The sequence below is a fragment of the Pinus tabuliformis genome, chromosome 1_2, assembly GCF_031772625.1.
Source record: "Pinus tabuliformis cultivar Carrire ecotype Pingquan chromosome 1_2, CPIR1, whole genome shotgun sequence".
NCBI lineage: Eukaryota > Viridiplantae > Streptophyta > Pinopsida > Pinales > Pinaceae > Pinus > Pinus tabuliformis.
In genome coordinates, this window is record NC_142298.1 from 262,787,792 (window position 1) to 262,931,970 (window position 144,179).

The following is a 144,179-nucleotide window of genomic DNA, read 5'->3' on the forward strand; positions in this document are numbered from 1 at the left end:
CCTGCCCATGAAAATGTCGCCTAACAGGGAAATCCAGCATACAATAGAAGTCAAAGCAAGATCAGACCCTGTCAACATCAAGCCATATCGATATCTGCATCACCAAAAGAATAAAATTGAGAGATTAATCCAAGACCTTTTAAAATGTGGGATCATCTCAAAAAGTAAGAGTCTGTATGCTACTCCAGTGGTATTGGTAAGGAAGAAGGATGGATCATTCAAGCTATGCATTGATTATAGAGGATTAAACAAAATAACGATTAAAAACAAATTCCCAATTCCCTTTATCAACAAAATGTTCGATGAACTACATGGCGCAAAATACTTCTCAAAATTGGATTTAAGGTCAAGCTATTACCAAATCATAATCGGGTTGGAAGACATACCCAAAACTGTGTTCTGAACACACGAAGGTCACTACGAATTTAAAGTAATGCCCTTTGGGTTAACCAATGCACCAACAACATTCCCTTTGGGTTACCCAATGCACCAACAACATTCCAAGCCACTATGAACGAGTTATTCCATCCATATCTTAGGAAGTTTGTATTAGTATTCTTTGATGATATTTTAATTTACAGTAAGACTTGGAAGGAGCACCTACAACATTTGGATAAAGTTCTTACACTACTGGAAGAGCAACAGTTCTACACCAAGAAATCCAAATGCACCTTTGGCAAGGAAAAAATATAATATCTCGTACACATTATATCCCATGAAGGAGTAAAAGTGGACCCTAATAAAATCAAGGCTATAAAGGAATGGACCAAACCAGTTAATATATTCAAGCTAAGAGGGTTCTTAGGATTGACTGGATATTACTAAAGATTTATTAAAAACTATGCACATATAACTGCATGTAACGACCCATCTTGAATTTCGGACAGAACAAGAGTATTAGAATGCGTACGAGGCATGCATATGATAGCTACATATGTGTGCATCGCATGCATTGCACTAGTATAATTACTAATTGTTTATGAATGATGTCTAAATAAAGGATAAACAAATTAATTATTTAAAGAAAAATATACTAGATTGAGTACCTAAACCATTAAGAAGGTAGATCTTGTCCTAGACATGACACTCTAAAAATAATAATAAATATCTCTTTATTATTTTAGTTATTAAATAGTATTAATACTTATCATTTTGCTGCTAAATTATTCTTATTAATAACCCATGTCATTAATGTACATAAATTATTGTTTGAAATAATCATATAATTAACCAAAAGCTTATTTAAATGATATTTTAATTTAATTAAAATTAATTAATTAATTCCTCCATATGTTAAAATAAAGTAATTTAAAAAAATAAACAAATTAATTAAAATAGAAATGTAATAAAGTAAAATATTTCTAATTCCTAAATCTATAAAAGAACCATTTAGAGCTTCATTTAAAAGAAGAATATAACTGCCTCTAACCAAAGAAAAAAAAATATAATAAGGAAAGGTCCAGAATGTATGAGGATGGCAGCGGAAGGAAGCATGAGTCAGTGGAAGGGAGGAGGAGGCCGACAGCAAGGTGGTTGGAAGGCGGTGGATTTAAACATATAAGGAACGAAGGAGGGCTGAAGAAAAACACACCATTTTTGTTTCAAACTGTGGAAAATTTGTTTTGAGTTGGAAAGAGACAGAGGAGGAAGTTCTAACAGAGTCACAGACATTGAGCTTGATTGTTCGTGGGGCATTAAGCTTGATTGTTCTTGGGGCATTAGGCACGAGGCCAGAAGACATGTCTTCTGGATCTAGGGACGGTATAGGTAGACCCCAGATAGGCTGGGAGGAAAATGGAGGTTTGGTAATTTTAGCAGCGGGAACAACACTCAAAAACATATTCAACTAATTTCCAGGGGGAGCAGGAGTCACGGCAGAGCAGACAGGTTGGTACTCAATAGAAGAATGGATAAATTTTGTATTAAAATTTCATATTTGTGAGTAGAAACATTGTTAAACTCTATTCAATTTCGAATTTAAGACTTCACAGTTTTTCTAAACATGAATTTGCTGGACCATGTTAAATTCTGAATTTAGGGCCCTTACACTGCACCTCTAACAAACCTTTTAAAGAAGAATTCATTTCAATGGAATGAGGAAGCAGGAAGGTGTTTTGAAGAATTGAAGGAAGCTATGTCTAACACCCCGATATTGGCAACTCCAGATTTCTCTAAACCATTTATCATTGAATGTGATGCTTCCGGGTTCGATATAGGTGCAACGTTAATGCAAGAAGGACATCCAATAGCTTTTGAAAGCAGGAAACTCAATAAACGAGAACGTCTTAAATCCACATACAACAAGGAAATGCTCGTTATTATGCACGCACTGGCCAAGTGGAGACAATATCTTTTGGGAAGTAAGTTTTCCATTCGAACAGATCATAACAGTCTCCAACACCTCCTCCAACAAAAAAAACTTTCCAAAGAACAACAAAAATGGATTGAAAAAATTGTCGCCTTTGACATGGAGATACTACATAAAAAGGGAAAAGACAATGTAGTAGCAGATGCCCTGTCTAGGAAGGACGAAGAACCAACATTACTTGCAGTCTCAATTGTTGTTCCTGAATGGCTTAATGAGATTCAAAGTGAGTATGCCAAGGATCCAGAAATAACTGCGATAATCAATAACCTTCCAGACAACTCAAAATTTAAATGGAAGAACAATATCTATGGTACAAAGGAAGAATCTGTCTGAATTCAAACTCCAAGTTTAAATCCAAGATACTCAAGGAGTCACATGATTCACTATTAGTCGGACATGTAGGATTCTTTAAAACTTACTACAATGCATGTCAATCATTCTTTTGGAAGGGGATGAGTCACGATATTCAGAAATATGTAGCAGAATATGACAAATGTCAAAGAAATAAAAGTGAAAATATTATGACACCTGGATTACTTCACCCCTTAAACATTCCAAATCAGAAATGGGAAGAAATATCAATGGACTTTATTGAGGGATTACCTATATCTGAGGGCAAGGATAAGATTTTCGTAGTAGTCGACAGACTCACCAAATATGCTCACTTTATTGCAATGAAGAAATCAAACTCAGCTAAACAAATCGTTGAGATATTTTGCAAAAATATTTACAAATTACACCGTTTTTCGAAAGTCATTGTGAGTGATAGAGATGCCAACTTTAAGGGTAATTTCTAGAAGGAATTGTTCAACCACATAAGAACCTACCTAAATATGAGTTCTGCTTATCACCCTCAAACAAATGGACAAACAGAAGTTGTCAATAAATGTTTGGAAGCCTACCTACATTGTTATGCTACAGAAAAACAAAATAAGTGCGTTCAGTAGTTGCATCTCGCTGAATGGTGGTATAATTCTACTTATCATACATCAGCAAAAATGACTCCATTCCAAGCTTTGTATGGGTACGAACCTCCGAAATGTAAGGATCTAGTTACCGTCCAGACAAATCTACCAGTTGTTAAAAACCAACTAGAAGAAACCCAAAAAATCGTCCAAACCTTAAAAGAAAATCTAAAGTATGCAAGAAACCATATGAAGCAACAAGCTGACCGAAATAGAAGTTGGGGGATGGGTATTTGTCAAGCTCCAGCCATACAAACAGTTGTCCTTGAAACAAAAAAGAAAAAATAAATTGGCACCAAAGTTCTATGGACCATACGAGATCAACAAAAAGATTAGCCAAGTTTCATATAGTTTAAGCCTTCTAGATAAAAGTCGTGTTCACAACTCTTCCATGTATCCTGCCTTAAAAGGGCACTGGGCAACCATCAATTAGCACAAACAAAGCTTCCATCCTTAGATGATGAAGGAAGGGTCATTTTAGAAACAAAAGGTATCATATCCACCAGAGAAAAGAAGCTTTGATCTCGTGTAATCAAGAAATACTTGATCAAATGGAAGGACTTACCAGAAAAAGAAGCTTCTTGGGAGACTGAAGCATTTCGTCAACAACATCCATCGTTGCGTATGCTTTGAGGACAAAGCATTTTTTTCGGGAGGAAGGCAATGTTATATAAAAATTAGTTTAATTAAGTAGTTATTAGGCAAAGGTTGATCATGCCCATTCATCAAGAGGCACCCAAGGCAGTATAAAGCCAAGGGCCTCCCACAAATTGTAATCATCTTCTATATCTTTTAATAATAATAAATATGAATATGTTGAATAACTGAGTTAATTGTGCCACCTAAGTTTCTCCTTGATGTCACTATACATGGCTTATATAATAGAAAAACACAGATTAAAGGATTAAGTTATCACTTCCCAGTACTCATAGTAAGATGTTACAATGTGCTCCCAAAAGAATGCCTTAGATTTTGAATCCAACAGATCCTACAACCCAGAAGTAGATTATAACGAAAACAATACTTATTTGTTTACAGAAATATTTTGGAAATAAACTGTGTTAATGTTTTTGAGACATGCCCAATGTTTCGAGTGGACACTCCACCCAACATTAATGCCTGCATTCTCGTCTAGATTGTAGAAGATTGGGTATTAGCCAGATAATGATCCATTGCTTCAATTTTTTTTCAAAGCAGCAATTCCAAACTGAATAAAGTCAAGAAGGACAAACAAAGCTGATAATTAACATCCCAATCAAAGTGAAGTTTCTCTTTTCACATATTTCAATATATGATTTTAAATCAAATGCATAGATATAAAACAATACTTCGATAATTTAAGCATTTGCAAATTGATGCATGCTAGAAAGTTAGGTATGCAAATTACAGGTTGCATAGCAAGGCATTCATCAAGCCAGCGTGTCGTTCTGTCCACCGAAATTCTGTTCCTCTTGTCAGATGCCCATGAAGGCACTTCGTCAGGTAGGGTAGACCACAAGTTTGGCTTTAAAGCACATATAGTTTCCATATATTGTACAGGTTTTGCCTAGAGATCACAATTTTCACCATCAGTAAGAGAGCACATGTAGTCAGATATTGCATATTTCAGCAAGCATAGAAGAGCAAGAATATTTTACCATCCTATTTCCAAATGGGGTCTCAAATGAAGCTCCAAATTTATTGCTGCCTCCAGGATTTGGTATGCACAAAACTGAATCCCTTGGAATTGCTATAAATCCATACTCAGGCATGCTCAACATTCCATGAATTCCTCCAATGGTTTCCACAGTACTGGGCGAAGGACAATCCCAGCTACAGGGAAAAAAAAAACCAAATACATCATTATAATGATAAACTGCAATAAACAGATTATTAATATATTTAAGCTCCAGCATTCACAAAAATATTTATTAAATAACAAACTTTTTCACCACGTAGTCTTTAGAAAAAAAAGTTCTTGGGTACTCTTCAGACACTTTGTATTGCATTTTCAGAATAGAAAACTCAATTTATAAGATAACAGAAAATATGCTAACAATTTCAGAAATGACCCAGACTATAACCACTTTAATATGTTTAATGCAAACCAGAAATGCAAGCTACCGTCTTTAAATCTGGTCTTTAAAAACTAACATCCCAATCAACCTCTAGTTGTCACCCACTGATCCACCCTTTTCAAGATAGAAAAAGTTGCAAGTCATCAAATTCGACAAACCTAATCAGTAATCGAACATTTCATGAATGAGTCACAGAAATAGATGTTTCTTACCATAATATAACACCTGTCTTTTTGCCATGGATACAAAACATAATTCACACAAATATATTGGAGTGTTGTCCCCACAGTGACAGAGGAAACAACATTCAGGGATATTCATTGGAGGTTCCACACCTCTCTGCACCGGGCAAGAAGGATCATTTTGCCAAAGTAGGGAATCACTTAGTGCTTGCAGAGCTTGCGATCCACCGTCACATCAGCAGCAGCTCCGCATTCTTCAGTGCTCATTCTTTTCCAGCTCAACGGGGTTTTCCATAACTGTACTTACTTAGGAATCAGCATATATTTTGAAATCACACTGGTAATGAAACTTTAAATGGAAAGGTTTGAGAGAGAAAATGTAACTGTTAACAGCAGAGTTTAAAACACAACCACACAGAGCCTTTGAATTGGGTAACCTTATTCATCTCTATGTGATACACATTTAAAGATGGGCATCCAGATGAAGACAAAAAACACACAGAAACCCAAAAAAAATCATTAAAAGGCTAACATTGAATCCCCATTCACCCACAAATTTAGAAAGCATACTGAGCATTTACTACCAGTAAAGCCAGCAGTTCAACAACATTGAGGATCATAAAATCGTTGACCGCCGAAAAAGAGCTGGGAAATCTCCATCAAACTACCAGTGAAATCTCAACAGACCATCATTCTTTGTGATGTCCCCTCTAATTAATTTCACCCAGCAGCTACAACAGTTTTGCAATTTTGTCTAAGTTATGTCAATTTTGATATTTTTGGTGCTGAACTTAGGAGAAGTGGGTTGGGAGAACCCCACTTGATTAATTTGGCTAAGGTACGTCCCAACATAGGAGAAGAAGGGAAAACCGAAATGATAGTGGATCGTGGGGCCACCCCAAAAGGGGAATATGCAGCCCTTGAGCTAACTCGCACTTTTGGAGGGAGAAAGCCAAGATGAGGTCAATGCATGGGGCCCACATGGAAAAAGGGGAGCTCAAGGATAAATAGGAGAAAGATACATCATTTTGGAGCGCTTTTGAACCTTTGTTATGCACACTCACCTAGCATGCTTGAGCTGTTGAGCCAAGTCTGCAAGTGCTGTTCAGCACACAAGATTTTCATACGAGAATCTCACCCTACCTTCGGTGGACTTTGAGTGTCAGCCCAAGGAGGAGGATCTATACTATTTGGGAGCTGTTCCGGATGTCGCACAAGACAGTTCGTGGGAGTTATTCAGCTGTCTACGTGTAGGAGAGAAGACGCACTTCCTGGGAGAGAGCAAGTTGTGGAGCAGCAAACTTGTTGGGCTTTCCGGGAGAGCATGGGGCCATCTTTCGCTGAAGAATTGGAGTGCTAGGCAGGAACATCTTTGTGGACTTTTTGCTGCAGCAGTGACACCATTTCAGAGACTGTGTGGGCCTGCGCAGAGGAAGTTTCTAGGCCACACGTGGGCGCTGGGAGGAGGGACATTTGGGGCCAAATTGAGCTGGGATTTGAAAGGGCATCTAGAGGGGAATTTTGCTAGCATTTTCTATCATTGAGGAGGAGCTGAGAAGTGACATTTCCAGGTGGGTCGAATTACCCAGCAGTTGGAGGAGCACGTGGAAATTGGGGCAAATTTGGAAGGTTGAGATCAGGCCCAACCCTCTTTGGGTCTTTCTGGGTTTATTAAGGAGAGGCCAAGGTAAATATGACAGAATTTTCTGAGCAGTCTAGGGGCCTCAAACTGGGACTCCTTTCCAGCCAGCAGTGCAAATTTCTAGGGCAATGTAGAGCATAGAGGAGTCACTAGCATTTCGGCTCCTTGTTTTCTCACCTGGGGTTTGTCTAGCTTGCCTTTGGAAAGCCCAAGTACACTTGTTCATACCCATTGTACTCATACCATTATATATAATAAAATGGCTCAGCTTGGCGTAGTTTTTGGAAAAAATTTGGGTACTTACTCGTGTAAAAATTTTGTGTGCATGTGTTGTTATTGCTTGTTATCATTGTTAATTTTCCCTTAGGAATATCATAGTGGTATCAGAGCTCATAGTATTGGCTCAGCATGTGGGAGAAACCTTCAGTCTATGACACCAGAGTGTTGAGAAATCTAGGGGCACAAAGATGAGAGATTTCTCTTTCAATGATAATTGCTTGTGATGAGTTTTTAGTTTTCTTTGTTATATTTTTCTTCAACTTGATTATTATTGTGTTCCTTTCATCAAACAATTATCAAAAGCATAAAGAACAATGAGACAAGACTCAAGAAGACATAAGATATAGGCGATCATCCAAAGCCAAAACCTCTCCCAATGAGACAAAAACTGTTAAAATTGGCAACTAGGGCCAAACTCTATGTGGGTCATCTTATTTATGGCAACTGATACTTTTATTGGATCCCTCTCATCGAGAGGTGTAGGATTGATCTAAAGATCATCCGATTCCGATAAGTATGTATGAAGTTATGAATTTATTTATGTTATAAAACAAATTGTCAAGTCGGCCAGCAACTTGAGTACGCTCAAAAGCCCAATAGACGTGTCTATTCATCATCTACGTTTTAGTATAAATAGAAGAGGATTTGAAGTCATTTTGACACACTCTTCATGTGATCTCCTCCTCTCCACGTTTTGGGTTTTTGGTGAAGGAGAGACACAAAAAGAGTAAGCTGGGCTAAGTGTATGATGCCCTAGCCGCAGTACAAACATGCCCTAGCCGCAGGTCATAAAGATTCTTATACACAGATAATGGAGACCTTATACGTTGTACAAATACGTTGTTCATAGTGGATCATATACGCTGATCATAGTGGATCATATATGTTGTTCATAGTGGATGATATACGCTGTTCATAGTGGATGATATACGCTGTTCTCAGAGGATGTTATATGCTGGTCATAGAAACACTTTAACGCAGTCAATGAGAGGAGCAGATACGCAGTCAATGATGACACCTTAACGCAGTCATAGAGACTCTTATACGCTGGTATGAGCGACACCTATACGCAGATCATGGAGACAATAATACGCAGTTCATGAAGACTCTTATGCACAGGTCATGGAGATCCTTATACGCATATCATGAAGACTCTTATACACTGGTATGAGGGATACCTATACGCAGATCATGGAGACAGTAATACGCAGTTCATGAAGAATCTTATGCACAGGTCATGGAGATCCTTATACACAGATCCTGAAGACTCTAATATGCAGATCATGGAAACTCTTTATACGCAGTCCATGGAATCATTTATATGCAGGTCATAACGACATTTAATCGCAGTTCATGGAAACATTTAGTCACAAGTCATAGGGACAGTAGCAATGTCAACATAATGACCAGCGGTGGTTTGGAGCAGTAGGGCTACATTCTCGGCATAACTAGAACAGTATAGAAGATCACAACAATTTGATCAATGTGTGATCTCCATGATATACTTACATTCTTATGACAGTTATAGGATCATTACTTGATCTCGATATAACTCTCATATCTCAGATCATGATGGGCATGGGCAGCAAAATGATGAATAAGACAGCATGATGATGAATGATGGGCATGTCAGTTAAGGTCAGCATGATGATGAATAGGGCTGCATGATGATGGAAGATGCAGCATAATGGGCAGCATGATGATGAGAGCAGATGAGAGCAGCTTAGTCATCAAGGTCCAGCACTGTGATGGTACAGCATGGTGCTACACGGTAAGGTGCAGCAAATGGACGATAGGTGAAGTCGTCACCTTGGAGAATCAGTTGAAGCAGAATGTCTTCAACTGATCTCATGTATCATCGTTATAGGAGATGATCTATGCTCAAATCTAGATAAGTCAAAGTGTTGACTTCTGTTGTAAATGTACTATCTCTCTCTCTGTTGAACTTTGAAGAACATAAAAGAAGAATTGATCAAGGGTTTCCCCACATTGGGGTTTGTCCCTGGCTGGCGCCACATCTTGTGTCCTCTTGTCTTGGCTTGTCTTCTACGATTTATATTTATGTTCTATTTGTGGTTTACTTTAATGCTGATGTGATTGCTAATTTGGAAAAGATATTGGAAAATTAAAATAAATTGCTCTAGCATAGAACACACCTAAACTTAACATGGTATCGGAGCTGAGGTGAAGACAATGCCCAAGCAAGAGTGAAAGAGCAATCACCAAAGACAGTTGGGACAGGACAAAAGGATCAATGGGATCATCATCCCTCTTGTCATTCACTAACGGTGAAGTCGAAGCAAAGAATATCATCAGAATGACACAGCGGAATATGGCCTACCTAAAGATCACTTCATTGGAAGACCAGATCTTAGGATGGAAGGAAAGGCAAATAACTAGTTCGGCCATTATGCAAAGGAGTGTCCGAATGGAAGGGACACATCACTTGATGATGATAACAATAGGGACATCTTCAATGATCAAAGGAATGACACGTAATGCAGGTCATCAAGGAAATGGCCGACTCTTCATAAAAAGCAAGGAACCCCAGGTATGAAGAATCAAATGTCGTTTCTGATAAGATTAAGAAGATAATGGATTGTAGATTTCTGTGGTGTGGTTTTTTGGAATCTGAATTCGGATATTCCACAGTTTTCATTTTTGCTTCGTCGACGTTTCAAGTCTAGACCAAGACTCATCATCAGGACTTGATTTACAAAGAAGAGAGACAGTAGTGATAAATATGGTTATGGTTGTGTGAGATGTCAATCATGTGAGCCGACTAACCTATGGTTGAAATGAACAAGATTTTTTTTTTTTTTTTTACTATTTACTATATTCTTATAATTTTTCTGATTTATTATAAATTTCTTTTATAATTAATTGTAATTTATAATTAATTGTGATTTATAATTAATTATTTGTAATTTTTAATTTATTGTAATTTTTAATAAATTGTAATTTATAATTAATTGCATTTTTCTAATATATTATAAAGTTCTTTTATAATTAAAGTTCTTCATAATTAATTGTAATTTTTAATTAATTAATTAATTGCTTGAATATATTATTTATATTTGTTTTAGTGTTATTTATAATTGATTATTTTTAATTTCTAATTTATTGTAATTTATAATTAATTGTAATTTTATAAATTTATTTTATAATTAAAGATCTTTATAATTAATTGTAATTTACAAGTAATTGTAATTTTATTTTATTTATTTATTTCTTTATTTATAGGATATATTATAAAGTATTATTAATTGTTTGAATACATTATTCATATTGGTTTTAAGTATAAGTGAATTGTTTATGTAATAAATTTATAATTAATTATCTGTAATTTTTAATTTATTGTAATTTTTAATAAATTGTAATTTATGATTAATTGCATTTTTCTAATATATTATAAAGTTCTTTTATAATTAAAGTTCTTTATAATTAATTGTAATTTTTTATTAATTGATTAATTGCTTGAATATATTGTTTATATTTGTTTTAGTGTTATTTATAATGATTATTTTTAATTTTTAATTTATTGTAATTTATAATTAATTGTAATTTTATAAAGTTATTTTATAATTAAAGATCTTTATAATTAATTGTAATTTACAAGTAATTGTAATTTTATTTTATTTTATTTATTTATTTATTGGATATATTATAAAGTATTATTAATTGCTTAAATACATTATTTATATTGGTTTTAAGTATAAGTGAATTGTTTATGCAATAAATTTATAATTAATTGCGATTTATAATTAATTATTTGTAATTTTTAATTTATTGTAATTTTTACAAATTGTAATTTATGATTAATTGCATTTTTCTAATATATTATAAAGTTCTTTTATAATTAAAGTTTTTTGTAATTAATTGTAATTTTTAATTAATTAATTAATTGCTTGAATATATTGTTTATATTTGATTTAGTGTTATTTATAATTGATTATTTTTAATTTTTAATTTATTGTAATTTTTAATTAATTGTAATTTTATAAAGTTATTTTATAATTAAAGATCTTTATAATTAATTGTAATTTACAAGTAATTGTAATTTTAATTTATTTTATTTATTGGATACATTATAAAGTATTATTAATTGCTTGAATACATTATTTATATTGGTTTTAAGTATAAGTGAATTGTTTATGCAATAAATTTATTTTATTTAATTCTTCCAAGTTTTTAGTTACTTAGGACGTTAGTGTATTATTAATGTTGAGATTCTTAGGCTTATATGATTGTTAATGCAATAAAAGTTTTATATGGTTAGGGGAGGAGTCGATTAGATCTAAAGCAAAGAAGGTAAGAAGAAAGGAGGGGTCATTTCAATCCATGGGGGTGAGGAGTGAGGTCCAATTCTTACTAATTTCTAGGCCTCCATCCCTGTTGAGGTTATGTGGGTGTTTTATGATCTCAAGAGCTTCTCGGACTTTACGTTTGAAATGGTGTTTTTCATTTGCAATGACTTTTGTGTTTTCAAGGCATATATGGTGGTTTGTTTTACCTACATGTTCTGCCAAGGCTGAGGAATGGGTTCTTTCCCTTCGGATATCTGCACTATGCTCTTTAAGCCTGATACTCACTGACCTTCCTGTTTCCCCAATATATTTTTCTCCACAGGAACAGCTGATGATATAAACACCTTTTTGCTGGAATTGTTCTGGGTTGTCTTTGACTGATTTCATTCTTTGTCTAATAGTTGTCAAGGGTTTGAATGAGGTTTTGATATTCTTTTTTAAGAGAATTTTGGCTAGTTTGTCAGTTACACCATGAATATATGGAAGGTAGGCGTTAATGGCTGGGGAATTGCTGGTTTTGTTTTTATTGTTTCCAGATTTGGCTTTTTGAATGGCTTTGAAGATATCTTTGTTATTGTATCCTAGCTTAGAGAATGTTCCTTTTAAGTAGTTGATTTCTTCTTCAGTGTGGCTCTCATCTGAAATTCTACATGCCCTAGTGAAGAGGGTTTGAAGAACACCCAATTTTTGAGCTGGGTGGTGGTGGGAATTTGCATGGAGATAGTTATCAGTGTGCGCCTTTTTCCTAAACACTTTGTGACCTATGGAGCCATCCTTGTTTCTAATGAGGAGGATGTCTAGGAAAGAGATGCAATTATTCTCTTCCATCTCCATTGTAAATTTGATGTCTTTGGAAATGCTATTGAGATGTTTTAAAAAGTTTTTAAGTTCGTCCTCCCCATGGGGCCAATTGACACTGGTGTCGTCTACAAACCTGATCCAAAACTTAGGTTTTAACGAGTAGGTGTCAAGGGCCTTCTTTTCAAACTTTTCCATGAAGAGATTGGCTACAATAGGTGAAAGGGGTGATCCCATGGCCACTCCTGACGTCTGCTCGAAGATCTCTCCTTGGAAGGTGAAGAAGGTGGACCGCAGACAGATTTCAGCTAATCTAGCAGTTAAGAAGCATTATCTTGTATTGGCCCTCCCCTTCATATTCTTTGGGAATCTGGCTTATTGATTGTAGTGCTTCAAGGCACTTCATCGGATAGATGGGTGCACTATCTAATTTGGTAGAGATGGAAACAATCGTGGGATTAAACTTGGAGCCGATGCCACCTATCCCGGAAAGGGTGTAGGGAATGTTACCCCTCAATTGAATGAGGGTAACTCGATTCATTTACAAAATCTCTTTTATGTACCTGATCGCAAGAAGAACTTGGTGTCCATTTCAGCAATGGAAGTCAAAGGTTTTAGGGTGGCACTCATCGATGGAAAGGTACGTGTTTGGAAATAGAATTTTCAAAGATGTTTTTGAGTTCAGGGTTGTATCAAATTGCAGGAAGTCCACTGGGGACCATGTCCATTGACACGTAACACCGAAAGTCTGTGAGTCAGATGGTGACAGGGATGCCTGAATTCAAAAGGAGCATGAAAGTACATGTCTGAGATGTACCGAAGGAAAATCTTACAAGGGGACCATTCCCCTCATGTAGCAGGTCCACAGGTCTGGAACAACCCGAGGGGTTTGAGATTGATAATCAAGAATCTCGCATATGCAGGTGGAAGAAAGCCCTCTATGGCTTGAAGCAAAACACCCCGGGCATAGTATGAGAGGATCGATAGCTGTCTGATAAAGCTGAAATTCACTAGGAGTGAAACGGATCCAAACCATCCGAAGGTTGTGGATGATAGACCTCTCATACCAGCACCTTATGAGGACGACCTATTTCTAATAGATGCAGACCCTCTCACTTGCAGAAGTAAGAGGAAGTTGGATTCTGGATGTGGAATGGTGAACTGCAAGCCTGTGACTACCTCGAGGATACATGACAGTGATGTCGGACCAGATTTGGGAAATGCGTCTGAGTTTTATAAACTCATTCGCGTTGATGTTCTTGATGAACTTCCGTCCGGACATATGTTTTGCAGTTAGCATGGTGAGCTCATATTTGGTTTATCCTCACTGCATTGGTGCCTAGAATCCTCTGAGATATTTTCGGGGCACAATCTCTCATGGATTGAGATACACTGCCGGAAATATGAAACTGCATGATTATTCGAATGCTGACTGAGCAGGCAGTGTGGAGGATCACTAAAGCACTTCTCAGTGTTGGTTCTCTTTGGATTCTGCTTCGATATCATGAATAAGCAGGAAGCAGAAGTCGGTTGCTATAAGCACCGCCGAGACTGAATACATAGCTACGAGTATGATCTCGTGTGAAGCTGCATGGTTGCAGAAGCTCTTAAGTGAGCTGTTTGTACACATGATGAATACCACTGTGATTCTCTGTGACAACCAGAGGTGGGATTCGATTATTGAGGAATCCCATATTCGATGATTGCTCCAGCAGATAGACATTAGATACTACCTTATCTGGGATATGGTAAGTCGATGAGCAAGGAGGCTCCATTGCATTGAGATGATGTACAGGTCGCTACACTTTGTCAAAGCCCTGGGGAAAGATCAAACTAGTGATTTTCCCAAACGACTTGGAGTCGTCGAGAGACCCTTGTAAAAGGGTCCTGCATGTAGCATACATTGAGCTGTGGGAGCTCTGGGGGCTTTCGGTTCTTACTGGAGCAACATACGACCACAGGGTGACTCACCCTCCCCTAGTGGTGCGCATTGGGACAAGATGATTCGCTCTCTTGTGGGACAGGATGATTCGATTTCCTGTGGATAGGATGATTCGCTCTCCTGTGGACAAGATGATTCGCTCTCCTGTGGACAAGATGATTTGCTCTCTTGCGGGACAGGATGATTCGCTCTCCTGTGGACAGGATGATTCGCTTTCCGGTGGACAAGATGATTCGCTCTCTTGTGGGACAAGATGATTCACTCTACTGTGGACAGGATGATTCGCTCTCCTATGGACAAGATGATTTGCTCTCTTGTGGGACAAGATGATTCGCTCTCTTGTGGGACAGGATGATTCGCTCTCTTGTGGATAGGATGATTAGTTCTCCTGTCGAGGCATCCTACCCATGCAGTCCGAGACTCATGGGAAGTACCTCTCATCTGATCAATGAGCAGGGAAATGAGGATAGGGACCATAGTAGTACCGATGGACGCATCGTTGTATCTACTGTAGTCCCTATGCTAGGATGACCTTCAGTGATCTGGGATCAATGATACTGGTTTGGGACCAGTGGTAGGAGTTGTACCTACTATGACACTGACTTCAGGTCGGTTGAGGACTGGTCTCGGACCAGTGGTACATACTCTAAGACTGACTTCGAGTCAGTAGAGTACTGGTATGGGACCAGTGGTAGGAGTTGTACCTACTATGACACTGACTTCGAGTGGGTTGAGGACTAGTCTGGGACCAGTGGTACACACTCCAAGACTGACTTCGGGTCAGTGGAGAATGGTATGACATATTCTTGATCAATTCTTCTTCATGGTTCAGCAGAGCTGAGCTGAGCAGAGCAGAGTAGAGCAATGCAGGGCACTGATGGCAGAGATAGTACAGTCGGACATATGGATCAGTGGATGGAGTTCTCCCTAGTTGAGAGGGAGTGTTAAAATTGGCAACTAGGGCCAAACTCCATGTGGGTCATCTTATTTATGGCAACTGATATTTTTATTGGATCCCTCTCATCGAGAGGTGTAGGATTGATCTAAATATCATCTGATTCTGATAAGTATTTATGAAGTTATGAATTTGTTTATGTTATAAAACAAATTGTCAAGTCGGCCAACAACTTGAGTAGGCTCAGAAGCCCAATAGACGTGTATATTCATCATCTACGTTTTAGTATAAATAGAAGAGGATTTGAAGTCATTTTGACACACTCTTCATGTGATCTCCTCCTCTCCACGTTTTGGGTTTTTGGTGAAGGAGAGACACAAAAAGAGTAAGCTGGGCTAAGTGTATGATGCCTAGCCGCAGTACAAACATGCCCTAGCCACAGGTCATAAAGATTCTTATACACAGATAATGGAGACCTTATGCGCTGTACAAATATGTTATTCATAATGGATCATATACGCTGATCATAGTGGATCATATACACTGTTCATAGTGGATGAGATACATTGTTCATAGTGGATGATATATGTTGTTCTCAGAGGATGTTATACGCTGGTCATAGAAACACTTTAACGCAATCAATGAGAGGAGCAGATACGCAGTCAATGATGACACCTTAACGCAGTCATAGAGACTCTTATACGCTGGTATGAGCGACACCTATACGCAGATCATGGAGACAATAATACGCAGTTCATGAAGACTCTTATGCATAGGTCATGGAGATCCTTATATGCAGATCATGAAGACTCTTATACGCTAGTATGAGGGATACCGATACGCAGATCATGGAGACAGTAATACGCAGTTCATGAAGAATCTTATGCACAGGTCATGGAGATCCTTATATGCAGATCATGAAGACTCTAATACGCAGACCATGGAAACTCTTGAACCTCTTGTACATCCCTCACGGGTGCAGTCTAGTTTGTTGTTGACTTTTTGCACTTTGGGCATGAGCAGCGGGGGACGAGGAGCTCACTCAAGATATTTGGGTGACACCCAACACACTAGGGGGGAGACTTTTCAGCAGTGGCATTGGGTTGGTGCATCTGTTGATAGCCATAGGTTGGGGGATGAGGTGATCATCTACAGGGGTGGCATATCGTTCATCACCGAGCCTACTTTTAGGGAGCTAGTCACGAGGGAGACATGCGTCACTCTTTTCTCAGGGCATGCAGGGACCAAGCATGAGCAGAGGATACCGGGTACGACTGAGGTAGTTTTCCAATATGTGTATGGGCTCCAGACCTTATATTGGAACATTATCGAGAGGGTGGATGGCAGACCCAGGGGAGATGGTTGGCAGGGACAAGAGGGATCCACATACCCTGAGTCAATTACAAGTATCGGATATCCATCTTTTGGTCTCATTTAGGGGGTAGCTTGATGAGCCCCAAAAATGGACAAATATTTGGGCTCATCCAACCTCCTAATTTGACTTAATCCACCAGTCTCATTTGTTTATTGCATGTTTTTTATTATTTTTATGTTAATAGAGTGAATTTGGTTAGTCATTATGCCAAGAAGTCTAATGGGTGCTTTGTGTAGCCTTTTTGGTCAACTTAGAGACAAATTTGAAGGTCTTAATGAGCACTTGGCAGCCAAATTCGTGGGAGAACAAGCTAGAGGATTTGTGGGAAGGTGTCCCCCTCATTTATGGGCCCTTACCTCGAATTCTCCACCATCAGCTCGGAGTTCAAGGGCCACTGAATCAATCAGCTCAAGGGCAGCCAAGCAAGTCAAGTTGGACTGCTGTTAACAACAAGTCTTGGGCAGCCAAGTCCCTAACTTTTAGGAGGACTGTTGGGTCCTCAAATTGTATAAATAAGAAGGCTTGGGGCCTCATTTTGGTTAGCTAGTGGTTAGTCATTTTGTAGCCAGTTAGTCATTTTGTTTTAGCCATTAGTTAGCTAGTTTGTCGTTCGATTTTTATGCAATAGATTAGCTTTGCTTTCAGCTCATGTTCAAGCTCTCCTTGTGGACAGTTTTGATGTAACTTTTCATTTCTTGATTAATAAAGATGAATCCAGCTTTGCACCAGCTCTAAATCTCTCTTGGGAGGCTGTAGCTCTTGGGGTTGGGCCCATCTCAAGCGCCCAATACCTCCCTTGGTTATCTTTATGTGTTGCTGCGTTCTTGAAAAAAAATCTGCTCTTTAGATTTAATTCATGCTTTGTTACTTAGGTTGCTTTTGATGGTTAAAGTAGTTTCTTATGTTTAAGATAGATTGGTAGGAGTTATTCATGCGTTTATATCTCTTTGATAATGTTTTGTTCACAGGTTGTACGTGATTCTTTTCATGAATAAGGTTGCTGTCCACCGATTTCATTAACTTGTTAGATAGATCACATGATATTTCGATTGCATGCAAGATGTAGTTGGTTTGATCAAGTAACCACTATGCAGGGCATCTTCATCACCTCCTCGTTCATTTGAGCCTCGTTCAGATCAGCTCCTCCATCACCAAGTCTGTTCCCTCATCTCCCATCTTCTCTTTTGCCAAGTAACCTTACCTTCTTCTCCATTGTTGTCTCAACTACCTTCAAGCCAAGTCAGCCTTCCACATCATCTCACCACTCCATCCATCAGTTCCTGGGTCACTTCAGACCCCCATCCTACCTCCATAACCATCCATGCATCTTCCATCAACCACCCATCCTCAAAAATCCAATTCGTAAACATCCTGTAGAAGAATTACAGAACATCCTGTAGAAATCCTAAACATCCTGTAGAAACCCCTGCAGACTTCCTGTAGAAGTTCATGAACATGGTTGCATGTCATCCAGACTTTGTGAAACTCTCAGAAAGGATACTGGGGATCCCTTAGACCCTCTCTGTACCATCCCAACCTTTCCCAAAGCATTTCATCCCTTGATCCATCCCTGCACAGTGGAAAACTAGTTAGAAGCACATGCATGATAATTTCAACAACTTAATCAAAAATACAAAAAGATGATTTCTTCAGATAGTGATAACTTAGACACATGCATTTTACCTTCCTAGAAGTAATGGCATCTCTTTTCATTGTTTGCATTCCTTCCTTTGCATCAGTAGGACTAGCTGGTAGAATTAGGGTTTGCTAGGGTTTGCTAGGGTTTGTGTTTCTTTTTGGCTTTCAGTTCATTTTTGCAAAGTAGATTAGTTTCCTTTGAGATCGCCTTCGTCCATCATTTAGCAAGCTTCTTCTGAGAGCATATAGAAGTTGGCTTGAGCCCTAGCGGACTTGTGCCAGCTGACCAAGTGACAGCTGCGACAAGAGCTAGTACTTGTGCATACAGCACCGTCGCTTCCAAGTTTGTACGAACTACCGGGTTGATAAAATTAGAGATAGGAAGCCCCAGGAGTTGTAGCATTATTGCTACAATACTGGGGCCCACCATCTTTTTGGCGCCGTTGCCGGGGAAGCGGCAGAGTATTGGTGATTGTTGCTATTCTTCTATTTTCCTTTACAACCTTCTGCTAAGTAGTTTATTTCATTTCCCTTATGCAATTTCATTTATGCAAAAGTAGATTAGCATTTCTTGCTTTCATAGATTAGTATTTCCTGCTTTCATAGATTAGCCTTTCCTGCTTTCATAGATTAGCATTTCCTGCTTTCCTAGAATAGCATTTCTTGCTTTCATAGATTAGCATTTCAATTCCGCAATTTCGTTTCTGCAAGCGTAGATTAGAATTTCATTTTCGCAAGCGTAGCCTAGCATTTCATTCCTGCAATTTCATTTGAGCAAAATAGATTAGTCCTTTCCTGCTTTCATTTCAATTCCGCATTTTCATTTCAGCAAGATAGTTAGTTGCAGTTCAATCTATTTTAGTTTTGCAAGTAGAAGTAGAAAGAAAACAAAAAAATCAACCAAAAAGATTTCATTTCATGCTTTGTAGGAGTAGAGATAAGTTAGAAAAATGATTGCACAACCCCCCCACTACTTCACACAGCCAACGTTCTTCTTCGATGGCTGTGATGAAAGAACCCCTGGGTGGACATCAAGACATATCTGAAGAACCTCTAGGGGAGAAGAAGAAAGAAACACTCCTCTGAAGCAAATGGCTACAAGCAGAAATGATTGGAGCAGTGCCTTGTCCAAAGATGAATTTGAAAATCAGATCGAAGGTTTCAAGAGTGATATGAGGCAGTTTCTTGCCATGCAACTGGATGCCTTGCGGATCCAAAATAAGCAAGAAGAAGCCAAGAGGGCTTTGGCCATTTTTTGTCCTAGGTGCACTAGAAAGCATCCTAGGAACGAATGTCCAATGCACTCTCTAGAAGTGTGTTTCATCTGTGAAGAATACCATCCTACAGATCAGTGCCCTTCCTTGCCCAGAATCAAAGCTACATATCAAAGAGCCAAGGGAGCCACTGAATCACTCTATTATATGAACCAAAGGAGGCCACATGGACCCATACCCTACCAGCAGGAACTACAAGGGACACCCGAGACCTATTATGACCCTTACCAAGCCACCTTCATGCCTTCTTGGGGTCCCCCTGCTCATCTTTCCTGGCTCACACCTTCTCCTTATTCCTTCACAGATCCATATTATGCCCAACCAGCTGCTCATTCGTTTCACTCTTATGCTCAGCCACAACCTCAGTGGAATGCACCTTATCAGGAGTGGAGGCCCCAGTACAACTCTCATCCCACTCATTTTCCTCCACCACCTGCTCATCCACAACCATCGCCGCCTCCTCAATTTCACACCTCCACTCAGCTACCCGTACCTCCATTTCCAAAACCATGCAATGGAGCAGCTCAACCCAATTGCAAATCTGAGGCACAACATGTGCAAATGATTCCTCGTGAGCTCAATGATGTTCACCAAAGCTCAGGAAAAGTAATGCAAAAAAGAGATCATCTTGAAAGCATTGAAGGACCAAAAGCAAAAGAAGATTCCAAAGAGGAGATCAAAGAACCATGGGCTGCACTTAATGAAGAGAAGAGCTCAGAATCAGAGATCGAGAGAGTTCCTTCATGGTTACCATCAGATCTTCCATGTATTCAAGAGAAAGATCAGCAAAAAGAGGAAGATGAGAAAGTCATGTTAGAAGGTGACATGAAGAATGATCCAGATCAGCAAAAGAACCAAGGATATCAAAGCTATATTGAGATATGGTTTCAGAAGGTCACTAAGTTGCAGCGGTACTTTCTTCCTCAGTTTTGTTTGATCCCTCCAAAGCCAGAGCATTTGGTCTCTGAGATCTGGATACCTGTCAAAGCATGCATTTTGAGCCTTCACATCATTTTGTCTCTAATCTCGATGTGCACATGGCTCCATTGGAAGTATTCTTATACTTGAAAATGATTTTGTTTTTCAAGTAGGGTAGGGTAGAAAAAAATGAAAAAAAAGAGAAAAAAAGTAAAGAAATGAAAAAATGAAAATAAGAGAAAAATAAAAATCTAAGGTGAAAACCCCCTCGGAGGCGCCTTAGATTGGCTCATTGATTGAAAACCTCCATGAGGCGGTCAATGGGTTGGAAAGAAAAGAAAATAAAAGGGAATAAGATCCCTGGGTGAAAACCTTCCTTGGAGGCGCCCAGGGCAGGCAATTAGGGTGAAAACCTCCATGAGGCGCCCTAGTTGTTTTTCAAAAAAAAAAAAAAGGAAAAAAGAAAAAGAAAAATAAAGCTAATCTCCATTTGAATAAGTTCATGTTGCAGCAATGACATTGCAGGTTCAAGAAGGACGTTTCATGACAGGAGGAGCACTCAAATCAAGGTCAAAGGAATCTTTTTTGCCTTCTACAGGAAGCTCTGTATTTCTACAGGAAACATCCTGTAGAACCTTTGGACGAGCCAAATCCAATTTCAAAAGTGAATCTAATAGTGGGAATCTGTTGATTAGGCCTACAAGCACTTGTGTGTCCATCCCTTGCCTTCATCCATCATTTTTTCCACCTCCTTGTGCTTCTCATTGTGCTTCTACAGGATCTTCCTGTAGAAATTATGGGAAACTAGGCATGCATTTCAAAAAGTGGTTTGGCAAGCATGGTAGCTTCCTCAAAGGTTCAGAAGTCCTCCTGCAATTTTCCAACTCCTCCCCCATCATCTCCATACCTGCATCACAGCCAAAATTCATTTTGTCATCCCATGCAAGCACATGCAAAGTACCTTGAAGCAAAAATCCATAGAGCAGAATTTGTTTTTGCCATAACTTGAAAACCATGCATCCATTTGACAAACCGTTTCATGGGGAATTGTACAAGGTTGATGACAAAATGCCTGAGCAGTTTCACGCAATTCCGATGCACGGTTTCCAAGAAATCAGCCTCCATCACCATCAGCCATTTTTGCATTTTCTCCATAACCGTGCATCCGTTTCAAAACTTGTTTCATGGGGAGATGCACGTGGGTGATAGTAGCCTACCCAAGCAGTTTCAGCCGATTCCGATGCACGGTTTCCGAGAAATCGACCTCTGAAATCTTCAGCCATTTTCCATTTTTCTCGAAATCCGTGCATCCATTGATCACGAATTTGCTATGGGAGATGCATCATGATGGTAGGAACATGCCCACCGAGTTTCAGCTCAATCCGGTTTGCCGTTTGGGAGAAATGGCAAAAAGAAGTTCTGGTCCTGTGAAAATTCAATGGCAGCAGTTTCAGGATGCAGATCTGAACGTGGAAATGAACTCTTGTTGCATGCATCTGGCCAGAGGACACCTGCACAAGAAAACCAGCCATGAATCAGCAACCAAGCCATCATGCAACCATAAAATCAAATGCATGCAGCAATGACAGCCCACAACAGCTCACGGCAGCCATTCAACTTCGAGGTACGTGACTTAACCTTGTTCCTCTGTTTGCGTAGATCTAATCTAAAGCAATGCATGAATGAATGAGATGAGTGGATTCAGCCAAGAAGGGAGCCACGTCCAATTGCACTCAGCAAGGCAAAAATCACGCATGCATGGATCAGCCATTCACGTGAAGTTCAAAAACAAAACACAGCCAGTTGTGGATAGTTTAAACTCCAGTGAAACAAATGGTAAGGGATTACAGGCAGATGGAACTGCAGGGGACGAACAGTTTGCATGGGCTAAGTGCAGGTCTCTGCCACCTCACCACAAATCACGCAGTGAATAAAGGAACGCTCGGCTGAAGACTCACGTTAATTGTTGTTCATGTACACTTGCTAACTGTTGTTCATTTACACTTGCAAATGTTAAACTCACGTCCTTCATCAAGTTTTTGGGCTTGTTAACAATTCTCCCGCATGCAAAGATCATTCAAAGGCCGAATCACGCTCTACAGGCGTTTCTACAGGATGTCGTCTACAGGAAAGGCAGAGAACAGCTCTGCAGAAGGAAAACGCTGAAAGATTCAGTTGGCTTTGTGCAAACACCTTCTTGATAAGTATGACAACATTATTAGCATGGCATTTAGCAATGATAAAACTTTCCAAAATGCTTTGAATTCATCATTGGGATTCTTTATTAATTTGAATACAATGTCACCAGAATATATTTCTTTGTTTGTTGATGATAACCGTCGGAAGGATCCAATGAAATCAGCGAAGAGCCTACTTTGGCCGTGCAAGTTCTCACAACAGGTTCATGGCCAACACAGCTAGGTGCATGTTGTAACCTGCCCACAGAAATCTGGGCTGTGTGTGAACTTAATGTTTCCACTTATCAGATGTGTATTCTAATGCTGTTTGAACAGGCAACAAATATCCTAGCTGCAGATCTGAAAAGGTGCTTGCAATCTCTTGCCTGTGTAAAGGGAAAATGTACTGCGTAAAGAACCTATGGGCAGGGATATAGGTGAAAAAGATACATTCCAGTTCAATGGCAGTTTCGCCAGCAAGTTTTACAAGGTGCAAATAGGAACAGTGGCTGCAAGAAAAAAGAAAAGAACCACTCATACAAGGCCTGTTCATTCGCACAAATACCACATTAGAACAGTATTATTGAATGAATCGATGTAGAATGTCAAGCCCCACTTGCATACAGCCTTATCCATTCTTTTGATGTTTCCACAGCCTCAATTTCATTTGTCTTCCAGTGTTTTGCAATATTTTCAGAAAAGAGGGTCATCTGGATTTGGTGCACTTAACAGTGCTTGCATACTCAGTAAAATTGTTCGAATTTGCAATGCTGGACTCCACTTGATGGAGATCAAAGAGATGCAGTTGCAGGATCTGTCCTATGATCAAGGAGCTCAACATACAGTTTATATTGGCTTGCATACCTCAGTGTGAACTGCAAATTGATATCTCTCAATGGGTATTTGAATTCCACGGTTGCAATCACAATTTAGACACACATGGAGATCTAACCTTCAGGTAGACTTCATGGATATGATAAAGAAGCAACAGTGAGGGTCTCAATGATGATGTAACAAACACAAAAAGACCACCACAGAAGGAACAGGCAGAGGAATGAGGGAAAAGGACAAGCTGTTGAGGCCAAAGCAGGGGGTGGTAAAATAACACAAATGCCAAGGGAGAAGCGGTTGCAAGCACGAGCAGAGGAGACTGAAAAAGGCCAAACAAGTAGGGACACACCCAAGGCAGCCACAGCACAGCTCAAGGAGAAGGCACCCCCAGCCAAGCAAGCAAAATCAGAGAAAAGTGGTTCAGAGGAAGTTAGCAGACTGTTTCTACAGGATACAGTGGTGCTGACTGTTTCTACAGGAAGACAGAGTCTGTTTCTACAGGAAGACAGAGACTGTTTCTACAGGAAGACAGAGACCGTTTCTACAGGAAGCCAAGAAAGGAGAAATCGGCTGAGATGTTAGCCAAGGAAGCCACCAGGGCCATCAAAGACAAGGGGAGAGATTTGGTTGCTCAGAGGATGAGCAACACTTTCAGTAGGGGGGTGATGATGAGCCCCAAAAATGGACAAATATTTGGGCTCATCCAACCTCCTAATTTGACTTAATCCACCAGTCTCATTTGTTTATTGCATGTTTTTGATTATTTTTATGTTAATAGAGTGAATTTGGTTAGTCATTATGCCAACAAGTCTAATGGGTGCTTTGTGTAGCCTTTTTGGTCAACTTAGAGACAAATTTGAAGGTCTTAATGAGCACTTGGCAGCCAAATTCGTGGGAGAACAAGCTAGAGGATTTGTAGGAAGGTGTCCCCCTCATTTATGGGCCCTTACCTCGAATTCTCCACCATCAGCTCGGAGTTCAAGGGCCACCGAATCAATCAGCTCAAGGGCAGCCAAGCAAGTCAAGTTGGACTGCTGTTAACTACAAGTCTTGGGCAGCCAAGTCCCTAACTTTTAGGAGGACTGTTGGGTCCTCAAATTGTATAAATAAGAAGGCTTGGGGCCTCATTTTGGTTAGCTAGTGGTTAGTCATTTTGTAGCCAGTTAGTCATTTTGGTTTAGCCATTAGTTAGCTAGTTTGTAGTTCGATTTTTATGCAATAGATCAGCTTTGCTTTCAGCTCATGTTCAAGCTCTCCTTGTGGACAGTTTTGATGTAACTTTTCATTTCTTGATTAATAAAGATGAATCCAGCTTTGCACCAGCTCTAAATCTCTCTTGGGAGGCTGTAGTTCTTGGGGTTGGGCCCATCTCAAGCGCCCAATACCTCCCTTGGTTATCTTTATGTGTTGCTGCGTTCTTGAAAAAAAATCTGCTCTTTAGATTTAATTCATGCTTTGTTACTTAGGTTGCTTTTGATGGTTAAAGTAGTTTCTTATGTTTAAGATAGATTGGTAGGAGTTATTCATGCGTTTATATCTCTTTGATAATGTTTTGTTCACAGGTTGTACGTGATTCTTTTCATGAATAAGGTTGATGTCCACCGATTTCATTAACTTGTTAGATAGATCACATGATATTTCGATTGCATGCAAGATGTAGTTGGTTTGATCAAGTAACCACTATGCAGGGCATCTTCATCACCTCCTCGTTCATTTGAGCCTCGTTCAGATCAGCTCCTCCATCACCAAGTCTGTTCCCTCATCTCCCATCTTCTCTTTTGCCAAGTAACCTTACCTTCTTCTCCATTGTTGTCTCAACTACCTTCAAGCCAAGTCAGCCTTCCACATCATCTCACCACTCCATCCATCAGTTCCTGGGTCACTTCAGACCCCCATCCTACCTCCATAACCATCCATGCATCTTCCATCAACCACCCATCCTCAAAAATCCAATTCGTAAACATCTTGTAGAAGAATTACAGAACATCCTGTAGAAATCCTAAACATCCTGTAGAAACCCCTGCAGACTTCCTGTAGAAGTTCATGAACACGGTTGCATGTCATCCAGACTTTGTGAAACTCTCAGAAAGGATACTGGGGATCCCTTAGACCCTCTCTGTACCATCCCAACCTTTCCCAAAGCATTTCATCCCTTGATCCATCCCTGCACAGTGGAAAACTAGTTAGAAGCACATGCATGATAATTTCAACAACTTAATCAAAAATACAAAAAGATGATTTCTTCAGATAGTGATAACTTAGACACATGCATTTTACCTTCCTAGAAGTAATGGCATCTCTTTTCATTGTTTGCATTCCTTCCTTTGCATCAGTAGGACTAGCTGGTAGAATTAGGGTTTGCTAGGGTTTGCTAGGGTTTGTGTTTCTTTTTGGCTTTCAGTTCATTTTTGCAAAGTAGATTAGTTTCCTTTGAGATCGCCTTCGTCCATCATTTAGCAAGCTTCTTCTGAGAGCATATAGAAGTTGGCTTGAGCCCTAGCGGACTTGTGCCAGCTGACCAAGTGACCGCTGCGACAAGAACTAGTACTTGTGCATACAGCACCGTCGCTTCCAAGTTTGTACGAACTACCGGGTCGATAAAATTAGAGATAGGAAGCCCCAGGAGTTGTAGCATTATTGCTACAATACTGGGGCCCACCATAGCTATTTGGAACACGTGGCTTTCAGCGATCATCAGTACTACACAGTGGTAGGCACAAGGTAGATTAGCATGCATCAGATTAGCCCACGATATATGGAGCCTATATTTTGATCACATGCAGGGACTAGAGATGAGGCATGGATGGATTCCTGTAGTTGTCAGAGCTATGTTGCAGCAGGTCCAACTAGGGGATGCAGGGATTCAGTTGATTGATAGATCACTCTGTCTCATGATGGTCGGAGTTGTGGCAAAGAGTGGTCTAGTTCACTCTGGGATTGGCACATGGGGATAAACAGTGGCCTTCATCGGATGGCAACGCAGGCTTTCTTTGTGGTTGCACCGACTCAGAGTTAGATTTTGATGGGTAGACTTTGGCATCATGGAGATGTCAGGGCAGGATGTGTCTCGCCTCTTTCAGTATTCCACCATTGAGTTCCAGGAGAGGAGGGTACAGTGTATGCACGGTGGGCAGTTAACTAGAGCCAGAGTGGTGCGAAGACAACATGGTGGCACCCTTCTATGACTAGCATGGGACCCAAACATCACAGTGCTAGATAGCTCAGCGACCATTAGGGGTCAACCGGCTACAACAGGGGGAGGTCACTCAGGTCTTCCTTTGGGCTTTAGCGAGTCACCAATGGCGTGGGGGACTTCTGGTATTTATACCGGACAAGATAGTGAGTGGAGCGAGGGGAGCTTCAGGTGGGACAGGATGGATTGGGATCCTAGTATTGAGGGATTCTTTCATGCCAGGACAGTGCAGGGACCTAGGATGACTCAACAGCACGTTTGGGACCCCGGTATTACTAATGGTGATAGGGGTAATTAGCAGATAGAGGAGGCGCTTGTTCAGGCATTGCTGGAGGACAAGCAATTTTTGGTGCATTGGAGGAACTTGCCGGATGAGGATGCCACCTGGGAGGGTGAACACATACATGAGCATCCGGTGTTGAAGTTGCTTGGGGACTGTAATGTCCCTTCTGAAATTAAATTGTTACAGGTTTATTTATTCTACAATTTCGACAATTTTGGAGGCCATGGGACCCATGTGATTTTTGGAAAAGACTTAGGAGGGAAAAAAGGGGCCGAAATATTTTGTTGGCATAGCGTGGGGGCCACCCACACAAGGAAATACGCACCACCTTAGAGGGAAGTTCGAATGACTAAGGAGGGAAAGTCGAATAGTTGGAGGGGGCCCACATGGGAGAAGAGGCCCACGAATTATAAATAGAGGAGGCTCAACCTCATTTGGTATCTTTTTGACATATTGAACTCAACCTTAGTTGCTTGAGCTACTTAGTCGGGTTATTGTGTTGTTTAGCACACGAGTGTCTCCGAGCGGAGATCTCAACCCTTGCTTCAGTGGACTTCGAGTGCCACCCTAGGAAGGCAATTCGTACTACCTTGGAGGAGAGCCGGTGGAGTTTCACAGTCACATCATTCAGCATTTGTCTCAGCTAGTGCGTGTTTCTGGAGGACACAAAAGGGGAACACGCAGGTGTTGCTTGTGGGTTCATCCGGGCAGCAACTGTCGGGGGAGTTTGGGCATTGGAGCTACAGTGGAGGATCAACCTTTCGGGAGAGTTTTGGAGCAGGAGGTTGTTGCATTGGAGCAGTTTGATTTACAGTCACCTGGGCCTGTGCAGAGAGCCATCACTGGGCTCACGTGGGAGTTGGAGGAAGGAATTGTAGAGCTAGAGTTGGTCGAGTGAAGCAGGTGATCATTTGGAGGGCCACTTGAGGAGGATTGCTGGAGTTGGAAGAGCAGAGATTGACAAGATCAGTGACAGCAACAAAATTTGAAATTGGAGGAGGGCCAAGCTGTGAAGGGTCAATTTTTGAAGGTTGGAACCAAGGGAAACCCTTTCGAAATTTTTCTAGGTTTTGGGCAAGGATCACACTCCTAATTTTATAGAATTTTCTGGGCAGATCTAAGGGGTCAAACAGGGGTCCCAACTCAGCTAGCAGCGAGAGGAGCTAAGGGGAAATTGGGCCAAAATTCGGAGGTCAACATTTGGTCAATTCCTTCGTGGGTTATTCTAGGTATTTGGTGGAGATGTCGGGGGTAATTTCCCGTAATTTTCTAGGCACCAGAGGTGTGGTTTCCAGCAGCATATTTGCAGCAAACAACACAGTTTCACAAGGGCAGCACAAGGCATCATTGCAGCCATTATTTATGCCATCTGGGCTTGACATATTACCACCTGGGCTTGATCACGCTTGCCATTGAGGCAAGCCTAGGTGCACCACTTCCACATTATTGTACTTTCCTCCTAGATTATAATAAAATGGCTCAGCTATTGGTTATTCTTGGACTTTTTATGTGTATGCACTGAATGTTTCAATTTTATGGTGTTGTTTTTATTGTTTGCTTTGCATAGCACTATTTTTCCTAGTTTGGAACATTACATTCTTGGAGCTATGAGCGACCATAGGGTGAGTGGTTCATTACTGAGGAGGTGCAACATCACTTTTGAAAGTCTATTGCTTGTTTCTAGACTTCCAAAAAGATTTTGACACTATCCCTCATGAGGCCTTATTCCAAAGAGTTTGAGTCATCAATATTTTTGTGATGCCCCTGAATGCCATCGCATAGTTGTACTTATTGGTTCTTGGTTGTCTCCATGCTACACATGGGATCTCTAATTTTATCAAGAGTACCATTGGGATCAAACAGGGGTTTCCTCTATCCCCCGCCATTTTTGTTATCTACATAGATGAGTTGAGTCCTTTCTACAGGCTCATATCAAGGGCAATTATGTGTGCCTCCTATACCAGCTCTTAAACTCTATTCTGCTATTTATTGATGATGTGATACTCTTGGTGTCATTTGCAAAGGAGCAGCAAATTCAGTTAGATGCTTTGGCACTTTTTTGTGATCTTCTACATTTGCAAACCAACCTTAGTAAAACCAAGGTGATGATCTTCAATGTGTCGAAGGAGACTCTACTAGACCACCATTTATTTTTTTGGGGAGAGGTGATTCAAGTCACCAACACTTGTACTTATTCGGGGGTATAAGTCACAGGGCCTCACGTAATGTCCCCATTTTCAGTTTCCCTTATGATGCAGTCAAGATGGACTTCCAAGGTGGTGGTAGCCAGTTTACAGGAGCGAGATTACATCATCAAAGGGCCCGGATGGTTTTGGAGGAACAACTTAGTGTAATAGCCTATTGGAACCAGAACGAAGAGATCAACATGATGGGATGATGAAAAGTGACTTTCAGTGGCCTAAGAAATCGTAGAGGCGGACTTACCATTTTTCGTATATTAAAAGTGGATTTAATTAGTCAATTAAATAAAAAGGGGAAAATACTTAATTGAAGGAGATAGGCCAAAAAGGGGGAAAAGTTATAAAATAAGGAGGAGAATCTTCCAGAATGGAAATTAAAATAATAAAATAAAGTACTTCTAGAAGGTCAAAGAGAGGTCTATCCAATATTTAAAAGGAGGGAAAGCCAATCATTTGAGAGATCTTGGATTTGTTTATTTGTCTTTGGCGAGGTTTGGAGAACCTAGTTCTCAGCTTCAGTAGCCCCAGGACAGAAACCCTTGGGTTATCCAATGAGATTGGACGAAAACCTATCTCATCCCTCGGTGAATTCATTCAAAATTCATTCAGAATTCACAAGGGCACTTATTAGTTTTTCAGCGAGTTTTGGAGGCTCGGGTTAGCATTGGAGCAGATTATTTTGGAGGTCAGTTTATTTATCTCAGCTACTCAGTTTGTAAATCCTCTTCCAGTTAATAAAATAAGCTGAGCTTGTTTCCATTTATTGTGTTATTTGAGTTGTCATATTTTGCTTGTTATATTTTACTAGCAATTTTCTATTAAATGGATGAAATTTTTATATGAAGAATTTTGGTTGAACTTAATACCAAAAATTAGCCAAATATTCCATTTGGGATATTAGACCTCGCTTTAGTCTTTGACATGCTTGTCAACCTCATGTAAACAGAGGGTATGGTTGCTTAGCTACTCATGAGAGACAGTGTTTCCATCATTGTTCTGAGGACATTCTGTCTAAGAAGTATCTCCTGGATTCCCTTATTCAGCCTACAATCCTCTACAGTTCAAAGCTTTGGGGACCTTGTTTATTGGAGGCTAATTAGGCTTTACTAGAGAGAGTGCAGGCACTTCTCCTTTGATACAATATCAAATGCAAACAAATAGTGCCTAACACATCATCCTTGTAGAGTTTGGTGCTCACATCTTCCAGCTCAAGACTATTTTCTACCTAGTTTCACTTCACGGGATTTCGCCTTCAAGGTTTCATCGATTCAATGACGAGTCAAGCCCAGTACCCATAGATGGGCTATTGCTCATCAGAGTCCATTACCTTATCTTTCCCTCATGGTCACACCAAGTGTTGGTTTACAGGGGTCTCAAACCTTCGATGGATTGCCTTCCTCCTTTCAAATACTTTGTGGATGAACTTGGCCACCTCCTACCTACTAGACAAGAGTTGAACAAGATCCTCTAGGTCCCAGGATGACATATACAAACAAATTTTGCAAGTCACTTGGACAAACCCTCAGGACAGGTTATCTCTAAAGATGGTCTTCTATGCTAAACACTTCATAAAGGTGAGGGGTGGACTCATTATGCAACCCCCATATACTTCTCGTCATTAGGCGCACTCTCTTTATGTCCCCCTACACCAGTGCCAAGTGGGTTCACATAGACTTTGAGTTTATATGGACCACCTGATTGTATGGGCAGAGAGGATCTGCGCATTGTACCATCTTCGTGAGGTTGAGATAGACAAGCACTTGATATTCCGCTACCCCATTTATTATGAGATTTGTGGGAAATACCATTGTTTGTTTAGGGGGATCTAGACCCTATCCAATATCTTTTGATACTCAAATCAAAGTTGTGTAACTCTTTACATGCAGGATGTTGAGAAATCTAGAGGCAACAAATTAGGTGATTTCTCTTACTTTGACAACTGCTTGTGATGTATTTTTACTTAACTTGATTATCTTCTACTTTCACATGATTATAGTTAGTGTTCTTATCATCAAACAACTACCAAACAATAAAGAACAATGAGACAAAAGGACACAAGAAATAGGCTATAGCTAGGGCCAAAACCTCTCCCATTGAGAGGAAAACCCACAAGGATTCTTCTCTTCTTATAGAACTTCAATTCACGAATTCCAAGACCTATGACCCTTGACCAAGACTCCTCCAAGACCAAGTCAAACTTCTCCTTGAAGCACTTCCTTCTCTTAAAGTCAACCCAAGTCAAATGTGCCTTCCAGCAACATCCACTTCTCCTTTGACCAAGATTTCGGACCTACAATTTTGACTGTAATTTCGGCCTGCAATTTTCAGCCCTTGCTGCAGAAACCCTAGATGGCACATGTGAGGGAATTATGGTGATTTTTGCTTCTTTTCTTCTTCACTAGGACAGCCTTATCTTCATTGATTACTCGGCTTGCAAAATTAACTTCTTGTCACCCAAACTTCGGCTTCTTCTACAACTCATCCTTATTGTAGCAAGGTGATGCCCTAGATCTCACACGTGTGAAGAGATGTAACACAAAACATATCCAAAAGTTTTGATTTTCTTCTGCTTGTTTCACCTCCTCTTCCTCACTCTTCTTTAGGTCTCCTTCTTGCCTTGATCGAACTTCTTGTTGTTGGACGAATGTGTCTTTGAATGAGGTCGAATGCTCCTATATATAGGCTTTCTTGAGTGCCCTAATAGGACGACTTGCTCCTTTTGAGGGGCGACTTGTTTGTAGCACTATGACAAGGTCTTGGAGGGTCTTTGACTCTAATTTTGACTCAAATAAATTTTCTTTACAATATGTAACATGCCCAAAAGGGTCTTCCATACATGACAATGACTCTTTTGACTTGTAGACTCAATGACAAGCCCTAGAAGCACTCAATGGGTGCTTGACCTATAAATCAAATAACCTTGAGCATGAAACCCATGCCTCAAGAATGACAATAATAAATTTATTTTTCTCTTTACATCAAATACATAAAATCATGATTACATATGTCATTATGAAGACCGAACCTAGTTACATATTTCAACACTCCCTCTTAACTAGGGAGGTATTCATAATCTATACAAGGTACTTGGACATTCTCAAACTGAAGAATTCTCATAAGAAGAGTCGGATTGGTAAGCCATCTCATAAGCTACTTCCTTAGCTTATGTTATAGCATCTCATCATACCAACCAGCATTGTCACATAGCAAGGCCTTGACTAATAGCTCTATCTCTCCACAAGATTAGAGCACAATGATGGCAAGACCAATCACTGATAGACACCATCATCATTGTCTCTCAAGGCACATACCCCACCCGGGTGTTCACAAGGTATGTCCTTTTAGGACAATTCCTATCTTGGAATAACACATCCTCAAGGAATTTCCTCTTCGACTACTCTTACCTATTGGATGCCCTACCACATCCTCAAAGAGTATCAGAATCAATCTCAGATGCTTACCCAATCCTCCATTCTTTCTTCATAATATGAAGACAAGAATGATGTGTCTATCTCTCCCTCTCAACTAGGGAAGATATACTCATTCCTATAAAAGGAATATACCCAAGCTCCCTCTTACCCAGGGACTTGTCCAAGCTCCCTCTTAACTAGGGACTTGTTACCAACAACAGCTATCTGCTCTTTGGTGGAGATCATGGTACTATCAGCTACTTGTAGGGCTCCTCCTTTCAATGTCATGAACTTCATCTTCTTCATTATGGAGCCTTCATCTTCTAGATCTTCTTCGTAGGGCATCGGCCATCCATCACTTTCCTTTCAATGAACCATAGTGTTGAACCAATAGTCATGTCATCCTTCTTTGCATCGGAAAGTGATCTTCTAGTCCACATCTAGCTTTTCTTCACATAGCTACCTCTTCCAAGTCATGTTTCTTTCAGGATCTTCCATCCATTCCCATGAGTACTAGTTGTAGGTGACATCTACAACTGTCTTTTGGTTGCCTTGTTTCAACCCAACCAGATGATTTCAAAAATCAAAATGAATATCAAATCAAAATTACCTTTTTATGATGGCCTTTCATCATGACATTTGCTTCTTGCAACATTAACATCTTGTACATTCATAAACACATCTCCAAGCCTCTCAATATCAAGGGTCTCCTTCCTTTACAAACTTTATCAAAGTCTATTCTTCCAGTTATCAGATATTGATCACTTATCCTATCTTATGTGACAATAGTTGCATCTTTCACGAACTCTTCTTGCTTTCTTCACATATTGCTCCCCAAGAACTTCTATACATAGTTCCTTCATCTTTGTCAACCACCTCATATTCCATATGAGGTCATATTATGTTGATTTCATCTTATCAATATGTGAACTAGTTCAAGGCATATGCCTTCATGCATCTTTCTAAAGGAAGAGATCCTTCTTCAATCATGCTCATGAGATAGAGCATTCAACAATTCTATCTGCAATTACATATAATGACATGACTTAATCCAGCAAATATATGTGTACCTCTTTTCTCCTTTTGGTCATCTAGACTTCCTTTGGCAACTTCCTTTCCTTGCTTGAAAGTACTTCAACCATGTTGCACTCCTATACCATCATTCTTCTAAACAAAGGATCCCACACAAAGTTGAATGTAGACCATCACCGAGACACTTACTTCTTCCAAGTTGAGGTGAACCTTCTAATGAAGATTCCAATGGAGGATATTGATTATCCTCTTCTTGCAAATGCTCCTTCCTAATGATGATGTATGATGATTTCTTTCTATCTTTTGTCATGCTAGATGACTTTCTTTCAACCATATATATTGTTGTTATGGTTATCCTTGAATGCTTCTAATGGAGATGCCATTAATTACTTTCTTTCTATCATGATGATTGCTACAACCATGTAGACTTTCTACTCCAACTATGCTTCCATGCCTTTTATGATGAAGTCATCTCTATCTCAATTCTAATGCAATCTATCATCCTTGTGATGCTTCCTATCATGATAGCTATCTTTTACAAACGCTGAAAAGAACTAAGCGAGGGAGATTAACTCAATCACAGTATAGATCTTTCGCTTCCTCCTATGATTTCCTCTTTTCAGGTTCTTCCACTTCTTCAGTGACATGGGCTTCATTCCTTTCTTTCATTTTCTTGTTGTCCTTCTTGAGTTTAGAACAATCTCTCTTGAAATGCCCATATTCCTGACAGCCACAGCATTGGATCTTTGACATATCGATCTTCTTCTTTTTTTGAGGACAAAACTTCCTAAACTTTCCTTTTCTCCTAGCACAACAAATGCTTGAACTTGTTCATTTGATCCAGCATTACTTTTTTCCTTCGATCTGGTTTCTTCAATCTTGCATAATGACCAAAGTTCACTGAATGGAGTAGCTTCCTTCTTTCCATAGATTCTTGATACAAAGTTACCCCTTTCATCAGGTAGTGTATTAAGCACAACGATGGTCATCTCTCTGTCAGGCATTATTTCCCCCAACTCTTGTAGTTGGTCTCTTATTTGTGACACCCTCATAAGATATGAGGGTATCCCCTCTTCCTTTGATACCTTCATTTTGTACAACTCGATTCTCAAAGATATACCTGCAGTGCTTACGGAGAATAATTCTACCAGCTTATCATAGATTTCTTTTGAGTTCTATAACTTTGCTACATAAGGGATAAGGGAATCCTTGATTGACTCTACAAGGATTCTTTGAGCCCTTACTTCTCCTTTCATATATTTTGCTAGACCTTGAGCTTCTTCTTTTGGTGGTTCAGTGATTGAACCCTTAACATGCCCAATAACTTCATTCTCTATGAGGATCAAATCTGTCCTCTTCTTCCATGCAAGGAAATTTGATGACCCAACCAATTTGTTGCTCTCCTTGCAAAATGAGGTCATTTTGATAGATTCAGACATAGATATAAAGGTACTTACTTGTCAAGTGAAGATACTCCTAGATGATGAAATCTTGTTAAGTTATGGTATGTTCTTAGCTTATAACAATTTACTTATTTTTCTTATTATATTCCACAGATTAGAAATCACATGTACATAAAGTAAAGTGCAGATAGAACATTAAATGATCGACAGAAAACAAGCCAATACAAGAGACACAAGATGTGGCGGCTAGCCAGGGACAACCCCACAATGTGTAGGGAAACCCTTTGATCAAATCTTCTTTTATCTTCAATAATTAAGCAAAGAGAAATAGTACAATAAATCTAATTTATATCAGCAATAGCAAACCCTAGATCAGCAGCATCAGCATTAGCGACTTCATCATCAAACTAGGGCAGACGATATCTCACAAACCGACCGTCGGATCGGCATGATTCCACCACCAAAAGTTGCGGCTTCCAGAGGAGGTTCAGATGAACCTACAGCGCAGTTCAGATGAGGAGATCTTCTAGTCCACATAGGTCAAACTTTACTTCTGCAGTTGCAGCTTCAGTTTCAGCAACTTCCTTCAAACTAGGGCAGTCAATATCTTGCAAACCGTCCGTCGGATTGACTTGATTCCACCACCAAAAGTTGCGGCTTTCAGAGGAGATCCAAATGGACCTACAGCGCAATTCTAAGGAGGAGATCTAATGGTCAACGCTGGTCAAACTTGGGATCTGCAGTTGCAGCTTCAGGTTCAACAGCTTCCGGCTTCACATGTGTGAGAGAGAGACACTTTTCTATGCAGTAGAGAAGAGATTCTTTTCTGTGCAGTAGAGAGAGAGGGATGTGATGAGATGAGTGAGTCCAAATGAGGAAAAGTCCTCCTATATTTATACACAACATTGGTGATTGAATAAATGCGACTGTTGGGCTTCTGAGCCTACATGAGTTGTAGGTCGACTTGATAATAATTCCATAATCAAAATAAATTCATATCTCCATGAATACTTATCGAAGTTGGATGATCCTTATATCAATCCTACACCTCTCGATGAGAGGAATCTAATGAACATATTATCAGCCATGAATAAGATGACCCACATGAAGTTTTGCCCAAGTTGCCAATTTTAACACTCCCTCTCAACTAGGGAGAACTTCATCTGCAATTTGTCTATTGGTCGTTACTATTCATCCATCAAATGCACTGCCCTCTACAGCCTGACCATTGCCCTTCTCTGCTCTATTCTGCCTGTTCTGCTTTGTCTTGTTCTGCGCTGTACTGATCTGTATGGCTCTGCTTTGTTATGCTCTGCTCTGCTTTGTTCTGTTTTGCTCTACTTTTGTCCGAATTATGAAGAAGAAGAAATGATCAAGGATGTATCATACTGACTCAAAGTCAGTCTCAGAGTATGTGCCACTGGTCCCAGACCAGTCTCAACCAACCCGAAGTCAGCGTCATAGTGAGTACAACTCCTACCACTGGTTCCAGACCAGTGACATCCTCCACTGACTCAAAGTCAGTCTTAGAGTACGTACCACTGGTCCCAGACCAATAACAACCGACCCGAAGTCAGTGTCATAGAATGTACCACTCTGCACTGACACGAAGTCAGTCTCAGAGTATGTACCACTGGTCCCAGACCAGTCTCAACCGACACGAAGTTAGTGTCATAGTATGGTACAACTCCTACCACTGGTCCCTGACCAGTATCGCAGTGTCAAAGTGCGTACCACTGGTTCCAGATCAATGGAGGTCATCCTAGCGTAGGGAGTACGGTAGATACAACGATGCGTCCATCGGTACTACTATGGTCCCTAACTTCATTTCCCTGCTCATTGATCAGATGAGAGGTACTTCCCATGAGTCCCAAACTACATGGGTAGGATGCCTCGACAGGAGAACTAATCAATCCTGTCCTCACAGGAGAACACATCAATCCAGGCCTCACAGGAGAACACATCAATCCTGCTACAATCGCCATGGAGAACACATCAATCCAGGCCTCACAGGAGAACACATCAATCCTGCTACAATCGCCATGGAGAACACATCAATCCAGGCCTCACAGGAGAACACATCAATCCTGCTACAATCGACATGGAGAACACATCAATCCAAGCCTCACAGGAGAACACATCATCCTGCTACACAGGAGAGCGAATCATCCTGTTCCACAAGAGAGCGAATCATCTTGTCCCACAAGAGAGCGAATCATCTTGTTCCAGTGCGCACCACCAGGAGAGGGTGAGTCACCCTGTGGTCGTATGTTGCTCCAGTAAGAACCGTAAGCCCTCAGAGCTCCCAGAGCTCAATGTATGCAACATGCAGGACCCTTGTACAAGAGTTTCTTGACGACTCCAAGTCGTTTGGGAAAATCACAGATTAGATCTTTCCTCGGGGCTTTGACAAGGTGTATCGACCTGCACATCATCTTAATGCGATGGAGCCTCCTTGCTCATCGACTTACCATATCCCAAATTATGTTTATCTGTTGGAGCAATTGACTAATACGGGATTCCTCAATAATCGAATTCCACCTCTGGTTGTTACAGAGAATCACAGTGGTATGTGTTCAAACAGCTCATTGAAGAGCTTCCCTAACCAGATAGCTTCATACGAGTTCATACCCGTAGATATGTATCCGGTCTCGGCGGTGCTTATGGCAACCGACTTCTGCTTCCTGCTCATCCATTATATCGAAGCAGAATCCAAAGAGAAACAACACTAAAAGTGCTCCAGTGATACTCCACACTACCTGCCTAATCAGCATTCGAATAATCATGCAGTTTCATATTTCCGGCAGTGTATCTCAATCCATGAGAGATTGTGTCCTGAAGATAGCTCAGAAGATTCTTGGCACCAATCTAGTGAGGCTCAACCAAATATGAGCTCACAATGCTAACTGCAAAATATATGTTCGAACGGAGGTTCACCAAGAACATCAACGCGAATGAGTTTTTGAAACTCAAAGGCATTTCCCAAATCTGGTCCGACATCACTACCATATAACTTCTAAAAGTTAGGATCCTTGAGGTAGTCACAGGCTTGCAGTCCACCATACCAAATCCTTTCAGAATCTTCACCACATATTTTTCTTGAGATAGGAAAATTTCCCTTGACTTCTGCCACATTTCAAGTCCTAGGTTCTTCATTTCAAATTCAGAAGCCAACTCCCTCTTACATTTGTGAATGAGAGGGTATGCACCTGTTAGGAAGAGGTCATCCACATACAACACCAGTATGAGAGGCTTGTCATCTTCAACCTTAAGGTAAAGGTTAGCATTGGCTTCACTCCTAGTGAATCCCAGCTTCATCAAGTAGCTATCGATCCGCTCATACCATGCTCGGAGTGCTTGCTTCAGCCCATAGAGAGCCTTCTTCAACCTGCATACATGAGATTTTCAATCATAAATCTCAAATCCTTCGGGTTGCTCCACATAGACCTCTTCTTTAATCGAACCGTGTAAGAATGCGATCTTGACATCCATCTGATGTAGGTTCCATCCTTGTGAAGCCACAAGGGCTATGATCAAGCGGATGGTCGTATATCTGGCAACAGGTGCAAATATCACATCATAGTCTATACCTTCCTTCTGGGAGAAACCACGAGCAACAAAACGAGCCTTATACTATTCCGTACTTCCATCTGCTGCAGCTTTATCTTGTAAAGCCATTTTGAAGTAACAATTGTCTTGTCCTGGGGTCTAGGAACTACTTCCCAGACATCATTCTCCATAATAGACTCATATTCTTTGGTCATAGCATCCTTCCATACTTGATGCTTGACGGCATCTAAGAATGATGAAGGCTCATTTTGTATGATCGTGCTCATGATGGTCAGGTATCCCTGATACCTGTTGGGTTTCTTACTTTCACAGAAGGTTCCTCAGGGTGCAGCATCTCTTTCAGCATCATCAAGTATCCCCCTAAGCCATGAAGGCCTCTTCCTGGAAGAGGAAGGCTCGGGTGGATAAATAGGATCCATCGGTTCTTCCACATCAAGCATTGTAACATCATCTACCCATAGAGATAGCTTCCACAACCGTACGGTTCTTCCTTTCCGCCACACCATTCTGCTCAGGAGTATGTGGTGTAGTAGTCTCCCTCTTAATGCCAACCTCAGACATGCCTGAGTGAACCAACTGTAATTTATTAGAGGTCTTGCTTTGGCTTGAGGGGAATGGTCTTCTTTTGAGCTTTCCTTCGGCACATCCTGGATATACACCTTCTTTCTCTACTCGGAATTCGGGCATCCCTGTCACCATTTGTCTTACACCGAGTAGAGCTTTACAATGAAGGGGGGCAAACCTCCGATGCCAAAGTTCGCACTGAAGAGATGTGTCATAAGACATGACACCTAGCGGACTTCCATCAACCTGACATAATGAATCAACACGAAACCCAAGAGTAAAGGCATCTTTAAAATTATTTTTCCATATACGTACCTTGCCATCGCTGAAGGTTACCTTGTAGCCTTAGTCTTCCCTTGCCGAGATGGACACCAGGTTCTTTTTGAGGTCAGGTGCATTTAATACATCCTGGAATTTCTAGCCTTCTTGAATGGTTGTCCTCTTCCTTGATTCCCAGCTCTCCTCTTACCTTTGCTATTGAATTTGTCATTCTTTTGATTGCCATCAGATCGATTTTGATCATCGTCCCGGTGTGAGTCCTTTCTATCAAGGCACTCCCTTGTATAGTGACCTGCTTTATCGTAGATGTAACATCGTCCTTTTCTTCCACCCTTAGGTCTAGCCTTTCTTTTCAATTTAGACCCAGAATTATTTCTTTTCTTAGCATGAGAAGAAAAAGCAGCAGGAGGACCTTTAGGCATGGGCATTTCTTGCTCTTCTACCCTTGTTTCTTCTTGAATGCATCTAGCCATTAATTCCTCAAAACCAGGAATTATATTATTGTTCAGAAGAGTAGTCCTGAACACATACCATTCAGATGGTAATCCTCCAAGAATCATGAGTGCCATTTCTCTGTCAGTAATAGTCTCCCCAATAGATAGGAGGTCGTTCTTGATCTCGGTGATTCTTAAGAAGTATGCTTGCATACTATCATCTTTACCCTTCTTGATTTCCCTCAAAACTTGATTTGCATCATTAACTTTAAAGATACTCACCAGTCTATCGTAGATTTCCTTGGAGGTGTCTAGTTCAAAGATGTAGCCCACCAAGTGCTTGTCGATAGAGTCCCGGATGATCTTCTTTGTTTTGACTTCTCCATTTTTCCATTTGTTCTAGGCAGCAGCGGATGCATTTGATGGAGGCTCAACAATATTGCCTCTTACATGGTCCAGCACTCCTTGATCTTCTAAGGTTATATCGATAGACATCTTCCATCCGTGATAGTCAGCTTTCTCACGGAGCTTGTCTTCGGCAGGAAATAGTGTTGAGGACCCCATAGTTCTTTTAGGATAGCCTTGCCAATCTTCTCTTCAGTGATTGCTCTTGCTCTTGCTCGGGCTTTGTCTTCACCTCAGCTCTGATACCATGTTAAGTTATGGTATGTTCTATGCTTATAACAGTTTACTTCTTTTTCTTATTATATTCCACAGATTAGCAATCACATGTACATAAAGTAAAGTGCAGATAGAACATTAAACGATCGACAGAAAACAAGCCAAGACAAGAGACACAAGATGTGGCAGCTAGCCAGGGACAAACCCCACAATGTGTGGGGAAACCCTTTGATCAAATCTTCTTTTATCTTCAATAATTCAGCAAAGAGAAATAGTACAATAAATCTGATTTATATCAGCAGTAGCAAACCCTAGATCAGCAGCATCAACATTAGTGGCTTCATCATCAAACTAGGGCAGACGATATCTCACAAACCGACCGTCGAATCGGCATCATTCCACCACCAAAAGTTGTGGCTTCCAAAGGAGGTTCAGATAAACCTACAGCGCATTTCAGATGATGAGATCTTCTAGTCCACGCAGGTCAAACTTTACTTCTGTAGTTGCAGCGTCGGTTTCAGCAGCTTCCTTCAAACTAGGGCAGTCGATATCTTGCAAACCGTCCGTCGGATTGACTTGATTCCACCACCAAAAGTTGCGGCTTTCAGAGGAGATCTAGATGGACCTACAGCACAGTTCTAAGGAGGAGATCTGATGGTCAACGCTGGTCAAACTTGGGATCTGCAATTGCAGCTTCAGGTTCAACAGCTTCCGGCTTCACATGTGTGAGAGAGAGATCCTTCTTTGCACAGTAGAGAAGATACTCTTTTCTGCGCAGTAGAGAAAGAGAGATGTGATGAAATGAGTGAGTCCAAATGAGGAAAAGTCCTCCTATATTTATACACAATGTTGGTGATTGAATAGATGTGACTGTTGGGCTTCTGAGCCTACATGAGTTGTAGGTCGGCTTGATAATAATTCCATAATCAAAATAAATTCATATCTCCATGAATACTTATCGGAATTGATGACCTTTATATCAATCCTACACCTCTCGACGAGAGAAATCTAATGAACATATTATCAGCCATGAATAAGATGACCCGCATGAAGTTTTGCCCTAGTTTCCAATTTTAACAAATCTTCAACTTGATGATGTTGATAATAGAAGATGTCTACTTGATGAAGATGTCTTCCTTCAAGTATGCCTTGAAAAGTGATCCTTAATTCAAAGAGAAGGAGATCACCTGATTCCTTGATGATGATGCCAATGCCTCTTCTTGGTTCCTTGAAATGGGGACTTCAAGACGCTTCAAGTGTGCAGTCCTTCTTTGAGTGGAGGTGGGGTCCTTAAGGTCTTCTTTTCCTTGAGATGATGATGTGTGAGCTTCCCAAGAATGCTTCAAGCGTAGAACTTGTCTTTGAATGAGCTAGAGTTTTGAGGTCTTCTTAGTTCCTTCCTTCAAGATGATGAGCGGGTTAGTTCTTCTTGATTATTTCCTTGTGCTCAGCCCTTATTTATCCTTCTTCAATAATGATCTTTAAGTTGCCTTTTCTTCTTGTCGTAGTCACCTTAGCTCTGAAACCATGTTGAGAAATCTAGAGGCAACAAATTAGGTGATTTCTCTTACTTTGATAATTGCTTGTGATGTATTTTTACTTAACTTGATTATCTTCTTCTTTCACATGAATATAGTTAGTGTTCTTATCATCAAACAACTACCAAACAATAATGAACAATTAGACAAGAGGACACAAGATTTAGGCTATCAGCCAGGGCCAAAACCTCTCCTATTGAGAGGAAAACCCACAAGAATTCTTCTCCTCTTATAGAACTTCAATTGACGAATTCCAAGACCTATGACCCTTGACCAAGACTCCTCCAAGACCAAGTCAAACTTCTCCTTGAAGCACTTACTTATATTAAAGTTAACCCAAGTCAAATGTGCCTTCCAGCAGCATCCACTTCTCCTTTTACCAAGATTTTGGACCTGCAACTTTGACTGTAATTTCGACCTGTTGCTGCAGAAACCATAGATGGCACATGTGAGGGTATTATGGTGATTTTTGCTTCTTTTCTTCTTCACTAGGGCAGCCTTCTCTCCCTTGATTACTATGCTTGCAAAATTAACTTCTTGCCACCCAAACTTCGGCTTCTTCTGCAACTCGTCCTTACTACAGCAAGGTGATGCCCTAGATCTCGCATGTGAGAAGAGATGTAACCAAAAACAAATCCAAAAGTTTTGATTTTCTTCTGCTTGTTTCACCTCCTCTTCCTTGCTCTTCTTTAGGTCTCCTTGCCTTGATCAAACTTCTTGTTGCTGGATGAATGTGTCTTTGAATGAGATCAAATGCTCCTATATATAGGTTTTCTTGAGTGCCCTAATAGGCCCAACTTGCTCCTTTTGAAGGCCAACTAGTTTGTAGCACTATGACAAGGTCTTGGAGGGTCTTTGACTCTAATTTGACTCAAATAAATTTTCCTTACAATATGTAACATGCCCAAAAGGGTCTTCCATACATGAAAATGACTCTTATGACTTGTAGACTCAATGACAAGCCCTAGAAGCACTCAATGGGTGATTGACCCATAAATCAAATAACTTTGAGCATGAAATCCATGCCTCGAGAATGACAATAATAAATTTATTTTTCTCTTTACAACAAATACATTAAGTCATGATTGCATGTCGTTATCATATTTCAACACAAGAGACCCTCAAGCTTTATGCCCATATTCTCTAGTCTCCTCTTAGATTGGACCCCACTCAACAGATTACCTCCTTTCTAGTGTTGCCATTAGCTAGGGGCACCAAGAGACAAATTAATAGTAGCATTGCATCTAACCCTATATCGATCCAGGGACAAGGGACCATTCCCCCTCCCCAAAGACATCACCAAGCCAAATCTCGCACCCACGGGCAAACAAGATCACCCAGAAACTAGCGATGGGATACTTCTTCTAGAGAGCAGTGCAGTAGGCAATCTAGATCCTCCCCAAGCTCTTCCTCGAGACACTATTCTATCTTGAGTTTTCTTCATCCAAACTTGTATGTTATGAGAGATAGATCCATTGGACCATGGTCTATCTCTCGGATCCTCTCTCTCCATACATCTCCCTCCCATTACTTTTGTCGACACCTGGAGCCGAGTGGTTTTCATGTTTTCCATATTCTAGCATAGACCTCATGCTTCACTCTTTATATAGGAGACATTTTGGTACTCTTGCTTTGTATCAACATCATTGTTCTTTGTAGTCCCATTGACCTGCTTTTGTGGTCACTTGTTGGACATTACTATAATTATCTCATCTACACTCTTCTGCTCTTTTATGGGTGCCTCTTGCATGTTTTATAGTCCTTTCGTTTCTCTCCTTGATCTCCTTTATTCCCCCTTGATCCAAACCGAACTACCCTCCTTTTCCAAATTCTTGTATATCTTGATCGTTCCCAAAGGAAAACGACTCCATGAAGCACGCAGGAGTGGGGAACTTCAGTCTCATGAAATGGTTGTTCCAATATCGTGTGGTAATACCCCACAGCCAATGAGAAAAAACCAAGTATAGTAATATGATTTGTAAGCAGGTTTCAACATGTTGCTCCATTTGTAATTGATTTGAACTTAAGCTAGAAGTCTCATCTACAACTCAACCAATGTAGCTTAACTCCATGAAAACTTCATAAATTAATTCCCACAACTCCTCTTCACTTAGGACAACCAAATTTGAGCCATAGCCTACCCTCAATGGATCTTAGAAACACTTGAGAGGAATTTCTGAATAATTGATTGTATATGGATAAGCTCCTAACTAAATTTTATAGGAAGGAAAATTTCGGTTGATGATTCTTTTGGTTGTAGTCATCCTTGGGTCATGAAATTTGTACTATAGCACCCTCATGACCATGCTTTAGATGGGTTAAGGTGAGTTTGCAAGTCATGGCCCGGATCTAGAGATGTTACCCTTTGAGCCTAGAACTTCAAAAATTATTCCCACTATTCTACTTGATTTTGAACTGTGAAAATGGAGTTGCACCTTCACCCCAAGATGTCCAATGGGTTAAAATATGCTTTTAATTTGCACCCTAGTTCAACAGGTTACCACATCTGGAATAGGGGGATGGCATTCTTATCTTAATGCCTTGGGACCTTATATAAGGGGTTCTTGCATGTATTTGACCTAAATTCATCTCTCTCTTGGAAAATCGGCTTGGTTTGTATGACCTTCCCCATTGCCCTTGGGAGGTTCACCTCATCATGACCCCATTGCAGGTGATCCAACAATCTCCTTTGCTATAGGTGAGCATAGACTCCTCCCCTGCAACCAATTATAGTGATTGGATGGCAAATCTCTTGGTTGGAGATGACACCATCATTAAGATAATCATTGGGGTCACAAACTTTGATACACAAAACTGTGGAAAGGGGAGTAGCAACAACATTATTCAAGTCCTACTCACAAGATTAGAACTCTTGGAGCTATTAAACTTAGCCTTACAAACAGAGGTCTCTGAATTCACCAATAGAGTAGCAAAATGGAGGTTGAGAACATACCTTTGTAGACACAACTAAAGGAAAGAAAAGAACAAGGTGCCCTCACAACCTCTCTAGTGAAGCCTTAAAAGTGGAAATTCTTAATTTTACAAGCAAGCAAGAAGAGAGTAGATCCCAGTGGGCTTCATTTCAACATGAAATAAAAACACACATTAACCCACAGGCACAAGTAGTAAGAGGAAAGACTACAACCCCCCCTCCTAGAAGTAGTAGAGGAAGTATTATAGGCTAAACTTATGGAGGAATGTGCTAAGTGGACACGAGAATTACACCTCAAGGTGAGGGAATTCCCTCTACCTCTTCCATCATCAAATCCCATGCTAGTTGGGACCTTATTTCTCAGGGACAATTTGGATCTCCCTAATCTACCCCTTGATAGAACTTGGCTCGAGTCTAACTCCACTCTTTTCCTCCGATTCAAACTCCACTCTTTTCCTCCAATTCAAATCTACAATTGATCAACTTTGGGCCCTCGAAGCTACGCATAAGTATTCTCTCTTCCCTATAATATCTTCCTTGACGAAGATCTCACCAGATCACAAGTTGAGGAGATCAAATGCTCTAGAGAGCAAGTTACAATAGCATGCCATGCAAGGTTCTGGGATGTCATCAGGAACCTCTGCTCAATCATCTAGAACTCTTCCACCCGGGTGGGAATCCTAACCTAAGGCTTCCAAATGATGAGCGTGATGGGAAAGGCGAAACAGCGCAGGAATTTCCATCAGTTGTTGGAATAGCAATGAGTCTTTTTGGTCATCATTGTCTCGTGTACAATGATTCGAGATCATCAGGTGTCCTATTCATCATCGAGACTCGTGAGAGCACTATTCTACCTCTCCCAAACATCACAGGTACCATCGATTCCCAACATGTAGACAAGAGACAAAGAGCTTAGGTGGTATTTGATCTGAAGCAAAGTTGCTTGTTTCGTAAAGACTCCCTTGAGAGAAAGATATATTTGATGGCCACCGATGATTTTGCTAGATTTATGTGGGTTCAAGTTAGAGGCATCTCCCCTTTCCCTAGGGACATTTATATTACAGTCTATTACTTCCCTCCAACTTCTTCCTTGTTTGATATCCATACCCCTAACAGGGACCCCTTTATAAATTTGATAGCCAATATCATCCAGTACTTCACAGTTAGGAAAGTTATCATCCTAGTCAACTTCAACACCCACACTAGAGCCCTTTAGATTCCTCTCCACAACCACTCAAAAGATGCATTCTATGTGTCGGAGAGAGATCCGGCGTTAGTGAGGCTTCAACGGATGTCTAATATGTCTTGGGGGACACCTGATTCAACTAGAAGAATATCAAGATTGGTTGATTCTGAATGGGCTCCCATGTTCCCAAATTCTCACTTTTCCACATGTCACCCTCATGGTGGTGGGGCAAATGTTGTTGATTATGTCCTTTCTATCCCGAGCTTACTCCCCTTCATTCACGACTTATCTATATCCCCCATCCCCCTCGCAGACCATGCTCTTTTTTCCTTCTCTCTATGGACTGACAACACCCCTCTCCCACCAAACTCCCCTTAGGGCCCACCCCAGACCTTTTTTCATTTCAATGAAGGGGACCTAGACACCTTTACCACCCAATTCTGTCAAATGCTCCCCTCCAATGTTAATTTTTATAGCATCGGACGTGTTCAAACCTTGAAATTTTGTGGAGAGGCTAGAATACATGAGATCTCCAAAACCCAGAAATCGTTTCTGGAAATTCCGCCTAGAAATGACTTAATTAGATTATTAACCAGTTTTTAAATATTTCCTAAGTCTAAACTTAGGGAATATGGTTAATTAATCAGTATTAATTAAGTCAAAGCGAGAATCGTCTAGAAACTCACTCAGATCCAGAGATGATCCTAGCCATTGATTAAGTTTTAATCTTGGTCGTTGGTGCTCCAACAGAGGATTATAAGAGGAGATCAATGTGGTGATGGAGAAGACACTTGAGAGGTTTGATTTCTAAGCAAATCGATTTCCAGAGTAGCAGTAGTCAGTTGTCGGAGAGAGAGCTAGAGATCGAAGCAGTGTGAGAGGGGCAGGGACAGTGATCCGGAGGAAAGATTTCCATATCTGAAGAGGCAGCAGCAAGAGGGCCAAGTTATCCCAGAGAGGTGGCGTAGAGGCTTTGCGTAGTAGCTTTAACAGGTAGATTGATTTGCTGGTGAGAAAATGTCGTTCTCAATTCCAGAGGTTGGGCAGAGGTTCCAGAAGGCCGAAGAGACGATTTCCTCAGCAATTGGAGGTAGAACGACTTCATCAGTGGCAGTTTCGAGCCACACGTGTGGCAGACAACACAGAGGCAGCGCAGGAGAGGCTCACGCTGGGGTTTGGAGGCCGAGTTTTCTGAAGGCAAGTCGTGCCAGAGATTGCTTGTGGGAGAAGGGAAATTCCCTTCAATATTTTGCCCAGATTTTCTTGTTGTGGATTGCCAGTTTCAGGCATCCAAATTGTACTCAGATTTTTCACTGCTGCATAATATTAAAACCCTCATCTGTTGCACCGGTTTTCCCAAGTTGGGTTTTTCCGGGGACTTTTGTCCAAAAATAATTGTGTTATTTTTATGTGTGTGCTAGCATTTCTTCCAACATTTATTCTTCCGCAGTTTTATTTGTGTAGATTGCAGTGTGATTTATTTAGTATTTGTCATAGCAAACAACAAATAAATTGTTAAATTAAATTAACAATTAGGAGAATAATTTCCAGTTGCTGCAATAAGATTCCAGTTTGGAATTTTCACATCTAAGACCCAATTCTCCTAAATACTCTGCCTCTACCTAGTTCAACTGCCTCCAATCCAGCATCTAGGATGTAGCCCTCAATCCCTACCCTCACGCCACTCGACCCACTTGCACCTCCAAAAATACCAACACCTATCCTAGCAACCAATGGTATGACGAAGAATACAAGGCTCTCCACTGCCAGTTTCGACAAGCAATCACCCATGAACACCCCTCTTACCCCAACATCAAAGCCTCCTACCATCGTGTTCTCTGTCGTAGCAATGCCTCTTTGTTTCTCAAAGGAGACGGGACTTGTGTACCTCTACTCATTCCCCTAAACATTTATGGCACAACGTCTTCCTCTACAACTCCCCCCATCCCATCTGACCTAACTTTGCATCCATGTTCTCTCACATCTCCACTCTCTACGGTATTCTTATGCAACCCCAAATTCGGAATTCAGGTCACATTTTCACCCTCTTCATGCTTCCTATTCCTAGATAGGGATATTAGAGTGGCTATTTGGGTGATGTACAAAAGCAAAGTAGTAGACAAAGATAGTTTCCAAGCAAAGCTCTTTGAGCACAGTCTTCATTCTCTGGTTCCTTGGTTGATCTCTTCAACCATCTGGTCATTACAAGTATTCCATTGACATGGTTACATCACATCATTCACAGGTACACAAATCAAGTCCCAACTTTGATCCCAATAACTACAAGACAATCATGGTGTTGATCAGTGGTTGTCATTGATGTCAACCCAAGCAGCACCAAGGGCTACCCCGATCTTGCATGGGCATTTTGACTTGAAAACTCATTCTATTCTGAGTCAAGGATTTTCTAGATGGATTCTACTCGTCGAGATGTTTCAATTGATATGTGGTACGCCACATAGTTCTTCATGGTTTTGGAGATATTCGTGTTTGAAGTTAGAAAACCCAATTGATGGGTTAAAACCCTATGGGGTTGTGGCATGGCACTCATCATTGGTTGTGGTCATTGAATAGTCAATAATTAATAATGTTTTATGCTCCTAAAAGCCCTCCAATGTTCACTTGTTGAGGACCCTCTCAACTCAATAAATTTCTATAAATAGTGACCCTCATAGCCTCCTCTAGCAAGCACTTTTCAACGAACTATCTTGTGAGAAGACCTCTGTAATTTTTCGGCCCTCATGAGAGTCTAATGCAGGATTTGTTGCTGGGAGTTTAAGGTTTCGTTGAGGTCTGGTTACGGCACAAAATTATGATCAAGTTTGAAAGTTTGTTTTGAAGCAAGTTTAGAACCTTGGATTCTAGGATTTCGTTGCTTCAAACAAGTCATCATGGCGTTTTCGCTATAACGTTTTTTCTACAAAGCTTCAAAAGCTGAATTAAAACACATTTGAGCCGAAATCTTGATGAACCTTGTGAGTGACCGAATTTCAAATCTTGGTTCACTATATTTTCGGAGATATGATCTGAGGAAGTTAGGGTTTTGCAGGCTCTTGAATTCCATATTAAACAGATGACCTAGGGAAATTTGTCATAACTTTCTCTCTGAGCATTGGATTTAAATTTCGTAAACAATGACAAAAAGAGGACAAACTGCAGTTTGTTGGGTATCATTTTTAGGGCCGAAGGCCGAAACAATAACACGTGGCACTTCGTACAAGTTCGCTCTATTGAACCAGTCTATAATCAGGTCATCGTGGGAGATTGGGCATAACTCTTTCTTGAAGAATCCAATCTCGATCAGACCTGTGGGGTTGGAAAGAGGACTCAAAGGGCTACCACAAGACGAAATTTCAAACCTTGGAGATCTAAAATTTCATAGATACAACAGATTCAATATCGGGCTCCTAGAAGGCAAGAAAAAGTATGCATTCAAGGATCACTGCAATAAGGAACAAACATCAACAGTTAAGGGTAAGTCTGCTACAGCAAGGTATGTATGATTAGTGTTTGCATTTGAATTTTGAATATCATCTCTGACATGTGTTTTTGCAGGACAGTGTAAGTATTTTGTTTGTGTATTGGTTTGGGTCTTGTTCATTAATGCATGTGCAAGAAGGAGGACACTTCAGGACAACTCGGACACATACTAGAAGGACATGTAGTGCCAAAGTACCATTACTTGAAGCAAGCATGATAGTACCTCAGCGGCTGCAAGTGATCTAAGAAGTCATGTCAAGTCAAGAATCAGTTCTTGTCAAGAGTCAGTATTGTAAAAGATCATCATTGTAAAATTGTAAAAGAGTCATTATTGTAAAAAGTCAATATGCCTAAAGTTGAAGAGGCATTGTTGGGAGGTATAGGAGTCATTGTTGGATGATGTCATGGTTAGGTTGCAAGTCATAGTGTGATTGGGTAATCAGTCAAGTACAAAAAAATCATTGTAAATTATATTGTATCGTGGATCATTGTGCCTAGTAATGGAATCCACACTCTTGTTTCATTTCTGGTCATTATAAGGTGGCAGGGAGGTGCTAGGTAGGTGCATGAACTCGCCTACAAGTTGGAGTCTGTGAACACTTCAGGGTGGTAGGTTGGTCTAGGATGTTGGGGCATCCATTCTATTGACTACTAAAGAAACCAGGGCGTTGAGGCTTCCTTCCAGTGGGAGCTGGAGAAGAATGATTTTCTAGAATTCTAAAAAGTTTTAAATTTCATTTCAGTTGGGGCTGAAGATTAAAGAATTTATTAGAAAAGTGTTCGGTGGTTTTTGACCAAGAGGGGGTTTTCCACCTAAAATTGTTGTGCCTACTGTGTTTTATTGTTTACTGTTGTTACTAGATAAACATTAATAATAATTGAAGATTAACTAATGCTCTGAAAAAATTTAAAAGTGTTAATTGCTAAGAAATATTGATTCCCCCCCCCTTCAATATTTCCAACAATTGGTATCAGTGCTTGGTTCCTTCAATAGCAGTCTAACAACTGGAAGGAGATCATGGAATATACCAAGAATAGAGTTCCTTTGTTTAATGGAAATAACTATGCACTTTGGAGTGGAAGAACGCAAGATCATTTGCTGGCACAAGGATACGAAGTATGGGAAATTGTTGAAAAATGCTTCACATCGACCCCGAATGAAGAAGGTAAGAAAAATATGGTATATGATGCAAAGGCTAAAGATCTTATTATCAGTGGGCTTATCGAATCTGTCTATATTAAGGTATTGAGTTGCAAAATTGCTAAAGAGGTATGGGGCAAGCTTGAGAATATATATGCAGGGGACTCACACGTGAAAGAAGCAAAGCTTCAAATTTTCAAGGCAAAATTTGAGCAACTCAGAATGAAGGAAGATATTGTTGCATAGTTTCAACGTGTTGATGAAACAACAAATACATTGTAAGGTTTGGGAGAACCTATCAACCCAAAAATTGTTGTCCGAAAGATCCTCAGAACCTTGCCAGCAAGATTCAACCCAAAGGTATCTATCTTGGAAGATAAATCGAATCTGACCAATCTCAGCATAGATGAATTACATGGAATTCTTACGGAATATGGAATGAGGATTGAAGAAGAGGATGGCATATCTCACTTAGAAACAGCATTTGCAGCATCCAAGAAGACTAGTAAGGACAAGTAGACTCCGAAAGCAAAAACTTGTAGTTGTAAGGATGAAGAAAAGGAAGAAGATGAAGAATTTTCAAATAAAGAATTTGCCTACTTCACACGGAAAATGAAAATAGGTACGAGAAAATTCAAAGGTAAACTTCCATTAATATGTTTTGATTGTGGTGAGGTTGGGCATTTTGCAGCCAAGTGTCCTCACAAAAATGAGGTTGTTACGAAGGAAAAGAAAAGTCTTAGGAAGTTCAACAAGCAAGGCAAGAAGAAATGGCTTAAGAAGAGTTTCTTCTCCAAAAAACATAGCTCCTCGTCTAATGAAGACAGTGATAACGAAGAAGAAATCAACGGAAGAGTATTGTTTATGGCCAAGCACAATAAGCAAGAGGCATCTGACGAAGAAGGAGAAGAAGAGATGACTGAGGTTGAATTTCAAAACGAAGTGATCAGGGTTATCAAAGAGCTCAAGGCTAAGAAGAAGAACGTAAACACTCTTGAAGACGAATCAAAGACAGAAAGGGAACAGGTCCTAAATCTTAAAATCAAGGTTGAAGAATACAAGCGAATTAAAGAATCACTCATGAAAGAAATAAAGGAAAGAGAAGCATTGGAAGCTGAAATAGTCTCTCTACAAAAGGAAGTAAAAAATGGAAAAACTCTTCAAAACTACACCAACAACTCAAAGGAATTGGAAGAACTCATCAGCAATCAACAATCATGCAGTGACAAGACTGGTCTTGGTTACAAAGAAAAATCCGAAAAGGAGTCAAGTCCTTCTATGACAACAAAAGAAGATGGATATGCAAAATCTACCAAGCAGGTAGACCTCCCAGCTAAATCAAGAGATCAAGACTCACAGGAAGAACCATGGAAGACAATTCCTCGAAGAAGATTTCCTCCCATGTATCAACCTATTTTTTATGGTCATTGTTATTCGTGTGGAAGGTTTGGACATAGAGCTGTAGAATGTCGCACGTATGTTTGGATGAATATAGTTCCAGGAGATCTCTCAGAAATGAATATTCCAGAACTCAACAGATTATCAACAGATTTGATCATTTGAGAGATGATGTCAAATGTTACAAATGTAACAATTTTGGACACCTGGCTAAAGATTGTAGACTTGGAAGTTCTTCAAAGGAATTCCCGCAAATCAAAATGAACAAGTATGGAAAATGAAGACTGAAAAATGTGTTATCGTTGTCAAGGCTCAAAGCAACAGAAAATTCTGGTATGTTGACAGTGGTTGCTTAACGCATATGACTGGAGATAAAAATAAGCTCATATCCTTTAAGGAAAATAAGGATGGAACAGTGTCTTTTGGAAATGACGGGTCTTCAGACGTCATATGAGCAAGTACGGTCACACTTGGAAGCAAGGATGCATTAGTGAAGGATGTGTTGTTGGTTGAAATATGAATCATAATCTGCTCAGTGTTGGACAGATGTGCGATCGAGGACACACGATGCTATTCAACTCTAAGAAATGTGAAATTAGGAAAGACAAGTTTGGCAAAATTGTGGCTACAACAAGCAGAGCTCCAAATGACATATATTTTGGATGAGGCACCTAAAGGGTGTTTTTTGGCGAAAGAAGATGAAAGTTGGTTATGGCACAAACGAATGGGACATATAAATTTCGACAATTTGGTCGGGATCAGCAAAAAGGAAGCAGTAAGAGATATGATAAAATTTCAAAACCTACCAATACGATATGTGAAGCTTGTAGGCATCGAAAACAAACAAAAGTTGAGTTCAAGACAAAAGAACACTTTGCATCACGTCCATTGGAATTAATACATACTGATCTATGTGGTCCTATGAAATCAAAAGGTTTAGACGGAGAATTATACTTTATGCCAATGATAGATGATTACACCAGAATGACAGTCATCAATTTCTTAAAGAAAAAGTCAGAGGCATTCAAGTGTTTTAAAATCTACAAGGAATTGGTCGAAAATGAAACTGATTTGAAGATCAAGTGTTTGAGATTAGATAATGGCGGAGAATTCACTTCCAAGGTATTTCAACAGTACTATGACGAAAATGGAATAAAAAGGCAATTCTCAACAACCAGAACACCACAACAAAATGGAGTTGCTAAAAGAAAAACAGAACCGTACAAGAAATGGCCAAAACAATGTTAAATGACTCAAAATTAGATGATAAATTTTAGGTTCAAGCAATTGATACAACCGTATTCATTATAAACAGAGGTTTGCTCAAGAACAATTGTAACATGACTCTGTATGAACTATGGAAAGGAAGACCAGCTAACGTCAAATACTTCAAAATATTTGGAAGCAAATGCTACATCAAAAGAGAAGATCAAAAATTGGGCAAGTTTGATTCCCGTGTTGATGAAGGTATTTTCATTGGTTATTCACGCAAAAGGAAGGCTTATAGATGCTACAATCTGAGGCGAAAACAAATAGTGGAAAGCATAAATGTTACTTTTGATGAAGATTATGGTCCAAAGGATAACGATGAGATTGTCTCTTCAAGCAAATCTAAGGGATTTGAGGAAGAATCTGTGAAGGATGAAGAAGAAGCTCCAGAACAAGACCAATCAAATAAGGAAACAACATTCAACCAAGAGGAAATAGAAATTATCAACAAGATGTACAAGAAACTTCTCTAAAAGTTTTAAAAGAATGGTTGTCAAAAGAATCATTCGTCAAATCAAATCATCGGCAACATAAATGAAGGAATTTGAACCAGAAGAAGTCGACAACTTCATTCATCACAGCAAGCCCACCCTGGGCTTTTAGCAACTTTTGAACCTAGCAATTTTGAGGAAGCTAGTCAAGATGAACACTGGATAGCAGCTATGAATGAAGAACTAGATCAAATTGAGAAGAACGACACTTGGGAATTGGTTCTACGACCAAATGATAAAAATGTTAGTGGAACTAAATGGGTCTTCAAAAACAAATTGAATGAGGACGGACAGGTTACCAGGAATAAAGAAAGATTAGTCTGCAAAGGATATGCACAAGTTGAAGGAATTGATTTTGAAGAAACATTTTCTCCCGTTGCCAAAATGGAAGCTATCAAGATGTTTCTCGCTTATGCATGCTCGAGAAAAATCAAGGTCTACCAAATGGATGTTAAGTCAGCCTTTCTAAATGGTGAATTGGAAGAAGAAGTTTACATTGAACAACCCAAAGGTTTTCTGCTCTCTGACAAAGAAGACTATGTCTGCAGATTAAAGAAGGCACTATATGGTCTCAAGCAAGCTCCTAGGGCTTGGTATGCTCGTCTTGATGGATATCTACATCAACAAGGATTCAAGAAAGTAAGCGCTGACAACAATCTCTATGTGAAAGTGGATCAAGATAACCTAACGATTATAGAGGTATATGTAGATGATATAATCTTTGGAAGCAATGATGACAGATTAAGTAAAAACTTTGCCACAAAAATGCAAAGTGAGTTGAAATTTCTCTGCTTGGTGAGTTGACATACTTTTTAGGGCTTCAGATATCTCAGCAGGATAAAGGAATATTTATATATCAAACCAAGTACATCAAGGAAATGCTCAAGAAATTCAAGATGGAAGATTGCAAGCCTGTCCTTACCCCAATGGTAACAGGTTGCAAGTTAAGCTTAGAAGATTCGTCAAAGGATGTGGACCAGAGGTTGTATAGATCTATGATTGGCAGTCTTCTATATGTGACAGCTTCTCGGCCAGATGTAATGCAAGCAGTTGGACAAGTAGCAAGATTCCAAGCAGCACCAAAAGAATCTCATATTATTGTCGTCAAAATAATTCTTCGATATCTTAAGGGCACAATGGAATATGGTTTATGGTATCCCAAAGGAAATGATCTAGTTATCCAAGCTTATACAAATGCAGATTGGGCAGGAAGTGTTGATGATCGTAAGAGTACCAGTGGAGCAGCATTCTATCTAGGTGGTTGCCTTATTTCATGGTTAAGTAAAAAGCAGTCTTCAATCTCGTTATCCACAACAGAAGAAGAATATATCGCGACAACAGCTTGTTGTATTCAAGTTCTCTGGATGAAGCAAACTTTGCAAGATCTTCAAGTTAAGTTTGATGAGCCTATTCCCATCTTCTGTGATAACACCAATGCCATCAGTATCTCCAAGAATCTTGTGATGCATTTCAAAACAAAGCACATTCCAATCAGATATCATTTCGTTAGAGAGCAGGTCGCAAAAGAATATCAAGCTTGAATACGTTGGCACAAAGGAACAAATTGCTGACATCTTTACCAAACCATTACCTCGTCAAGCATTTGAGCATCTTCGCCAAAAGCTTGGGATTCTCCCAAGTTCTCATTAGACTCTTTCTCTTATTTAACTAAGTAGAAAGGGGGGAGTGGAGGTGTGTACAGATCCGCAAGATGAGAGTTTGTTAGGGGGAGTTAACCTTTGCCATTGATGACAAAGGGGAAGAGAAGGCAGTAGGAACAGGGGCATGATTGCAGGGGGAGTATTGTGTTGCCATCAATGCCAAAGGGGGAGATAGTTGATCAGTGGTTGTCATTGATGTCAACCCAAGAAGCACTAGCGGCTACCCCGATCTTGCATGGGCATTTTGACTTGACAACTCATCTATTCCGAGTCAAGGATCTTCTAGATGGATTCTACTCGTCGAAATGTTTCCGTTGATATATGGCACGCTAGGTAGTTCTTCATGGTTTGGGAGATATTCATGTTTGAAGTTAGAAACCCCAGTTGGTGGGTTAAAACCCCATGGGGTTGTGGCATGGCACTCATCATTGGTTGTGGTCATTGAATAGTCAATAATTAATAATGTTTTATGCTCCTAAATGCCCTCCAACGTTCACTTGTTGAGGACCTTCTCAACTCAAGACATTTCTATAAATAGTGTTAGAATTGGCAACTAGGGCCAAACTCCATGTGGGTCTACTTATTTATTGCAGCTGATATTTTTCTTGGATTCCTCTCGTCGAGAGACGTAGGATTGATCTAAAGATCATCCAATTCCGACATGTATTCATGGAGATATGAATTTATTTGTGTTACTTGACAACTTGTCAAGGTCGGCCAGCAACTAAATTACCCCAACCTATCCTCAACGTTTTATTATAAATAGAAGAGGTCTTCAAGTCATTTTGTACACACTCATCTGTTCTGATCTCTCTCTTCATTTGTTTGGGTTTTGGTGAAAGAGAGATCTAGAGGGAGTGCCCTAATCACAGTCATGGAGGAGTCTTATATGCTGCCCTAATGAAGATCAAGCTTTGGTCATGAAGGTGACTTATACGCTGTCCAAGTAAGGTCACCTAGCCGCAGTCCTAGGAGGAGACATCTAGACGCAGTCAAATGAAGGAAATCTAGCAGCAGAGATCGTGCCCTAGCCGCAGTCCTAAAGTGCCCTAGCCGCACGTCTAGAAGAGGCCCTAATCCGCTGTAAGGAGAAGCCCTAAACGCAGCTAAAAAAGAGACTTTTATCCGCTGTTCTAACAGGCCTAAATCTGTAGTCTATTAGACCCTAATACGCAGCTTCAGGAGGAGACATAATCCGTTGTCAAGAGAGTCAAATACGCAGTTTAGAAAGGCTTCTATTTGCTGTCATAAAAAGGCCTTACACAGCTCACCTAGCCACAATTTGTGAGGCCCTAAAAGGAGGCCTAAAACCGCAGTTAGAGGAGCCCTAATCTCAGCTTGAAAGGGACCCTAAGTAACAGCTAGAAGGTTGGACCTAGCCGCAGCAAAGTAGTTATACTACAGCGTGAAGGATCTGTGTTAATGCCACGTAGTTGTAGGTGACAATGTGGTCAAATCCAAGCTTGTTTGGGCATGTTAGTGTTGTTCTTGGGCACAATTTGAAGAGAGGAAGGAGCCGCTGAAAGGAGGAGCAATGGACTGTGGTTTAAGAGCTGATTGGGTCACTGTTTAAAGGGATCAAACTTACAGTCCACTGCTGGGCTAGGTCGCAGGCCATAGCCAGCAGTTGGAGACCTTTTTAGGAGTTGCGTTCATAAGGCAGCGTATCATTGGAGGACTATATGAAGGCTAGCCACTAGCTATAGGTGGCCTGTGGGGTGTGTTGAAGGTGCTGTGGCACTCAGAGCTTGTGCCCTAATCAGTGACCAGGTCTGCCATGAAATACATCAGTCCTTGCTGCATATGAAAGGTGCCAGGCTAGCAGCCTTGTCATGATCAGTGAAGCAGCGAAGGAAGGAGAATCTCATTGAAGGAAAGCTTCAGTATTTTGGGTAATTGGTTAAGTTGTTCTAAGCCTATCATCTACTGCATATCTTTAGTCCTTGTTATCAGATCTGCAACCTCATTGTGTCATCTTCATAGCGAAGATCTTTGATGTCTGATCTCCTATTTTGGCAAGTCAAGTATTGACTTCAAATGTATTTGTACTATCTCTCTCTCTCTGCTGAACTATTGAAGAATATAAGAAGAATTGATCAAGGGTTTCCCCACATTGGGGTTTGTCCCTGGTTGGTGCCACATCTTGTGTCCTCTTGTCTTGGCCTGTCTTCTATTGTTCATGTTTATGTTCTATCTGCACTTTACTATCATGTTGATGTGATTGCTAATCTGAATATTGTCATTGAGCTAATATGAAAAATCGAAGTAAATTGTTCTAAGCATAGAACATACCAAAACTTAACAAATAGTGACCCTCATATCCTCCTCTAGCAAGCACTTTCCAACGAACTACCTTGTGAGAAGACCTCTGTAATTTTTCGGCCCTCATGAGCTTCTAACGCGGGATCTATTGGAAGGAATTTAAGGTTTCGTTGAGGTCTGGTTAGGGCACAAAATTATGATCAAGTTTAAAGGTCTGTTTTGAAGCAAGTTTAGAGCCTTGGATTCTAGGATTTCGTTGCTTCAAACAGGTCATCGTGGCATTTTCGCTATAAAAAAAAAAATTACGAAGCTGCAGAAGATGCAATTAAAACCCATTTGAGCCGAAATATTGATGAACCTCGTGACCGAATTTTAGATCTTGGTTCGCTATATTTTAGGAGATATGATCTGAGGAAGTTAGGGCTTTTGCAAGCTCCCGAATTCCATATCAAACAGGTGACCTTGGGAAAATCGTCATAACTTTCTCTCTGAGCATTGGATTTAAATTTCGTAAACAATGACAAAAAGAGGACAGACTGTAGTTTGTTGGGTATCGTTTTCAAGGCCGAAGGTCGAAACAGTGACATGTGGCACTTCGTACAAGTTCGCTCTATTGAACCAGTCTATAATCAAGTCATCGTGGGAGATTAGGCATAACTCTTTCTTGAAGAATCCAATCTCGATCAGACCTGTGGGTTGGAAAGAGGACTCAGAGGGCTACCATAGGACGAAATTTCAGACCTTAGAGATCCGAAATTTCATAGATACAACTGATTCAATATCGGGTTCCTAGAAGGCAAGAAAAAGTATGCATTCAAGGATCACTGCAATAAGGACCACACATCAACAGTCAAGGGTAAGTCTGCTACAGCAAGGTATGTATGATTAGTGTTTGCATTTGAATTTTGAATATCATCTCTGACATGTGTTTTTGCATGACAGTGTAAGTATTTTGTTTGTATATTGGTTTGGGTCTTGTTCATTAATGCATGTGCAGGAAGGAGGACACTTCAGGACAACTCGAACACATACTAGAAGGACATGTAGCACCAAAGTACCATTACTTGAAGCAAGCACGACAGTACCTTAACAGTTGCAAGTGATCCAAGAAGTCGTGTCAAGTCAAGCGTCAGTTCTTGTCAAGAGTCAGTATTGTAAAAGATCATCATTGTAAAATTGTAAAAGAGTCATTATTGTAAAAAGTCAATCTGCCTAGAGTTGAAGAGGCATTGTTGGGAGGTATAGGAGTCATTGTTGGATGATGTCATGGTTAGGTTGCAGGTCATAGTGTGATTGGGTAATCGGTCAAGTACAAGAAAATCATTGTAAATTATATTGTATCATGGATCATTGTCCCTGGTACAAGAGTCCACACTCTTGTTTCATTTCTGGTCATTATAGGGTGGCAGGGAGGTGTTAGGCAGGTGCATGAAGTCGCCTACAGGTTGGAGCCTGTGAACACTTCAGGGTGGTAGGTTGGTCTAGGATGTTGGGGCATCCTTTCAGTTGACTATTGAAGAAACCAGGGCGATGGGGCGTCGTTCTAGTGGGAGCTGGAGAAGAATGCTTTTCTAGAATTCTAGGAAGTTGTAACTTTCATTTCAGTTGGAGCTGAACATTAAAGAATTTATTACAAAAGAGTTCGGTGGTTTTTGACCCAGAGGGGGTTTTCCAACTAAAATTGTTGTGCCTAATGTGTTTTATTGTTTACTGTTGTTACTGGATAAACATTAATAATAATTGAAGATTAACTAATGCTCTAAAAAAATTTAAAAGTGCTAATTTCTAAGAAACACTGATTCACCCCCCCTCTCACTATTTCCAATACATGGTGGGCCACATATTCTCAAATCTCTATGCTATTGTTCTCCATTTGAAGCTCTCTTGAGAGCTTGAACGACGACATCGTAGAGCTAGAAGATAGGCTAGATTTCAACCTAAGTATAGAATTTCCTTGAACTTTTGCAACTACTCTAATGAACAATCTGAAAACAATCTTATTTTCATTAAGACATAGAATTTTTCTACTTGTTTGCAGCAGAATAGAACAGAATTAAACACAGTCACAGTATAGCAAAAAACGCAAAAAAAAACTAGGGAAACCCTCTATTAGTTGTAGAAATTTTGTTGAGAAAGTTGAGCAAATAGAATTAATTAAAAGGAAAATTGTTTCACATAGAGAACAAGGTTCTTCTCTCTGCTAACACTTAGTTGAAACTTAATTGCAACAACCCTATACTTAGCTCCTAAATCCTTGTGTTGGCCCTGGAAATTCCTCCTATTTCCTAGCGCATACCACCAAGAATGTTCTTTGCCAAACATTGTGTATAGGCCTCTCCTTCACACTCTTCCTAGCTCTACAAGCTCACACACAAAACTTGTGCTCTCTATTGTCTTGTCTCACCAACTCATGCTCACAAAACAATGAATCAATTATGCCCCTTCATCATCCTTATAAGCTTTTTGCTCATGCTAAGTCTGGCAAGTGTATTTTTGGAATTTGGTCTTGTGATTGACCAGTTAACTAAATCTAATTGACTCATATAACTCCTCTTAGCCACAAATAACCATTGAGACTTCTAACACGCACTACGAGACAAACAATTGAGCCTCCAACTAATCGCATGAGTTAAACTACTTCAAGCACTCATCCTAACTTTTAGGAATTCGTCGTAACTTTTAGGAACTTGTCCTAACTTTTAGGAATTCATCCTAACTTATAAGAAGTTGTGCATGCTAAGGACATGGCTGCTTGTGGTCTCTTTGACTAAGGCACAAGTCAAAGAAGAACTTCACTCACTACTTTTCAACACTCCCTCTTAGCGAGGAAGGTGCTTTTGGAATAACCACGTCCACCTGGATCTGTCTCCAATACTACCACGTTCTCTGCTGCTGTAGCTGCTCCCTTTGAACTAGAAGACTTCCCTGCTTTCTTTTGCGATACCTTATGTGAAGACTTGTTCTTTCACATCATGCTTTGTGAGTCTATCACTTCAGTCATAAGTGCCATGTACCTTGTAATGTTCCTAAACAGGAATGTAAATGATATACAAAGCATGCAAACAATCAGCAATCATAAAAACGAAATATACATTAACCACCCATGGAAACACTGGAAATAGAGAACTGTTGAGCCATTTTATTACTTCTTTAGGAGTAAATACAATAGTAAAATAGAATGGTGCACCTGGGCTTGTCTCAATGGACAAGCATGACAAAATGCAAGTTAGAAAATGTTGCACTGAAAGTTGCTACAACTGTTGCACCAAACTAAACTGCACTGCCCTAGAAAACTACTATGTCTGCTAACTTCGAAGGGCTGGAATCACAGCTTCCTGTGCTCAGAAAATTATGAGATTTCAGCTCCTTGCTCCTTGGCCTAAACCCAAAAAAACCCACGAAGGAATTGGCCAAACGTTGACCTCGGAATTTTGGCCCAAATTCCCCTTAGCTCTTCTAGCTGCTGGCTGAGTTAGGACCCCTGTTTGACCCCTTAGATCTGCCCAGAAAATTCTATAAAATTAGGAGTGTGATCCTTGCCCAAAACCCAGAAAGGGTTTCCCTCGATTCCAACCTTCAAAAATTGACCCTTCACAGCTTGGCTCTCCTCCAATTTCAAATTCTGTTGTTGTGACTGATCCTGTCAATCTCTGCTCTCCCAACTCTGGCAATCCTCCTCAAATGGCCCTCCAAGTGATCTCCTACTTCTCCCAGCCAACTCCAACTCTACAATTCCTTCCTCCAACTCCCATGTGAGCCTAGTGATGGCTCTCTACGCAGGCCCAGGTAACTGTAAATCGAACTGCTAGGATGTTGGCTCTGCTGGCTCCAAAACTCACAAGAAAGGTTGGCCCTTTGTTGCTCTCCCAATCCTCTAACTCTCCCGGCAAATGCTTGATCACTGATAGCTCCAAACTCCCCCTGCATATTCTCCAGCTAGCCAAAAATACGCACTCCCTGTTGTGGCTGAATGGTAGTGTTGTAACACACTCCCGGAACTCCTGAAATACTTATGGAACTGCCTCTCTAGGGCGGGCACGGATGGTCCCCCGAAGTAGAGGTTGAATCTCCCGCTTGAGAGATTCGTGGCTAAATAGCTAGTTGACTCAGCTAAACAACAAAGCGAACAGTCAAGTAATTTTGATTGCAAGGTGTAAGAATGAATCCAAAATGAGAGTTGCTTTCTCCTTATAACTCCTTGGGCCTCCCTATCCTGATGTGGGCCCCTCCATCCACCAATTCAAATTTCCCTCCAAGCTATTCGAATGGGCAAATTCAAACTCCCGTGTGGGTGGCCTCCACATTCCACTAGCAACCAAATAAAGTCGAATTGCCTCCTAAGTCCCTAAGTCGAAAATTATGGGTTCTCTTCCTTAGCTAAAATTGTGCAAAATTGTGTAGTAGCACCCTATTACAAATGTGTTTGAGAAGGGACATGACAGTCCTCCCCTCCCAAATGTTGCTTGCCCTCAAGCAACCTCACAGCTGGGTGCTCCAAAATGTGCTCACCCTCCCAGGTGGCATCCTCATCTGGCAAGCTCTTCCAATGCACCAAAAATCGCTTGTCCTCAAGCAATGCCTAAGCAAGCAACCTCTCTAACTGTTGCTCCCCACTGTCACTACAAAATGTGCCAGGGTCCCAGATGTGCCACTAGATCGTGCCTGACCTCTACACTATCCTGATATGGAAGAATCCTTCAATACTAGGATCCCAAGCACTCCTGTCTAGCATGAAGCTCCCCTCGCTCCACTCACTATCCTGCCCGGTGAAAGTACCAGAAGTCCTCTGCTCTATCAGTGACTCGCTAAAGCCCACTGGAAGATCTATATGATCTCCCCCTGCAACAGGCGGCACATCCCTAAAGGTTATTGAGCTGTGAAGAGTTATGATGCCCCAGTTCCCTTCTAGTCCCAGAGTGGTACCACCATGTTGAGGCTACGCTACTCTGACTATGTCATACTCCCCATCGTGTGCCGTCAGTATCCTCCTCTCCCGGAACTCGATGGTGGAATACTGAAAGAGGCAAGATACATCCTGTCTGGGCATCTCCATGGCACCCAGGCCTACCCATCCAAATCTAACTCCGAACCTGTGCAGCAACAAAGAATGTCTGCCTCCCCATATGATGAAACCCTCTGTGAACCCCCATGTGTCATCCCAAGAGCGAACTATATCACTCTCTGCCACGACTCCACTCATCACGAGTGATCTATCAATCAATTGAATCCCTGCATCCCATAGCCAGACCTGCTGCGGCATAGCCCTGTCAATCGATGGAATCCCTCTGGCCCTCATCTCTAGTCCCTGCATGTGATCACTATATAGGCTCCATATATCGTGGGCTAATATGATGCATGCTAATCTGCCCTGTGCCTGCCACTGTGTAGTATCGATGATCATTGGAAGCCATGTGTGCCAAAGAGCTACCCCTGAATGCAACCAAAAGATGGGTATCTGATACTCATAATCGACTCAGGGTATGTGGATCCCTCCTGTCCCTACCAACCATCTCCCCTAGGTCTGCCATCTGCCCTCTCGATAATGTGCCAATATAAGGTCTGGAGCCCGGACACATATTGGGAAACTACCTCAGTCGTAACCGCTATCCTCTGCTCATGCTCGGTCCCGACATGCCCTGAGAAAAGAGTGACACGTGTCTCCCTTGGGACTAGATCCCTAGACGTAGGCTCAGTGATGAACGATATGCCACCCCTGCAAATGATCACCTCATCCCCCCATCTGTGGTTGTCAACCAACGCACCAACCCAACTCCACTGCTGAAAAGTCTCCCCCTAGTGTGCTGAGTCTCACCCAAATATCTCGGGTCAGCTCCTCGTCCCCTGTGGCTCATGCCCAAAGTGCAAAAAGTCGACAGCAAAATCCACTATACCCATGAGGGATGCAGAAGAGGGTCAGGCATGTGAGTCCCCACAGATAACATCAAGTATCGCTCATCTGTGTCCCCGTCAATTCTGGGTGAACTACGCCCAAAGGTATGCCCAGTGTTTTGGTCTAAGGGTCTCCCTGGAGGCAACACTCCATGACCTCGTTGTGCAGCACTATACACCCCTGCATGCCACCGATCATCCCAGTTGGACATGCCACTGTACTCCATGGCCTACCCCTGTACACTGCCAGATACCCTCGGCTATGGCTATGCCATCGTGTACTAGCCTGGGTCTTGCATGTGTCACTGTACCTGTCACTCCCCGCATGTACTCAATGCGATGTGAGGCACTCCCACTCCACAGTGCAGTCCAACATACTATGACACACCACCCTGCATCTCCATGCTCCTCTGCAAGCCCCTACTCCTCGCTCCATAGCCCCACACACCACTGGATGTTATGGCCTAACGTTGGGTCTGTATGCATCAGATTGCATCCCTCTACATAACACTGGACGCTATGACATAACTCTGTGTAGTCTTGTGTACCACTACCCATTGTCGTACCACCCTGTAACATATAGTATCCTGCATGGGCCAAAATATTGACCTCTCTGCTAGTACACCCTCCATGATGTGGGCTACATCCCCCCATCTACTCTGAAAGACCTGAGCGGCCTGACTCCCCACATGCTAACGGAAATGACACTACTGCACCTATCCTCAATAGTCCCTGCATCCCATATGCTAGTAAGAGAGCACTCTCTCCATACAATGCCATGTCTGATAACCTGTCGATGCCACCTCCTCCTACCAACTCCTACCAAAGTAAGCTAGTCACCCTGTGACTCCACGCACCGTCAATATGACAAGACAACTCATGAAATCTGTCTGCTCGCCTATCAAACCATCCCGTCACTAGTGCTGACTGGGATTCTGATGGAGATCTGAAAATGTGGGTGCAATCAAGCGTCAAATGTTGGAATTTCTAAGTTTAACCGGTTAGAAATTCTTCATGTACTATCTGATTTATTTCTTCCTACTTGTTCAATTACTTAACAAGTTATTTACCATGTAAATACTGAAAATAAATACAAGTACAGTATCAACACATACAGATCATCAACTGAAAGTAAACAAGCACACAAGTGACACCGTTGTTTTTGGACTAATGTCCCCGGAAAAACCCAATGCGGGAAAACCAGTGCAGCTATTCAGAGGGTTTTATTATTATGCAGTTTCAGAATACAACCTGGGTGCCAGAAATGGCTCACCCAACAGAGAATGCCCTCGGCAGTAGTACCTCTCAGTCGAAGACAGATATTCCGACTAAATCACCGGATGAATGATCCCACAACAACAATGCAGCTTCTACTGCTCTATATCACTCTGATAGGGACTGCATCACCCTATCCAGTTCTCCAGCTCCCAGTCTATCCCACGAATTTCTCCCAGCGTTGCCTCTAGGCTCCGCGTCAACCTCTCTGGCCCAACGTCAGCGTCTCACCCAACGTCAGCCTCTCTAGGCTTTGCGTCAGCCTCTGGATCCTTTGTGTCTCACACACTAGCCCTCTCTGGTTTTGCGCAGCTCCTGGCTGCCTTTGCGTGGCCTCTGGCTGCCTCTGTGTGGCCTCTAGCTGGCTCTACGTCAACCTCTCCCGGCTTCTATGTTGATCCTCCCGGTACTAACTCTGTCTCTTTGCTATGTATTCACTGCCCCTTAGCTGCAACTCTAATCACTCACTCAATTTCCTCAGCAAACCCTGCCCCAGAAAATCGAGTTCTTGATCTCTCTTGGTGTATTCTCCAACTAACCCTCAAGCCTCCTCTTATACTTTTCTCGTTGGTCCATCAACAGCCGAGATTAAATCTCTAATCAATGGCTAAGATTAGATTTGGCTTGATCCATGACTTTTGGACCATTCTAACCAAGTTTTATATTAATTCACATTAATATTTTATTTTTCCTAAGTTTAGATTTAGGAACTCCATTAAAAATATTAATTATTTTAATATCTCCCAAACTGGTTAGATTCTGCCCAAAACATTTCTGGGTCTTGGAGATCTCATGTGCTTTAGTCTCTCCGCCAATTTTCGTGGCTAGAGCACATCCGATGCTACCACAAATCAACACTCCCTCTTAGCGAGGATTGTACTCTAGTAATACTCCTCATTGAGTATCACCATGATCATCTAGCATCAGTCCCTGTGCTGATGCTAGGCCTCTCTGCCCAACATCCTCTGCATTGCTGCATCATGTACTACTACCCATGGCCCTGCCACTCCCCCTGCTGCATGTGTCTGGCAGCTCCCTCTGCATTCGTGTTGTTGCCCATGGCCCTGCCACTGCCACTACTACATCTGCACTGCATCCCCTCTCATCATGCTATATTGTGCTGCCCATAGCACTGCCACTGCTAACCGCTGCACTGCAACTCAATTACTGAGAGGTAAGTAACTAATCCTCCCAACTCTCACATTTCTGTCAAGCTAGAAACACTCCCGATGCTGAAGCTCCCTCTGTTGCTGACAAGTGCTCCCTCTACTGACCTTTGCGCTGCTACAACAACTCCATGCATCTCTCATTGTTGCCTCACGCTGTCCCGAGACTCCTGCACTGTAGCACCCTCTATCACTCCATCCACATCCATCTCTACCGACATCGGCCAGTCCTACTACTCTTCGGGGCTCCCGTAGCAAGGTATAATCCAAGAGGTTGGATACCTCGAGGAACATGCCCCTCATCGCCTGTAGTCCGTCTAACTACAGCTCGATGTCTCCCCACTTCCTCTCAAGTGGCGCATGAGCACTCATGGCACAGTCGTCATCTATCTCCACTTCTTTTTCCACCCTTGCTGGCGCTGCCTTGGTCTCAGAAGCCTCTCCCTTGCTCTTCTTCCTTGGACACTAGTTCGCATAGTGACCCAGTTCCCCACAGTGGAAGCACTTGACCTTGGAGAGGTCCTTCTTCTTTCGTTTCTCCTGCTTTCCCATAGATGCTAGAGCAGCATCCTCCTCTTCCTCTTTCTTGATTCTGACCCCCTTACCGCTACTCCCTGCCTTGGTTAGCTGTCTGATCTCTTCTTGACGAAGAGCCGCCCACAGTTCCTCCCAATCCGAAAGGTTCGACCTGTAGAGGGCACTGCGTAGGTCAGGTCTGCTCCTCTCTGCCTCAGCGTTGATCCTCCTCCTGGCTTGAACTAATGACGCAGGCTCTCTGCGTCACCCCTTCCTTGCTGCTTTCTGCTAGGAACAATTTATGTCACTCGAGATAATTGTTTCCGCTGGAACAATTTCTGTCACTCAAGATAGTTGTTTCCGTTGTTGCTGCTCTGCTCGGCTGATGCCTTCAGTTATCCTGTGATCTGCAACCACGCCTTGATACCGTGTTGGAATTTCTAAGTTTAACCCGTTAGAAATTCTTCCTGTACTATCTGATTTATTTCTTCCTACTTGTTCAATTACTTAACAAATTATTTACCATGTAAATACTGAAAAAAAATACAAGTATAGTATCAACACATACAGATCATCAACTGAAAGTAAGCAAGCACACAAGTGACACCATTGTTTTTGGACTAATGTCCCCGAAAAAACCCAATGCAAGAAAACCGGTGCAGCTATTCAGAGGGTTTTATTATTATACAGTTTCAGAATACAACCTGGGTGCCAGAAATAGCTCACCCAACAGAGAATGCCCTCGACAATAGTACCTCTCAGTCGGAGACAGATATTCTGGCTAAATCACCGGACGAACGATCCCTTAGCAACAATGAAGCTTCTGCTGCTCTGCGTCACTCTGATAGGGACTGCATCACCTTATCCGGTTCTCCATTTCCCAGTTTGTCCCACGAAATTCTCCCAACGCTGCCTCTAGGCTCTGTGTCAGCCTCTCTGGCCCAGCATCAACCCAATGTCAACCTCTTTGGCCCAGCGTCAGCCTCTCGAGGCTCTGCGTCAACCTCTGGAGCCTCTGTGTCTCACACGCTGGCCCTCTCTAGCTCTGCGCAGCTCCTGGCTGCCTTTGCGTGGCCTCTCGCTGCCTCTGCATGGCCTCTAGCTGGCTTTGCATCAACCTCTCCCGGCTTCTGTGTTGATCCTCTCGGTACTAACTCTGCCTCTCTGCTATGTATTCACTGCCCCTCAGCTACAACTCTGATCACTCACTCAATTTCCTCAGCAAACCCTGCCCCAGAAAATCGAGTTCTTGATCTCTCTTGGTGTATTCTCCAACTGACCCTCAAGCCTCCTCTTATACTTTTCTTGTTGGTCCATCAACGGCCGAGATTAAATCTCTAATCAACGGCTAAGATTAGATTTGGCTTGATCCATGACTTTTGGACCATTCTAACCCAATTTTATATTAATTCACATTAATATTTTATTTTTCCTAAGTTTAGACTTAGGAACTCCATTAAAAATATTAATTATTTTAATATCTCCCAAACTGGTTAGATTCTGCCCAAACCATTTCTAGGTCTTGGAGATCTCATGTGCTTTAGCCTCTCCACCAATTTTCGTGGCTAGAGCACATCCGATGCTACCCCAAATCAACATCAAACCCATCCCGTAGCTACTACCATCACCAATCAGCTCTATGATGTGATGAAAATCCCACTTGGATCCCAAAAATAGTCCTCCCTTCAAGTCCCTCCGGTAATTCAATGCCTCTGCTGACATGTGGCCATGGATGTACCCAACCGCCTAACCTGCTCCATCGAGTACCAGCTAAGTACCTCTCGCCATCCAATCCCAAAGGAGAGATCAAATGTGTAATCCTTTGTTTCAGGAACAAGCCCTCCAAGCTGATGTGGTATCATTCTCAGCTCAGTCCTGCTAACGTGTCCACCCCCTCGGGTATGTCAAGACAACCCGGCCTCCCTCAATCCAACGCTTAAGGGTGGGTTGATCACGCTATAGACCCCGCCAGTTGGCCTCTGAAATGAACTGTGCTGAAAACCCAACGCATGGCCTCTATGTTGCCCCTCATCAATGGAGAGCCCAAGGGATGGCTGCACATCCTCCTCCATCACGGGCTCGACTTGAGCCTTCGACTACTCCATAAACAACCCAATATGCACGATCTACTCACCAGTCAGCTGTAGCCGACTGTCGTCTGGCAACTCCGTCATAGATCTCGAGACTTTACCTATCGGCTCCTCAACAACAATGGAGTTGTCTTCCGGCACCTCACCAACCTGTGGTGCATTGTTATCACCTAAGAACTCGGTCACAACCCCGAATACCTCATCAATGGGTGTATGCTCAATTATCTCTTTGCCAACCATGGCCCCTTCAACTACTCTTTCATCTTTTTTCTTAATACTTCTCATCATCCCTGCAAAATCCCATTGAATCTCCATTGGTTTGTGCATACCCCTTAGTTCACAGAATTCCCAAAAAGAGAGGGATGCCTGAATGCCATAACCCAATGATTGGTATGCCCTCTAGTTTTCCCCCAATAACTCCACATCAGTTGCAATCATGTCCGGATTCCCAACTGAGGAATGAATCAACTTCTTCCCCACATCAATCATCATTTGTTGTATCCTCACCACCTCATTCCAGGTGACTGCCATGTTGTTTGATTCTAATCTTTCCCACAGGCTGAGCCAAGATTATGGCTCTAATACCACTGTAATGTTCCTAAACAGGAATGTAAGTGATATACAAAGCATGCAAACAATCCAGCAATCAGAAAAACGAAATATACATTAAACACCCATGGAAACACTAGAAATAGAGAACTGTTGAACCATCTTATTACTTCTTTAGGAGCAAATCAGTGTTGATAATATCGCCGATATTTCGGCGATATTCGTAAATATCGCGCGATTTTCATCAAAACGAAATTTCGGCTGGCAAAAATCGCGATATTTTCTCATTTCGAAAATCTCGCGAGAAATACGAGATATCGGCGATATTTTTATAAAAATCGCGCGACGATGGTGAATATCGCCGGCACAGTTTATAAATTAGGTTTTTGTTTACCGTAAGGGCGTCATTTGATTTTCGTGAGCTGGAGAGTCGAGACGCTGCGAGTGCGAACAGTGCGGAGGGTTTGAAGTTGATCTTTGGCTGCGAAGGAGGGTTTACAGCGGCCAGCCTACAGGTATGCACGTCATTCTATATGCATGTGCCATGGAGAGTCGATCACTGTCTGTATGGTAATTACTATTATCATCGATTCATCATTGATGCCTTTAATAGGATATTTTCCACAAATTCTTACATGTTCTGGTTCTGCCATTACCTCAAGACACTGTCACAGGTCCTTATGCTGTAGCTCTTATTACAGAGAGATATGTATCTTAGGAACTTGAGTCGTATAGATAGAAGATGCCACTGAAATTTGTTTCTATGTGTGAAGCCTTAAAAACTCGGATTTCATGAATATAATGTAATTCCTCAAGGAGTTGGTCTTTAAACGACTAGCAATGAGGAAATGTACTCCAGTAGAATAAGAATACCACTCTTTGTCACAACTAACTGTGCTTCAGTTCGGATCTTTCAGAAGTAGGCTTCCACAGGTTTGAATCTTCTGTCTTTTTGGATATTTCGCACATCATTGTTTTCAGAGATCTGTACTTCTTTTCATGCTAGAGCGAGGGAATATATACTACAGCGAATGCATACTAGAGCGAGTGCATATGTCATTCTTTTCTTGAGCTTCAGATTCCAAATAGAGAGTGGATCTTGGATTAATAGGCAAATGCTACTCTTTCAACTTTCAACCAAAGCCTTATATCTATGCAAGTTATAACAAGGTCACTGTCATGTCACAACAACTATCATTGATTCATTACAGTCATCAGGTCACTATGTCAAGATTACTGCTGTCATGCTGCCATTAATTACTTTCATCAAGATCTTGTTATAGAAGGTTGCTACCCAGTTCACAGGTCACTGACATAATCCTTCATCAAGGACTCTTGCCATGAACACAATCATGCCTTCAAGTCACCAACACAACGCCAAAGTCACCGTCAAAGGTAACTGCCTTATGAGGTTACTGTCACACTGTCATGAGTCTCAACATGCATGTAACCAACAGAATTTGGTCAAACCCTGTAGCATCCAACCCAACATCAACAAATCTGTTCTCAGTTCTTGAAAACACTAATCCTTTTTTGGGGGCTTAAAAGTTAACACGTCATGTTTTGCCAGTACTCTTGAGTCTTTCCTGATGCCTTCTTGTATTGGACCATGTAAAGAAGCCTCCAATATCATGATGTTTATGGCTGCAATTCACATTAAAAACTTGATGTGTTGATTTTATTTTACATCAACTCTTATTTCACCTCCTACAATTACTTGTCTACCTTATTAAAATCCCCTCTCAACACTCATTTAGCCTCAGAAAGATTGTTAGTGAACCAATATTAGAAGCTGAAGAATAGATGGAGCATAATCCCATGTTTTGGCCTGAGATTAGGAAAGTTGCCTTCCCACTCTACCATATTGAAATCTTTCACAACAGTTGCCCTCCCACTCTACCATATTGAAATCTTTCCCAACAGTTGCTTATCCTCAGAAGATAGCATATAAGCCAACATTAGAAGCATAAATATAAATGCTTTTATTATCCTGCCAAATCGCAGTCCTCTAACGCTGTTATTGAATACATTTATATTTTATGATTTTAATGTCTTTTGACTCTTTTCTACATAGCTTGACTAGGGTCCTTTGTGTGAAGATTGCAGATTGTAGAACTTTGTTAAAGTTTAGTCCATTTGTCTTTGAAGAATGAGGATTTGATATTGAGACCTGCACCCATGGAATTTCGTAAATTCGTATTACTTATTAAGTTATTAAGTTACTAATTCCAAATTTTTTTTGGTGCTGTAGGTTTCCTTTTGAGTTAGCCCACTACAAAATACAAATATGCCAAAAAACTTGGACCCATTTTGGGAGTATGGGATCCCTGATGGTGGGACAAATCGTGCATATCTTTCATGCAAATTGTGTGGGGACAAGATGACAGGTGGGGTTACACGACTGAAATACCATCTTGCTAGACTCCCTGGACATGATGTTGGCATTTGTAAAGTTTCTAGTCCGGAGCTTATACGAAAAGCTCTTGAGGCAATTGAAGAAAAGGACAGAAAGAAGGAAGAGGCGGAAAGAAACAAAGCTGAACGTGCAGGTAGATCTTTTGGGATATCTTCTCCTGATTTTGATGTTCAGGGTAGTGGCCCTACTGGCCCTAGTGGGAGGGGCTCCACAACTGGCACACCATCACATGCTAGCGCTACTGCTAGTGTGAATGCGAGGTCATCATTTTTTGTTCCACGAACAGGAGCTGGAGCACAACCTGGCATAAAATCGCTTTATAAAAAAAAGGAGAAGGAAGAAGCAGATAGAGTCATGGGGAGGTGTATTTTTTGGAGCGACTTACCTCTCAGCATCACAAAAACCAATCCATTTTGGCAACCAATGTGTGATGCTATTGCTGTTGTGGGCCCAGGGTACAAAAGTGCCACATATGAGGAGTTGCGGGGGCCAATTCTTCAAGCAGAAAAAGAGGACATCAACTCTAGATTGGCGGAGTTGAAACAGACATGGGAAGTCACTGGATGCACAGTGATGTCTGATGGTTGGACAGATAGGAAGGGTAGGACCCTTCTAAATTTCTTGGTACATTGTCCTAAAGGTACCATGTTTATTAAATCGTTGGATGCATCAGAACATATCAAAGATGCAGCAACGATATGTGAGTTGTTAGATGGGTTCATTCAGGAGATTGGTGTGCAGAATGTGGTGCAAGTCGTAACAGACAATGCAGCTAATTATGTGTCTGCCGGCAGAATGCTTATGGAGAGGCATCCCACATTGTTCTGGACTCCATGTGCAGCGCATTGTCTTGATTTGTTGCTTGAGGATATGGGGAAACTCTCCTTCATCAAGGAGGCAGTTGATATGGCTAGGAGCATCCCCAAGTTTATTTATAACCATGCTTTTGTTCTTAGCCTTATGAGGAGGTACACTAAAAACAAGGAGTTGCGGCGTCCTGCCATCACACGTTTTGCCACAACCTTTATTACTCTCCAGTCTTTGCTTCGATGTCAGTTCGAGTTGAAGCAAATGTTTGTGTCTGATGATTGGCGTGGTTGTAGATACAGCAGGAGACCTGATGGGAGAGCCATTGAAAAAATGGTGTACTCTGAGACATTTTGGCGTGGAGTACAAGAAGCATGTGCAGTTAGCGAACCTATAGTAAAGGTTCTTAGATTGGTGGATGGAGAGAAGCCTGCAATGCCTTATTTGTATGAGGGCATGGATAGGGCCAAGGAGGCCATTCGTTCCTATTATGCAGACAAGGGTTCTGCTGGCCTTAATAGGCAGATGATGTTATGGGATGTGATCGATAGTCGGTGGACAGGGATGCTTCATCGACCCATTCATGCAGCAGCACTCTTCCTCAACCCTGCATTTGCATACAAATGCAATTTTCGTTTTGATGGCGAGGTGATGGAAGGGCTCCATCCCTGTATTGAGAGGATGGTACCTGATTCTGAGCTTCGTTGCAAAATCATGCGCGAGATACATAGTTATCAGGATTGTGTTGGCCTATTTGGCTTTGATGATGCCATTAAGGGAAGGGCCCTCTTCATGCCACGTAAGTGACAAGTCATCACTCATTAGAAATTAGAAATTTGAATTTAATTATGTTTTAACTTTTAAGTTTTTGAATTTTTTATTTCATTATTTTGTTGTAGATCTTTGGTGGCGAAGCTATGGTGCAAGGGTACCAAATTTGCAAAATTTGGCTATACGAATCTTGAGTCAAACATGTAGCTCTTCAGGGTGTGAGCGCAATTGGAGTGTATTTGAGAAAATACACGCCAAAAAGCGCAACAGGTATAACTTTGAACTCAAGCCTTCAGTTGAGCAATTACACTTATTGTAATTTTTAATTTTTAATTTATGACCTTCAAGTGTCAAGAGTCAAGAGTCAAGACTCATTACTTTTTTTGACACTCTTACAGGTTGGAGTTCGCACGCCTCAACGATTTGGTGTATGTGCATTACAACATCCGACTTCGAGTGAGGCAAATAGAATCACCAGTGGATCCAGATGCCATTTCCTTAGACAATATTGATGTATTGTCTCCGTGGAGGGTGGAGTCTCAGGAGCCCATATTGGAGGAGTCACCTTCATGGTTGGAGGAGCCAGTGGCAGATGATCCATTAGAGCAGGGGCAGCAAGAGGAGGACTCGGAGTCAGAGGAGCAGCAGCACTTAGAGGAGGAGCTGGAGGAGGACACTGCGGGAGCATCAGCATCAACACCATCTGCTATAGATATAGGAGAGCATAGCTCCATGCCTATCACTCATTATTTGACATTAGGTGCAGAGGCAGTGTCAGGGCCTTCTACTACTAGGGGCAGGCCTGACAAACAGCCCATCATGTTTTCCCGTAAAAGGGGGAGAGGGCAGTAGATAGATAGCTGCTAGTTTTATTTGTTATGCTACATGTAACTCATGATGATGAGATACTTTTATTATTATATGTGATGTTATTTTGTATTGGTTCTCCACATTTGAGTCCTTGAATGGACAATTATCAGGGATTAGCACGATTTGGTATCGCCTTTGATATATCATTTCTATTTGACATCATATATATCAGTGTTTTCTTCATATTTATGTGCCAATGTGTTTATTTCATGTTGTTATTGCTTTATATGTTTAAAAATCTGAAAAAAATGAATATATTATGCATTTTTTATGCTTGCTTTTGTTGTTTAAATTCTGAACATGAAGATGTTGCTTTAAAAATTAAAATAGTTTCTTGAGTGTTTGCTGGGCACTGTATAGTTATACTCATTTAATGCCAATTTTTTATTTTTTTTGTGCCCTAGGTTTGAATTAGTTCACTACAAGTCTACAAATGTCAAATATGCCAAAAGCTTTGGACCCATTTTGGGAGTATGGGGAGGCTGTTGGTGGGGCAAATCAGGCATATATATCATGCAACTTGTGTGGGACCAAGATGTCAGGAGGGATTACACGATTGAAATACCATCTGGGTAAACTCTCTGCATATGATGCAGATGTCATGCCTTGTATGGTTTCTAGTGCAGAGGTTATACAAAAAGCTCGTGAAGCAATTGCTGAACAAGACAGAAAGAAAGCTGCTAGGGAGAGGCCAATGGTCTCAGATAGATAGCTGCTAGTTTTATTTGTTTTGCAACTTTTGCTACATATAAGTTTATAACTCATGATGATGAAATACTTTTAAAGTTTTATATATGTGATGTTGTTTTGTTTGAGTCCTTGATTGGACAATTATCACTATCAGGGATCAGCAGGATGTGTGATGCTATTTTAATTTTTGTTTGAGTCCTTGATTGGACAATTATCAATTTATCACTATCAGGGATCAGCAGGATTTGGTATCGCCTTTGAAGTTTGATGTATCATTTCTATTTGACATCATATATATCAGTGTTTTCTTCATATTTATGTGCCAATGTGTTTAGTTCATGTTGTTATTGCTTTATATGTTTAGAAATCTGAAAAAAAATGAATATATTATGCATTTTTTATGCTTGCCGATATTTGCCGATATTTTCGCCGATATTTCCGATAAGATATTTTCCGGACCCTCGCCGATATTTTCCCGATACCGATATTATCAACACTGGAGCAAATACAATAGTAAAATAGAATGGTGCACCTGGGCTTGTCTCAATGGACAAGCATGACAAAACCCAGGTGAGAAAATGTTGAACTGAAGGTTGCTACAACTGCTGCACCAAACTGAACTGCGCTGCCCCAGAAAACTACTATGTCTGCTGACTTTGAAGGGTTGGAATCACTGCTTCCCATGCTCAGAAAATTATGAGATTTCAGCTCCTTGCTCCTTGGCCTAAACCCAGAAAAACCCACGAAGGAATTGGCCAAATGTTGACCTCGAAATTTTGGCCCAAATTCCCCTTAGCTCCTCTAGCTGCTAGCTAAGTTGGGACCCCTATTTGACCCCTTAGATCTGCCCAAAAAATTCTATAAAATTAGGAGTGTGATCCTTGCCCAAAACCTAGAAAAACCCAGAAAGGGTTTCCCTTGGTTCCAACCTTCAAAAATTGACCCTTCACAACTTGGCCCTCCTCCAATTTCTACTTTTGTTGTTGTGACCATAGTTTTAAAAACCGGCCTAGCTAACCGGTTACTGGTCTAACCGGCCGGTTAGCAGGCCCACCAGTTGGAACTAGAGCAAAAACGCGATTTAAGAGGCTAGATGGCGAGAAAATGGCCCTAACCGGCCGGTTACCGGCCATGCCCACCAAGGCCCCACTCAGCGCCTTTCTCAATGAGGTTTAGGGGTTTTGGAGGGAAACTAAGTGTGCTTTCCCTCCAAAAACACCCTCTCCAAGCCTTTAAGAGGCCCCTCTCCCTCTCATTTGTCTCACACATCTGATTTGGAGTGTTTATGAGTGTTTGTGAGTTTGTTTGTGAGCTTGGAGAGTGTTGAGTTTTTGCTGGAGTAGTCATCTTGGAGTTGGAGTTGGAGCTATTTTGGAGATAGTTTGTAGCTGTCAGTGGAATTGGCATCTTCAAGAGGAGGATAAGGAACCTAGTTTGCATTTCCAGGTAAGGATTTTCACTTGAAAATTCTTCATTTGACTGTTGTCCATGAATTAAATTTTTTTATGTGTTATGAATTTATAAACTTCTCACTTCTATCATCTATGCTGTCAAATCTCTAGTTCTATGCTATCAAATTTTGTAGCTTGCATGTGCATTTGTTTTCCTAAATTTAGCTTGTTTTCCATGTTGCTTAGCTGCAATTTTTTTTTAAATGGCAGATTTCTTTGCAAATTGCAATTATTTCAAGCAAACATGGCTCCAAAAGGAAAGGACAGTGCATGGGCTCATTGTGATGTAATTGATGGAAAAATGATATGCAAATTATGCCATAAATCTATTGGAGGTGAGGGGATTCTTAGATTGAAACAACACTTCGCTGGGGTAAGAGGCCAAGTAAAGCCATGTGATGCACCAAATGCAGTGTTAGGTCCTATTAGGGCAGAATGCATTTCCAAGCTTGAAAAGTTTAATGAGGATAAGGCTAGGGAGAAGGTCATCCAAGATAACATTGCAAGGAAGAGGGAATTATTAGAAGCCACGAAAGAGAGTGGGTATGATGATTATGAGATTCAAGACTCGACTTCTATCCCATCCACCAATGACCCCTTTCATTATCTTCATCCTTCTTGTGGCCAACCATCAAAAGGAACAAAGAGAACAAACATCCAAAGTTTTTTCTCATCTTCTGCCAACATTGCCTCTTCTAATCCCACTTCCTCCCAGCCAAGTCATCAACCCACTTTGGATCAACATTGGAAAAAACAAAGCAAAGAAGCTTCTCATCAATACATTGCTAGATGGCGGTATGATTCAGATATCCCATTTAATGCTGCTCGCTCACCTTATTACCAAGCTATGTGGGACTCTGTTATAGCTGCAGGAAAAGACTTCAAAGGCCCTAGTATGCATGACTTGAGGGGAGCTCTTTTGCAAAAAGAGATATCTTCCATTGATGAGTATTTGGTTGAGTTTAAAGATTCATGGCTCAAAACAGGTTGTTCCATCATGTCAAATGGATGGACCGATGGAAAGAACCGCACTATCATTAATTTCCTAGTTTTTGCCCTCAAGGAACCATGTTTTTGAGACCAGTTGATGCATCTGATAAAGTGAAGGATGCAACCCTTCTATTTGAGCTTTTAGATGACATTATGCAGGAAGTTGGGCAGCAGCATGTTGTGCAGGTCATCACCGATAATGCCTCAAACTATGTTCTTGCTGGAAAGATACTTGAGTCCAAATATAAGACCATATTTTGGACTCCATGTGTTGCACATTGCATAGGTCTCATGCTTGAGGACATAGGCAAAGTGGAGTGGGTAAAAAACATTGTAGAGCATGCCAAGTGCATTACAAAATACATTTACAACCACTCATGGGTATTGAGCCTAATGAGGAAAAACATTGGGGGCAAAAAGCTTGTTAGGCCTGCAATTACGAGATTTGCAACTCACTTCCTCACGTTGCAATGTCTAAATGGTCAACATAAAAACTTGCAGAAAATGTTTTCTTCTGAAGAATGGTCTAAATCTCGGTGGGCTCATAGAAAAGATGGAAAAGACACCAAAAAGAAAGTGTTGGGCAATTATTTTTGGAAAAGGTTTGTAGAGCTTGTGAAAATTACTGAGCCCCTTGTTCAGGTGCTAAGGCTGGTGGATGGGGCAAAATTGGCCATGGGCGAAATTTATGAGGCTATGGATCAGGCAAAGGAGCAGATACGGGCAGCTTACAAGGACAGGTTAGCTAAATATGGCCGTATATGGGAGATCATTGATAACAGATGGAACAATCAACTCCATCGTCCTATACATGCAGCTGGGTATTTTTTGAACCCAAAGTATCATTATAAAAATCGGCTAGGAGATCTGCATGATGGGGAGGTCAGAGCTGGATTGATTGATTGCTTGGAGCGCATGGTCCCTACCCATGCAGACCAGTTGGAAATACATAGACAACTTACTGTTTTCACTATGGCAGGTGGTACCTTTGGCAAAAACTTGGCAAAGATGGCAAGAGATGTGGACCAACCAGGTAAGCAATTCCAATTTCCAATTTGTTTTTCTTTTCAAGTTAAAATTGTTTACATTCTTTACAATTCAAATTATAAACTAAGTTACTAATTAATGTCTTTTTCTTTGCAGCACATTGGTGGGAGTCATTTGGTGGCCAGTGTCCTCAATTGCAAAGGTTTGCAATTAGAGTCCTCAGTCAAACTTGCAATGCTTCAAGTTGTGAGCACAATTGGTCTGTTTTTGAGCGCATCCACATAGGGTTAGCCTCCCCCTGCCCTTGTCCATACCTTTGGTCGAGCCCAGAACACTGCCCGAAGGTTGATGCAACTAAAAAGAAAGGGAAAAGAATAATTTGGCCACTTACAACAGGAAATGTACCACAAAATGCAAAAGATGGTCGGGGCATACAAATTTAGCACGTAGGCAAAAGCCAAACATGAGCTCTGCCCCTTATTCATGGCCATCACCCTGGTTCCTATGGGGCATAGATGAGCCGCCTTCACACTAAGGAACCCATGACTGTCTCAACCTCTAGCGAGTAATGAATTGCCCCACCTTAAAAGGGGATATCTAATGTTATATCCACACTTCATGCTCTCATCCCCTGGAGCTCCGAGCAGTTATAAAGAAAAATAAATCAAAGGCAAAAGGCATATGAAGAAGGGTGGAAAAACAAAGGCTGAGGTAACTCATGTACCACGATTTGCTCCCTCCTACACTCATATACCCAAGTGTGGGCTTCCCTCATTATAGCTACCCTTGTACCATAACATGTGGCCTAGATCCTTCCCCTGATATCACATGCCACCTACCCATTGATGGATGTACCATGGACATGTCACCCCCTTTAAAGGTTGAAACCACCTAATAGGGTCCTTGATTAACCCCCTTATTGATCTTGGAGACACCTGTACATGCCAAAGCCCACTATGGAAGGAAATGCCACCATGAATTGCCCACTCGATTCCATGAATTGTAAGCTCTTTTGCTCGATTACTCTAATGATTTGTTGTATTGGAGGGCAAGGGGACGCATTAGATCTTATGCGGGATTGTAGGTGGGTCTCCATTTTGGGGTTTGGTCTCCCTATATGGGATCCATGCCCTCCAGAGGGTCACATTGGCACTTATAGGGTGAGCATTGAGAGCCATGGGCCTCCAACATAGCACCATTCAGGGATTTCTCGTGTTCCACCTTGTGAATGAGGATGATGCACTTGGATCACCATGCCCAACCAGCTCCACACATGTACCACACTTGGCAGATGTTCCAGGGTCCAGAAGAGGATGTGTCTCACTGCAGGAGACAAAGGGTGGGCTTATGTCAACATCCTAGCCCTTACAGATGGTTTACAAGCATTATCGATCCACTTGGAGACCCATGGGGATGTCAATGTGCCCCCACACCTACTTGGGAGCACCACATGTGACTTGCTTGGAAAACAAGGGGCCAACCCCTTGTCCACTATGTTTGGAGCCTTTTCACTCAACTTGGCACATTTGGACTCCATTAGGCCTCCTCAATGGCCCAACGACTCGTCATATTCATTATTTTGCCCTCTTGAGAGGCTATTCTTTGTATTATTGAGCTATCTTGGTGGGCTTGTCACCAAGTCATGTCATTATTATGTATTATTTTATTATTTGGGGCTAAATTAGGCCAATTAGGCAAATCGAATCCCCTTTAGAGTTGTATAAATATGAGAGAGGTTCATTCTAACCTCTCATCATCACTTGGAATGGATTAGTATCTCTTGAGAGATTTTTGCACTTTTCGCTGGTATCAATTTTTGGACCTTTCTTGATGCACTATGATGTTTGGATTTTCGCTATTGTCTTTGGAGCTTCTTTCTAATGCAAAGTTGATAAATGGATATACTCTCTCTCTCATGTAAGTCAAATTTTTTATGCTATTCTTGTTATCTTACTTGTCAAATGCATGTATATTGTTATCATTATTCTTGTATGGGTTAATGTAATGCGAAATTCTTCTAGGACCTTGAATAAGTGATTAAATGCATGCATTGATCTTTGAGGGATTGGATGAATGTTCTTAGAGGCACCTCTTAGGTTGAAAGACCTCAAAACTTTGTCTCCTTTGCAAAGTATAAATCCCTATTGAGCTAGTTGTTGCCCTTAGAGAGGCTAGCGAGGATCAATTAGGGCTCCTTAGCTCACAAAAATTCTCAATCTATGTGTATCTTGACTCCATTAAGCGCAAGCAATAAGGCATTGATCCTCATATCCCTTTGGTGGTCAAACTTATCTTTATTCTTCACTTTTTCCATCTTCTAGGTCTAACCCTAGAGGGTCACCTAGGGCATCAATCGAATAACTTTCTAGCCATCCAAACACCTTGATTTTTGGTCCACTACTGCGCTAAAGTTTGCTCTAGAGGTCCTCCAAGTTTGAGGAAAATCTGACGGTGGAATCCCGAGATACAGCAAACCCTAGCTACAAGACCAATTCTTGCCCTACGTTGATTTTGGTTAGTGTCCTAATTGGGATCATTGCATTCAAAATCTCGAACAGAATTAGTCCTTTGATCCTATTCTCTTCCCTAATTGGGTCAAGCCCCTCCTTAATTGATCAACTCCGTATCCTTGACCTAGTTCGAGTACACTTGGCTTCTCTGTGGTCCCACAAATCTACAACTCAAATTCCACAAGGATTACCTAGAAGCCATTTCTTCATTAGGATCCTTAAGTCTAGGAAACCCCTTGTCAAGGCATATCCCCTAAACCTAGACTCAAGTATCCTCTTAGCCCTTCCTAGAGAGCCCATCACCTTGCTTCTTAAGCAAATAAGCCATATAATTGAGTCTCCTTTGTGAATAGGCCCTAGGAATCACATTCCATCCACTCATTGATCTATTCACCCTTGTGATTCCTTTCATATCAGGACTCCTCCCATCGGTGAAAGTCCGTAAAGAGCAGGGAGCCTTAGCTGAGGTGACAGTGGGCTATCGCTCTGTTGTTCCCCCGTGACCTAGTAGTTTCTCTATAGGATCCCCTCCTAAGACCCCTGCTAATTTGAGCGGTAACATTTTGGCGTTGTTGCCGGGGACACGAAACATGTGTCTTGTCCCTATATGACAATATTGATACATCATTCTTGGCAACTCCATTGGAAGAACGAAGCCCTGATTCTTTGTTGAACTTTAATGTCAATGCTTGTATGGTGGAGCAAGCATTTCTCTAGGCATCTTTAAATTCACCCTAGCAACTCCTACATAATCTCATGTATATCTCAATAGGATGTCTTTCTTTAATGATTTTCCCATCTTTGGACATCACTAGCATCCTTGGGCACCCTAATCATGTCACAGGAAGGATGGTACATGGGGTGCCCATGTTTGATGGTGATCCACTCTTTGCAATTCGTCATGTAGAAAAATTTATTTCACACACTTCAAAGGAGAATGTGGTATATCACGATGTCCTTATGCTATTGTTCATGAGCTCTCTCCATGGTCATAACTCATGGTTTCATAATCACAAACCTAGGAGCATCTCATCCATTGAAGAGTTCTTTCAAGGCTTTCTTAGACATTTTCAAGTGTGCCCCGCATTAAACATTCAAGAGGAAGCCTTCATTGAGCATCATCATCACCTTGGGAATCTAGATGATGGGCAGGAAAGAGGGTCCTCCCTAGGTCCACATGATGAAAATAGGGATGATGATAATTTTGAAAGCACATGTGATAGGGGCAGTGAGACTGTAGAGAGTGAAGTTGAGGTTAACCCTACCTTTTCCAAGGATACTATCTCTGATGATCTACCCTTTGAAGACCTTGGAGAAGGTGATCCCATAGCCCCTTCAAACATTGATATCAACGATTACTTACTTATTCAAGAAGGGAAGTGGGAGGTCTATTTCAACAAGGACCCTATCTATGACACTGATGACGAAGATATCCATAGGACCCTTGTTTTTCCTCACAATCCTAGGGTTGTAGTAGAGTCCCATGTGGACCCTTTCCTCAACCTTTCTTACATTATCACTAATAATGAGGAATCTTCCATATCTCCTAAGTGTGATCATCATGGGCCACCTGCTTGTTGTGTCTCTCCATCTCATCAATCTCCCTTTCCTACTAATCATAACCTTATGGTGGCCATGAAGCATGACATAAATGATAAAGACCATGATGGAGGTGATATGCCTGAAGTTGCCATCCATCAAAAGTTTATGAGCTTGATTGTTGACATATCGATCTTTTGGTTGGAAGAGAGGATCTTGTGGATTAGATTACATCCCTTTATCCTTTCTTCTCTCCTGATCCTCCATGCGTAGCCTTTCTATTTTTCCACCTCCCGCCCTAGTGACCCTCCATATGATTGTTCTTATCCTTGCTTTTGGATTTGTTGCATAAGTAATCATTGGGCAAAGTATTTTTATATTGATCTGGTGATGTCCTGGTTGCATTGGCTCTACGATTACACTTAGTACTTGTACAATGTAATATGCATGTTAGGTAGCATGCATTGCATACTGATTTTCCTCATTAACATCATATGATATTATCATGCTAGATTGGTTGCATTTAGATTAAGAATGCATTTGAAATTTTATTTTAATTTTATTTACTGGTTGATTTTTAGTGGCCTAATATAAGCATGTGCGATCTTGAGACATCACGAAAGCATGTTGCCCTGTGTGTTTGATTTGTGATATGTGCAGGTGACAGGTCTGCAGACCCAAGAGATTGTTGGAGTTCTCATGACCTCCCCGTTCAAGTACATTTGTGCACTCTCCAGAGAGATCATGTCCCAGTTGGAGCCAGATGTTACCCACCACTTTGTGGGTGATATCCCTAGGAGAAAAAATTTCTCCAAGATGGTCCTCAGCCGGCAGCCACCAAATAGCTCGATGTGCCATTTTCTCTGCCACCCAAGCCAGCCTTGTGGTCCCTCGCCCATCTGTTATGATCGCATGTTTGAAGGTGGGCCTCTCGACCCCAAAGGTATGACTTTTCATTGGTTTAGTTGAGTAATTTTGTTTACTTATCATGGACACTTTTGGGCATGGATTGGTGGGGGGATTCGGTGGAAAGAGTGGGCTAGGTTTGTACTCTTGTCTCCTCTGCCTGATTCGGTAGTTAGCCTTGTATCCTAGTCCCGTGGGATCTCCTTTACTGGCCATTAGCTTTAGGGATGGCACTACATGGGAAATCTCGATTTTGGTTGCTGATGCGCTTCCTGACACCATATACATCACTCCCCTCTACTCATTTTAACCCCATTCATCACTTTTCCCATCCGAGTCCACATGTGTCCATTGGGTCCACATAGGGTTAGCCTCCCCCTCCCCTTGTCCACACTTTGGGTCAGGCCTAGAATGATGCCCAGAGGTTGATGCAACTAAAAAGAAAGGAAAAAGCATAATTTGGCCACTTACAACAGGAAATGTACCACAAAATGCAAAAGATGGCCGGGACATACAAATTTAGCATGTGGGCAAAAGCCAAACATGAGCTCTACCCCTCATTCATGGCCATCACCCTGGTTCTTATGGGCCCTAGATGAGCCCCCTTCACACTAAGGAACCCATCACTGTCCCAACCCCTGGTGGGCAATGAACTGCCCCACTTTAAAAGGGGATATCTACTGTTAGATCCTACACTTCATGCTATCATCCCCTGGAGCCCCAACCAGTTATAAAGAAAAATCAAAGGCAAAAGGCATATGAAGAAGGGTGGAAAACAAAGGTCGAGGTAACTCATGTACCACGATTTGCTCCCTCCTACACTCATATACCCAAGTGTGGGCTTCCCTCATTATAACTACCCTTGTACCATGACATGTGGCCTGGATCCTTCCCCTAATCCCCACTTCATTCCATCGCTATATCACATGCCACAACTACAAATAGTTGGGCCTACTGTAGGTGGTCCTTCAGTCAGTAGATTAAGCAAGTGGTCCAAATTTCGTGCGTAAATTTGACTTGTTTGCAGACAGTATTGGATTTGTATTGGTTGAGAGTCTACTATTGGTTTATTGGACAATTAATCTCTTTCATTGTGAAATTGAGAGATTATTGTTGAATAAGTTTTTCCTACCTATTACTGAATAATTTGTGTATTTTATGAAGACATGCTTGTTGTTGTGTAAAAAGCATAAATATCTATTAAAATTTTGTTGGATACCCTAGGTGAAATAAGAAGCCCTAGGAGGAAAAAAATAGCCCTAGGACATTACATAGGGTATGTGTTGGGTACGATAGCATTCCATACCCTTAGATTGAATCCTTGAGGGTGCCCATCATGAAAGGAGCTTGTAGCTTAGTGTAGGGTATTTCTTGGGTTTGATAGTAATCCATACCTTTAGATTGAACTGTTGAGTGTGCCCATCATGAAAGGAGCATGTAGCTTAGTAGTAGACTAACCAAGCAACAAAGAACAGGGTCAAGGTTCAATCCTTAGTATATCCAATTTGTAACATGGTGCCAAAGATAGGTAGGCTTGAGGTGGTTCAAAGGCTTGACCCAAAGTCTAGCTTGAGGGAGGGTATTTGATGCCTTTGGATAGAAATGTTAAGTGTGTCATCAGGAAAGGGGAATGTAGGTTAGTAGTAAAGCAACCCAATAGTTGAGGACAACCCTTAGGTTTGATAGCAATCTACGTCTTTGGATCAATCTACTACAACAATGTGATGTTCCTAATTTTTGTGCATGCAAAAATCACTCACTTAGGAATTTTGCAAATTATTGGATAATATTAGAAAGGGGAAATATTAATTTTGTGAAGGGAGAAATTATTATTTTAATGGGATAGCAGCAAAATAATATTTAATTAGAGAAGGAAGGCAAAAAGGAAAATTATTATTTTATTGGAGAATGGCAGCAAATTAAGATTTTATTAAGAAGGAAGCAAATTACTATTTTATTCAAAATGTCAGCAAAAGTCTCCTAGTGGAAAATGGGCCTCACCAATAAAATAATAGGGAAAAGGAAGATCTAGAAGTTGGAGAGAGACTCCAAGAGGAATTATAAAAGGAGGAACTCAATTGCAAAGGATTCTATTTTATCTATCTCTTTATTAATTGAAAGGAGCTCAAGCGAGTTCAATAGTTTCAAGCGAAACTCAAAAGTTTATTTCAGTGGACTTTGAATGCCACCCTAGTTAGCTTTGGGGAAGATTATTTCAGATCTTTCATTGTGCTTATTGCAGAGAGTCTCTAGCGTTTGAATTCATTGTAGATTATTTCAGATCTTTCATTGTGCTTATTGCAGAGAGTCTCTAGCGTTTGAATTCATTGTTTGCAAGAGGTCCCAGTATTGTGTGAGCTTGCAGGTTTTAATAAATCTCCAAGAAGGTCGAGTTTCCAATCTTGAGGAGGAGATCGAACTATACTCATTAGCAGGGCCAAATCAGCAACTAAATGCTGAGTTACTTCTCCATTTGTATCAGATTTGAAAGGAGATCTTGCACTGCAATTTTCAGATCTAATTGTGCCCATGAAATCAGAAAAGGAGGGTTGAATGCATTTGTGTTGACTGCCATCTAATAAGTGGGCCGAATTCCAGTACACCCTCCAGTCTACAAACCCAAGTTCAAAGCTTATCATTTATGCAGTTTAATACAAGCAGAGACCAAGTTCCATAGGCAGCAAGAAGGACAAATTTATTAGCCCAGGAAGTCGAATTGCACAAGGAAAAATATACAAAATTCTAAGGGCCGAGTTGGGGTTTCTCTGGTGCCAATTGCTCAGTCAAGAGGTCTGATTTCTATGTGTTATTCCAGAAATTCCTTGCACAGAGAAAAGGAGGCCGATTCCTTCAGACTTATGCTGATTTTTTTTAGGTTGTGTTTTCCCTTCTACACTAGCAGCATATTACCAATCTGGGCATCACATTTATATCAGCATATGAGCAGAATTTAAGTGAAGATTAAAGGGGCAGATTTGTTGTCTCCTGGAAGGCTGAGTCACTGTGGGATGAGAGGGATGTGTTGCTCCTGTAGATGCATATTTAAATCATTAATATCAGCAAGGAACTCCAACTGAAACGGACCACTGTTCATTAATGTCACTCATGCTATAATAGTCCAGATTTGTTTCCTGAACTTCATGCTATCACTGTTCGATGTTATAAATATATATATATATATATATGATGATATCTGCCCTCTGTACTTAACCTACAGCACCCTTGTCATCATGAGAATGGCTGGTATTTATGATCTAATGGATTCCTTATTGCTGTAGTTATTGTATATAAGTGGTATGTGCCAATTTTTTATCCTAATGCAAATCATTTCTTATGTCACTAACCTTGTAGCAGCTATATATTTCATATTTGTTGATATAAATCAGTCCTGAGTTTTGGGGAACATTCTTATGGCAATTAATGGTTACTGTACACATTTACCTGAATTAGATAAATGAAAGGACACATTTCCAGTACCTTGCCCACAATCTGTTTGTAGAAATTCCACAGTGAGCCAGAGTGTGAAAATTCAGAAATTTGTGAGTCCAAGACATTTCAGAAAGGGAACACTAAAGTGCTATCTGTTAGAAAATTGGAAAGGCAGAAAGAATTTCTTTGTGTTGATAATTACTTGTGATGTCTTTATATTCTTATTAACTTTCTTATGTTTTCTTTTATCTTTGTTCATCAAGCAATTACCAAAACCAAAGCACAAAGATCAAGGACACCAGATGTAGACACTCAACCAAGGGCTAAAACCCCTATATAAGAGAAAACCCAGTCAAAGAACTCTTCTTTCAGTAATTCAAAATGAGATGGACCAAGACCTTAGACCAATAGACCTTCCTCCTCCACCAAGTCAGCCTTCCAAAATGATTCAGCAACCTTCAATAATCTCCTCTTGTCCAACAGCTTTAACCCAGCAACAATCCAGAAATTAGACTTCCCAACTTCAGAACTTCGACCCACAGCAGCAGAATTTCGGCCCAGTGACAGAACAGAAGTTTTGACCCTTCCAGCAGCTTAGCAGCTTCACACGTGTGAGAAAGAGTGAGAAAATTTCGACTTCTTATGCTTGAAATAGACCTCATTCTCCTTCGCTAGCCCTTTTCCCCTTCCTCCTTGAATTTCGCACTTTTTACTGCCCCAGAAATTGCAGATCGGACTTGGTGAGTGAGTGTTCCAAATGAAGTCAAGTTGCTGCCTTTATATAGTAGTTTTTGCCCCAGTTTAGACCGACTTGTCCAATTTGAGGCCGACATGGTGGCAGAAGCCTAGAAGACCTAATTTACATGAAAATAAATTTCTTTCTTGACAAATAAATCCCAAGAAGGGTTCTTTGCATTATGACATGGACAAGGACACTTGACATAAACCCTATAAGCCTGCAATGGAGGTTTTGACCTATAAACAATTGACCCAAGCATGAAACCCATGCTTTAATAAGTCAATTTCTTTAATAATAAAATTTATTTTTCTTTCTTTTGATAAAATACAATACATCGTGACTCGAGTACAATTATGAAGTCCGATACTAGTTGCATTCTTCAACACTCCCTCTTAACTAGGGAGGTATTAATAATTACAAATATATATAAAGGTACATGGAAGATCTCCAAAATGAACTATAAAGAGTTCTAGCACACTCAGTGTTGCAAACTAGATACCTGACCAGGGTAATCTATCTGGGTGGGACTAAGATGGACTCAAGCTTTCAACCACTCTAGGTACCATCAGGCTTACTAGCTAACCATCAACCCAAGGACCAAGGTGTATATCCAAGGTCAGAGCTCCATGACCAACGCCACCCTCCCTCTTTGGGATATGGACATCAATACATAGGTCGGCCAAATGTCCTCCAAAGCATCCACCATTAGATGCTTCAACTCTCCCTGTCAAACTAGATAAATCCATTTGTCCAAGCATGCCTCCAAAGTGTTCAACCTTTTTATGGAGAGATTTACCCATACAAACACAAACCCTAATCAATAATAAACTTTCAAATAGATATACAAGTAAACACAAACCTTCGAGGTCCTTAATCATTCAGATGTTGCTAATATCATCATTAAGTTATCCAAATATAGCTTGTCAAAAGCTTTCTTCTTTTTCTTCTTCGGCAACACCAAATACAGCCTCAATACTTCTCAAGTCTTCATGAATCACAAACCTTTATCTATAATACTTTCATTCATTTGGTTCCATTCTTACTTCACGGTAATCACTATCATAATATGCCCTCCCTCTCAATTGGGGAGATATCCCTTTCTTCTATCCAAACTCCCTCTTGACTTAGGGAGATCAACCACTTCTTTCTTTTACAACATCGGAGAACCTTCATGGCTTCCTCTTATGGTATCAAGGTTATCTTGATCATCATCATTCACATAACTTCCTTCATCATGCTTATCAAGTCATCTTTACTTACAAACATCTTCAACATCTTGAAGATTATGTATCTGTAAAACTTTTAATAGCAAGTATGAACATACAGAAGCATGAAGTTAACTATAGAATCATATGGAAGCATTTTGACTTTAGGCATTAAACACCTAGACCTAGTTAGGTTCATAATCAGTAAAAGTTACATCTCTTTACATACTAGACTTCAACTTCTTGCTAGGGTTTTATCACAAATCCTAGACTACGTCATCAAGTCTTAAAGCAATTCAATCAAGATATTAGTCTCATTACATCTAGGGCCTCAATATTACTCTCAAAGATATATGACAGACTCTACTATGATTTATTGCAAACCCTAGATTACACATCCTTATATATCAGCGATTTAATCAGATAACAATTCTACCATGTATCTAAGGTTTCAACAAAATACTTTTGGAATTGCATGTCAGATTCTACTAGGATTTGTTGCAAATCCTAGATTATATCATTAGACTATAACATATCGAAATCATATCCTAGAATATCAATCCTTACTATGGTTTTGTTACAAACCCTAGAAAACTAAAACATGAGCATCAACAATTAAGTTAGCATACTTGAATATATCTAGGATTTCATAATCATGCACTAGCATCTCACAATAATATCTACCAAGTAAACTCAATATACAAACATTAATACATCAAAGTTAGATATATAGCAATTTTATTCAGACTAGGGCTTCGGTCATACAAATGAATATACACCTAGGGTTTCGATCTTAGGACCTCGTTTTACCTATTACAAGGGTCTTGCTTATGAACCCTAATTTTAAAAAACCCTAAAGTTCTAGGGTTTCAATACATAACATAGACATTGTCAGCGAATACTAAGGAACTAGGGTTTTCATCATAACAATATCAAAACCTTAAACATCAAAAGAATAGGATTTTTATACTTCATTAACAACCCTAAGTATACTAGGGTTTCAATATTGACATATCCTTAGGTTAGGGTTTTACAGTGAACCTTTTTAGGGTTCCACAAGAATGATAATATAATGAGGGTAGATTAAATCTAATGATTAATAGCCCTAACAAGAATCTTTGTGATTCAAAACCCTAGACATAACGATGTCAATAATGTAAAGCAAATTTTCAAAAGAGAATGAACATACCTTTTCTATGAAGAGAACTTTATAACAAAGTTTATAGTCTAAGGATACCTTGAGTTGCTTCTTAACAAACCTTGTAGGATATCAATTCTTGATGGGCTTCAACAGATCTTCTTCCATGCTTCAAATCTATCCTTTGAAGTCTCCTCAATAATCTTGAGCATTTAGTAAGCTTTCCTAACCAAGGAAAATATAAATAAAAGGTTATTAGCATATAATATAAACAAATCTTGATATGAAAGGGAAACCAAACATAAGGAGGAGACAAAGAACAAGATACTTATCTTTTGGTGAAATGGTGAGGGCTCCCTCTTAATCCAATCTTGAGGGATACCTATAACTCATCAAAATAATTCAAAAATGTTCTAACAAGACATGTTAGACCTACAAACTCTAGGAATCAAAACATAAAGGAAAACAATGCAAAACTTAAAATAGAAGGATATGTGAGGGATAGTATTCCCTAAGAGTCCTTGGCAAATAGATCTTTGATCTCAGATTCTTCAGTCTTGTTTCTCTTAGGTGGAGCTTCATCAGCAACATTCGCATGTTCCCTTTCTCTCTTCTTATTACTTGGATTCTCAGGACAGTGACTTTTATAATGACCCATCTTATGACAATTGTAGCATTCAATCTTTGATAGGTCAACTTTCTTCTTTGGTCCCTTGAACTTCTTGAAGGTTCCCTTCTTCTTGTGATGAGTGGAATAGGCATTAGAGATGTTTTCTTCTTCATCCTCCTTCTTGTTGTTTACTAACAATACTTGAGCTTCTTCTTGACTGCATGCATTCCAGATTTGTTCAAATGTTGGAGTATCCTTCCAACTGTTGAGTCCTGCAAAGGCACTCCAAGATTTTGGTAGTCCTAGAAGAGCAGTGATTACGAGCTCCTTTTCAGGGACAACTTCATCTATTGCAAGAAGATCATCTCTAATTCTAGATATCCTTATAAAGTAGGATGATACAATGTTGTCTTTTGTCATATTAATAGTCCGTAATTCATTCTTCAGGCTTGCTATTTGACCAATGTTCTTGATGGTGAATAATTTGGAGAGAGCCTCATACATTTCTTGAGCAGAATTTATGTTGGATATGTATGGGATGAGGTTGTCCTTTACTCCATCCACTATTAGGTTCATGGCCAAGATTTTGGTTTCTCTGAACTTTGCTTTCTCTGCTTCATCTATAGGCTTCTTGACTTTTCCTTGAACAAGATCCAAAACTTTGTTCTTTTTGAGGATGAGATCTATCCTCTTTTCCAGGCCCTGTAGTTGGAGGCTCCTTCTAGTTTGTTTTCTCCCTTCATTGAGTTTGACATAGTTCTTGTAGATAGTAGACTTATCTCCTTATATGATCCTTTTTCCTTAATGACCTTCCTTTGATCTCCTTTTCCTCAATAGATCTTCAACCTGCCTTTTTCCTTCTTCTTCACCTTAGCTCTGATACCATGTTAGAAAATCAGAAAGGCAGAAAGATTTTCTTTATGTTGATAATTACTTGTGATGTCTTTATATTCTTATTAACTTTCTTATGTTCTCTTTTATCTTTGTTCATCAAGCAATTACCAAAACCAAAACACAAAGATCAAGGACACCAGATGTAGGCACTCAACCAAGGCTAAAACCCCTATATAGGGGAAAACCCAGTCAAAGAACTCTTCCTTCAGTAATTCAAAATGAGATGGACCAAGACCTTAGACCAATAGACCTTCCTCCTCCACCAATTCAACCTTCCAAAATGATTCAGCAACCTTCAATAGTCTCTTCTTGTCCAGCAGCTTTAACCCAGCAACAATCCATAATTTCAACTTCCCAACTTCAGAACTTTGACCCCCAGCACCAAAATTTCGGCCAAGTAACAGAACAGAAGTTTTGACCCTTCCAGCATTGTAGCAACTCCACACATGTGAGAAAGAGAGAGATAATTTCGACTTCTTATGCTTGAGATAGACCTCCTTCTCCTTCGCTAGCCCTTTTCACCTTCTTCCTTGAATTTCGCACTTTTTACTGCCCCAACAATTGCAAATCGAACTTGGTGAGTGAGTGTTCCAAATGAGGTTGAGTTGTTGCCTTTATGTAGTAGTTTTTCCCCTCAATGTAGGCCAACTTGTCCAGTTTGAGGTCAACTTGGTGGAGGAGGCCTAGAAGACCTAATTTACATGAAAATAAATTTCTTTCTTGACAAATAAATCCCAAGAAGGGTTCTTTACATTATGACATGGACAAGGACACTTGACATAAACCCTAGAAGCCTGCAATGGAGGCTTTGGCCTATAAACAATTGACCCAAGCATGAAATCCATGCTTTAATAAGTCAATTTCTTTAATAATAAAATTTATTTTTCTTTCTTTGATAAATACATTACATCATGACTCAAGTACAATTATGAAGACCGACACTAGTTACATTCTTACATAGTATCAGAGCCATGATTTTGGCCAGTTGTGGGTCTAGATCATGGTAATGCCCAAGTTGCTATTGTTGGGCTAAAATTCCAGAGGTTGCAACACTAGTCCAGCATTATTCGTCACGATGAACTTGTGCCCAAAAATGTCTCAACAAGATAAATTCTTTGAGAAAGTTGAAAATTATAATAGGAATTTCACAACACTAGTGGAGTTGTTCGAAGAATGGGTATCAGCAAGACCTATCTCACTACTACAAAAACAAATATTGAAGGTGAAGACAATGATAAGATAAGAGGAGGCATACCCATTGAGGAGGGAATTCATCTAGATACATTCCATCCAGTTGAGCATGAGGCTAATGGCACGCAGGAGGAGCACGTAGATACACCCAGTGTGACACAAGAGTCACCCTTGTTGGAGTTTCCTTTGGTAGCCCCGATTGACACATTGGTGGAAACAGTTGAGCATACACCCGTTGATGAGGTGCCAAGAGACATATCCACAGTTGATAAGGTGCTAGGAGGCACAGAGATGTCCATCGTTGATGAGGTGTCATCCGTTGTTGAGGTATCCATTGATGAGGCGTCCAGGGCTATGGCAGAGCTTCAGGATGGTAGCTACCTACAGCTAACTGGTGAGGATGTCTTGTATGTTGGGTTGTCTATGGAGGAGTAGTTGGAGGCTCATGTTAAGCCCATGATGGAGGAGTATGCACAGCCATCCTTTGGGCTAGCCATTGATGAAGGGCAGCATAAAGAGCACACATTCGGATTTCAGCATAGTATGCTTCAAAGGCACGTGGATGGGACCTACAGCGTTATTAGCTCACCCCTATGCACTGGATTGAGAGAGGCGGAGTTGTGTAGACATACCATAGGGGATGACCAGGTTAGTAGGACTGAGCGACATGAGTAGAGTATGACACTGCATCAGGGCTTGTTCCTTCCACAAGAGATTGTGCCTTCGATCCCTCTTTTGGGATAGGATGGCGAGAGGTATTGAGTTGGTACCCGATGGAGTGGTCTGGGTGTCTGGATATATTCATGGCCAGGGGCATAATCCAGCAAGGGCCATGGGTTACCAGAGGAGTCTGAGGGCCAGACTATTGTTGGGATCTAGGAGGGATTCCCCGCCACAGCATGGGTTTGGTTAGTAATGGTATTAGCAGTGCGATGGATCCAATGACAAAGCGCCCACACACTCTCAGATCTCCATCAACACTAGTGATAGGATGGTTTGACAGGGGAACAAACAGATTTCATGAGTTGTCTTGGCATATTCATTGTGCGTGGAGTCATAGGGTGATTAGACTACTTTGGCAGGAGTTTGTAGAAGGAGGTGGCATCGACAAGCCACCGAACAGGTCATCATATGGAGACAATGCTCTCTCATTGATCTATTGTGCACCAAAGTTACTGAGGTTCGACACGGTAGTGTTATTCCTGATTGCATGTGAGGAGTTGGGCCACTCAGGTCTACCAGGGCAGATGAGGAGGTGTAGATCACATCATGGTGGGTACACTATTAGAGTGGTGGATGCATTACCACATGTGGGATACCAGATGATACAGGGTGGTACAACAGTGGGCGTTGAGGTCCAGTGGTGCACAGGAGTGCAGGGGTATGTGTCGGTGTATAGCAGTGAACGATGTTGCACAACAGGATGTTGGAGTGTTGCCTCCAAATAGATCTCCTGACGGGGACAACAGGCGTACCATTGTGTCTGGCCTACCCAGGCTCAATGAGGGCATTGGTGAGCATCTCTCGGACATATTGCACGGGCGTCACACCCCTACTCCTCCCTTGTATTGCTCACAGTCTCTGAGGATTTGGTTGTTATCCTTTGACACTCTCAGCACGAGTAACAAGGTGTGAGAAGCTCACTTGAGACAGTTGGATGGGACTCAGTGCGTTAGGAGAGAAACTTGCCAGTAGTGGCATATGGTCAAGGTGCGGATTAGCAATTGTAGGTTTGGGATTGGCCCGACCTGCTACAGAGGTAGCATGTGCTCCACCCTTGAGCTCGCACTTAGGGAGATGCATGGCACATTTTGGACGAGACATTCTGAGGTGTCATGGGAGCATGTACAGCAGGTGGTGGATCTTTCTCTCAGGCAAATGTCTAGACTCCAGGCAGTATCGGAGTGTGCCCCCAAGAGGCAGGATAGCATATCTCACGGTGTGATATGGCAGACACAGGGCAATTTTGCATGCATCAGACTGATCCATGACATGTGGAGTCTGGGTATTGATTGCATGCAAGGACCAGAGACATGGAACAGTTGGATTCCAGTAGTTGTCAGGACAATACTGCAACAAAGATGGTTATGGGATCCAAGGATTCAGTTGCCTAATTGATCACTCTGTTTTGTGATGAGCGGGATCAAGACAGAGAGTGACCCAACTCACACTTGGTTTGATATGAGGGGGAGCATTGAGGATTTTGTTGCATGGCAAGGCTGGTTTTCCTTATTGCTACTACGGATCAAGGTTAGTGTTGGATGGGTAGGCCCTGACATTATGGAGATGCCTGGGCCAGAAGTGTTGGGACTCTATAGATATTTTGCCATCAGGCCCCAGGGGAGGAGGATACAGCTTGTGCACAATGGGCAAATTGTCATGGGCAGAGTTACGCAGCGACAACATGGTGGCACCCTTTTCAAACTAGCATGAGATCCAGGCATTACAGGACTTGGCAGTGCAGCTAGCCTTAGAGATGAGCTAGTTTCTACAGGGGAAGATCATGCAAATCTTTTATCAGGCTTTAGTGATATGCTGATGACTTGGGGAACTTCACCAATATGGCAAGATGTCCAGTAGGAGGAGATCAGGGGAAGCACATGCAGACGAGGGTTCATCTCCATATGGATTGGACCGCATCTTCAAGAGTCTACTCTTATAGTGCACAGGATCGTTTACTCTGGAGGGCAACTTCTAGAGGGTTTGCTCAGGATTTTACATTGTCAAGGTACTCTACTTATGCAGAGGCCTCTGGCAATTTTATCTTATGGGGCAACGAGTAGAGGGAAGGAGGCTTCCCATGGGTCAGGATGATTTGGGACCCTAGTGCCATGGGATTTATTCATGTGGTGGTGGTGCTGCAGCGAGGAGTAGTTTAGTGGCGCATTTGGGACCCAAGCATTAGCTAGGCCAACGTGTAGCAGCATAGGATAATATTGCTTGAGAACAACCAATTTTTGGCAGGAGGACTATGATGTTCCCAATTTTTGTGCATGCAAAAATCACTCACTTAGAAATTTTGCAAATTATTGGATAATATTAAAAAGGGGAAATATTAATTTTGAGAGAGAAGGGAGAAATTTTTATTTTAATGGGATGGCGCCAAAATAATATTTAATTGGAGAAGGAAGGCAAAAAGGAAAATTATTATTTTATTGGAAAATGTCGGCAAATTAATATTTATTGAGAAGGAGGCAAATTACTATTTTATTCAAAATGGCGGCAAAAGTCTCCTTGTGGAAAATTGGCCCCACCAATAAAATAATGGGGAAGGAGGATTTAGAAGTTGGAAGGAGACTCCAAGAGGAATTATAGGAGGAGGAAATCAATTGCAAAGGATTCTATTCTATCTATCAATTTATCAATTGAAAGGAGCTCAAGCGAGTTCAAGAGTTTCAAGCTAAAATCAATAGATGATTTCAGTGGACTTCGAGTGCCACCCTACTTAGCTTTGGGGAAGATTATTTCAGATCTTCCATTGTGCTTATTGCAGAGAGTTTCTAGCGTTCGAATCCATTGTTTACAGGAGGTCCCAGTATTGTGTGAACTTGCAGGGTTTAATAAATCTCCAAGAAGGCCAGGTTTCCAATCTTGAGGAGGAGCTCGAACTATTCTCACTAGCAGGGCCAAATCAGCAACTAAAGGCCGAGTTACTTCTCCATTCGTATCAGATTTGAAAGGAGATCTTGCACTGCAATTTTCAGATTTAATTGTGCCCTGATATCAGAAAAGGGGAGCTGAATGCATTTGTGTCGACTGCCATCTGATAAGTGGGCCGAATTCCAGTACAACCTCCCGTATACAAACCCAAGTTCAAAGCTTGTCATTTCTGGAGTTTAATACAAATAGAGACTGAGTTCCATAGGCAGCAAGAAGGACGAATTTATTAGCCCAGGAGGTCGAATTGCACAACGAAAAATATACAAATTTCTAAGGGCCGAGTTGGGGTTTCTCTGGTGCCAATTTCTCAGTTAAGAGGACTGATTTATGTGTTATTCCGGAAATTCCTTGCACAGAGAAAAGGAGGCTGATTCCTTCAGACTTATGCTGATTTTTTTTGAGCCTGTGTTTTCCCTTCTAAACTAGCCACGTATTACCAATCTGGGCATCACATTTATATCAGCATATGAGCAGAATTTAAGTGAATATTAAAGGGGCATATTTGTTGTTTCCTGGAAGGTTGAGTCACTGGACGTGTTGCTCCTGTAGATGCATATTTAAATCATTAATATCATCAAGGAACTCCAGCTGAAGCGGACCACTGTTCATCCATGTCACTCATGCTATAATATTCCAGATTTGTTTCCTGAACTTCATGCTATCACTGTTTCGTGTTAAAAGATATATACGCTGATATCTGCCCTGTGTAATTAACCTGCAGCACTCTTGTCATCATGAGAATGGCTGGTATTTATGATCTAATGGATTCCTTATTGCTGTAGCTATGTATATCAGTGGTATGTGCCAATTTCATATCCTAATGCAAATCATTTCTTATGTCACTAACCTTGTAGCAGCTATATATATGTTGATATAAATCAGTCCCGAGCTTTGGGGGGAACATTCTTATGGCAATTAATGATTACTGTACACATTTAACTGAGTTAGATAAATGAAGGGACACATTTCCAGTACCTTGCAGACAATCTGTTTGTAGAAATTCCAGTGAGCCAGACTGTGAAAATTCAGAAATTTGTGAGTTCTTTGAGACATTTCGGAAAGGGAACATTACAAACAACCTAGCTACTGAGCACAAGTCCCAGGTTCGACACCTAAACGGCTTCATTTTAAACATGAGATCAAAGCTATGTAGGCTCAATGAGGTTAGGAGGCCTAAGCCAAAGTGTAGTTGGAGGAGCGTTGAAAGTAGCAATTGATATTTTCATATCAAACTATTAAGGGTATCCATCATGAAAAGGGCATGTAGTTGAGAGGTAGAACAATCCAACAATGGGGGACATGGCTTGGGTTTAATTCCTAACATGTCGAGTTCTCAATGTAGCATCAAAGCTAGGTAGGCTTGATGTGGATACAGGGCTTGAGCCAAAGTACGCCTTAAGGGAGGGAAGCTAGGTAGGCTGAAGATGGCTACAAGCTCTGAGCCAAAGTGTGCCTGATGGGGGTGTACTGGAGATAGCAATCCACACCTTTAGATCAAACTGTTAAAGGTGTCCATCATGAGAGCTGCATGTAGCTCAATGGCAAACTAGCCCAATGGCTAGCGCAACTCTTGGGTTTGATTCCTGGCCTATCCAGTTTTCAACATAGTATCACAGCTATGTAGATTGGAGGTCCCTGGGAAACCTGAGCCAAAGCGTGTCTTGACCTATTAAGGTAGTAATCCACACCTTTAGATCGAACTATTAAGGGTGCCTATCATGAAAGGGGAATGTAGCTCGATGGTAGATCAGCCCAGCGGCTGAGGGTAGTTCCTACGTCGTCTGAATCATAGCCTGTCCAGTTTTCAATAAAAATCGGAAAAATGAAAATTCCAGAACTTCCTGATAATGGATTCTGACTCGCTAGATCGAAAAGTCAAAATGGATAAACTTAACACTGTGCTCCGGAGACTAAAATCACTTAAGGAAAAAGGAAAATGCATGAACTTTTCGTACTAAAAACATGAAATGGCTAAAATTGTCTAAAACTGGTCAAAGGTTGAAGTAAGTACATAGTGAAAGTATGTCTTCCTGTTTCAGAGATCTTGTTGAGGATCTCGTACTTTTCTGTAACCTGGAAATTGTTCACTAACCTGCGAAGTTATCATGGTGATTTGTTGTTCACCCATCATACTAAATTTTTATCATTCAAAACTGCTGCTCATTGCTGTGTTTGTGAGACGCTTTCAATAAAATGCAAGTTAACGGCACTTTCTTTTTTCTAAATATGATATAAACCACTCTAAAATGACTATCTCTGAATACAGCTGAAAGTATTCCCGTTTTTCTAGATAAACTATAATCTGATAGAAATAACTGTCCGCGTAAAATTAGGCAGAATATTCGAGAACCAAAAGCAACACTTGTCGGATTATAATACAGTGTTTATAAGTTTATCTATTAAAGTATGACTTTCAGATACCTGATAATTCTTGCAGGCAGTATAAAGTCAAGTTTGGTTGGCCTTATCCTTCGCCATGCAGATACAGCCTTGACTTCGAAAATATTCAAAATTGAAAACCAGAGCAGAAATCGCAGAGTAAAATGAGATATGGTAAATCTTTTATGAGAGACTTACAAGTGCAAGGGACTGATTTGCATGGCTCGCGCAGTTGGATGGAGTGAATGAAGAAGGTCGGGTGTGATGAAATGAGGGAGGCCTTTCCTGGTTGCCAATAACAAGCACGGAGTATCCACTTCCACCCCGCCAATGTTAAGTGTGCCCCTTCTTGCCCTTGACCCATTATTACTCCATGCTTTCACTACAAACTTCATCTTTGCCTTCAACTTGAAAGTAGCAGGCAAATGAACACAGAAGGAATGGGTGGGCGCTGCTACTGGAACCATAAGAGAGAACTCGTCAGCTATTGCGTCGGACTTAGCCACAGCGGGGCGAGAGCACAACCTTTAACTCGCAAAGGTGATGGGGAGGAAGGTTTTCATTGCTCGACCCATCTGAAGCCAAACATTAGTTCTGATTAGTGATGGTGGAAAGAGTAGTTTTGATTAGTGAGGGTGGAAAGATGGTGGAAAGAGTAGTTTTGATTAGTGAGGGTGGAAAGAGTCTCATAAAGGAGATTCTTAGAAAGTTAGGGTCAGTTTTTGTTGTTTAGTTTAATTATTGAGGTTTTGAATATATGAATTAATTGTTATACTTGAATAAAGTAATAGATGCTTGCTTTTAGTTTAAATAAAGTTAAAATAGAGCTAAAAATCGACCCATCTAAAGTAAAATATTAGTTTTGATTAGTGATGGTGGTGGAAAGAGTCTCCATTTAGTGAGGAGACTCTAGAAAATTGGGTCAGTGCATTATTAATTTGAATAAAGCCGCATAGCTAGTGTTCTTTAAATAAAGTAAAATTAGAGCCAAAAACCGACCCATCTAAAGCAAAACATTAGTTATGATTAGTGATGGTGGAAAGAGTCTCCATTTAGTGAGGAGACTCTTAGAAGGTTGGGTCAGCTCATTATTAATTTGAACTAGCGTTCCTTGCCGCTTAGTTTAATTATTGAACTTTCGAATATATGAATCAACTACCATACTTGAATAAAGGCAACATTGTAGATGCTCTCGCTTAGTTTAACTAAAGTTAAATTAGAGCCAAAAACCAAACTTTCATTCGAGATGATTGAGAAAGATGTAATTATAATAATGGGCAAAGTATAAGCCTTAGTTTTAAATTTTATGTGCATAAAGCTCCAAGTTTGATTGTATTAATCTGTAGTTAATCATATTCATATTTTTTAGATTCATTGTTTCATAGTTAATATTCTTTTTAACCAAGTTTACAAGATCATAGATGGTACAAGTACATGCAATACGTTATTATCAAGGATTTGAATGAGTGGCATTAGCATAGGAATTATACTATTATATATAATTAAATTGATAATATTAAAAAAAATGTCTACATACATATTATATATTGAATTAAATTAATAATGATAATAAAATAAAAAATTATAAAAAAAGTCATACATGATTTTAAAACGGAGTTAATTTAAATTAATAAAAAATGGTATTTAATAAGAGTTGTAATTGTGATATAATAACTATTTTTTAATTAAAATAAATATTATTAAAAATATGATATATTTTTTGTGACGTGGTGAAATTTAGTGTGGTTTCATATCTTGCCATATAACTCAAATTCCTTAATAATTATATCTTCACATGTTCTAGAAATCAAAAGTAGATCATCTACTTGCACTTTAATACATTCCTTGAACTCTAGAGAAAGTGGCATTTTGCCTTAAATTATGACAATCCCCGGTGGAAAACACAAATCATCATAAACTTTCCCATGTGATATCCCTTAAGATAGAGAATGGGAAAGACCATGATGAACAATGACCCTTATATGAGTATTAAATAATTTTAACTATTTTTCCATGAAACTAATATGAAAACCACACTTTAATTTATGCAGTCCAAAATGGTAAATAAAATAAATTATCATATATCGAAAATTAATATAGGTGGGATAACTTTATTAGCAATACATTTTCACGTAATAATTATTAACTTATCAACCATACTTAGTTGTCCATATTTATACCATTTGTCACATGTTTTAACTTAACACATAACTACATAATACACTTATATTAAGAATAATGAATTTCCCTTGCCATTTTAACTAGATATAAAAGACATAACAATCTATTTATTTGTCATTCGACATAAATAGTACTAATGCCATTGATATGAAATAAAATAGGTTAAAAATGGAATCCATTTAATTGGAAAATTTCTTACTCTCACAAGACCATACCCCCACCTCCCAACATACATATATCTATAATGTTATTTTCTACCATAGTTATTACTTTATGTTATGGAACTTTACTTTAACTTATTAAGCAAATGTAAATTAAAATGATTATATCTATTAGCAAATTTGGATTACTATAATAAAGGATGATTATGTAAATTTATAATAAAAATTGACTAAAAAAAATTCATTTTTTTAATTAATGTAAATAGAATTTAAATATTTTTGTTTAACCTATAACATAAAGTAATATTGTAAAATTATAATAAATGAGATAAAGTTAAATCTTTTTAGTTTGATTATGTTTTTAGGTTGCAGATTGGACATATATGAGTGAATTTCAAAGTATGGGCTATATAAACCAACAGTTCAAGGAATGGAAAGAATACAATAAGGTATATAAAGAATCAATGCGTGGTAGAGTTGCCATCTATGATGGCTTTTAAACTTATAGTGTAAACAATTATGTTCCCTTTGGCCCTTGTTACATATAAATCATATAGAAACAAAGAGCTCATATTATATATGAAAGCGATTAAATTCATGGGTAAATATTTTATCAATAAATAGGCTTTAATTAATAAAAGGGAGCCACCTCTTCGTGGATTCAAATCAATCATATGAATAACATGCACAAATCCCACTAATGTGATTGATATGAAATAAACAACACGCACATATTCCACATCACTTACTACCCAGGCGTCATGCATTTATGGAGGATCATTTTCATTTCACAGTAGTTGAATGTGATTAGAGTATGGGTGTTAAATGAATTTCATTAAACATCTTAAACAATTTATTCCTTAGCAAGGCAAGCAGACGAAAAAAACCGTGGAAACGACCAGCCCTGCAGATGCTAATCAACTTGAACATTAAATGTGTTGACGGCCAACGTGCCTAAGTGCAATGATGGCACAATAAGACTATAACTAATAGAATGTAAGAAAATAAAACAAATTATTTTTAAAAAAATAAATATTTTGAATTTTATAACATGAACTTTAGACAAGCAAGTTTAATTTTTGGTCAATGCTTAAATAATTAGGTAGTCAACGATAAATAGAACACGTTATACCTGTCGCATTAGGATAATAATAAGACGATTGAATTGCAAAAGGCAAAACCCAGGGAAGCTAGTGGTCCCATAGACTATATCTAGTCTTGTGGACGTTAAAATTTCATTTATTTATTTTAATTATCAAACAAAGAAAAGGTATGTTGTCGGTTGTACGCATAATTTGTCCCTGTAAATGTTAGTTTGTAAACAAACTAGCGGCATGTTAAAAGGAGCTTTTTAGAAATAGTAAGGGTTTCCAAGCTTCCAATTTCTTAAACACTAAATCCCTTGACATTTGTTCCGGTTTAGTCTCCATTGGACCTGTGTATGGGAAGAACTAACCTTAGATTTAAAGTTGGTTGTTCAAATGTCTGGAAGCATTACTCTACTCATAAGTCTGCGTCACTCATAAGTTTGTAGTGTACGAAGATACACTCGTAGTGTACAAAGATACAATCGTGTCACTCATAAGTTTGTAGTGTAGTGCACGAGGATACACTCGTAGTGTAGAAAGATGTAATCGCGTCACTCATAAGTCTGTAGTGTCACTCATAAGTCTTTAGTGTAGGAAGATACACTTGTAGTGTAGAAAGATACAATCGTAATGTAAAAAGTTACAAGTAATATGAAAGCAAATACCATCACTAACTTTGGCATGTGAAATTTTGGTGTTTGTTGTTTGGAATCCAATCTCACCCGTGTTCTATAATTTTGAGAAAAAATCACTAATAACAACAACATGTGTTGTTGGGTTTGTGGAAGCATGCATTTCTTTTGAGGTTTTACATTCGTTGTGCTACAAAACCCATTTTCCTTATTTGGGTTTATGTAGTGGGTGTGCCACAACCTACCCTATCCTCATGTGTGCTCTTTATATATTGATGGTTGTCGAGGGTTTATTTAAGACATAGGTAGCACCTAAAAAAAGACTCATTCCCAAGAAAATATTGATACAAGGCACTCTCAATTATGAGTGAGTGTTTAAATTTATCTTTGCAAAACTTTATCTTTATATTTATTTATTTACTAAAATACTATTTTTAAGGTTTTTAGGGTTTTATTAAATGCTTTTTCTTGCTTTCAACATAAAAATATCTATTGGTGATCTATCACAGGAACAACAAAATGTATATTTGTCCCAATTTATATGTGTATGTATGTGTTATACTTGTCATTGAAAGTGAGTATTTCAATAAGTGTTTAGTACTTGTTGGCATTGGTGTTTTATCAAGGTTTTATAGATGTAAGTTTGAATATATGCCAATTGTTAATTGGAGGCAATTCCTACATTAAGCTTATAGCATATAAATCACATGCCCCATTCATCTTTGAGAGTGTGATTGTGTGGTTTTGAGAGACTAATTAATCAAGGACCCGTTGTGAAGTAACTTAGAATTTTGATGGGTGTAAGTGTTCGTGTTTTCAAGCCTATTGGAAATTCATAGTCATGGTGTATTCCTTCTCTATTATGAGGATCTTCATGGGTATTTAAGAGTGGATAGTTTAGAGTTTTAATAGAACGATTGGAGAATTTTAATGAGTATATTTTTTAAATGCATCACAATGACTTTCAACAAGTATCGAGAACTTATATAACTTCGTCACAATGAAAGATTGTGCCATGGGCAACCCTAGTGGTTTTAGGTCTATGAATTTATGTTGATCCTTTTGTTTTAGACAAAGTCATAATAATAAACATGTTATAGACAAGAAAATGGTAAGTTTTAGCGTAATTGTCCCTAAGATATTAGGTTTTTGTTGGGAAATTTAATGGTTGCATTTTCTATGCTCTTTATTTATTAGCATGCAGGTATCTAGATGGGTTGGGTTGTTCTTTCTGATATGGTGCTAAGGATGGTGAGTTTTGGGTTTGATAAGTGGAATCAAAAGGACTATTCTAAGAGGGATTGTGAAAACCAAAGGCCTCAAAACCAAGAAACTTTTTGTGGGTGGTATATACATCAATTACAAAAGATTGGTTCCTTAACACTTTGTCAAGTGCCCCTTTTAGGTTATCAATAAAACAATCACAAAAAGGAAGTTGCTTGTTGTGGCTTTTGGAGCTTATTTTTGGGCAAGATAACATTTCCTCTTGTTTACATATGAGTTCAAGAATTACTTTTCAAATTTTAGGAAGGTTCTACAACATTAGATAATGGAATGTTATAGCAAAGGTCAATCTTGACACTTTGGTTTTATAACCTTTGATAATGAAAGTTAAAGAGATCTTATAACATGGAACAATCTGTGAGATGGATGGAAATCAAGGAAGCATTTTGCATTGTATGTCTTCTATTTCATATTTTTCTCACCTTTAGGATTTTTATTATGCATGTTTTACATATAGTTGTGTATTCTCACAATACTCTGTATTTGGATATAGACTTTAATAGTAAAATCCCAAGGAGACGTTTTTGGATCACTATGAGTAAGCTTGAAGAATTGGTTGTTGGCATTGTTGTTACCATGACTATGAACCATCCAAACTATGTTTTGATATGTCAAAGAATCTTTCCCTATATGTCCCTTTTGATTTGAATTGTATGCACATGTAGTGAAATCATGATAGCCCAAAAGATTTATTGATTGTTATGTTTTGTTGTTTTTATATGTTGATATCAATTGGCTTTAATGTTATGTAAACTATTTGATGTATCGGTAACTAATGTTGGCCATGTTTTTAAGTTCTTTGATTTATGTTATTAGCTTATACTTGCCTAAGTTTTATGTGTTTTGGTGATTTAGTAAAATTTCCAAGTCGCTAGATCTATTTCCAATGGTTTTAAAAACCTATCACATTATGGGGTCTTCAAGTTCTATAGGTCAATTTGCAAAGGTTTGAAGGATTGTCACGTTAGGCTATATGTGTTATGTATGCTTTTTGCAACTTGTTTGATGATTTTTCTGTAGCATCAGGAGGTGTTCTCACATACCAAGAGGCCTCCTAAGTCTGCCTAAAATAATTATGGAAATTAAAATAAAATTTAAATTTTTGGGCATAATGTAAGCTCCAAATTGTCAAGTCGGCCTCACCATGAAAGGGTGTGACCATTGGTCAAATTCACCCACTAGACATGTATAAATTCATGATGAGACTCCTAATTTTGACCAACAAATGATCATCACATCATCTCTACAAGATAGTCGCATGTGTGAATAGAAGAAGACCAAGTTATTTGTAGTTTGATCGAGTTCAAGTTTAACTGAGTTTAACCGTTACCTGGGGTTGATTGCAGTACGGATCTAACCGTAGATCTTTGACTACAGGCCAATTTGACCGCAGGACTTAAACTGTAGGTTTCTAGACAATTTTTGTAATTGTAAACATTGCTAAAGAATAATTTCTCCTAGAAGAAAAGTTGTTGGGTGTTCTCCCAAGTTTGGGTTTCCTAGGATAAATTTATTGTCTCTATTATGCATCACTCTCTTTATGATCTTATTTTTTTCACTGAATTACTATTGAAATCATTTTTGTATAATTGCTTAATAATATCAGTGGCATAAGATAAATTATATTAAGATTATTAGGTAGCAATTATCAGATCAAAATATTGGTTTCTACTATGCATCTTGTAGAAAATTCAACATGATATCAGAGCGTTGTTAAAGGAGAAGCCATTGAAGTCAATCTAAGAAAAAGTGAGAGGCGACTTCACTTGTGCAAGAGAACAAGCCCTAGAGGAAATGTAGTTGTATTGAAGAGGTCGAGTAGAAGAATTCTATGGATGAAATATGTTTTGGAGAGGCCAAGTTTGCATCTATTCTACTATTTGTGGAGGGTCGAGTCAAGCAAAGTATGTTGAGAAGATCCACAACCAAGGAAAATGGGTTGCAGACCCTATGTATACCTTCTCTTGCAGGGCTAAGATAGTTAGGTGTTGACCACAATCAAGAAGAGAACTAAATTGAGGTCTATGAGAATTTTGAAGGGGAAATAAGGTGGAAAAGGCTACAAGGAAAGTCTATTGTGAGTGTCGCATTCAATCTGTGTCTAGGACACATCCCTAGAAGAGGGTTGAGGGCCTCAGAAAGTGTGCTTAGGTAGGTCGAAAGGCCTCGGGATCATAATAGATAGTCTAAGAGCCTTCTGAGGAGGATCGAGTACCCTCAGGCTTGTGGTAAGGCAAGTAGAAGATGGTTTTAGAAAACTGTGCTGGACAACAAGGAAGGAAGGGGTGAGAAGTGAAATTTGGGGGCTAACAGCAAGGTGATTGACATAGTACAAGTGACTAAAGGATAATCCTACCTATGAAATGCAAGTTGACAGCGATCAAAAGGAGTTGATTTTCGTGTGAGCATTGGAGGCAAAGGACAACTTAGTACAAGAGTTGGAAGACTTAGGGTTTGTAAACCCTAGAGAAGACTTGGAGATTATGACATATATTGAAGTCTTAGATATGAAAGTCCCGGGGTTTATGGGATGAAAACATAGAGAAATACTTGGAGTGTTTAATGCAAGTGGAGTTGATGTGATGCATACTTGGTTTATCTCCTTGATAGCATGTGGAATGACTTTATGTTGATGTTAGCTTATTGTTAAGCCTTTGGTTTGGATAGATAGCTCAGTGAATGGCTTTTAAGCCTAATCCACAGGATGAAGAAAAAAAGGAATCTAAGCTTGATAAGATTGCATATGGGCTTCATTAAGGAGGAAAGGATCAAGAGGGAGTTGACAATTCCCTACAACATTGAGTAATTTCTTCCTTAATAAAGAGATAAGTACTTCATATATTTCTCCCTTGATTATTGTTATTTTTCATTGGTCAGCCTCGTGTCTTTTTTTTTTTTCTTTATTATAATTGTTTCTTCCATGGCCCCCTGAATGAGGTTTGTAGGTACATCATGAAGGTTGCTAAGGTAACGAGTCAGGCGGCATATGGCAACATCGGGAAGAATGAAGCAAAGTTTGTGGCAAGAAAGTTCTCTCAGTAAGAGGGAGTACAAGGATATTTTTTGTTCCAACCTCTTATGGATAGGTTCTTGTATGACATTAGAGTTGGAGCATACACTCAACAAGAGTGATTGGTGTTCGAGAGGGAGAAATTGTATAGACATCTAGGACCGCACCAGATGACCGGAAGAGCTTCTAGCACCGAGGGAGTGGATAGTCAAGCAAAATGGAAGGAGCAGTCTTCCAAGAGGATGTCATGGGTCGAGATTGTCAAGATGCTCAGAGACATAATTTCTTTAGGATCAATGTGACTTTCTTTGAAGAGATCATGTCAGGCAGTTGTAGAAGGACTTACTTACGTGATAGAGGAAGCAACAATGGTAGAAGGACTTGCTTACGAAGCAGCCAGGACTACCACAAGAGTATTTGCTTCAGTGTCAAAGGAAGTGGGCCTCGAAGTTTGAAATGGAGGAGCTTGGGTAGATACACTATTTTCTTGTGACTAGAGGTGTAGCAAAGACCTAATGGGATCTTCCTCGAGGGAAGTACATTGTCTAAATTTTGAGGAGATTTGGTATGATGGACTACATGTCCATGGCTACATCTATGGTGATCAATCTGAAGAAGCTGAATGATTTCACTTCATATTCAAAGGTACAGGAAATTGATCAAATCCTTGATGTACCTAGTTAACACTAGGCATGCTTTTTTCTTTGCGGTTAACACCTTGAGCCAATTTATGCTTAAGCCAAGGCATGTACATTGGGTTGCACCAAAGCATGTGTTGTAATACCTGTGTGGTATAAGTTGGAAATGGTTTGAGATATGTCTCGGGAGGTGAAGTGAGGTTGCAGGGATATATGGCTTCAGATTAAGCGGGGAGTGCAAAGGACGAAAAGAGCACCTTGAGGGTGTTGCTTCAACTTAGATCAACAATGATGTCTTGGTTTAGCAGGAAGCATATTTCTATTGCTCTCAGGACAACAAAAACAAAGTATATCACAGCCAGTGTCGCATGTCGTGAAGTAGTGTGGCTTCAAAAGCTTCTAACAAAATTCTTTAATCAAGGTACCTCATCTAAGACATGGCGCAAAAAGGAGCAGTGGAGCTCCAGTATATATCCACAGACGAACATATTGTTGACATTCTCACCAAGCCTTTGTTTAGAGAAAAGTTTGTACACTTCAAAAAAAAATGGTGTGATGAGAAATGTCTCCCTCGTTGAGAGGGAATGATGATGTCTTTACAATATTAGGGCATACCATCTCCTAAAGCCATAAAGAACTTTGGTTGGGTCGTATGAATTTGACCAATAGAGATAGATACATTCACCTAAGAGGCTAGAAGGAGTCACAAAGGACTTTTATCAAAGGTGAATGGCCCAGGAAAATTATAGGATTGAACAAATCTTCTCTTGAGAAGCCAGAAGGACTTAGATGGGTCATAAAGGACTTTGAGGAAAGGAGATAGATGCAATTCACCTAAGAATCCATAAAGGACTTTGGTTGGGCCAATTGGCCAAAGGTGAATGGTGCAAGGGCATATTCTCTCCTAAGAAGTTAAAAGGACTTGGTTGGGTCATACCAAAGGAGATTGATGCATTTACCTAAGGAGCCATAAAGGACTTTGGCTAGAGGTAAAAGGGCTTTGATACTCACATTTCCTACTACAGGATGGAGAGATCTATAGAAATGCATGTGAGGAGTTACATTGCCCACTCCAAGATGGAGTTACCTATAGATGTGCATCAACATGGCAAGCTCATAACTTTTCTTATGGAAGGAGAAATTTCAGATAAGGGGAAATATGTTGCATCCAAGGAGAATACCTCCCTCGTTAAGAGGGAGTTTTGATTTTCATGTAGCATCAGGAGATATTCCTACATGCTAAGAGGCCTCCTAAGTCGACCTAAATGAATTATGGAAATTCAAATAAAATTTTAATTTTTGGGCATCATCTAGGCTCCAAATTATCAAGTCGGCCCCACCATGAAAGGATTCGACCCTTGGTCAAATTCACCTACTGAACTTCTATATATTCATGATGAGACTTTTAATTTTGACCAACAAATGATCATCACATCATCCCTACAAGACAGTCGCACATGGGAACAAAAGGAGACCGTGTTATCTACAGTTTGATCGAGTTTTATTGTTGAATGAGGTTGACCACGTTACATATTTGACAACAAATCTTTGATCACAAATTTCTATACAATTTTTGTAATTATAAACCTTGCTAAAGAATAATTCCTCCTAGAAGAAAAGTTGTTGGGTTTTCTCCCAAGTTTAAGTTTCCTAGGGTAAATTTGTTTTCTTTATTGTGCATGGTTGTCTCTTTATAATCTTATTGTTTTCACTACATTACTGTTGAAATATTTTGTGTACAATTGCTTAATAATATCAGTGGCATAAGATAAATTGTATGAAGACTATCAGTTAGTAATTATCAGATCAATAGATTGGGTTTACTATCCATCTTACAGAAAACTCAACAATTTTGCCTTTTATGTGTTCATTTGATGTTGAATGTTAGATATGTTGTACTATCTCATTGGAAATAATTTATACTCCCGATCATATTCATAGATAGATTTTGCAATTTGTTTTCTCTTTTGTGTGTCCATGTGATGTTTAATGTTATATATGATGTACTATCTCATTGACAATAATATATACTCCTTATTATTATTATTATTATTATATATATATATATATATAGATATAGATATATATATATATATATGGATGGAATTAAATCAATTGAGATTAGCATAGCTTCTTCTCAAGATTGTTTCATCTTTCCTTTTTGTACTTTTTTTTTTTGAGCTAGCCCTTATGTTTCAAAATAACTTAATACTTAGAAGGCACCCATGTTCAAACTTGTGTGGCTTAGGAGGTCATATGTCTCTGAAAATCATAAACTCAAAAGAAGTTGGTCTTCAGACGAAGGAATGTGTAAATGTTAGTTTCAATTGGGAGTTATCGAACCCCAACGATGATTGCGAGAAATAAACCTTGACCAAGTTATAGGTTATGTTATTGAAATACTCTTTCGTTTTAGCTTTTTTATTTTTTTTTAAGGGTTTTACAATAATGTGTTTAAACTTTATATCCAATGTTTGTTAATGAAGGGCTTAATTATTCTAACATTTTGTCATATTAATTTGGTATTTTATTTGTAATATCATTTTATTTGGTCACATAAGTAAGCTTTCTATGCATTCCAGTATATTTATGACAAGGCTTTATTGCTTTCATTAGGTTTAATAATTATTCTTTGTTGTTTGTATCAAAGTTTATGATAGATTTGTATCTTTTAGAGATATTATTTTAATTTGTTGAGTCTCTTCATGATTTTAATGCACCAAATCATGCTTATAATTTATTGATTATTTGCCATTATTAAGTTTTTGATGACAATCTTTTAATTGTTTTCCTAATTCTATTACTTTTAACATGGGTTTCAAGTTATTTTATAAAAAATAGCACTTTAGGATGCCATTTACTTTCTAGGATAAAGATATTTTGGATTAGTTGTCAATGAAACCCTAGATAAGTCTCGTGTTAAACTTAAATCCTATTATTAATCTCTACATATTGAGTTATCACATTTCGATCGTTATATTGTTATGTAGGCTAGAAACCTTTCATTGTACCTTTTAATTGTAAGTTTACCCTCTGTCACTTATGGTTTGGCAGAAAATTCGCTCTTGCAGATAAGAGAAATCTCCCTAGACTTACAAATCAAATCTAGAACAAACAGGACAATGCATATTATCTTTCTCTAGTAAATTTTGAACAAGACTTACTTGTTTAATGAAATAGGTCTTCACTTAAATCCTCTTCCTGCTTGATTTCCTGCTCCACTTCAATCTTTGAAGACTGGAACCTACAATAATAGAGACAGACAAAAGGATCAAAACATACTATGGATGAATAAGTTCAAACAAGTACTAATCAGAAGATCAAGGAGCTCTAATACAATGAATGCAAATAATAAGCAAATCATGTGAGAAAAACAATATATATTGTATTAACAAATAAGAGGGAGAGATTACAACCCATTCCTTGATGGCATAAACCTCCACTCAAAGATCTTCAATCCTTCCTTTGTAGACAAGCCTTCAACCTCAATTGGAAAGCATAAGGGCATAAACCAAGTACTTAAAAAGCCAGCCCCTTCCCCTTTGACCTGCATTGTATTTATAGGAGAGAAGAAGAGGTTGGAAATCCATTTTCCATGGGATGACATTAACGAAAATGGGAGATAGGCTTCATAATGAGTGGGATTGGATCTATCAATCTTGATATGAGGCCCAAATAGAGACTTGAGTCCATGTTGTTGGGCTAATATTACTCAACAAGGCTTCTATATTTTACTTTTTTTTTACCCATGTAGAAATGTTGTCACACCTTTTAATGCATAAATGTGCAACAATGCTCGCAGGTTGTAATGATTCAACATGTGTTTTCATAGTTTGCAATTGAGAAAATTGTGACAATAATTGAAATTAGGGTTTTTTCATAATGTAATCTAGGATTCTTGTAATTCTTAGAATGGTTTTTCTTTCAGATTTTAAGGGGATTATTAAAACAGGTTCATTGGATAGCGAGAGATCTATATTTGTGGTCATTTGCCTAATGGTGACCACAAATAACAAGGAGACCTAGTTTTAGGATAACCAAATTTTGCCTCATGCATTGTATTCATTGTAAAAGGAGGTTTCCCCCTTGAAGTGGACTATAATGATTGGCTTCATATTATTTTTAAAGCACATGGTTCATAGCATTTCATATAAAAGCATACGAACCTAGGGTTTTGCTACTTCAAATGAGTCATCATGTGATTTTCACTATAACTTTTGATCTATAAACTATTGTGGATATTCCACTAGACAATTTGTCACAACATATATGATAAAATTGTATTTGAAATCCAAAATTATAATGTGAGGGTTAATTTTTCCTTATATTTTTGGATTCATTAATTGTTGTGATATGTTTATGTATGCCATATATGAAATATTAAAAATATAGAATAGACACAAATACAATCACTCACAACCATACTAATACAAGATATGATATGGGAAACCCTTCTGGAAGAAAACCTAATTGGAAGGTGAGGTTGCTCTACTCTCTCTTTCTCTGAATGGAAATTGATGCAAATACATAGGAGTGATACTTGTGGCACGTGGGCTACTACATCACACGAACCCTCTTATTTTTCTCTCTCTCCATCCATTCTACACATAGATACCTTTCAAGAGGTGCAAGAATCGCCACAATTGGAGTTCGTATGCAAAATTCATGCCACCCGGAAATTGACGTTTCTATTTAGACCACCATGCTTCGAGAGGATGCCACACCAACCCCCATTATCCATGGAAAAGGGGTTGTGATCATAATGAAGATTACTCTACAGAATTCAATATTGTAACTCTAGTTAAGAGTTGAAGGAGTCAGACTTAACCACTAGTAGCCTTTTAGGTTGTGTTATAACTAGGCGAGTAGAAGGAAAAGGGGTTCCATTCTATTCGAGTGTTCTTTTTGTTACATAAACAAACAGAGTAGTTAAGATTCGATAGAGACAGAGAGAACATAGACAAGTTTTCTAGTGTAACAACCTTTAAGCCACATATCTCACTCCTTTGTACTTGCATCCATTTCCATTCAGAGAAAGAGAGAGAAAAACAACCTCACGTTCCAGTTGGGTCTTCTCCAGTGAGGGTTTCCTGGATCATATCTTATGTTCATTGTGGTTTGTGATTTTTATTTTGTTGTTGTTAAGATTAGGTATGTTCTCTATGCTTAGAGCAGTGTACTTATCTTTCTTATTATTATCCACAGATTAGCAATCACATGAACATAAGTAAAGTGCAGATAGAGCATTAAACAATCAACAGAAAACAAGCCAAGACAAGAGACACAAGATGTGGAGGCTAGCTAGGGACAAACCCCAATATGGGGAAACCCTTTGATAAAATCTTCTTTTATCTTCAATAATTCAATAGAGAGAAATAGTACAAAAATCTGATTTATATTAGCAACAACAAAACCCTAGATCAGTGGCATCAGCCCTAAACTAGGGCAGTTAATATCTTCCAAACCAGAGGTCGGATCACCTTGATTCCTTCACCAAAAAATGCGGCCTTCCAAGGGGAGTCAATTTCACCTACTGCGCATTCCAGAGAGAGAGAATGATGGTCAACGCTGGTTAAAGTTCCGATATGCACTTGCAGCCATAAAATATGCGTCCTTGCTTCTGTTAGTGTCAGTCTTTACAGCCTTCCTCCAGTGATCAAATGTGCTCTTACATAGTGATTTTGAAGTGTCAAGGTCAAATTTTGTCATTTCAGTGAGTCTTCAAGCAAAATTTGGTCACTAGCCATTAGGTTTAGGGTTTGCCCAAATGTCAGTCTATGTCACTATCCAGCTGAGTCTATCATCATTCATAGGGTTGTCATTATCATGTCAGTGTCTAATGGGTCATTTGATACCTTGTTCATGCTTCAGTTGCGCCCAGGCAAGGTCATTTCCCTCTCTTAGGGTGTTGAAGGCAGTTTCTCTTGGGCGGACAAATCATCGGAAAAACTTGTTTCCTGATGTTCATACACCTTCCCCTATCCTTAATGTACCTTATCAAACACTTCCCGACACTCAGATCCCCCAAATTCCTCATTTTTGCACAAACCCTAGTTTCTAGCTACAACCTGGCAATTTTCTAGGTTGGGCCTGTGTTTCACTCTTTTGAACCCCTTCCTCTCACTCAATCTCTGAGATTCCACTTTCCCCTGCTTCCTAACATCCCTCCCTACTCCCAAAAATTTCCTCAAGAATTTAGAAGCCCCTTATCCCCTTCATTTCGCTCCATTTCGACAAAATTCCTTGTTTCACACATCGGGGCAAGTTTCACTAAATGATGGTTCTGAGCAATCAAAGATGAATTTTGCAAAACTGAGAGAGGTTTTTGTCCAAAACATGCCAAGGAATAGAAACCTCCTTCACTTTTTTCACAGGTGTCATGTTTTGAGAGAAATGTCAAGAATATCGTTGCCTCAGGAGAATCAAAGCCACCTCTGAAGTGACCTTGGGAAAATCAAGTTTTCTCCTAGCTTGGTTGACCAAATGACTTTATTGATGGGTAAAATGATAACTAGACACAAAGATCTTTCCAATGAGCTATCATGAGCTCAATTTGGGGTTGAGGAAGGTATTCAAAAGTTGACTGCAACAACACTCTTCCTTGAGGCAGCCTCATTGGGCACTTTTTGACCAGTCTTGGGAGATTTGATTTTTTACAGGTCAAATCAACTCCAAATTGAAAAATTCTACTTGGGTTGGAAAGTAGACTCAAATACCTTTCCAACGAGCTATCCTGCACCCGATTCCGACACCGGGAAGGCCCCCAAACAGGCCTCTCAATGTGCGCGACCACTCAGGAGGTGCGCGACCACTCAGAGGCTCTCCTGCAGTGTTAAATTACAACGTGCGCGACCACTCAGGCTGTAAGTGCCAAAATCACCTCCAACTCACTCAAAATCTCCTTCAAACTTGCAAATTGGGTTGAGGTAGGCTCTCTACAAATTGTTTTGTTGGTTGATGGTGGTTGTGGATCCTCATGCTTGTGATTATACCTCCAAGAATGCAAGGAAAGAAGACATTGGTAGTTGCTTGTTCATGTAGGCATAATGCTAGGGTTTGATGTTTTTTCAAGGTGTTGATTCCCATCTATTCCCTCCATTGTTTCCCATTAAATTCACAATTGTTATGATATGTTTCTATCTTATCTCATTTGCAATGAATATTAAATTTCCCATCCCCAGTACCTAAACCCTATCCCTCCCTCACATACATTCCCTAAAACCTAATGCCCTCCATCTAATCTACCCAAAACCCAAGCCCTGTTTTCCTCTCTATCCCTTTCCCTAAAATCCCTGTTCAATTAAGATCCCTTTTCCCTTATGACAAGATGTAAAAGAAGCCTTGTTCCCCTATGACTAAATGTACATAAAATCCTTTGAAAAAGCAGTGTTTACCTTATGATGTACATTGAAAAACAAAAACTCAAAAGAGCAAGCTATCTATGCTGTCCTATACTCCCGTTGCAAATGCATGTCCTTTCCCTTGATGACTATCATACATGTTTTCCCTAATAAAGTATTTCTTTGCAAATGATTTCCTAATGATGGAAGATGAGATGATATGTGTTACATTTTGTGAATTATCCCTTAAAAATCCCTGTTTTTATATGTTTCCCTTTCCTAATGAAAAATCCCCTCCCCTAACATTTCCTTCATGATTTTGTTCCCCTTGAAAACAACATACAACTCAGTATTTTTGCAGGCAGAGACATCAGTTCACTTTGTCCAGTTTGCTCCTAAACCATGTCAGACACCGAAACCTGTGAGCAAAGTGATGACTATTCATCTTCTACAGAGGTTGAGGTACAAAGGATGACAAAGAGCTTGATGAGCTATGGAGGATTCGAACCGACCGAGTCATCAACCGTAGGAGGCCCGGAGACCTATTGCCCAAGGAGAGGGAGTCCATGCTCATCCGGGTGAATGCACACTTGCAGAGGCTGTTAGAGAAGGCAAACGAAGACAAAAGGCTGCTACGGAACATGAAAACTCATTATTGGGCGAGAATGCATGTTTGCAAGGCAAAAATGAAGATACTCCAAAGGAAGTTGTCCGAGGCCCGCAAGAGGAGGAAGAAGACCAACCCGCTCCGTATCTTGGCTGAAGCCTCTCTTACTCACCATGATACTCATTAGCCTCCTTCTAGCAGCAAAACCAAGAAATTTTGAAAGTTTTGAGGCATTTTTGACATTTTTGAGAAATTTACAGGTTTTGGCCGTTGGAGTGGTCTCACCCCGCGCGCGACCACTCGGGGGGACAGCTCAGAATGAGAAAAACTTTGCATTTTTGGAATTGTCATGCAAAAATACACTTGCCTATGCATGGGGTCAAGTTTTTATGGAGTTTTGGGCCTCCAAAAGCTCAAAATACATGCAAATTTTGACTTTCTGCCCACTTTTTGAGTTGCAGAAAGCTGTCTTGGGAGAAATGACTTTTGATGGGTCAAATCAACTCCAAATTCAGAAATTCTAGTTGGGTTGGAAAGTAGACTTACAGACCTTTCCAATGAGCTATCGTGCACCTAATTTGGACACCAGGAAGGCCCTCAAACACAGCTGCCAATGCGCGCGACCACTCCAAGGCAGGGGCGCGACCACTCAGGGAAATTTTGCCAGTTTGACCATTTCGGCCTGCAAAACTCAGTTTTTACTATGGTTGACTCTTAATGCTTGTAAATGATGGATTTTTGGATAATTTTCATGGCACATGGATACATTTACTCTCCTTTAACACTTCTAGAAGTTTCCTTGATGTAAATAGTGAATATTAAATGCATGGATGGGTTACCTAAGTTTTAGAGGCAAGTTGTTTTGACTGCCTATTATCTAGTGCTCAGTTTAGAATTAGTTCAAACTGCTCCTAGGAAGCTGAGCTCGACCCCTAGAGGTGGGGAAAGAGGTTGGCTTGCCTATATTATGTATTTTCTCAATCATTTTCATGGTTGGAGAGGTTGGACTCTTGAGGGAGAAGCTCTATTGTATATTTTACTTGTATCCCTGCAATTTGAGGAAAAGGAAGGCCAGGGTTTTGCAGACATCATTGTGGATTCTTGTGGATTATTGTGTTGATGGTGTGTTTCCTACTTGTCATTGTAAGTGTGTTTATGTGTTCCATCTCTTATTCTATTGCTGCTAATTAAACAAAAGAAGTGATAAAGTTTGAATTCATGCATGCCATGCTCACCTTTCAATTTTGTTTAATATTTATGTTTTCCACTGTCTAAAGAGGATTCAAAGTCATTGTTTGCCCTCTTTAGCTCCCTCTCTTTCTTCCTTGATCATCCATCTCGGCTTAAGGCATCAGCACAAACTCCTTCCTTGCCCCAAAGACCCACCTGCAAAAACTGAGCTCAATCCCCACACCCTGAATTGCACTCCCTCCAATTGCCACCAAAACCCCAAAAACTTTAAATCAACCCTCCTTATCAGTTTACTAGCCTAATATCAGTGTTCCTAACTGGGTCAGCTCATCCTATTGAAAGATCTACCGAGTTTGACCGGAGAGAGCCTTCTCATACCCCGTAGGGCTAGCTACGAGGTGAAATGGTTTGATGTTGCCTTGAAGGTTTACCTTCCTCAGCCTAGGGTGAAATCTCAAATGCTAACAGCTTCCACACATGTGAGGGAAGAGTCTTTTCTGCGAGGGAGAGAGAAGAGACTCTTTTCTGCGCAGGAGAGAGAGAGATGTGATGAGAAGTGAAGTGTCCAAATGAGGAGGAGACATCCTGTATTTATATGCAAACATTGGTGATGAATAGATGTGTTTGTTGGGCTTTTGAGCCTACATAAGTTGTTGGTTGACTTTGACAATTAGTCCATAATCAAAATAAATTCATATCTCCATAAATGCTTATCGGAATCGGATGATCTTTATATCAATCCTACACCTCTTGACGAGAGGAATCTAGATAAAATATTATCAGCCATGAATAAGGTGATCCTCATGGAGTTTGGCCCTAGTTGCCAATTTTAACACTCCCTCTCAACCAGGGAGAACTCCATCTGCAATTCGTTTGACCGTCGCTACTATTCATCCATCAAATGCACTGCCCTGTACAGCTTTACCCCTGCTCTGCTCTGCCTTGCTATTCCCTGCTCTGCTCTGTTCTGCTCTGCTCAAATTATAAATAAGAAGAAGAAGAAGTGATCGAGGATGTATCATACCATCCTCCACTGACCCGAAGTCAGTCTCAGAGTGTGTACCACTGGTCCCAAACCAGTCCTCTACTGACCCGAAGTCAGTGTCATAGTGGGTACCACTCTCACTAGTCCCAGACCAGTATCATTGATCCCAGATCAATGAAGGTCATCCTAGCATAGGGAGTACGGTAGATAGAACGATGCGTCCATCGGTACTACTATGGTCCCTATCGTCATTTCCCTGCTAATTGATCAGATGAGAGGTACTTCCCATGAGTCCCAGACTGCATGGTTAGGATGCCTCAACAGGAGAACTAATCATGCTGTCCACAAGAGAGCGAACCATCCTGTCTAGTGGATGCCACAAAGAACTAATCATCCTGGCCTACAGGAGAACGAATCATCTTGTTCCACAACCACCATGGAGAACACATCATCCAGGCCCACAAGAGAACTAATCATCATGTTCCATAGATGCCACGGAGAATGAATCATCCTGGCCCACAACAGAACTAATCATCTTGTTCCATAGTTTCCACGGAGAAAGAATCATCCTGGCCCATAGGTGAACTAATCATCCTGTCCCATAGTCGCCACGGGGTGTCACAGGGGAAGGTTGAACCTTTTACCCTGTACAAAGTGCACCAACAGGGGATGGTGAGTCACCCTGTGGTCATATGTCGCTCCAAGAAGTACCCCGCGCCCCCCTGGAGCTCCCAGAGCTTAGTACATCATACTTGACCCTCATCAGAAGGTCTTTGAACAACACCAAGTCGTTCTTGGAAAGTCAGGAATTTGACCTTTCCTAGGGGCTTTGTCAGAATGTCGGCGACCTGTTCATCTGTACCGATATGTTGGAGCCTTATTGCTCCTCGCTGCACCATATCTTGAATATAGTGGTACCTGATATCGATATGCTAAGAGCGATCATGAAATACGGAATTTTCTGATAATTGGACCCCGCTCTGGTTGTCACATAGAATCACGGTGGTATCCAATGTAAATCCAAACAGTTCACTGAAGAGATTTCACAACCAGACTGCCTCACAGGAGGCCATGCTAGCAGCAATGTATTCTGCCTCGGCGGTGCTCAAAGCCACTGACATCTGCTTCCTGCTCATCCAGGATATTGAAGCAAATCCCAAGGAGAAACAACACCCGGAAGTGCTCTTACGGTCCACCACACTGCTTGCCCAATCAGCATCAGTATATCCAAGTAGTCTCACATCTCCGGCAGTGTAGCTTAACCCATGAGTGATTGTGCCACGAAGGTGTCTTAATAGATTCTTAGCACCAATCTAATATATGTGGTGAGGTTCAACCATATGTTGACTTAACGTGTTGACTGCAAAGCATATATCTGGATGAGAGTTCACTAAGAACATCAATGCTCCGATGAGTTGACCATACTCAGTGGCATTTCGTAAGACAGGTCCAGTAGCACTACCGCTTAACTTCTTGAAGTCAAGCTCCATTGGGGTAGCTATGGGCTTGCAGTCCACCATACCAAACCTTTCCAATATCTTCACCACATATTTTCCTTGAGATAGGAAAATCTCTCCTAGTTTCTTCCAAACTTCGAGTCCTAGGAAATGGTGCATGAGTCCTAGATCTTTCATCTCGAATTCAGAAGCTAGCTCCCTCTTACATTTGTGAATGAGAGGGTCTACACCTGTTAGAAAGAGGTCGTCAACATACATCACCAGTATTAGAGGTTTGTCATCTTCAACCTTAAAGTAAAGGTTAGGATCAGCTTCACTCCTAGTGAATCCTAGCTTCATCAAGTAGCTATTGATCCTCTCATACCATGCTCAGGGTGCTTGCTTCAGCCCATAGAGGGCCTTCTTCAACCTGCACACATGAGATTTTTGATCATAAATCTCAAATCCTTCGGGTTGCTCCACGTAGACCTCTTCTTTGATAGAACCATGCAAGAACGTGGTCTTAACATCCATCTGATGTAGGTTCCATCCTTGTGAAGTCGTAAGGGCTATGATCGAGCGGATGGTGGTATATCTGGCAACAAGTGCAAATATCTCATCATAGTCTATACCTTCCTTCTAGGAGAAGCCACGAGCGACAAAACGAGCCTTATACTTTTCCGTACTTCTATCAGCTGCATGCTTTATCTTGTAAAGCCCTTTAGAAGTGACAATTGTTTTGTCATTGGGTCTGGGGACCACATCCCAGACATCTTTGTTCATTATAGACTCATATTCTTCGGTCATAGCATCCTTCCATACTTGATGCTTTACGACATATTTGAATGATGAAGGCTCATTTTGGATGATCGTGCTCATGATGGTCAGGTATCCCTGATATCTGTTCGGCTTCTTACTTTCACGGAAGGTTCCTCAGGGTGCGGTGTGTCCTTCAGCATCATCAAGTGTCCCCCTAAGCCATGAAGGCCTCTTCCTAGAAGAGGAAGGCTCAGGCGGAGGAGGATCAATAGGATCCATGGGTTCTTCCACATCGGGCATTGTCTCATCTTCCTTTTCTTTCGGTTCCCTGGTGTCAACTTCTTGAGAGCTCCTCAAAGTAGGAAGATTGTCCACCTTGCTAAGGGCCATATCTTCGTCAAAGGTGACATCATGACTAATCACGACTTCCCTTTGACCAGCTACATAGATTCTATAGCCCTTAGTATTTTCACTATAACCCACGAAGATTCCTTTCTTTCCAGATGCACCCAATTTATTCCTTTTCTCTTTCAGCACATGAAAATATAAAGGGCTTCCAAAAATTCTAAAATGAGAGACGTCAGGTTTCTTACTAGTGAACATTTCTTCAGGAGTCTTGGAACCCAATGCTTGATGAGGGCATCGGTTTTGTACATATACGGCGGTGTTTGCAGCTTCGGCCCATAGAAACTTCGGAAGTCTTTGATCATGAAGCATAGCACGAACAACTTCCATGATCGTACGGTTCTTCCTTTCTGCCACACCATTCTGCTCAGGAGTATATGGTGTAGTAGTCTCCCTCTTAATGCCAACCTCTTTACAAAAATCATGAAACTCATTAGATTCATATTCAGTCCCATTATCAGTCCTTAAGATCTTGATCTTCTTTTCGGTTTGATTCTTGATCAAGGCTTTGAAGTGTCGAAACCAGGAGAACACTTCATCCTTCTTTTTCAAGAAGTATATCCAAGTCTTGCGAGAATAGTCATCTGTAAAAGTGAGGTAATATGAATATCCTCCCAAGGAGTTCACAGGCATCATACCAGATATGTCTGAGTGAACCAACTGTAATATATCGGAGGTCTTGCTTTGGCTAGAGGGGAATGGTCCCCTTTTGAGCTTTCCTTCGGCACATCCCGGACATACACCTTCTTGCTCTACTCGGAATTTGGGCATCCCTGTCACCATTTGTCTTACATCGGGTAGAGCTTTATAATGAAGATGAGCAAACCTCCGATGCCATAGTTCAGACTGAAGAGATGTGTCACAGGACATTACACCTAGTGGACTTCCTCCGACCTGATATAGTGAATCAACTCGAAACCCAAGAGTGAAGGCATCTTTAATATTGTTTTTCCATACACGTACCTTGCCATCGCTGAAGGTCACCTTGTAGCCTTTGTCTTCCATAGCCGAAATGGACACCAGGTTCTTTTTAAGATCAGGTACATATAATACATCTTGTAGGTGGATTGTATTACCTTGATTCAATTTAAGAGAAACATTTCCTACACCTTTCACGATATATTTCATATTATCTCCAAGGACAGTTTCCAGGTTGGTTTCTTTCTCTATCAGATTTTGGAGAACTTCTTTGTAACCAGTGAAGTGCCTTGAGGCATCACTATCAATAAGCCAATTTCCCAACGAGTCTGGAGAGGCAGAGGTAGATAGAGCAGTTGGTAGATAATATTCATCTTGATTATTGTTAACGGTGTTAGATTCATACCTGGAATTTCTTGCCCTTTTGAATGGTTGTCCTCTTCCTTGATTTCCAACACTTCTCTTGCCTTTGCTATTAGACCTGCCATTCCTTTGATTGCCATGAGAGGGATTTTGATCATCGTCCCGGTGTGAGTCCCTTCTATCAGGGCACTCCCTTGCGTAGTGACCTGCTTTATTGCAAATATAACATCGTCCTTTCTTTCCACCCTTAGGTCCGGCCTTTCCTTTGAATTTAGCCCCAGAATTATTTCTTTTCTTAGCATGAGAAGAAAAGGCAGTGGGAGGACCTTTAGGTATGGGCATTTCTTGCTCTTCCATCCTTGTTTCTTCTTGAATGCATCTTGCCATTAATTCCTTGAATCTAGGAATTACGTTATTGCTGAGAAAAGAAATCCTAAACACGTACCATTCAGATGGTAATCCTCCGAGAGTTGTGAGTGCCATTTCCCTATCAGGAATTATTTCCCAAATAGATAGGAGATCGTTCTTGATCTCGGTGATCCTTAAGAAATATTCTTGCATACTTTCATATTTTCCCTTCTTAATTTCCTTCAGCTTATTTCTAAGGAACAAAACTTGATTTGCATCATTAACTTTAAATAAACTCACCAGTCTATCGTAGATTTCCTTGGAGGTGTTCAGGTCGGAGATGTAGGCCACCAAATGTTTGTCGATAGAGTCCCAGATGATCTTCTTAGCTTTTACTTCCCCCTTGGTCCATTTGTTCCTAGCAGCAGCAGATGCATTTGATGGAGGTTCAACAATTCCGCCTCTCACATGGTCCAACACTTCCTGTTCTTCTAATGTTAGATCGAGAGACATCTTCCATCTGTGGTAGTCAGACTTCTCTCAGAGTTTGTCTTCAGCAAGGAAGTGTGTTGAGGACCCCATAGTTCTTTTAGGATAGCCTTGCCAATCTTCTCTTCGGTGATTGCTCTTGCTCTTGCTCAGGCTTTGTCTTCACCTTGGCTCTGATACCATGTTAAGATTAGGTATGTTCTATGCTTAGAGCAGTTTACTTATCTTTCTTATTATTATCCACAAATTAGCAATCCAATGTACATAAGTAATGTGCAGATAGAGCATTAAACGATCAACAGAAAACAAGCCAAGACAAGAGACACAAGATGTGGAGGCTAGCTAGGGACAAACCCCAATATGGGGAAACCCTTTGATCAAATCTTATTTTATCTTCAATAATTCAGTAAACAGAAATAGTACAAAAATCTGATTTATATCAGCAACAACAAAACCCTAGATCAGTGGCATCAACCCTAAACTAGGGTAGTCAATATCTTCCAAACCAGAGGTCGGATCACTTTGATTCCTTCACCAAAAAATGCGGCCTTCCAAGGGGAGTCAGTTTCACCTACTGCGCAGTCCAGAGAGAGAGAATGATGGTCAACGCTGGTTAAATTTCCGATCTGCAGTTGCAGCCCTAAAATCTGTGTCCTTCCTTCCACACATGTGAGAGAAGAGTCTTTTATGTGCAGGAGAGAGAAGAGACTCTTTTCTGTGCAGGAGAGAGAGATATGTGATGAGAAGTGAAGTGTCCAAATGAGGAGGAGACATCCTGTATTTATATGCAAACGTTGGTGATGAATAGATGTGTTTGTTGGCTTCTGAGCCTACATAAGTTGCTCGCCGACTTTGACAATTAGTCCATAATCAAAATAAATTCATATCTCCATAAATACTTATCGGAATCAGATGATCTTTACATCAATCCCACACCTCTCGATGAGAGGAATCTAGATAAAATATTATTAGCCATGAATAAGGTGATCCTCATGAAGTTTGGCCCTAGTTGCCAATTTTAACAGTTGTTCTCTATTTTCCATATTTTATCTATTACATGCACAAATATAACACAATAAGTAATGAATCCAAAAATCTAAGGAAATATTAACCCTCATAGTGTAGATTTCAGATTTTAAAATATAGTTTATTAGATTTATTGTGATGAGCTATCAAGTGAAATATCCATGCTATTTAATGAATCAGTGATATATGAAAAAAATCATAATAATATTTGAAAAATTGGACACATGGCATGCTATACAAGTTCGCTCTTGGGAAGAGGCCAAAAATCAACAAATTTTGGGACAATTACCCATAACTTTGACTTGGCACATCGAATTTTTGTTAGACCTATGAAATTGTAGAGAATACATACCATACTACAGGCCAAAAATTTAGATTCAAAAGGGATCAAATTTCAAAGATATATCAAGACAAAGGTATCCATCAAGATAATCTTCAAATTAAAGTTTTAAAAGGTAAATAACATACAATTGATATAACTTTTGATTGGAAGATCTAATTTTGGCGATTCAAAATTTGTGATAAAGATGAAAACCAAGAGATTTATTATTTACTAACATGGCTCCTAAGGGAACTTTATAAGTTACTTGACCACTTAAACCTCCAAACATCTCATCCATGACTCATGAAGAAATACAATATGTCTAATATTAGGTATCCAAGTTGGAAAGTTAGTTGTCAAAGGTGTAGGGATACATAAAAAGAAATATGGAACAAAATATGGAGGGAAAAAATTACAAAATACAAAAAATTGTGAAGGAAGAAATAAATTAAAAAAATTGTCAAGGAAGAAATGCAAAAATGCATCAAGGAATAAATACAAAAATCCATGAATTCCATGGAAGAGCTTCTCATAGAGATGCTTCCTAAAACGGACATGGAAATCCAAGGAAATTATGAAAATAAGAAGAACAATTGTGTTCGAACTCAATAACATATGGGGAGTATTTTATCATAATTGGAGAGCACCAATATTGAATCAGAGAACCATGATCATTAATTTTCACTTGAATATGCAAATCATTGGGCTTCAAGTCAACACGAAGGAACTACTTCATTATGAAGATCATTATGAGGAATTCTGAATGGTAACGATCCTATAATATGGATTTTCCAGACAAAACAATACTTTGATATGCACCAAATGACAACCTTGCAAAAGGTAAATATTGCATCCATGTTTTTAGAACAAGATCAACTTGTATGGTATCAATGTATTTGTGAAAGGAAAAATGATTACATTTTATCTTGGTCCATTTTTATAGAGGAATTGGTAGCACATTGTGGAGACATTAAGAGAAATGCATTCTTTCATCAATTGCTAAATTTCCAACAAAATGGTCTAGCTATAGAGCAAAATCAACAATTCCAAAAGTTGAGTCTTAGGGGAAAGAAAATTTTGGAGGATAATTTTTTAGAGTTCTTTATGGGAACTTTAAAGAAAACATCCAATATGAGGTGCATCTATTTAACCCTAAATCCCTAGAGCATGCTTTCATTATGCAAAGGAAACTTGGAAGTACAAATATGGCTACTAGAAGAGTGGTCCAAAGTAGCTATAAATAACATCATGCTCCCTCTCCTAACCTCAATCAATTGACAAGGTTGGCACCTCAACAAATGGATGGGAGAAGAGTAAAGAGAATAAGTACAGAAAGGGGCATTAAATCCATGAGAAGAAATCATTCTACATGGACTTTGAAGTGGAGGAAGATCAAGAATTGGAATCATCACAAGATAAGGTGGTGGTCGAGGTGCAGGCGTAAGAGACAATCGTTCAAAGCCGGAAACAATTTCTTCAAGTTCAGGTGGAATTTCTTCTTGGATTTCCTGCGGAGTCTCTGTCATCTACCTCCAAAGTTATCTATTCTGCTAAATTAGCAGAACTGCTTAATTTAGTTGCAATGACAAGCGCTTTACAAGTCCCTTAAACATCGCACATCGCAATCACAATTTCTCCAGGCAGGGTTCATTTACTCATAACCATGTGATGCGATATTAGTCGGCGATCCTCGTATCACACATCGTAACTCCTCCAGGCCAGGTTCATTCACTCATGAACATGCGATGCGATATTAATTAGCAATCTAACGGTCAACAGTCAACAGTGATCTGACGGTCACTATGATATTGCACGAAGATCTGTGCGACGATACCACCTCACGAAGCCATATATTTATAATCCTCAATTTATAAAAGTTTGGGTCTAGACTTGAGATTAACGCCCGATCGTCTTAAGACCTGATATCCATTGGATGACAGAGGCCATCAGATCTACGGCTCGCGGGACTTCGATTAACACACGAATTAAAACAGACCTAACTTCTACTCCTGCAGTCGTTGATCACCATATTTTACTCCTAACTTTTTACTCCTACAGTGACGTAAGGTGTTGAAAATGAAATCGACAACTTCTACTCCTGCAGTCGTTGATCACCATATTTTACACACGACGAAAGAGAAAATGAAACACGAACACACCATATTAAATAGAACTCTAAATTTTCAAGCCGAATTGGAAATTCAATGATACACAGAGACACTGCGGAGGGACGCAACACCTCCGTGATTTACCAATTACATAACACAAATACATAGAGTTATGTTTTCTGCAACTTAATCATGTATGGCCAAAACAAGTCGAATCAGTCAAAATCCTTTTACAATCATTTAGAACTTACATAAATACTATTTCATCCTAACAATCAGATCCTTAAACACTAGATCAAATTTGCCTAGTCTTAAACAATACCTAATCTGGTCGATATTCTCCTCGATAATCTCAATTGAATCAAAACTACATGAATTAATTACAAAACTACTCAATCCTTAAATCCTAGCTCAAATCCTATCTAGAAAGCTTGTAAATTGACAGCTAAAGGATCCCACTCCTTTGCTTGTGACTTTTTTTTGTATTTTTGGAATAAGTTCAAAGCCTTTTGCCTTCAAGCCTCATGCTCTTGCATCATACTCCTGAGGACAAAATTCTTCATGGGATCCTGTTCATGAACTTTTCTACAGAACTGCCCAACTTCTATAGCATGACATCTTTCATCCAAGTAGCTTCAGCAATTGGTTGATCCTTCCATTTGACCAAATACTGAAAATACTCATGTCCTCTTGTCTTCTTCAACAATTTCTTGTCCAAAATCCTCTCTGGCTTCAATTCCTTTGCTATAGGCAACTATTTTACCCAATCAATCTCTTGTTCTTCTTGGTCCTCTGATGTGTTATCTGTCTGTTCCTTTTCATACATGTATAAATCAGCAACATTAAAAATTGGAGATATTCCAATATCAGGGGGTAATTCAATTTCATATGCATTTGCAGAAAATTTTCTCAAGACTCTGCATGGTCCAATTTTCTTAAACTTTAGTTTATTATACTCCCTTTTGGGAATCCTCAGGTGTGCTAAAACCAAATCTCTAACCTCAAAATCAACTTCTCTTCTCTTCAAATCTGCTCTGCCCTTGTATTTTATGTTGTTTTCTTGTACTTGCTATTTTACCTGTTCATGTATTGCTTGAAATTCTGTAGCAAAATCTTCTCCTTTTAGCACTTCCCCTTTCATCTTTTCCCAAGTCTCTCAATTCAAACACTCCTCTTGGGTGCATTCCATAGATTATATGGAATGGACTTTGCCCTGTACTCCTATTAGGAGAATCATTATATGCATATTCTGCCTATGCCAATACTTGATCCCACTGTTTTGGATGTTCACCTGCAAGACTTCTCAAAAGATTACCTAAGCTTCTATTTACAACTTCATTTTGTCCATCAGTCTGAGGATGATAAGCAGAACTGAAACTCAATTTAGTTCCAAGCTTCTTCCACAATGTCCTCCAGAAATGTCCAACAAATCTGGTGTCTCTGTCTAAAACAATGCTCTTAGGTAACCCATGTAATCTTACAATCTCCTTAAAAAACAGATTAGCAATATGAGTAGCATCATTGGTTTTATAACATGGAATAAAATGTGCCATTTTTGAAAATTTGTCAATTACTACATAAATTGAATCATTTCCTCTTTGAGTTTTTGGTAAACCCAAAACAAAGTCCATACTTACCATATCCCAAGGCCTATCTGGAATAGGTAATGGAACATACAAACCTGTGTTTTGACTCCTTCCCTTTGCGTACTGACAGACTTTACAATTTTTCACGTACCTTTCTACTTCAGACCTCATTTTTGGCCAAAAATAAAACCTGTTCAACTGTTCATAAGTTTTGTCTGCACCAAAATGCCCTCCAAGTCCTCCACTATGTTTCTCCTTGATCGAATTCTCCCTCATATAACAACTTGGTATGCACAATCGATTTCTTTTAAACAACAGTCCCTCTTACATGAAATAATCCAGCCACTTGCTTCTGTCTAACAAAACAAGCTTTATACAAGCTTCAAATGCCTCTTTAAAATCTAGATATTTCTCATATAACTCTTTAAGAAAATCAAAACCCAACACTTGAATTTGACTTTCTTGAACAAAAATGCTTTTTCTACTTAAGGCATCTGCTACTTTGTTTGATTGACCAGTTATATGTTTTAATACAAAATTAAAACTTTGCAGGTATTCTACCCATTTTTCATGCTTCTGGTTAAGCTTTGGCTGTTGCATAATGTACTATAATGCATGGTTATCTGAATACAGTATGAACTCCTTGGACATCAAGTAATGTTTCCACTTCTTCAAAGACTGCACCACTACATAAAACTCTTTGTCATAAGAAGAATATTTCTTCTTTGTCTCATTCAACTTTTCACTAAAATAAGCTATAGGTCTGTCCTCCTGACTCAAAACAACTCCAATGGCTTCTCCACTAGCATCAAACTTCACTTGAAAAGTTTTATTAAAATCAGGCAAAATCAAAATAGGTTTCTTAGTAATCTTTGTCTTCAACAACTAGAAGTTCTTTTCTACTTCAACAGTCCATTTAAATGGTTGTCTATGCTTTTTTGTTGTGTCAATAATTGAAGCATTAATATTACTAAAATTCCTTATGAATTTCCTGTAAAAACTGGCAATACCGTGAAAAATTCTTACCTCAAAGACACTTTTTGGTGAAGGCCACTCCATGATAGCCTTGATCTTCTCTGGAACCATCTTTAACCCCTCAACAGAAACAATGAAGCCCAAATACACCAACTCCTCCTTCATGAATGAACACTTCTTTAAATTTAACAATATTTTTTCTTGTTGTAGCGTATGTAAGACATAATTCAGATGTATGACATGTTCCTCCTTAGATCTGTTGTAAACTAATACATTGTCTAGATATACTATTACAAATTTACCAATAAATTCCTTCAGCACTTCATTCATAAGTCTCATAAATGTACTAGGGATATTCGACAATCCAAAAGGCATTACCATCCACTCATATAATCGTTCATTGGTTTTAAAAGCAATTTTCCACTCATCTCCCTCTCTAATTCTGATTTGATGATAACTGCTTTTTAAATCTAACTTCGTAAAATATCTAGCTCCACTCAACAATCCATCAAATCTTCGATTCTAAGTAAAAGAAATCTGTACCTAATTGTTATCTTATTGATTGCTCTCGAGTCAGTGCACATTCTCGAGCCTCCATCTTTCTTTGGGCTCAATACTATTGGCACTACGCAAGGACTCAAACTCTCTCTAACCAGTGCCTTGTCTAATAGTTCCTGAACCTGTTTCCTGATCTCTTCATTCTCTGTGGGAGTCATCCTATAAGCTGCTTTATTAGGTAGATTTGCTCCTGGAATCAAATCTATGTGATGACTGATTTTTCTAATGGGTGGTAACTCATCAGGCAAATCATCTACAATGATATCACAATAACTGTCCAACATCTCTTGAATTTCAATTGGTAAATCAGAAACTTTTGTGGAAGTAATTATTACCTTGGGTTTGCAAACCAATGCAAAACTTACCTCATCTTCCTCCATCTGCTGTAAGTACTCCTTTCCACTTAGCAAAAGGGTCTTTGGATCAGGTTTCTTCGATGTATCCTCTTCTTCTAGTGGCAACAATGTATGATTGACACCATCTTTGCTGAATTTGTATGTGTTCTTATTTCCATTGTGCATAGCTCCTCTGTCATATTGCCATGGTCTACCCAACAATATATGACACAAATCCATAGGCATCACATTGCACAGAATTTTGTCTCTGTATTTTCCCAACTGCAACTCCATTTCACATTACTCATTCACTACCAACTGATATCCCTTTTGAAGCTATGACACCTTATAAGGTGTTGGATATCTCTTTCTTTTCAATTTCAACTTCTCCACCACTTTTGTGGAGAACAAATTATCTGTACTACCACTGTCTATTATCATCTGATAGTACTTCCCTTTAACCTTACACACAGTCCTGAACAAGGTTTTCCTTTGTGCTGGTTCAACAATTTCCTTAGCTGGTTTTAACAAAATTTTGTTGACTACCAAAGATTCCCCTTTCTCTGGTACATTCTCTTCGTCTATTACCTTTGTTGCTTCCTCTTTAGTTTTTGCAACAATTGCATTCCTCTGATTCGTTCCTATATTTTCTGGGCACTCATAAGCTCTGTGTCCTAGCTTGTTACATTTGTAACATCTAACTTCTCTTCCTCTACCTCTGCCTCCTCTTCCTCTGGAAAAACTCCCTCTGCCACTTGCATCACCTCCTGTGGGTGCATGCTAACTTGAGCTGCTACTAGCTCCATCTCTAGGTGTTGTAGATCTTCCTCTACCACCTTGTCTTCCCCTTCCTCGGAAAGTACCTCTATTTTTGGCAGACTGCTTCCTCATGAGTTTTTCTTCAGCCTTCAGTACCATATGATAAGCCTCTTCTATTGTTTTAGGAGAAAATACACTTATCTCATCTTGAATGTCCATTCTAAGACCATTCACATATTTGGCAACCTTCTCATCTGTATCTTGGATTTGTCCTACTCTTATACTCACTTTGTAGAATTCCTCTGTGTATTCCTTTACTATCATAGACCTCTGTCTAAGATTCTGCATCTGTCTAAATAATGTTTGTTGATAATCACTTGGCAAAAACTTACTTTTCAGTTTTGCCACCATCCTGTTCCAATTCTTAATTGGTTGTTTGCCAAGTCTTCTTCTTTCTACCTGCACTCCATCCCACCAAAGTGTTGCATGTCCTTTCAGTTTTGTGACAAAAACTTCACCTTCTTTCCTTAATTTGTTTCTTCATAATCGAAGAATTTCTCCATATCATTTATCCAGTCTATCAATTCCTCAAGGCTTAAGCTTCCTGTGTAGATTGAGACTTCAAGTCTAGGCTTGGATGTGGATCTCAATACTGACCTAAAGAATCTCATTTCAGGAGTTACATCTACAGGTTCTTCATCTTCTGCAGCTCCAGCTTCAGGTTCACTGACATCCCCAGCATCTGCATCTCTTCCCATTTCCACTGCTTCCAATCTAGCTTGCATCTGTTGCATAGCTTCCAACACTTCAGCATTTGCAACTAGTCGTCCTCTTCTTCGACCACCACCTCTTCCTCCAACTCTGAAAGCCATGTTGGATTTCTTTTTCTGCTCCTTGAGATCTTGTTCAATGTCAGTCAGCTGCTCTGATACCACAAATGGTGGACGGGTGTAGGCGTAAAAGACAATAGTTCAAATCTGGAAACAATTTCTTCAAGTTCAGGCGAAATTTCTTCTTGGATTTCCTGCGGAGTCTCAGTCATCTACCTCCAAAGTTATCTATTTTTCTAAATTAGCAGAACTGCTTAATTTAGCCACAATGACAAGCGCTTTACAAGTCCCTTAAACATCGCAATCGCAATTTCTCCAGGCAGGGTTCATTTACTCATAACCATGTGATGCGATATTAGTCGGTGATCCTCGTATCGCACATCGCAAATCACAAATCGCAACTCCTCCAGGCCAGGTTCATTCACTCATGAACATGCGATGTGATATTAATGAGCGATCTAACGGTCAATAGTCAACAGTGATCTGACGGTCACTGTGATATTGCATAGAGATCTGTGCGACAATACCGCCTCACGGAGCCGATAGATTTATAAACCTCAATTTATAAAAGTTCGGGTCCAGACTTGAGATTAACGCCCAATCATCTTAAGACCTGATATCCATTGGATGACAGAGGCCATCAGATCTACGGCTTGTGGGACTTCGATTAACACATGAATTAAAACAGACCTAACCCCCGCTGTTGACGGTGACGTAAGGTGTTGAAAATGAAATCGACGGCTAGGAGAGAGTACGGGACTTCGGCCACGATTTAGAAATTCATACACTTCTACTCCCGCAGTCGCTGATCACCAGATTTTACACACGACAAAAGAGAAAATGAAACGCGAACACACCATATTAAATAGAACTCTAAATTTTCAAGCCGAACTGGAAATTCAATGATACACAGAGACACTGCGGAGGGACGCAACACCTCCGGGATTGACCAATTACACAACACAAATACACAGAGTTATGTTTTCTGCAACTTAATCATATATGGCCAAAACAAGCCGAATCAGTCAAAATCCTTTTACAATCATTCAGAACTTACATAAATACTATTTCATCCTAACAATCAGATCCTTAAACACTGGATCGAATTTGCCTAATCTTAAACAATATCTAATCTGGTCGATATTCTCCTCGAGAATCTCAACTAAATCAAAACTACATGAATTAATTACAAAACTACTCAATCCCTAAATCCTAGCTCAAATCCTATCTAGAAAGCTTGTAAATTGACAGCTAAAGGATCCCACTCCTTTGCTTGTAAATTTTTTTTGTATTTTTGGAATAAGTTCGAAGCCTTTTGCCTTCAAGCCTCATGCTCCTGCATCATAAGGAGCTAGAAGATACTACTACAACAATATATTCTCGTGCATTGGTTGGCATAAGTACTCCTCAAACCCTCGAGATAGAAGGATATAACAAAAAGAAAAACATAACAATGTTGATTGACTTGGGTAGTATCCATAACTTCATCAATTGTGAATTAGCAAAACTTCTTAATTGCTTTGTATATCCAACACTATAATTTCAAGTAATGATTGTGAGTGGAGGTGCCATAAATTGTTTAGGGAACTACCATAGAATTGAGTTGAATATCGATGAGTATTTATTGGATAGTCCCACCTTTGTTTGAGTAATTGACCATTATTTATGTAATGTTTTCAGTTGCTTCTAGGTCAATGTTGCATGTTATGCTCCAACAAGGGAAGTTGTAAGCCCACCAATTATATTGCTTTGTTCCCCACATCAATGTTATTCTATGTCAGTCATATTATACTATGCACCTCGCGCCTTTGTTGAGGATTCACCATTGCCTCAGCCTTCACGAACCCTCCTTTGTCGACTTCAACACATGTATACTAAGGGAGCTCCCTAGAGGATAGTGTACCTTAGATCCATTTTCCTTTTTTTTTGGGTGCCTCAAATCAAGTAGAGGGAAACCTTGGTGCCCAATGACTTGGTTGTACTCATGTGCTTGAATTCAACTCATTATTGCACAATCGATCATCATACACTTAATGGTCCAATGCTCAAGTAGATTATAACAACGTTCACTGAGAATGTGTGAGATGTTCCTAGACCTCAGGAGTGGGTTTCCCTTCAGGTAGTTCCCTACATGCCTAGCCTTCAATAGTCCATAATCTAGACTCATATGTAGTGCATTAGTTTGAATAACTTGATTTTAGCAATTCTCAGAGCCCACAACATGATCCTCCCTTCAATTGTCTTTTTTGGATCTTTAGATTCCCTTCTTGTTTAGCAAGTCTTCTCCTATTGTGATCACCTTCTCCCATCAACATGGGGGCATTTGGTCCTATGTACCCAACTCAACAACAATCATTGTATCAGTCTTGGTCCTTTTGTTCAAGGCACATGTTTATGGGACTATGTATTTAATTGTATTATTTTTTGGCCCCTTGGTTCCAACACATTGATGTACTATATATTCTTTTATTTAGACCCATTTTGTTGGGCACATCATTATTATTTGTACTCAGTTGTCTTGGTAGGTATGGGTATGCCTCCCCCACCTCATTTAGATCATGTACACCCACTTGGAGAGTGTTGTTTAATGAGTGGTACCCACTTTCTCCTCCCATGGTTCAAATTCTTGTAACAATGACTCTCTCCCTCTCTTTTTCCCCATGACCACCTCTTGTGTCTAGTGAGAGAAAACTACAATCATTTTTAGTCATATGATGTGCTCCTAACCCCCATACATTGAGGGGGAATTTATTGTCACACAAAAAATGATTACCTAGCCACAATTATTGGGTGGATCGAAACATGCCTTGCAATATGGGTTTTACACATTAAAACCCACTTCCATCTTAGGAAATAGCTTAAGGAAACACTTTTCCTAAGTTATTTCCGTTAATTAATTCACTTACATGAGAATAACTCATAAATTCATTAATTTCATATTATTATCATAATTTTACCCATTTAGGTGAAAATAGTCTAAAATATTTTCACTCACATTTTCCATTTCCATAGGAATAATTCAATAAATCATTTGTTTATTGATTATCTTTTAATCTTTTAAACATCCTCACAGAAATAATTTACTAAATCATTATTTACAAATTATTTCTAACTTATTTTACCATTTCACCTAGACGTAACGTAATATACCCATTCTTTATTAATTATTTCTAACCATCTTACCACTTTTTATTAATTAACTCAATAAATCATTATTTTTTGAATTAGTTAACTAAGTAAAGGTTATTGACCATTATCTTTGGCCTTTTCCTCTCACAAATAATAATAAAATACCAAATTGGTCAGATCTTGATTTGGGCCAACAAATATTTTATTATATTTGACCTCATCAACACTAGCTAGCATTTTGTTATAAATAGAGAGGTTTTCCTCTTCATTCCACATGATCCATTTTTATCGTCCAACCTATGATCCTAAAACTCTTGAGCATTCTCCACTAGGGGCTCCTCATTTAAATTTTCCTTTTCTTTTTTAATTTCATTACCCTTTTTGGAGAGAGGGAACAACACAAGCTACAACAAGGATTACACATCAACCCTCCTAAGGTGGAGGCCCTTTTTTAACCACTCCCAGAACAAATCTTCTCATTAGTTGAGAATATAATATAATAAAAAGTCCTTCTTTGGGTCAATAGAATTTGTTGTGTAGTGATTTATATATGTTTATTTTTTTTTCCTAGTTTTCGTTATGATTTATTATGCAGATCTAATGAACAACTACATTAACTCTCATTACTCCTAGGGTTTATAATTAAATTCTAATCTTTTTGTTGTTAGGCCTCTAGCTACCTGTAAAGAAAGTCTTTTTGCTAACCCTTGTGCAAGAATATATCTAACAATCCCCCCCCTCCATTTCATTTGTAGATTGTCCTCCGAGTGTTTTGCCTAAATAGTTATAGTTTTGCAAAGTCTGGTAGTCAATGCATGGTATGCCAATTCTTTGGGTTCACATTCCTTCTGTAACATGTCATCAAAAACTTTCATTAATACAAGTTATGATTCACCACTATATTCATTAAGCCCAAATATATTCTAATATATCTACAAAAAGCTTATTGGTGTCCATGGAATTTCCACATGCCTCATTTGCTCCAATTTGTGTGATTTTTTACCCTTCCATGGTCTCCATTTCCTTATTCAAGTAAAATCATGTCTTATGAAAGTATTTGTTTTTCTATTTTTTAAGCAATTCCTCTGTACCAAAGTAAACAACAATTATTTGAATTATGCTCAACTTGTCAAGAAGCATTGTTCTCCTCCTCCTAGTAGTATCATAATGTGACTAGTCTTAAGAGACATGATGAAACATGAAAGCAAAAGATGTTAACAACCATAGAGTTGGAAAGCATTCAACAAGTTGGCAATCATCATTAGCCATGACTCTACAATTTTCGAACACCCTTCCCTTGAAATCTTCGTTAGTGGTTTTTTTTTTTTTAACTAAGAATAAACACTAGGAAACTTTGGCTTCAATTTATACTTATATACCATATAATATGCCTTCTTGAACATTTCCTGAGTCATAGTGACCAAAAATTCCTTGGGAGTAGAATGTTGAAGAACAAATTGCTTTAAGAGAGCCATAACATTGGGGTATAGCTAAGTTGCCATAATTCTTAAAATTAATGCTCTGAGACTTTATCTTTACTTTCTAAAACTTCTTAGAGTCCAATATTGAAGCATATGATGCTTCTTTCAAGTCTTTCATTTCAATTTTAAAACATGTGGCTAATTTGATAAGGACGTGCACATCGAGAGCAACTGATCCAAGGATTACATTATTGAAAAAAATTGAGTTGTTAATTTCTTTGCTTCAAAATCATCATTTAATATCATATTTATCCTATTTAAAGAACTTAGAGTTTATGTCAGTAAGTGGCTCAGGCCTTCATCATAAGGTGCATCAACAAGAAGTAATGCATTGATACAATCCATTATATAAGTAACTAGTACATGCCATGGATCAATTCACAAAGCTTCAAGTAGGTTACTATGAAGTGCCTTGAACTTCAAAATTGCCTTTCCTTTTCCTACATAAGCGTCATCAAAGATCTTGAAGGACACGACTATTTATCTTCAAAGAAAACCAAAAAATGGTAGTATTGATAGAATTGAGGCGGTAGGGGAGTAATGCTAATGCTCATGACTAATCTTTGCGACATCATGTAATTAGACAGTAGCTTCAAATTTACACCAAACATTGATATTAATAAACATAAAGCACCAAAAACCTCCATAATAATATTATAGCATTCCTCCTAATGGCATTGCAGTTAAAAGTTGAATAGGAATGGGAACCATCCAAGAAACACTTTTTACATATTGCGCACTCTTCTTGGGGAGAAATAATTGTGTCCAAGGGAATATTGATTAACATATCTCTACACAGTTTGAAATATGTATTATGTATGTTGGAATAATTTGTTGTTGATGTCAAAGGGTGAATGGGCCACCATTCATTTGGTTATTTTCATGCTCAAATCAAGTGAATTTGGGTACAAGGACCCTTTAGATGTGTAGCCCTCATGACGCCATTTCATTTGATAGGAGGTACACCTTGTGGGTCCTCCTAGTTGGATAGAAATTAATTTTTGAAGTCTGACGCCCCAAAGATGGTTTTTGCAACAACTCCTATAAATGGTTAAAATTATATTTTAATAAGCCTAAACTCATGTTACCTAATCAACCTTGAAAATAAAATATTTGAATTATATCAAAAGTTATTTTTTTAAGTATCTTAAGCCTCCTCTAAGAAGGTCGGTTCACCTTCCTTAGGTCGACCATTTTTGAATAGGTTATTTCAAAATGAAATTGAATTTTGTTGCACTGGTCGGGTCTATTATAGACACATCTTTTCGAGGATCAAGTTGGCCCAAAACTAGGCTCGTCCAGCAACTATAAATTCACCCAACTCATGGGTGTTTGAGCCAAGGAAGTGCAGATCATCTGACACAAAAACAAAGGAGAATTAAACCAAGGTTTGAGATTCATAGAATATCTAATGAAGGTCGAATCTCAAAGAGGGCGTCATCTCTTGTTTTGAGCTTCTTCTGTGGTGGTTCTCAGTGCATAAGTCATCGAATCTGAGACCCTAACATAGTCTGAAAAATAAGGTTATAGGCCTGAGTTTTCTAAGGCAAATTTCTTTGTTGCAAGTTCGAGTCTCTCTTTGTGACAACCTGTTGCAGTCCTACAAAAGGCCAAATTTTAGCCCTAAGGTGAGACATATTTTGGCCTCTTATGAAAAATCTTTATCCTGAAGCAAAAGGGTAAAATCAGACTTGACTTTTGACTATTCTTGAGCATACTTTAGATCATGTCTTTATAAAACTTTGAAGTGATTATAGAGATTATGAAGAGTCTTTGAAGCAACCTTGGAAGCCTTTCTTAAAGAAAATATGTGGTAGCCTTAAAGAAAACTTTTTGGAGTAGACTTGAAGATATTCTTGAGCAGACTGTGTATCATATTTTTGACTAACTCTTGAAGTTTTTGTTGGAGAGTCTTTAAAGCCATTCTGAAGTCAAACTTGAAGTAGGTTGAAGCAAACTTGGTGATACTTCTTGAGTAGACTTAAAGCAAATTTTGAAGCGCTTGTTGAATCATTGTTGAGGACGTATTTGTCATAGAATTAAAGCTTATTTGGAGACCTTATTTTGAGAAAACTTGGAGAGTCTTGAAGTAAACTTCTTGGACCTGACTTTGAAGAATCCTTGAAGCACTCTTAAAGCATATTTTCAACATATTTTGAAGAATGTTCTAGAAGCATGCCTTCATATTGATCTTGAAGCAAGCTGGGGTAAGATCTCTTGCAGGTTTGATAATCTTAGTTATGCACTTCTCATATGAACTATCAATATAACAAGGGGCAAAATTGAAGTTGATTGAGTATTTTTGTAATTAGGTCATTTTCCCTGGTATGGGAGCCAAAGAAAATCTTATTTTATCATCTATTCTATAGGGTGGTAGGGTGGTGTTAAGGAAGGAAGTTGTTGATTCCTTCAGGAGTTTTTTTCCTCCTTCCAGTGGGAGGTGGTAAATATTGGGGTTGTATCCCTTCCAATTGTAGCTAGTAAACTAGAATTTGTAGCTTCATTTATAATATAAAAATATTACACAGAAAGACACATATATCTTTTGTTCCTTTGATGTGATGTTACTGGTTAATCATTTTGATACTTGAATTGTTGAAATTTACGACCCTTTTAGTAGTTCCAACAATTGGTATTAGAGGCAATTACTCTCTAACATTCTAATCACTAGAGGGAAGATCGTAAGCAGATATGGAAATGGAGGGCATCTCTTAAAGAATAATTATGGTGTTTGATGGAAATGATTATCCAATATGGAGAAGTTGCATGGACACCTACTTGAAGGCTTTATGAGTGGATGTGTGTCTTTCCATCGTAAATGGTTGCAAAGTTCCTAAAAATCCTCTAATTGATCCTGATGAGAAGAAGATGTTTAGCTACAATTCAAAATATCTTCATACCATCATGGGTGGTTTGTCAAGAACCATTAAGTCCAAGGTGATCCACATCTAAAGAAGTCTGGGATAAACTTAAAACTTTGTATGAAGGTGATGAGAAAGTCAAGCAGGTCAAACTTCAAAAGTATAGAAATCATTTTGAAAATATGAAAATGGATGAAAAAGAAGATGTTGCGACTTACTTACTTAAAGTAGATGAAGTTGTCAACTCTATTAGGAGAAAAAATTGAAGAGTCTTTGGTCGTACAAAAGGTCTTGAGATTGCTTCCTTTGAAATATGATGCCAAGGTATCTGTCATCGAAGGAACTAAGGACTTGACCAAGATGACAATGGAAGAATTACATAGCACTCTTACAACATACGAAATGAGAATAGATACAAAAGATGGACCATCATCTAGAGAAGCAACTTTTAAAGCCACAAGGAAGACAAGAAACAAAGAGCTCAAGGTGGAAGGAACTCCAAACAATGATTCAAATGTAGAAGAAGCAAATTTCATCAGGAAGCTAAAAAGGGGAATTGAAAAACACAAAGGTAAGTTACCTTTTAAATGCTTTGAATGTGGTAGAATAGGTCATTATGTTAAGATATGTCCTTTTAAGGAAAATAAAATCATTCATAAGAAAAATATTTATTCTAAAGAGCACAACAACTTTTGAGAAGGAAGTGATATAGAAGAACTCGATGCAAAAAAAATTCTCTTCATAACTTAAGAAAACAAGATAATGACCATGATGATGAAAAGGTCAATGATTCAGATGATGAAGAAATAATATATTCTCTTTGGGGACTCAAAAGAGATTCAGAGACCGAACAAGAAGATGAATACTTTCAAGAAAAGTGGAAGAATAGTGAAAAGGAAAACGCCTTGCTTAGAAATAAAAATAGAGAATTATTGAGAAATCTAGGGCATCATGAATTGGGTGATTTCTCTTAAAGTAACTGCTTGTGAGTGCCTTTTATTTCATTAGATTATGATCTTCCTTTTTCTTAAGTTATTAGTGTTCTTTTTCATCAAACAACTACCAATGCATGAACATAAATAGACAAGAGACATAGAATGTAGGCTATGAGCCAGGGCCAAAACCTCTCACTTTTTGAGAGGAAAACCTGCACAAATTCTTCTTATATAGATTCCAATTGACGAATACCAAGACCAAGACCCTTGATCTAGTTACCACCACAAGACCAAGGGACAAGTTCTCATGACTGTCTTCTGCGCTTTTCCTCTTCTCGATTCCTCTTCCACTTCGACCTTCTTACAACTGAGACTACATCATTGTAACATCATCGAAAAAAGTCATCATTGCATTGAGATCATCATTATTGTAATACTACCAAGATCTTATCACTTGTGGGAGAACTGAGACCTCATGAATTGTAATGATACCCAAACAATGATATAACCAAGATTGTGTCACTGTGGTGAGACTTCATCATTAAGTATATACTGCAAACTCTTGATGTAGTAGCACCGAAGATAAGAAATACTTGTCACCGCAATACCGAAATACTTGTCACTATAATTTGAAATACTTGTCATTGCAATTGTCACTGCAATCCGAGCTCATTTTTCCAAAATACTTGTCAGTGTAATTGATATCAAACTTGTTTCTTTACTTGCCACTGCAACTGTGATCCGAATTACAGAGGTAAATTGAACTCCTTGACTTCTCACTGAACTGTAGCCTTCTTTGCCGAACTGTGTTTCTATGTTAGGGCACCGAAACTTATTCTCTGAAATATTCATTTGAATCGGTGATCCAAACTTCTGTCTCTGTGGAATACGCTGAGGTGCCTATTTATAGTAGTCTTCCTATGATATAATTTTACATGACCTTATGAAGGGATGTGTCTCTAATTAGGTGAGCCGATATGATTCTTCTACTTCATCTTAAGGCCGACGTGAAGAGGAGAACTTGTGCTTGTCTTTGGAGGGCTTCTTGACAATTCTATAAACTCATATACATTTGAAATATGCCTAAGAAGGGTATGACTTTGACTCCTTTTGACAAATCCTAAAGGCTCACAATGGTAGCCATCTAAAAATAAAATCTCTTTCTCATGAAACCCATGAAGCAAGCATTACAATAATAATTTTATTTTTCTTCCTTTACATCATTTACATAAAAATCACAATTACATGCCATTATGGAGACTGAACCTAGTTAAGCTTTTCAACAAGAATTGTGAAATGTTCTTGAGAAGCGTGATGACTAAATTATCTCTTTTAAAGTTCATCTTGAAGAAGCAAAAGGAATTGAGGAAATGATGACTATCCAAATGAAGAAGAATGAATAAGAGTGTAAGAAGCTTGAGGAGGAAGTTGTAACATTGAAGGTTGAAGTTGATAAACTTAACAAGAACTTGAATAGCTCACTAGTGCTAGATAAAATCATTAGTTGTCAAAGATTTCTAGGTGATAAAATAGGTATTGGTTATGAACGCACATATTCAAAAGAACGCACAATATCCAAGCCTTTGAAGGAAGAAATTAAAGGGGAATTCATAAATATTGTTACTTCTAGAAGTTCTGCTCATGTTCCCAAGAACATCCAAGATGAACAATGGATTGAACCACCTTCAAGATAAAATGACTTTAGATGATCATCCTGTTATCACTCCAAAATTTCTTCGAAGTTGTCAGAAAAAGAAATGATAGAGGTAACCACTAACAACTTTTGGAGATCAGGACCTAGCCTTCCTAATCTCAGAGAGGGCTCTCTCTTTTTTATTTAACTTTGTTTTAGTTAATTAATTTTAGGTTAGTTATGCTTGTGCTTGGGTTTTTGATTTGAAATTGGGTGGTGGGATCACTTACTTAGATGAAAAGGGTTGTCTTTTACCATTGGGCTATGGGGTCAAATGTCAGACAAACGGGACTGGATTAAGTTCTAAAAACAATGTCTAGAGGGAAAGATAGAGGAGTTACTACAGATCTCAAAGGCTTGATGGTGAAATGGTTTCCAATCGGATCCAGGGAGAAATTAAGGTTCCCTAGGCTGGATCATGAAGAGAAATGAAAGAGGTCAACCGGGATGGGAGAGAAATTAAGGGTTCTCAAATCCGGATATCAGAGGAAAACATATAAATGACTAACTGTGCAAAATAGAGTGTACTTAAACAAATTCTGAGTGATATTTCCAGTTAATTCATTCAAATTTAGAAAACAATTAAGTTTATGAAACACATAAGAAGGTAACAAAATTAGACAAAGAAGATACTTCACTGCAATAGCTCATCTCATGAATCCTCTAGTGCAATATTTTTATTACTTGCTCCAGTCTATTGACTTGAAAAGTGGTACAATCACCCTTAGGTTTAAGATAAAAATAACTCTACAAATGTATAGAAATCTGCCCTCAATACTTTGAACTATGAAGTATTTATACAAAAGGAATTTACAAAATATCTCAAACTGCATTGAGAACTAATCTAGGAAAAGGAAATATCTTCATGCAAGAAGATAGAGACAGCTATTGAACTGCTATTTGCTGTCCCTTTTATTTAGGTTATGTTGTCTTTTAGTCTTCGATCTTTTGCCCTTTAAGTTGCTTGGTTGTTTGGTCTTCACGCTGGATGTCATATTTACTTATGACCTTTCATCTGATACACTTTCATCTGATACTCTTTGACCTTGCTGACATGTCAATATCCTTTTACTGTGCTCTTTTACTTTTTACTGTACATTTATATTTTTACTGTGTATTTACTACAATAAATCATTGAGTTTTTCCCATGTATCAGCATCTGGTAATTAGATATTGAGCATTTTTTGGTATATCTCATCTGCCTTTGTATACTTGGAAAAAGTTGGCTTATTAACAAAAAGGTGTTTTACCTCATGCTGGAGGTAAAACAAGTTTTCAAAAGTTTGGTATAATACTTTGCCTATTGGTATACCCTTCATGGATGAAGTGTTTACCTGATCTTTGGCCACTTCCCTGATCTTCTTATTGTAATCCTCTTGTGTCATTAACTTATCATTTATAACTAAGGGATTAGGTAATCCATTTTTCCTCAAAAGTTCGAACTTAACCATGAACCTGTCAATGGCCAGTTGCATGGTTTGACACTTATCCTCCAAGTTCAACATCAAATTCCTCTTAGTGAGGACTCTTCTAACTTCCAAAATTGTACCTGTCCTGTCAGGTATCTCTAGTTCTTGCAGCTCATACTTGTTCTTGGAGTTGAGGAAATGAATGATCCTTGCAGCCTCCTTTGGCATATCTCCAAGTTCTTCTTTAACTTTATGAATGGCTTCTGAAGCCTGCTATCAATCTGTTCAGAGTCAATGATATTGGCCCATAGTTGTTCTTTAGCATGACCTAGAGGTTCATTCAGTGTCAGCTCTTTCTCCAGGCTTTTAATTCTTTCAGTCATCCTTGTGGCCTTTTGTTGTTCCTCTCTATGCATGATTTGGGCCAATTTGTAATCTGTTTCCATGCTGGTGACTTTCTCCTTAAGTCTATTCATCTCAGTAGCTTGAATGGACATTTCTTCCATTGCTTTGATAAGCTTGTTTGCTTCATCACCTATAGAGCATGTTGTTGTTGATCCTGTTGTTGATGTAGTAATCGATAGTGCAGTGGCCATTGGAGCAGTGGGAGCTAAAGATGTTGCCAATGTAGAAGGTACAACAATGGTAACTGTTGCAATGACAGTTTTAGGAGCATTATCAATACTAGCTTGTTTGAGCTGCATCAAGCTATCCAGTTCTTTCTCCATCTCCTTCAACTGATCATTCAGTTGCAACACTAGGTACATCATCTGTTCATGATTGCTCTGACTTTCCAGGACCTCCTTTGTCTGTGGGTTCTGTAAATGAGGCAGCTTAAGTTGTTTCTTGAGGGCTGATATGTCCTCATTCTTCTTCTTGATTAATTTCTCTGTGGCCTTAATATCACTTGGGTCATGGCCCAATTCAATGAACAAGTCCTCCAAGGACTTTACTTTGTTGTCTTTGGCCTTGGATGAGGCCTTTTCCAGCTTGAATTGGGCTGTCACATTATCCAATGAATCTTTCAGCTTAAAGGCATCCATGACCTTTTCCGTGAGGGTGGAGTAAATCATTTCTCCATCATGCTTATGGAACTCTATCTGATCAATGGGATGAACATCCCTGGCCAACACCTCAAAATTAGTCTTCTTATAGTCTGCCGAGGTCTTTGGTTGCTGTACAATGGGCTGCAAAAATGACACCTGCATCTTGCTTGCTTTGATGTCAAAGGCTGACATCAATTTGGTCTGGTTTGGTGGTGTAAGCTTGAGGTATTTGGCATATGTCTTTTCTTTCAACTTTTCATTCCTCATCTTTATCTCTTTGAATCTATCTTTGATATCCTTTTCCCTGTCAGTTGGCCTGACCAAGGAAGAAACATCCATACTCTGTTGTATCTCTATCATTTGTGTGTTGGAGGCTGATGGCTGCAGTGTTTCACTTGATGTAGCTGCTTCTTTACTTCTCTGCCTCATTGTCTCAGTGTTAGTCATTTCCACTGATTCAATGTTCTCCTCCTGTTTAGACACAGGATTCAACTTGGGCTTCTTTCTTAGCTCAAACAACTCATCAGTAGTCTCCATGGCAGAGCTAGATGCCCCTTCCCTGTTCCTCTTAGGATTCTTCTCCTCATTGGATAGGGTCTGTAACACAGGATGAACATTCATTGGTTCT

At 39.6% G+C, this 144,179-nt stretch overlaps 2 protein-coding genes across 2 annotated transcripts; one reads left to right on the forward strand and one right to left on the reverse strand.

The window, feature by feature from the left end:
• Positions 1–4,237: 4,237 nt before the first annotated feature.
• Positions 4,238–99,284, reverse strand: LOC149205358 (uncharacterized). The gene is made up of 4 exons (XM_089397383.1): positions 98,862–99,284; positions 4,971–5,145; positions 4,721–4,879; positions 4,238–4,321 (listed from the first exon to the last, which is right to left on the reverse strand). Exons 1-4 carry the CDS (start codon positions 99,128–99,130, stop codon positions 4,238–4,240), a joined length of 687 nt encoding a protein of 228 aa, XP_089253509.1. The 5' UTR covers positions 99,131–99,284.
• Positions 23,239–74,704, forward strand: LOC149205359 (uncharacterized). Its single transcript, XM_089396042.1, has 4 exons — positions 23,239–23,394; positions 23,515–23,685; positions 73,570–73,745; positions 73,874–74,704. Exons 1-4 carry the CDS (start codon positions 23,239–23,241, stop codon positions 74,325–74,327), a joined length of 957 nt encoding a protein of 318 aa, XP_089252168.1. The 3' UTR covers positions 74,328–74,704.
• Positions 99,285–144,179: the final 44,895 nt, after the last annotated feature.

What these genes read in the sequence shown, in the direction of transcription:
- LOC149205358 (XM_089397383.1), bottom strand. Translation starts at nt 99,130, where the DNA reads ATGGTTCCAGTAGCAGCGCCCACCCATTCCTTCTGTGTTCATTTGCCT. An exon ending in CAAATCAGTCCCTTGCACTT is followed by an intron (nt 5,146 to 98,861) that starts GTAAGTCTCTCA and finishes TTTTCCCTGTAG; the next exon opens with CTGGGATTGTCCTTCGCCCA. An exon ending in CCCCATTTGGAAATAGGATG is followed by an intron (nt 4,880 to 4,970) that starts GTAAAATATTCT and finishes TGTGATCTCTAG; the next exon opens with GCAAAACCTGTACAATATAT.
- LOC149205359 (XM_089396042.1), top strand. Translation starts at nt 23,239, where the DNA reads ATGGGCAGGGATATAGGTGAAAAAGATACATTCCAGTTCAATGGCAGT. An exon ending in ATATTGGCTTGCATACCTCA is followed by an intron (nt 23,686 to 73,569) that starts GTGTGAACTGCA and finishes TTAACTTTTAAG; the next exon opens with TTTTTGAATTTTTTATTTCA. An exon ending in CACGCCAAAAAGCGCAACAG is followed by an intron (nt 73,746 to 73,873) that starts GTATAACTTTGA and finishes ACACTCTTACAG; the next exon opens with GTTGGAGTTCGCACGCCTCA.